Here is a 144,179-nt window from a genome sequence, read left to right as displayed (position 1 = left end):
AAATTATGGAAATACCTTTCCCTTAAATGTTTATTTGTTATTCCCAGAGACAACAAGACAACTCTACCCTTTAGTCGGTACCAGTCAGACCTGATATAATAATAAAGTATATTTCTCTCTCTCTACTCCGCTCTTGTTTTGTATTGAGATATACGTTAGACTTTAGCATTGCGGCCGGTGCACTGTCTACTGAAGCTCAGATAGAAGAGTAACAGACTAGAGGAATAGAACTTTAGTTAGTCAGGTAAGCCTTAAGATATACTATATTCTTGAGACTCCATAAGACAGAGTTAGAGTAACCTCCCTAGGTAACCCTACCTCAGCACACGTCTTAATAACAACGAAAGGCGCCTCCATGAAAACACATGCAAGATCCTCTGTTTCAAGAAAAAGTCACTGTTTACAATAAAAAATGAAACTGTCAACATCTCGTCTCATCAAAAAGATCTCGGAATACAAGTTTGTGATAACCTCACTTGGCATCAAAACGCAAGCACACGAGCCTCCAAAACTCTTAAAGCACTTTGGTACCTCAGAAGAAATCTTCACCACAGAACTCTCCCTCAAGTTAAATTAAACGCATACATGGGTTACATTGTACCAATTATATCCTGCGCCTGCCAAGTGTGGTATCCGTCTAAATGCGATCTAGTACTCATCGAAAGAATCCCAAAAAAGTGCGACGAAATGGATAATAGGTTCTTCTCTCACATATAAGGAGCGTTTAATCAAATTGAAAATTCTACCTATGTCTTTTTACTTCGAACTTCACAGCTTATTACTACTTTGTGATCTCATAAACAATAAATACAACATTGCCATAGAAAATTTTATACATTTCAACAACAATAATCGGACGAGACAAGGCGCGAAATGTGAAAACAAACTTACGAAAAATGATTATTCAAAAGCGACGAAAATTTCTGGTCGAGAACAGCCTATCTCTATAATATTGTCAACAAACAGACAGACCTTACAGACAACAAAAATATAAAATATCGGATCAGCGACATTTATTGGAAATTCTTTTTAAGAAGTTTCAACGAAATTGACCTGTGCACTTGGAGAATTTGCTGCCTGTGCAAAAACTGTAACCCCATTTCGAAAATATCTCATTTATAATGATCAACAAGGGTGCTTCAACCCGTGCATTGCAGAAGTCTGAACTACTACTACTACTACTACTACTACTACTACTACTACTACTACTACTACTACTAATACAACTACTACTACTACTACTACTACTATAAATCTGTGTAGAATGCTACAATTTCGGTGCTTGATTCGTTATCGAGTGCGTCGTGAATTGATTTCAAGAAGGATAGCATATTTGTATTAACTGAGCGTTTTTTAACAAATCCATGTCGGTGTTCTGTTAGGAATTTTTCAAAGTGAGCGTATAAAGCTGAACAAATGCATTTCTCAAAAAGTTTACTGTCAATGTCTAAAAGAGAGACTGGTCGGTAATTTTCTATTTTCAGTAATGTAGTTTCAGTAACGTAGTTCAGTAATCTATTCCACATCTAAATAGATTGTGTGGAGGTCAGCCCAGTGCCTGTCTAGACTTCTTTTGAAAAAGTTTCGACCGAGGTTGGACGTAACCTCTTTTAGCAGATTGTTCCAGTCTTTAGCCGCTCAGTGAAGCAGGTCCGTCTGCTTTCGATTGTTGCTTTTTCCGACATCACCTTCTGGTTTCATCTAGAGAGCGTGACATTAGGCTCAAACAATCTGTCATTTGAACTGCCATAGTAGCCGCCGGTGCGGAATACTCTATGTCTTTGGCTAATTGAGCGTGGGTCTTGCTTACGAAGCAAAGTTAGAAGTTAAACTATTAAGTAGATCAATGTGAAGAAAGGTTGGTTTAAATAAATTAAGATTTACTAGAATGGTTAGCTCTGATGGTAGGTTTGTTCAATGAATTTAATCCTCGCTTTGGTCGGTACACAATATCAGTTCTATCATTGTGCTAAACTAACCAAGTCAACAAAGGACAGAAAAAGCATTTGGATGTAGTCCTTACGAACACTGGCCCTATTTTGAATATGTGTGTAGACAACAAGATCAAACAGATGCTCAATTCGAATCACGACCCCTTCCAATTGAAGTTAAATGCTTCTGACTGGTTCAAAGTGGAGAAACCCGAACTAGAAAAAGGAAATTCCAGCATTTTCCCGTACAGCAAAGCGGATTGGAATCACATCGAAGCTCAGATTGAAGCCCACCCTTTCTTGCCAAATTGTTACAGTAATGTGGATGTGATGGTGAATCATTGGTATGAGTTGCTATTTAACATCTTTGAAGAGAATATTCCAAAGAAAAGCAGACATCGATTGAGCCTTCCTCCATGGGTGATCTAGGAAACATCCAATCTCATCAAAAGGAGAAATACACAAAAGAAAGTAGTCGAAAGAAAGCCCAGTGAATCCAATCAGACGAAACTAACTTTAATGCAAAATCTAGTAACTGCGCAGTTGAGTGATGATCAACGAGCACATGAGGAATGAGTCTTCAAAATCGGTAGATTCTGTGAAATACAGAAGTATTTTAAAAGCATCCAAAAATCTTCACAGCTTCCATCCGAAATGTTCCTGGAAGGCGAGAAAACCATTACAAACTTACAAAAAGAAGAGTTTTTTAAACAAAATCTTCCAGCCAGTTTTCACTCAAGATTTGACCCATATGCCGTGATGAAAATTGACAAACTGCATTTCTTACAAACTGAGGTCGGAACAGTTCTCAAAAACTTGCCCCTTGGGAAACCTAAAGGTCCAGATGGACTAGGGAACCTGCCTCTCAAGCGAACAGCTCGACCTCTATCTGTCTCTCTCAAGCTTGTTTTCAACACAATCACAAACAAGCACAGGTTTCCTGCCGAGTGGAAAACTAGCAACATCATTCCACTTTACAAGGTTGGAGACAAACAATGTGTCTCAAAATATCGCCTCAATTCGCTTTTAGCTTGTGTTTCTAAAGTTCTAGAGTCCCTGATTTTTGACAAACTATACAGCGCAGTTGGGAGTGTTATACGTCCTGCACAGCTCTGTTTCACGAAACAAAAGAGAACAGTCACTCAAATGGTTCTCTATCTAAGTTCACCCTTTGACAATCTGGACGCAGACACTCTTGCAACAATCTATTTGGATTTGAAAAAACCTTTGGTATACTTTACCACATGAAGTAAACTGAGAAGTTACACGACTATTGAAAGCTATCTGCGGGGACGGAAAAAAGAGTACGAAGGGGAAACGCAGTGTAATCTGAGCTCGATGTTCAAAGTGGAGTGCCACAAGGCTCAGTACTAGGGCCCCTTCTTTTCGTTCTGTTCATCAAAGATCGGCCTCATTGCGTAATTTCTGATTGCTATGGATATGTCGACGATTATAACACTGTTGGCACAAACAACATCACCATGCAAACCGATGCTGCCAAAGTCGCGAAATGGTGCACTGAAAAATTGATGAATTTTAACGTCAGCGAATGCCACAAAATCCTCTGTATAAAAGGAAAACGAAGGTTACAATAATTGGATGTGAGCCTGGAAAGTCAGAAAAAGAGAAGAACCTTGGACTCACGAACCACAATGATCTCACCTGGACAGCAAACGCCAACCGCCGCTGCGAAAAGGCGTTGAAAGCTCTCTTCACCATCAAAAGGAACGTTGCAAGAGGAACAACCTGGCAGGCCAAGAAAACTTTTATATAGGAGTAACATCGCACCAATCATATCATACGGGTCAGTTCTCTGGAAACCAAAAAAACAAGATCTGAAGAAATTTGAAGCTATCCAGATGAAAGCTGCGAAATGGAACTTATTCACCGGACAACTGACATACAACGACAGACTGCACAGGCTAGATATCCGTCCTCTATTGCTCTATCATAAGCTCCATATGCTATTGTTATTCCTGGACATTGTCAGCGGCAGATACAACATTGAATTGCAAAATTCCATACAGGTTGGCGAACAGCATGACCAGAACACAAGAACGGGAAATACAAGACGTTTCAAGATCAGGAATATCCCGAGACAAAAACAGCAGAGCACTTTCTGGACTAGAGGTGTCTACCTTGCGAACCTCTTTGGTCGAAAAGTAGATCAAAGTGTGGACTCCATACCAGCCGCAAGCAGAAAGAAGAAGTTAACAGAAGTGTACACAAGTATATTGAGCGAATTTTAACACCTTGAAAATGTGTGCAAATGGATGTTGTCTTGTCTATGTGCACCTTGCAGAAATTTTATTAAACTGAAATAAACTCTTTGACAAAACTGAAACTCCAGGAACATTTCTTCCCTTGTGTGCTGACTCTAATTTTTGTTATTATTATTATTATTATTATTATTATTATTATTATTATTATTATTATTATTATTATTATTATTATTATCATTAATATTATTATTATTATTATTATTATTATTATTATTATTATTATTATTATTATTATTATTATGATTATTATTATTATTATTATTATTATTATTATTATTATTATTATTATTATTATTATTATTAATATTATTATTATTATTATTATTATTACTATTATTATCATTATTATTATTATTATTATTATTATTATTATTATTATTATTATTATTATTATTATTACTTGTAAATCATTATTATTTTTATTATCATTATTACCTCTAAATTATTATTACAAGATGGGACTTGTAAATACTGCTGAAATTCTCTACTGTGATGCTGCAGACCCATTTTTTCCTTAGGGCAATGATTCCATCGGCTATTTTAGCCTTGCTGATGGTATTGTTGTTGTTGTTGTTGTTGTTGTTGTTGAAAAGTAGTTATAGCAAAGCTGAAGGGCATTTATCTTATGCATTATGTTAAGAAAATTGTTCCCTTGCAGTGTTGGCGGTCGCATGTGAGCTGCCAGGCCACCGTTGCAAAGTAAGCTGTCTCGTGCGGCGCGTTTGACAGTGTTTGAGAAATTGTTTAATTAAAGAATCATTGTTTGGTATTGGGTATTTGTTTTTATGAATCGAGTTGTTTGGGCTATTTTGATTGATTGATTTTTTTTAACTGTGATTACAATTTCTGAAATGAAGAATTGATCAGAGCATTTTGAAAACTTTTCAATATGTCCTTCATTTAATAATTTTTTGTGTTCGATTTTAACTTTCCGTTTTAAATGAATCTGTACCTTTCTCCTTTTTGATGAGTTACTTGATATTTTCGGTGAAATTTTGAATCTACCGCATAATGTTGTGATTTGCCAATCCGTGTTATTAATTCTGGGAATTTTTTTGCTTATGACGGTTTTATGGTACATAGGGGTTCGACAGTATTAATTTCGATTTTAAGGCAAGATTTTTGCGTTATCGATATTCCAAATTGATTGAACAAAACACGCCCTAAGATGGGTAGGAATCCGTCTACAAAAACAGTGATTTTTGATTTTGGAATCTGCCAGTCATTAAATTGCACGGGTGTTTTCAATGTTCCTAGGCACTCCTCAGTATCAATTGAGAAGGATTTAGGTTCAAGTGGTTTTTCCACTGACCATTTGACCTGCAAACAAATAAGCATTATACGCTAAGCAAGTGACAAGTTAATTATTGTACATCCACTGCCAGAGTCAAGTAGCGAATTACAGTCTGTGTTGCCAATTATTATATTCATGTTTGTGACGCGATTGTGGTAAAAGATATTTTGTTCTATCATTGCGACGTAAGTACTGTTCGAAGGTCAATTTCAGAATTGTTTTGAACGTTGCAGTTGATGAACTTTACGTTTTGATTATCCAACTTATCTGTGGTCTCGGTTTTTTTAACGTTATTTACGCGTTTACCTTGTGCTTGCGTTTACCTCACGCTGTGTATTCTTGTTGATGTGTTTATGTTTTGTTTTTTCCGACATACATTTGCGAAGTTATTTATAAGTTAGAGTTGTTTTATTTCTTACCCAAAGTGGGGCAAACCTGACGGTGTATGGAAAACCAGTTTTTTCCACAGTTCCGACAAAGGACAAATATGTTTCTGTCGCACTGTTGTACACTGATATTTGCTCCGCGAAATCGAGAGAACTGTTATATCTCCTTTACACCGTTGTTGTTGGATGATAAGCTCTGTTGATTCTTGTGGGCCATTTTCGTGTTGACAGAAATGCTGAGCGCTCACTAATGTTCAACTGTATCTCTCAAAAAATAGCGTTGTATGTGGTCGTCTAGCATGTTTGTGATGAAAATATCCCAAATTACGTTAGATTTCAATCTCTTGTCTAATGAGTCACATATTGCGACTCCTCTGATCAATTGAGGCAGCATATTTAGCTAGGTAGATGTACATTTTTTTCTAATATATATCCTGTCCCATAAAATTTAAACACGCGAACTTTTCAAAAACCGATTTCAAGGTCAAAGTTCAAATTGAAAACACGTAGAAAATAGATAAAATAAAGCTTGATGGAAAAGGCGTTGACATTCAAATGACCCTTTTGATGCTCAATTGCATATATTTGAGGTTATGGAACGTTCGAATGTTTCAACCTCATGGGACGACTATAACAAGATTTCAACGACACATTAAGCTTTGGTACATTGAAAAGAACATCTCTAAACGTTGGTCATGGCATTCAAAGGTTATGAAATTCTAGAGAAGGGAAAGTGGTCAGTACAAATTCAACCGGTCCATTTGACTAACCAAATAGAATATTTTAACAAACACTCATTCAAGATCAATTGCGATTGTTTTCATGTACTTAGTTCAATAGTTAGCAAAGCCTGAAAATGAACTGACAGTAGACATCATTTTCACTGGAGAAAAATCAAATCACAAATTGTTTTGTACGTTGTAGTTGATGAAATTCAAGTTTTGATTATCCGAATTATCTGTGGTCTCGGATTGTTTAACGTTATTTATGCGTTTACCTTGTGCTTGCGTTTACATCACGCTTTGTATTCTTGTTGATGTGTTTGTGTTTTGTTTTTTCCGACATACATTTGTGAAGTTATTTATAAGTTAGAATTGTTATATTTCGTACCCAAAGCGGGGCAAACCTCACGGTGTATGGAAAACCAGTTTTTTCCACAGTTGCGACAAAAGCCATTTGCTTCGTGATTAGATATGTTTCTGTCGCACTGTTGTGCACTAATATTTGCTCCTCGAAATCGAGAGAACTGTTATATTTCCTTTACACCGTTGTTGTTTGATGATAAGCTCTGTTGATTCTTTTGGGCCATTTCCGTGTTGACAGCAATGCTGAGCGCTCATTCACGTTCAACTGTATCTCTCAAAAATTAGCGTTGTATGTGGTCGTCTAGCATGTTTGTGATGAAAATATCCCAAATTATAGCCTCATCGCGGTTTTCGAAGTCGCAATTTTCTGCGAGTTCCTTGAGAGTACTGTAAAATTGCTCCACTGTCTCCCCTTTCTTCTGTTTTCCTGAGAAGAAAACGTAGCGATCGAATGTGATATTACGAGTACGAGTGAACGCGATTTCTATCATTTCCTACAATTTCAAGGTCGTGAGATTATATATGTGGTCATAAGGAAACTTTTGTGTCGGAAGACCTTGGCCCTTAGGGCCGATGCCGACATAAAGTAGGGCGATGCATCTCTGATCACTTAGAGTCCACGGTTGTTCGACACACAGTATCCCTGCCTCAGTTTTTTTCTGACACTTTCAATCCCATTGGAGTTTGAGTTGGCTATTTCGGATTTGTGATTCTCGTAATGACTGCTCTGTAGCATAGTCAGTTGTTGCTTCCTTCATGGGCTTGGGTGGTAGTTTAACTCGGGTTGGTTCCGGTTCCGTTAAGGTGTCCAGTGTTATGTTTTCTCGAGCCAAGATGACCAACTTGACCTGAATTCTCCATTTCTCCCATCTTATCGGGAGATCCATTTTCCCCTCTCCCAAAAGAGTTCGATAGACAAAGATGACTATTGAAGTTCGCAAACTGACTGCGCCATGTCATACAGAAATTATGTTCTTTAGCTTTTTGTTGAAGTGCTGGGCGAATCTCGAACTTTGGTTGTGCCAAAATAATGATGGTTTTCGCGGTTCGAAATCAGACTTAATTCTGGTTGACTGAATTGTTTTATATCGGAAGCAACTTTTGAGTTGTATTCACTCGGCAAATGCTAGTTTTAAATTTTGTGTAGTGATTTGCATAGCGAATGACTTTAATTTCAAATTTATGCGTCGGGGCATATTAGTTGAGCAGAATCTAGTCGAAAAAGATTTCAACTGAAAATTGAATTGATTTACGAAAGAATGAAATTGAAAGTACAACAGTAATTTGTTCAGCAATTTGATCATAATTTTTAAACACTTGAACAAAGCTAAATTAGGAATTTGTTGGTAGGCCAAAGGAAACAGAAAACGTGCCCAGACATATGATCACTGAATCATGTAAACAAACTTGATGAAATGCGATCAACTATAATAAGATTACAACAACAATCATCAATATATATATCACAACTGCAACTAATTTCATGAGCCACGTTAGATTTGATTCTCTTGTCTAATGAGTCACATATTGCGACTCCTCTGATCAATTGAGGCAGCATATTTAGCTAGGTAGATGTACACTTTTTTCTAATATATATCCTGTCCTATAAAATTGAAATAAGCAAACTTTTCAAAAACCGATTTCAAGGTCAAAGTTCAAATTGAAAACACGTAGAAAAGAGATAAAATGAAGCTTGATGGAAAAGGCGTTGACATTCAATTGACCCTTTTGATGCTCAATTGCATGTTTTTGAGGTTTTGGAACGTTTGAGTGTTTCAACTTTATGGGACGACTATAACAAGACTTCAACGACAAATTAAGCTTTCGTACATTGAAAAGAACGTCTCTAAACGTTGGTCACGGCATTCAAAGGTTATGAAATTCTAGAGAAAGGAAAGTGGTCAGTACAAATTCAACGGGTCCATTTGACTAACCAAATAGAATATTTTAACAAAAACTCATTCAAGATCAATTGCGAATGTTTTCATGTAATTAGTTCAATAGTTAGCAAAGCCTGAAAATGAACTGACAGTAGACATCATTGTCACTGGAGAAAAATCAAATCACAGCACTTGAAACAATTGCATTTTTGTGAAGCACACGCTTCTTTTTGAAAGCACACTTCCTTTTACTTTTTTATCACAATATTCATGCCTTTGACATATGATGGAATCGATGTAGAAATGACACATAATGTTACGTAAACGTGAAGAGAAAATTGGAATCTGAAAAAAAACCAAATATCCAAAAATCTATTTTGAGACAAGTGATTGCCGTTTCATTAAGATTTCCTTGGGCGCTCAAAATCTTTTGTTTTCTTAATTAAGTGCTCTGCATAATTTTCCTGTTCCAACGACACTTAGTGGGGGAGGAACTATATTTCTCAACTGGGTTCGTTGTTCAGTTAATTTTAACCAGTCGGTGTAATTATCATACTGAGTTGTGAGTGGTATCAAATAGAAAACCCGCACAACCTGGGGCATGTAATTAAAGAGCTTTCTTTTCAAAATTATCCTCTTGCGGTATGTTATTGGGTTTAAATGTTCAGTGAATATTTGATGATTTCAACTACTTCTGTGAAGTGCTAAGGCTTGTTGCTCCTCTGTTATCTACCGCAACTATTTGAAGCAGCACTTTGGACTGTTTTTTTGTTAATTTTATTCGATTTGAAACACTTTGGATCTTTTTCGACATCATTTTCGATTTATTGAAGATTTCATTTTCAATTACAGAACAATTTTGATTTATAATAGCTGTGAAGCACTGTGGATACAATACGAGCACGTCGTGTTTGTCTACAATCCAGATTGTTTTAATTATATAGGTTGATATGTGCTTTAAGATATTTTACATTTTTTCAAATTTTTATTTCAATCTGAGGTTTAGTACCTTACTAAATTACTCTGGAACAATACAAGGGGCTCTGGAATAGTTTTATTGAGAAGCCTTGAAACCATTTTTGCAGTGGAGCAGGATACCGTTGTTCTAAATAACTTTTGATTCTTAAGGAGAGTTTTCGTTACAGATCATAATTTACATTTTACGCTTACATTTTACATTTACACTTTACATTTTTGCAGTTTTTCCAGTTGAGCTACTCAAGAATGTATGAGGTAGATGTCATTTAGAGAATCAAGCAGTGCGCAGCTCTAGTTTTTGTGATTTTGACACTGCGTTTCCATGAAATCATTTCTGTATATTTAATTTTTGTCATCTTTCTGTGGTTTTTTTGTCGTTTCATCCAGCTTCAAAATGAAATACTGTTAAAATTTTTGTGTCTATCAAAACGTATTTATCGCTTTTAGATAAAGACCCTAGTCGGATAAAAAGTATCTTGCAACTTTTTCTTTCAAGAATCTTACAAGATACACTTTTTCGTTCAAGAATCTTACAAGATACACTTTTTCTTTCAAGAATCTTACAAGATAGCATTTTTTTAATTCAAAATTGGTTTTCCGCCTCCAGCACCTATTCTTATGACCTATACTTGCAAAAAAAATAAAGGGTTGCAAGACATGAATGTACACATATTTTGGCAAGAAGTAAAAACATCAGAAAAATATTAATCTAAGGCATCAGAAAATGGTCTTTCGATCTTCGTTTTTTAAAAACTTGTCCTGGTTTTTTCAATTCTGTTTTCTTGCTTTTCTGTTTTCTTGGCTTTCTGTTTTCTTGGCTTCCTTTTTTCTAGGATTTCAGTTTTCTTCATTGCTTCCTTGGCGAAGAAGTTGGTTGAAGATGGTTTCCGCCAAGATGATTTTTCTAAAACATATACAATATTTAAAAACAGGAACACAGAAAATGCAAAAAATGGGCACGATGTGCCCGAAACAGGAACACAGAAAAACGCAAAAAAACGAGCACGATGACCCCAAAACCAGAACAACAAAAAACACAAAAAACGGACATGATGTGCACAAAAAAACAATACAGAGAAGAACGCAAAAAACGGACATGATGGGCCCAAACAGGAAGACAGAAGAACGCAAAAAAAACGAGCACGATGTGCCCAAAACAAGAACACCAAAAAAACGCAGAAAAATGAGCAGGATGACCCCAAAACAAGAACACCAAAAAACACAAAAAACGGACATGATGTGCACAAAAAAATAATACAGAGAAGAACGCAAAAAACGGACATGATGGACCCAAAAAAACGATGCACAGAAAAATGCAAAAAACGGACATGATGTGCCCAAATCAAAAACACCAAAAAACGTAAAAAACGGAAACGATCTGCCCAAAAAACGATTCAGAGAAGAACGCAAAAAAACAGACATGATGCGCCCAAACAAGAACACAGAAAAACGCAAAAAGCGGGCACGATTTGACCAAAACAGGAACACAGAAAAACGCAAAAAAACGAGCACGATGACCCAAAAACAAGAACACCAAAGAACGCAAAAAACGGACACGATATGCCCAAAAAAACAATACAGAGAAAACGCAAAAAAACGGACATGATGGGCCCAAAAAAACGATGCACAGAAAAATGCGAAAAACGGACATGATGTGCACATGATGTGCCCAAAACAAAAACACCAAAAACGTAAAAAATGGACACGATGTGCCCAAAAAAACGATGCAGAGAAAAATGCCAAAAACGGACACTTTGTGCCCAAACAAAAACACCAAAAAACGCAAAAAACGGACACGATGTGCCCAAAACAAGAACACCAAAAAACGCAAAAAAAGGACACGATGTGCCCAAAAAACGATGCACAGAAGAACGAAAAAAACGGACATGATGGGCCCAAACAAGAACACAGAAAAACGCAAAAAAGGGCAAGATGTGCCCAAAACAGGAACACAGAAAAACGCAAAAAAACGAGCACGATGTGCCCAAAACAAAAACAACAAAAAACGGACAAAATGTGCCCAAAAACAACTATGCAGAGAAAAACGCAAGAACCCGCACAATGTGCCCAAAAAAACCGTGCACAGAAAAGCGCAAAAAACGGACATGGGCCCAAAACAAGAACACAAAAGAAAACGCAAAAAATGGACACGGTGTGCCCAAAAACGGATGCAGAGAAAAACGCAAAAAAACGGACATTATGTGCCCAAAACAAGAACACAGAAAAACGCAAAAAAACGAACATCATGTGCCCAAAAACAACACAAAAAACGAAGGAAACCACCTGCAGACAGACAAACACGTACACGCAAAAAAAAAACCAAACGACAAACAAAAATTTAGGAACGAAAAACCACGAACAAAAAAAACACGAAAAAACCAAGGAAAGAAAAATCAAACAAGAAAACAAAGAAAAAAGCAAAACCAAAAGAAAAACCGAAACAAACAACAAAAAAAATCACAAAAAAACAAAAGAAACAAAAAAATCAAAAACAACGGAAAAAACAAAAACCAGAAAAAATAAAAGGAATAAAGCACGCACGGAAAAGCCGTAAACAAGAGCCTGTGCCAAACAACTAGGGGGGAAGGAAAAAAGGGGCGCAAAAACGGCACAGGCTAAAAGAGCCCTCCCAACTTAAGCCTAAGCACACCAGGGCAAAGCAAAGCCCAGCAAGAAACACCTAAAGCCCGCGCCGAAACCTAAGTGGGGAGGGAAAAACGAAAGGGAAGCGCAAAAAACCTAGCTGCTAAAACGGCGCGGGCAAAGGAGGGACCACCCACCCTAACCTAAGCACACTCTGGGCAAAAGCAAAGCCCAGCAAAGCAACACCTAAGGCCTGCGCCAAAAAGCCTAGATGAGAGGGGGTACAAAGAGCAACGCAAAACCTTAATCTTAAGTGGCGCAGGCAAAAAGGGCAAAGCACGTGCCCAAAACAAAGCAAAGCCTAAGCAGCGCGCACAAAGCGGAGAGCACTAAAAGTGCCGAAAACAGTAAAGGGGGGACGACACAGCTTACCGACCAAACCAAAGACGCGAAGTTCATGCAGAGGGGGCAGCGACTCCAACCACCCACACCAAAGGTCGTCTCCACCACCCAGGGCTCCTCGGGTGTCGTCTTCTCGTCCTCGGGTGTCACCGAATCCTGCAGAAAAAGAGAAAACCCAACCACTGAAGACCCACACCCACCAAAAACCCATCGAACTAACACACAAAAACCACCCACCTAAAACCCAAAACCCACACCCAAAACCTACCCTCCTAGACCCCAAAACCCAGCCACCTAAAACCCACCAAAACCAAAACACACCCACCTAAAACCAGAACCCACCTACGAAAAAACAAAACCTGAAAACCAGCCAAACAAAAAACAAAAACAAACCACCAAAAAAACACCCACCTAAAGCCCAAAAGCCCCTCACCCGAAACCTACCCACCTAAAACCCAAAAACGAGCCACATAAAACCCACCCAAAAACCAAAAATCCACATAAAACCAGAACCCACCTACCAAAAACCAAAACCTACCCAACTAAAACCCATCCACCAAAGACCCACACCCACCAAAAACCCACCCACCTAATACTTAAAGCACCCACCTAAAAGCCAAAACCGACTGACCCAAAACCTATCCAGCTAAACCCAGCCACCTAAAACCCACCAAAACCAAAACACACTCACCTAAAACCCAGCCAACCAAAAGACAAAACCAAACCACCCAAAAAACACACCCACCATTCACCTAAATCCCAAAACCCCCTCATCCAAAACCTACACACCTCAAATACAAAGCCCAGCCACCTGAAACCCACCCAAAAACCAAAAATCCACACACCTACTAAAAATCAAAAACTACCCACCCAAAACCCAACCACCAAAAACCCACACCCACCAAAACCCCCCCACCTACAACACAAAAACCCAAACTTCAAAAACCAGCCACCTACAATCCACCCAAAAAACAAAATCTACCCACCTAAAACCAAAACCTACCCAGCCACCCAAAAGGAAAACCCAACCACCAAAAACCCACACCAACCTAAAACACAAAAACCAACCACCGAAAACCCACACCAACCCAAAAACGAAAAACCAGCCAAAGAACAAACCCACACACCAGAAAAAACAAAAAACAACCACCTAAAACCCACAACCCAGCCACTTAAAGCCCACCCAAAAACCACAACACACCCACCTAAAACCAGAACCCACCTACCAAAAACCAAAACCTACCCACCTAAAGCCCAGTTACCCAAAATACAAAACCCAACCACCAAAAACCCATACCCACCAAAAACCCACCCACCTAAAACGCAAAAACCACCCACCTAAAACCCAAAACCCACTCACCCAAAACCTACCCAGCTAAACCCAGCCACCTAAAACCCAACCAAACCAAAACACATTCACCCAAAAACCCAGCCAACCAAAAGACAAAACCAAACCACCCAAAAAACACACCCACCAAAAACCACCATTCACCTAAATCCTAAAACCCCCTCATCCAAAACCTACACACCTCAAATACAAAGCCCAGCCACATGAAACCCACCCAAAAACCAAAAATCCACACACCTAAAACCAGGACCCACCTACTAAAAACCAAAACCTACCCACCCAAAAACCATCCACCCAAAAGACAAAACCCAACAACCGAAGACCCACACCAACCAAAAACCCACCCACCAAAATACAAAAACCAACCACTTAAACCCAGCCACCTAAAACCCACACAAAAACCGAAACACACCAACCTTAAAACCGATCCCACCTACCAAAAACCAAAACCTACCCACCTAAAACCCAGCCGCCCAAAAAAAGACAAAAACCCAACCACCAAAAACCCACACCCACCAAAACCCACCCACCTACAACACAAAAACCCAGAACCACTCACCCAAAAACAACCCACCCATAATCCAAAGGCGAGCCACCTAAAACCCACCCAAAGCAAAAAATCCACACACCTAAAACCAGAACCCACCTACCAAAAACCAAAATCTACCCACCTAAAACCCAGCCAACCAAAAGGCAAAACCCAACCACCAAAAACCACACACACCGAAAACACGAAAACCACCCACCTAAAACCCAAAACCCACTCCCCAAACCCAGCCACCTAATGCTCATTCAAAAACCAAAAAACAACCACCTAAACTCCAAACCCCAGCCAACTAAAACCCACCAAAACCAAAACACACCCACCTAAAACCAGTACCAACATCCTAAAAAAACAAACCTAAAAGCCAGCCAATCAAAAAACAAACCACCAAAAAAACACCCACCTTAAACCCAAAACCTCCTCACCCAAAACCTACCCACATAAAACCCAAAAGCCAGCCACCTAAAACCCACCCAAAAACCAAAAATCCACTTGAAACCAGAACCCACCTACCTAAACAAAAACCTACCCAACTAAAACCCACCCACCAAAAACACGAAAAATAACCACCTAAAACCCAAACCCACTCACCCAAAACCTACCCACCTAAACCCAGCCACCTAAAACCCACCCAAAAACCTAAACACACCAACCTAAAATCCGATCCCACCAACCAAAAACCAAAACCTACCCACTTAAAACCCAGCCACCCAAAAGACAAAACCCAACCACCAAAAACCCACACCCACCAAAACCCAACCACCTAAAACACACAAACCCAATAACCCTTCACCCAAAACCTACCTCCAAAGTCCAGCCACCTAAAACCCAACCCAAAACCAAAAATCCACACACCTAAAACCAGAACCCACCTACCAAAAACCAAAACCTACCCACCTAAAACCCAGCCACCCAAAAACAAAACCCAACCACCAAAAACCCACACCCACCAAAACCCACCACCTACAATACAAAAACCCAAAAACCACTCACCCAAACCCTACCCATCTAAAATCCAAAGCCCAGCTACCTAAAACCCAGCCAAAAACAAAAAATCCAGCCACATAAAACCAGAACCCATCTACTAAAATCCAAAACCTACCAACCTGAAACCAAGCCACCCAAAAGACAAAACCCAACCACCAAAAACCCAAATCCACCAAAAGTCCACCCACCTAAAACACAAAAAACACCCACCTAAAACCCAAAACCCACCCACCTAAACCCCAAAACCCAGCCACCTAAAACCCACCAGAACCAAAACACACCCAACTAAAACCCATAACCCACTCACCAAAACCTACCCACCTAAACCCAGCCACATAAAACCCAACCAAAAACCAAAATCTGCCCACCTAAACCCCAAAACCTACCTACCTGAACCCCAAAACCCAGCCACCTAAAACCCACCCAAAAACCAAAAATCCACACACCTAAAACCAGAACCCACCCAGCAAAAACCAAAACCTGCCCACCTAAAACCCAGCCACACAAAAGACAAAACCCAACCACCAAAAACCCACACCCACCAAAACCCAACCACCTACAACACAAAAAACCAAAAACCACCCACCCAAAACCTACCCACCTAAAACCCAGAACCCACCTACCAGAAAAAAAACCTAAAATCCAGTCAATCAAAAAACAAAAACAAACCACCAAAAAACACCCACCTAAAACCCAAACCCCCTCACCCAAAACCTACCCACCTAAAACCCAGAAGCCAGCCACCTAAAACCAACCCAAAAACCAAAAATCCACACAACTAAAACCAGGACCCACCTACTAAAAACCAAAACCTACCCACATAAAAACCAACCACCCAAAAGACAAAACCCAACCACCAAAGACCCACACCCATCAAAAACCCTCCCACCAAAAATACAAAAACCAACCACTTAAACCAAGCCACCTAAAACCCACCCAAAAACGAAAACACACCAACCTAAAACCCGATCCAACCTAGCAAAAACCAAAACCTACCCACCTAAAACCCAGCCATCCAAAAGACAAAAGCCAACCACCAAAAACTTACACCCACCAAAACCTACCTACAACATAAAAACCCGAAAACCACTCACTCAAAACGTGCCCACCTAAAATCCAAAGCCCAGCCACATAAAACTTACCCAAAACCAAAAATCCACACACCTAAAACCAGAACCCACCAACCAAAAACCAAAATCTACCCACCTGAAACCCAAAACCTACCCACCTAAACCCCAAAACCCAGCCACCTAAAACCCATAAAAACCAAAACACACCCACCTAAAACCAGAACCCACCTACCAGAAAAAAAACCTAAAATCCAGTCAATCAAAAAACAAAAACAAACCACCAAAAAACACCCACCTAAAACCCAAACCCCCTCACCCAAAACCTACCCACCTAAAACCCAGAAGCCAGCCACCTAAAACCAACCCAAAAACCAAAAATCCACACAAAACTAGAGCCCACCTACCAAAAACCAATTACACCAACCTAAAACCCGAACCAACCTACCAAAAACCAAAACCTACCTACCTAAAACCCAGCCACCCAAAAGACAAAACCCAACCACCAAAAACCCACACCCATCCACCTACAACACAAAAACCCAAAAACCACTCACCCAAAACCTACCCACCTAAAATCCAAAGCCCGGCCACCTAAAACTCTCCCAAAAACCAAAAATCCTCACACCTAAAACCAGAACCCACCAACCAAAAACCAAAACCTACCCATCTAAAACCCAGCCACACAAAAGACAAAACCCAACCACCAAAAACCCACACCTACCAAAACCCACCAACCTACAACACGAAAAACCAAAAACCACTCGCCCAAAACCTACCCAACTAAACCCAGCCATCCAAAAGACGAAACCCAACCACCGAAAACCCACACCCATCAAAACCCACCTACAACACAAAAACACAAAAACCACTCACTCAAAACGTGCCAACCTAAAATCCAAAGCCCAGCCACTTAAAACTCACCCAAAAACCAAAAATCCACACACCTATAACCAGAACCCCCCAAACCAAAAACCAAAATCTACCCACCTAAAACCCAAAACCTACCCACCTAAACCCCAAAACCCAGCCAGCTAAAACCCACCAAAACCAAAACACACCCACCTAAAACCAGAACTCACCTACCAGAAAACAACACCTAAAATCCAGCCAATCAAAAAACAAAAACAAACCACCAAAAAACACCCACCTAAAACCCAAAACCCCCTCACCCAAACCCTACCCACCTCAAACACAAAGCCCAGCCACCTGAATCCCACCCAAAAACCAAAAATCCACTTGAAACCAGAACCCACCTACCAAAAACCAAAACCTAGCCAAATAAAACCCAACCACCAAAAACCCACACACACACACCAAAAACCCACCCACCAAAAACACGAAAAATAACCAACTAAAACCCAAACCCACTCACCCAAAACCTACCCACCTAAACCCAGCCATCCAAAAGACAAAACCCAACCACCGGAAACCCACACCCACCAAAACCCACCTACAAAACAAAAACACAAAAACCACTCACTCAAAACGTGCCCGCCTAAAATCCAAAGCCCAGCCACCTGAAAGTCACCCAAAAACCAAAAATCCACACACCTATAACCAGAACCCCCCAAACCAAAAACCAAAATCTACCCACCTAAAACCCAAAACCTACCCACCTAAACCCCAAAACCCAGCCACCTAAAACCCACCAAAACCAAAACACACCCACCTAAAACCAGAACCTACCACCAGAAAACAAAACCTAAAATCCAGCCAATCAAAAAACAAAAACAAACCACCAAAAAACACCCACCTAAAAACCAAAACCCCCTCACCCAAAACCTACCCAACTAAAACCCAAAGGCCAGCCACCCAAACCAACCCAAAAACCAAAAGTCCACACAAAACCAGAGCCCACCTACCAAAAACCAATTACACCAACCTAAAACCCGAACCAACCTACCGAAAACCAAAACCTACCTACCTAAAACCCAGCCACCCAAAAGATAAAACCCAACCACCAAAAACCCAAATCCACCAAAAGTCCACCCACCTAAAACACAAAAAACACCCACCTAAAACCCAAAACCCACCCACCTAAACCCCAAAACCCAGCCACCTAAAACCCACCAGAACCAAAACACACCCAACTAAAACCCAAAACCCACTCACCAAAACCTACCCACCTAAACCCAGCCACCTAAAACCCAACCAAAAACCAAAATCTACCCACCTAAAACCCAAAACCTACCTACCTAAAATCCAAAGCCCAGCCACCTAAAACTCACCCAAAAACCAAAAATCCACACACCTATAACCAGAACCCCCAAACCAAAAACCAAAATCTACCCACCTAAAACCCAAAACCTACCCAACTAAACCCCAAAACCCAGCCAGCTAAAACCCACCAAAACCAAAACACACCCACCTAAAACCAGAAATCACCTACCAAAAAACAAAACCTAAAATCCAGCCAATCAAAAAAACAAAAACAAACCACGAAAAAACACCCACCTAAAACCCAAAACCCCCTCACCCAAACCCTACCCACCTCAAATACAAAGCCCAGCCACCTGAATCCCACCCAAAAACCAAAAATCCACTTGAAACCAGAACCCACCTACCAAAAATCAAAACCTAGCCAACTAAAACCCAACCACCAAAAACCCACACACACACCAAAAACCCACCCACCAAAAACACGAAAAATAACCACCTAAAACCCAAACCCACTCACCCAAAACTTACCCACCTAAACCCAGCCATCCAAAAGACAAAACCCAACCACCGAAAACCCACACCCACCAAAACCCACCTACAACACAAAAACACAAAAACCACTCACTCAAAACGTGCCCGCCTAAAATCCAAAGCCCAGCCACCTAAAACTCACCCAAAAACCAAAAATCCACACACCTATAACCAGAACCCCCCAAACCAAAAACCAAAATCTACCCACCTAAAACCCAAAACCCACCCACCTAAACCCCAAAACCCAGCCACCTAAAACCCACCAAAACCAAAACACACCCACCTAAAACCAGAACCCATCCACCAGAAAACAAAACCTAAAATCCAGCCAATCAAAAAACAAAAACAAACCACCAAAAAACACCCACCTAAAAACCAAAACCCCCTCACCCAAAACCTACCCACCTAAAACCCAAAAGCCAGCCACCTAAACCAACCCAAAAACCAAAAGTCCACACAAAACCAGAGCCCACCTACCAAAAACCAATTACACCAACCTAAAACCCGAACCAACCTACCAAAAACCAAAACCTACCTACCTAAAACCCAGTCACCCAAAAGACAAAACCCAACCACCAAAAACCCAAATCCACCAAAAGTCCACCCACCTAAAACACAAAAAACACCCACCTAAAACCCAAAACCCACCCACCTAAACCCCAAAACCCAGCCAACTAAAACCCACCAGAACCAAAACACACCCAACTAAAACCCAAAACCCACTCACCAAAACCTACCCACCTAAACCCAGCCACCTAAAACCCAACCAAAAACCAAAATCTACCCACCTAAAACCCAAAACCTACCTACCTAAACCCAAAAACCCAGCCACCTAAAACCCACCCAAAAACCAAAAATCCACACACCTAAAACCAGAACCCACCTACCAAAAACCAAAACCTGCCCACCTAAAACCCAGCCACACAAAAGACAAAACCCAACCACCAAAAAACCCACACCCACCAAAACCCACCCACCTACAACACAAAAAACCAAAAACCACCCACCCAAAACCTACCCACCTAAAACCCAGAACCCAGCCACCTAAAACCCACCAAAACCAAAATACACCCCCCCCCCTAAAATCAGAACCAACCTCCTAAAAAAAACAAACCTAAAAGCCAGCCAATCAAAAAACAAAAACAAACCACCAAATAAACACCCACCTAAAACCCAAAACCCTCTCACCCAAATCCTACACACCACAAATACAAAGCCCAGACACCTGAAACCCACCCAAAAACCGAAAATCCACACAACTAAAACCAGGACCCACCTACTAAAAACCAAAACCTACCCACATAAAAACCAACCACCCAAAAGACAAATCCCAACCACCAAAGACCCACACCCATCAAAAACCCACCCACCAAAAATACAAAAACCAACCACTTAAACCCAGCCACCTAAAACCCACCCAAAAACGAAAACACACCAACCTAAAACCCGATCCAACCTACCAAAAACCAAAACCTACCCCCCTAAAACCCAGCCATCCAAAAGACAAAAGCCAACCACCAAAAACCCACACCCACCAAAAACCACCTACAACACAAAAACCCGAAAAGCACTCACTCAAAACGTGCCCACCTAAAACCAGAACCCACCAAACAAAAACCAAAATCTACCCACCTGAAACCCAAAACCTACCCACCTAAACCCCAAAACCCAGCCACCTAAAACCCATCAAAACCAAAACACACCCACCTAAAACCAGAACCCACCTACCAGAAAACAAAACCTAAAATCCAGCCAATCAAAAAACAAAAACAAACCACCAAAAAACACCCACCTAAAACCCAAAACCCTCTCACCCAAAACCTACCCCCCTAAAAGCCAAAAGCCAGCCACCTAAAACAAACCCAAAAACCAAAAATCCACACAAAATTAGAGCCCACCTACCAAAAACCAATTACACCAACCTAAAACCTGAACCAACTTACCAAAAACCAAAACCTACCTACCTAAAACCCAGCCACCCAAAAGACAAAACCCAACCACCAAAAACCCACACCCATCCACCTACAACACAAAAACCCAAAAACCACTCACCCAAAACCTACCCACCTATAATCCAAAGACCAGCCACCTAAAACTCTCCCAAAAACCAAAAATTCACACACCTAAAACCAGAACCCACCAACCAAAAACCAAAACCTACCCACCTAAAACCCAGCCACACAAAAGACAAAACCCAACCACCAAAAACCCACACCTACCAGAACCCACCCACCTACAACACAAAAACCAAAAACCACTCGCCCATAACCTACCCACCTAAAACCCAAAACCCAGCCAGCTAAAACCCACCAAAACCAAAACACACCCACCTAAAACCAGAACCAACCTCCTAAGAAAAAAAAACCTAAAAGCCAGCCAATCAAAAAACAAAAACAAACCACCAAATAAACACCCACCTAAAACCCAAAAACCCTCACCCAAACCCTACCCACCTCAAATACAAAGCCCAGCCACCTGAATCCCACCCAAAAACCAAAAATCCACTTGAAACCAGAACCCACTTACCAAAAACCAAAACCTACCCAACTAAACCCAACCACCAAAAACCCACACACACACCAAAAACCCACCCACCAAAATCACGAAAAATAACCACCTAAAACCCAAACCCACTCACCCAAAACCTACCCACCTAAACCCAGCCATCCAAAAGACAAAACCCAACCTCCGAAAACCCACACCCACCAAAACCCACCTACAACACAAAAACACAAAAACCACTCACTCAAAACGTGCCCACCTAAAATACAAAGCCCAGCCACCTAAAACTCACCCAAAAAACAAAAAATCCACACACCTATAACCAGAACCCCCCAAACCAAAAACCAATATCTACCCACCTAAAACGCAAAACCTACCCACCTAAACCCCAAAACCCAGCCACCTAAAACCCACCAAAACCAAAACACACCCACCTAAAACCAGAACCCACCTACCAGAAAACAAAACCTAAAATCCAGCCAATCAAAAAACAAAAACAAACCACCATGTCGTACGCGAGTGAAGTTGCTTACTTGATCTTGAGTCGCAAGTTGCGTTTATGTTCTATGTCCTACTTGCGCGGCGAGTGCGCTTTACACAATTTCCAAATGAATTCGCTTAGCGAATCGCGTAAGGACTAATGTTTACTTTACTCGAATTGTAAAGACAGTTAATGAAGAATAAATTAAATTGGGCAACTGTACGCGAGAAGCAAAACTAAGAGAATGAAGAATAACTCAACTGTTATTCCAGAAGTCAAATAAAATGTGAACAATATTTTCCCGTTGTGGGAAAATGGTAGCAACAGACAAGCATGTGAAGTAATAATGATTTATGCACATGCCCCTCAGGAATAGGTACACTGATTAAATTAAGTACATCGTATGATAAGTTTACTGCACTAAATTATGATGTACGACATTTCTCCCGCTTCAAAAAAAAATAAAATTGCATGAAATAAAATTTTAATAACAATATGAATAATAATAATAATACTTATTCACCGGCTAAATAGTATCAACAATATATTTACTGGTTATCATAGCTAGTCATAATTAATAATGTATCAGTTTTCACATGTCTTCTTCATCAATAATCAGTTCATTTGAAGTGCTATGATCGGCTGGCCGTATACGGGGGTCCGTCGGAGACACCTGTCCTATGATAGGCGAGGGTAAGTCGTTATGAATCGGTTCAACTCGAGTAGCTGTGTCCACAATTGTTTGTATCACTGAGGGTTGAATCGATTCTATGTCGCCCACTCGACGCTTCCTACGGGGTGGAGCAAAGTTCGGAGGACACGAATTAGTAGAATCACCTGATGAGTCGTCTTTGTCATATCCATAATATTTGGGACTTTTCCTAGTTCGTTTGGTTGATCGTGTCAGAGTATTGGGGAAAGATGTTGTTGGAGCTGAATGAGATGATTCAAGTGCTTCTTGCTGAATGTTTGTAGGCGGGGGTGCAATAAGCACTTCTTCCGTTATAATTGGCTGATCTGGAGCAGCCTCTGGAATTTCGGGTAGTACTTGCGGAGCGAAATTGTCCGGAACTTTTGGCATGCGTACTCGCATTGCGCGAGCAATGTTAGATTTATTCGAGGATACGCCACTACCAGTTTCTCGTTTTCGATGTTTCATTTTCCTGTCTCCTTTCTGGATGCGGGTACACTCTTTGATATGGCTAAGTATCTTAGCTTACGTTGTCTTTTCATGTGTGCGGGGTCCTCTGCGGTTGATGTAATCCGTCAATTTGGTTTTTCGTTCTTCACGAGTGCCAAATTTTGCAATATCGCTATTGCGTACAATCACTTCCACCTTACCCGGCTCGCGAATGACCGAAGTGTATTGGTCGGTCTTTTGGACGACCGATCCTGGGGCCAATACCTCATACAAGCCGTCCAGGTTCTTCTTTGATCTCTTATGAAGGTGCTTCTTTCGGGCAATGTTTAGTTGGACAGCGTGTTCTTTCAATGGGAGTGGACGGTGTGCATGCGTGGTACGAAGGAAGCGTAATTCAGTATCCGTTGCTTGCCGTTCGCGATTAGTAGCATCCTTTGTCGCCTTGCACATATTACGCTCAACTTCGTCATCACTCCGGATGTTTCCCCAATGTTCTTCCGGCAGCAATTCGTTGGGGGTTACAGTTTCTTCATCTAAATAATGATTCAAATTTTTTTCATAACTTAGGTCAGATGATTTGGGTTGAGTACTTATATTACTAAGTGGTGTATTGGCCGTACGCCCGAAGTGAGATTCGAATGGCGAAAGCTTAGTTGTTTTATGTTTGCATATGCGAAGCTGGTATATAATTGATTTTAATGCTGCTTTAATGGTGAACGTATTTCGTTCTTTGTGTGCGTCTTTAATACATGCCAAGCGTTGTTTAATTGTACCAATTAATCGTTCAACTAAACCTATTGCACGATGATCATTTGCCGGAGCTGGTATTAGTGTGATATTGTTTTTTGTACAAAAATTTTTTACTTGGTTACCTAAAAGACAACGGGCTTGATCTATTCTTAAGGAACGAGGAACTCCATGAATTTGTATATAATTGTCTAAAAATTTTATGACATTCGAGGCATTTGCATTATCAACTAATTCCGCAGAAGGATATTTTGAAAATCTATCAATGCATGTTAAAATGTATATTTCATGTTCTTTTTCGTTATTAATGGGCCCTGCAAAGTCTATTTGTATTTCTTGGTTTGGAACCATACATGGTGTATGTGCTTTAAATTGTTTTGCGGGAATAACAGATTTCAAATTTTTACCGATAGCAGTGCAATATTTGCACTCTATTGCTTTGACAAGCAAATCGCGGTTCATGTATGGCCACCAGCAGTGCTGAGCCATACATATCATCTCCCAGCTACCCGGGTGACTTGCATGGAGATCGTCAATGATGGCCTCTTTGAGTGCATTGGGAACTGGCACCTTCTCGTCCATGCAGACACACCCGCCTGTCACGTGAAGGTCCCGCCAATAACTGTGAAGGTATGGATTGAGGGCCTTCAGTCTTTCTTCATCCCCCCGAATTATGCAGTCTCGCACTTCTTTTAAGACTGCATCCTTACTTGTCAGTGACGCAATGAGGCCTTTGCTAAAAACTTTTCCCACCACTCGTTCGAACGACATTACTTGGGGGCTATCCGTTAGTGGGGTACTTAGGTTGGAGTGCGAGGAGGATCTGCGTGGCGTACTCGTTGTTGCATTGTCAGTGATTGACACGCGAGGCGAAGCTCTGGTAGATCGAGTGGAGAGAGTTTTTCCCTTGAGAGAAGATGCTTGTTGACTCATTGTTGATGAGATTTTTGTTTTTTCAATTAAATTGATTGACGAGAAGGAAGGCAACTGAAATTCAGGTTGAGTTTGGGCAAAAAGCACTTGATTTTTGTTTACTAATTGAGCACGTGAGTTATTTAAAGTATTTGAGTGTGGCTTACTAAAAAAGGTAGGAATTTGAGGCTGATTTTTGATTGACAAGTGAGAATGACTTAAAGAAGTAAATTTGGATGTATTTTGGTGAGCGAGTGACGCTTTTCTTGTATTTACTAGTCTTTGAGACTCAATTTGTAGGGGAGTAGTTGTAAATGGTAGACTATGTGACGCATATTTAGAATGATTTGGGTATTTAGTAACTTGCGTTGCAAAAGAGTCATCTAAGGAATGCATTTTAGTCTTTTGAGTAACTAGTAAAGGATTATGCCAGGCGGGTGTTAATTTGTTAAAGGACTTGCGTACTCGCGATGCGAGATTAGAGGTGGTATTAATTAAACTAGAAGTGTTAACTTTTGGAGGATAATATGTGTTAGCGAGTACGAAATCGTTTTGACTGGAATGTACTCGCTGATCATGTACACTAGTACAATTAATACCATTGGTGGAATGGATAAATATGTGTCGCATTTGATCCGCGAATGAATTATTTTTATGAGCTAAATGTACGTCTGGAGCGTGTGTGCTATACAGATGATTAAATTTGGAAGGGATAATATTAGAGTTGTATTTTCGCGACGCGAGATTCGAACTATTATTTGTTAAGCGAACATGCTGAGCGGGATTTATGTCTAAATTGGAAGTTTGTTTGGAAGAGAATTGTGGACTATTAATTCGCGGAGCGAAATTTGAATTAACGTTTGTTAAGCGTACCCGCTGAGCGGGTTTTATACCTGGAGTAGAAGATTGTTTTGAATAGTATTTTGAACTATTATTTCGCGAAGCGAGTAAATCAGAAATTTCAGTTTGAGGATTTTGAGCTTCATAATCTATGGTTAAAACTTGTGCTGTAATGGTGGTGGAATTTTTATGTTCTCCATCAATATCAATATATAATTTATGAAGTGAATTAGCTGTGAGATTGTGTTTTTGTTGAAGTAATTGAGCATCAGTATGTATGCTCGATAATGTTGCAACTAGAAATTCTTCGTCATATTTGGAAACACTTTTTGCTGGTTGATATGGGTTACGGGATATGTAATCAACTAGGCCCATTTTTGCGCCGGGTAAATGCTCTGTTGAGAATTGATAAGGCAAGAGACGGTCAACCCACCGTGCTAACCTACTATTGTAACTTTTATTTGATCGATGTTCTTTTAAAATGGAAAGTAATGCGCGGTGGTCAGTTATAACAGTGAATTCTTTGCCATACAAATAAATTTTAAAATATTCTATCGACCACACTACCCCAAGAAGTTCTAATTCGTTAATACTATAACGTTCTTCACTGCTGTTTAAAAATCGGGATGCAAAAGATATCGGTTTCCAACCATCAAATGTTAGTTGTTCTAGTGCTGCTCCCAAACCAGAACGTGAAGCATCACATTTGATTCGCGTTTTAAACTGGGGGTTATAATGCATGTTTTCGGTATGATTTGCTATGCGAGTTTTAATTGCATTAAAATGTAATGTGTGAGTGTCAGTCCAAATATATTTAGTGGATTTACGAAGTAGAGGTCTTAAAGGATGGCAGAGTTGAGCTAAATTGGGAATAAATTTGCTAATATAGTGGACTGAGCCGAGAAATGAGCGTAATTTTTTGAGTGTATCAGGAGGTTGTAATGACATAATAGATGATGTTTTGGATTCGAGTGGCGAGATTCCAGCTTGAGTTATATTATATCCTAACCATGAAATTTGTTGTTTTGCAAAGTGGCATTTCGGAAGGTTGATACGAAGGTTGTCTGCATCTAATTTTCTAAGACAATCCAGTACAAGTTGAAAGTGATCATATTCTGAACCTTTACTAACAATTAAAATGTCATCTAAGAAACAGAATGTTTTTTTAAGTCCAATCAGGGTGTAGTCCATTGCCTTCTGAAACTCGGAAGGCATGTCAGTAAGACCGTAGAACCCTGTTTTGAATCGGTATGTGCCTGTCATGTCACCACTGATAATATTAAAATTACAATGATTAGCAGTTTCAGGGTGTAAATTTAGTTGGCTGTAAGCATATTTAAGATCAATAGTAGAGAAATATATTTGCTCCGCGGGTTCTGTTTTGTAGTTTGTTATTATTTGTGATATCGAATCCATGAGTGTTTCAATATTTGGCATTTGATATTTGTTCTTATGTATTGCTTTGTTAAGAGTTTTAGAATCTAGTGCTAATTTTATGGTTTGATCTCGTTTGACTGTGATTACTATAGGTGAAATAAAATATTGGTCAGAACAGTTATTCAATTTTTCTATATGTCCCTCTGCAAGAAGTTTTTTAATTTCAGTATTTACTCGTTCTTGCAAATTGATGGGTACTCTTCTACCCTTTTTGATGTTTTGGCTGGAAATGACGATGAAATTTAGATTTGACAATGTGTATTTTTGAGCGACCAATACGTGTAATAAGTTGAGGGAATTGTTGTGCGATACGTGTTTTGAATGGACATTGAGATGTGATAGTGTTGACCATACTACCTTCCTGTTTTGGGGTTTGATTTACTGAAATTCCAAGAGCGTCAAATAGATCTCTTCCCACTAGTGGTTTTAGTCCATCACGAACTACTACAAATTCAGCTTCTTCAAGTCGCCATCCATTGCTCGCAATTGGTGCCTGTATCATACCTATCACGTTTATAGGTTCAATGGAAATTGTTTTGAGTTCCTGGGGAGGCGCTATCATCAACCATCGAGCAAGGGGAGAATTTTACACAATTTCCGAAGCAAGAGACTCGGGCAAAATACTGCACACACTGCCGGAGTCAATGAGAAGTCCAACATGGTTGTTACCAATTTGTAGGATAGTGTTCTTTGGTTCGATCTGAATTGCGGTACTTGCGATGCTGGCGACCATATTGTCATCTGAGCTGTCGTAATCCGATTCGCATTGCGGGTTATAGTTCATATTTTGTATGGCATTTACCGTTTGATCAATTGTAGTTTCTTGAACAGAGTTAACATTAGAGCGATTAGATTTGTTTGATGATGATTTTGGTTTTCTGCACACTCGCGAAAAATGGTTTTGAAGGCCTCAATTGTTGCAAGTCTTGCCTCTCGCAATGCATTTGACTCTATGATTAGCTGACCAAGTTAGGCCACAGTTCCTGCATAGTTGGTTTGGTGATCGAGGAAAGCTGGATGTAGTTGGTCTCTGATTCGGTGGTCGAAACAATCGTTGAGGAATTATTGCATTAACTTGCGGAGCAGATTGCGAGTTTGTAATTTGTAGTTGGTTTCTTTGGCCTAATTCCATATTTATGGCCGAACGTAATGCTTGGGCTGGTTCTAAGGTTTCTCGCAACAATTCCCGTTGAAATTCTGGATCTAACATATTTGCAATAAATAAGTCTCTAATGAGGGTCTCTTCCTGACTTCCGAGCTCACAATTTTCAGAAAGTTCTTTCAATTTTCCGAAAAAATGTTCGATAGACTCTCGTCTTGTCTGTTTCGTGGTGAGAAGGACATATCTGTCGAATGTAATGTTGCGCTGACGAATAAATGCTGTTTCCATGATTGTCCAAAGTTCTGCTGTTGAGAGACTGTCCATCTTCAGGTGTGGGTTTTGACTACGGACAATTTGACGTCCTTCAGTGCCCAAACTGAGAAATAGCATTGACACAGTCTTTCGATCGGCTTGTGCCCATGGCTTGTCTCCGCACATTATTCCTATCTCCAATTGTCTCTGGCACCGGTTTTCCCAATTCATTTTTGATTGAGCATTTCTCGCCAATCTTTCCCGCTCCGATTGTGCCGATGATCCCGTTATCGTAACCTCATAGATCGGTTCAAGTGGTAGTTGTACTGTTTCAGGTTTTGGTTCCAACAAAGTGTCTATTGTGATATTTTCCTTCGCAAGAAGCGCTAACTTGGCCTGCATCTGCCACTTTTCCCATTTCAGTGGCGGGTCTACACTAGGTTTATCCCAAAATGGCTCAATGCCAAGTGGAGTTCGTTTTTGGGCTGCTGACTGCGCCATGTCGTACGCGAGTGAAGTTGCGTACTTGATCTTGAGTCGCAAGTTGCGTTTATGTTCTATGTCCTACTTGCGCGGCGAGTGCGCTTTTCACAATTTCCAAATGAATTCGCTTAGCGAATCGCGTAAGGACTAATATTTACTTTACTCGAATTGTAAAGACAGTTAATGAAGAATAAGTTAAATTGGGCAACTGTACGCGAGAAGCAAAACTAAGAGAATGAAGAATAACTCAACTGTTATTCCAGAAGTCAAATTAAATGTGAACAATATTTTCCCGTTGTGGGAAAATGGTAGCAACAGACAAGCATGTGAAGTAATAATGATTTATGCACATGCCCCTCAGGAATAGGTACACTGATTAAATTAAGTACATCGTATGATAAGTTTACTGCACTAAATTATGATGTACGACACACCAAAAAACACCCACCTAAAACCCAAAACCCCCTCACCCAAAACCTACCCACCTAAAACCCAAAAGCCAGCCACCTAAACCAACCCAAAAACCAAAAGTCCACACAAAACCAGAGCCCACCTACCAAAAACCAATTACACCAACCTAAAACCCGAACCAACCTACCAAAAACCAAAACCTACCCACCTAAAACCCAGCCATCCAAAAGACAAAACCCAACCACCAAAAACCCACACCCACCAAAACCCACCTACAACACAAAAACCCAAAAACCACTCACTCAAAACGTGCCCGCCTAAAATCCAAAGTCCAACCACCTAAAACTTAGCCAAAAACAAAAATCCACACACCTAAAACCAGAACCCACCAACCAAAAACCAAAACCTACCCACCTAAAACCCAGCCACACAAAAGACAAAACCCAACCACCAAAATCCCACACCCACCTACAACACAAAAAACCAAAAACCACTCAACCAAAACCTACCCACCTAAAACCCAAAACCCAGCCATCTGAAACCCACCAAAACAAAAACACACCCACCTAAAACCAGAACCAACCTCCTAAAAAAACAAACCTGAAAGCCAGCCAATCAAAAAACAAAAACAAACCACCAAATAAACACCCATCTAAAACCCAAAACCCCCTCACCCAAACCCTACCAACCTCAAATACAAAGCCCAGCCACCTGAAACCCACCCAAAAACCAAAAATCTATTTGAAACCAGAACGCAACTACCAAAAACCAAAACCTAACCAACTAAAACCCAACCACCAAAAACCCACACACACACCAAAAACCCACCCACCAAAAACACGAAAAATAACCACCTAAAACCCAAACCCACTCACCCAAAACCTACCCACCTAAACCCAGCCATCCAAAAGACAAAACCCAACCACCGGAAACCCACACCCACCAAAACCCACCTACAACTCAAAAACACAAAAACCACTCACTCAAAACGTGCCCGCCTAAAATCCAAAGCCCGGCCACCTGAAACTCACCCAAAAACCAAAAATCCACACACCTATAACCAGAACCCCCCAAAACCAAAAACCAAAATCTACCCACCTAAAACCCAAAACCTACCCACCTAAACCCCAAAAACCAGCCACCTAAAACCCACCAAAACCAAAACACACCCACCTAAAACCAGAACCCACCTATCAGAAAACAAAACCTAAAATCCAGCCAATCAAAAAACAAAAATAAAACACCAAAAAACACCCACCTAAAACCCAAAAACCAGCCACCTAAAACCAACCCAAAAACCAAAAATCCACACAAAACCAGAGCCCACCTACCAAAAACCAATTATACCAACCTAAAACCCAATCCAACCTACCAAAAACCAAAACCTACCTACCTAAAACCCAGCAAACCAAAAGACACAACCCAACCACCGAAAACCCACACCCAGCAAAACCCACCTACAGCACAAAAACCCAAAAACCACTCACTCAAAACGTGTCCACCTAAAATCCAAAGCCCAGCCACCTAAAACTCACCAAAAACCAAAAATCCACACACCTATAACCAGAACCCACCAACCAAAAACCAAAATCTACCCACCTAAAACCCAAAACCTACCCACCTAAACCCCAAAACCCAGCCACCTAAAATCCACCAAAACCAAAACACGACCACCTAAAACCAGAACCCACCTACCAGAAAACAAATTCTAAAACCCAGCCAATCAAAGAACAAAAACAAACCACCAAAAAACACCCACCTAAAACCCAAAAGCCAGCCACCTAAAACCAACCCAAAAACCAAAAATCCACACGAAACCAGAGCCCACCTACCAAAAACCAATTACACCAACCTAAAACCCGAACCAACCTACCAAAAACCAAAACCTACCTACCTAAAACCCAGCAAACCAAAAGACAAAACCCAACCACCAAAAACCCACACCCATCCACCTACAACACAAAAACCCAAAAACCACTCACCCAAAACCTACCCACTTAAATCCAAAGCCCAGCCACCTAAAACTCTCCCAAAAACGAAATTCCACACACCTAAAACCAGAACTCACCAACCAAAAACCAAAACCTACCCACCTAAAACCCAGCCACACAAAAGACAAAACCCAACCACCAAAATCCCACACCCACCAAAACCCACCCACCTACAACACAAAAAACCAAAAACCACTCACCCAAAACCTACCCACCTAAAACCCAAAACCCAGCCACCTGAAACCCACCAAAACCAAAACACACCCACCTAACACCAGAACCAACCTCCTAAAAAAACAAACCTGAAAGCCAGCCAATCAAAAAACAAAAACAAACCACCAAATAAACACCCACCTAAAACCCAAAACCCCCTCACCCAAACCCTATCCATCTCAAATACAAAACCCAGCCACCTGAAACCCACCCAAAAACCAAAAATCCATTTGAAACCAGAACCCACCTACCAAAAACCAAAACCTACCCAACTAAAACCCAGCCACCAAAAACCCACACACACACCAAAAACCCACCCGCCAAAAACACGAAAAATAGCCACCTAAAACCCAAACCCACTCACCCAAAACCTACCCACCTAAACCCGGCCATCCAAAAGACAAAACCCAACCACCGAAAACCCACACCCAACAAAACCCACCTACAACACAAAAACCCAAAAACCACTCACTCAAAACGTGCCCACCTAAAATCCAAAGCCCAGCCACCTAAAACTCACCCAAAAACCAAAAATCCACACACCTATAACCAGAACCCACCAACCAAAAACCACAATCTACCCACCTAAAACCCAAAACCTACCCACCTAAACCCCAAAACCCAGCCACCTAAAATCCACCAAAACCAAAACACACCCACCTAAAACCAGAACCCACCTACCAGAAAACAAAACCTAAAATCCAGCCAATCAAAATACAAAAACAAACCACCAAAAAACACCCACCTAAAACCCAAAACCCCCTCACCCAAAACCTACCCACCTTAAACCCAAAAGCCAGCCACCTAAAACCAACCCAAAAACCAAAAGTCCACACAAAACCAGTGCCCACCTAACAAAAACCAATTATACCAACCTAAAACCCGATCCAACCTACCAAAAACCAAAACCTACCTACCTAAAACCCAGCCATCCAAAAGACAAAACCCAACCACCAAAAACCCACACCCATCCACCTACAACACAAAAACCCAAAAGCCACTCACCCAAAACCTACCCACCTAAAATCCAAAGCCCAGCCACCTAAAACTCTCCCAAAAACCAAAAATCCACACACCTAAAACCAGAACCCACCAACCAAAAACCAAAATCTACGCACCTAAAACCCAAAACTTACCCACCTAAACCCCAAAACAGGCACCTAAAACCCACCAAAACCAAAACACACCCACCTAAAACCAAAACCCACCTACCAAAAGACATAACCTAAAAGCCAGCCAATCAAAAAACAAAAACAAACCACCAAAAAAACACCCACCTAAAACCCAAAACCCCCTCACCCAAAACCTACCCACCTAAAACCCAAAAGCCAACCACCTAAAACCAACCCAAAAACCAAAAATGCGCACAAAACCAGAACCTTTCAAAAATTCTCAAGAAAGCAAAGTTAATTTTTTCAAGTTTTCTGCATTTCTTAACTGTATATTTTATCTTTTCAATCAAAGTGGATAATGATTTTTAAATTGAACAAATGACTATCGCAAAATTGATTGTTACAATGCATCATTATTTTCAAGTAAATTTTTTTCGAGAAAACTTGTTTTTTTTATTTTTACAGGAATTATAGGAAGCGAAATATTAGCAGTTCTTAGTGAATATTGTTTTTGCCGGTAAAAATTTAAAATGAAATCAACAATGAATTGAAACCTTTTCAATTAACAAACAAACAAAAAACAAGTTGTTCAAAGGATAGTTTTACAAGCGAAATGGAGTATCTGGAATCAATTCCATAAACAGGAACGCTTTCTGAAAATGCCAGGAAAGCAAAGTTAAGTTAGTTTTTTGGGATATCTTGATTAAATACAAAAAACAGGAACGCTTTCACAAAATGCCGAGTTTCTCTGCATTTGGAAACTCAGTTGAAGTTTTCTTAGTTTTTGATGGAATGCAATTTTCCTTTTTGAGATTTCTTTACACACGTCAACTCGCCGAACCCCGTATCGAGTATTCTCAAGAACAGCGCCAGTACAAGTTTTTTACCGAAAAAATTCAGATGGGCAATATCACGGGAGTGTTGTTTACGAAAATGTGAAGCATGAATTTTCCTCGGTCCAACATATAGATTTCCCATAAATTTTTGCATCAGACTGTTTGCCGTCTGTACGAGTTCGTATCTAACATCGGGACGGGCCATTAATCCAATAACTGTAGTCTCAACATTTTTGTCAAGCAAGACTCTAGCAAAGCCGCACATCCGTGCCGCTGTTTTTAGAGGCGATTCGGGAGTAATACAGCGCTTGCTGGGGTGTTGCGACAAATCGTTGTTGCCCAACATAACGATACACAAATCAAAATTGCTGCAGAATTCAACGTCCTCGCTGTTTAGGTGTTTCGCCCTGAAACCAAGCCTGCATCTTACGGTTACGTTGCGTTTGCTTAGAAGGTTGTCCTTGTCAACATCATTTGCCAGCCTCACTAAGTTGCTGTCACCGACAATTACCACCGAGGGACTAAAACAAAAAATAAAAAATTTTTTGAAACTTGAGGACAAGCTGACCCTTTCAGTGCAGCTTGAAGTGAATATTTTTTTGGTTATATTTACATATGCGAAAGAACAGTAGACCAAGAAAAGCGCAATATAGCTACATAGTCACCGCGAAAAACATAACTAGAAAAACTTTGGAAAAAAATTAAACAATGATAATTTATTGTGTTCAAAACCTTCATTCATTATGCTTACGATAAATTTGCTTCCTTGAATCAAGACAAAAGTTTTGAAATTTATTTGTTCAGTAGAAATCACTTCGAATGATTCATGAACAAAAAATTCAAAGAAAAACCCAAAACCTTGCGAGATTCCAGCTAAATTTGCTTCAACTACACTTTTTGCTGCTTTTCCTACGGCAAATGTACCGGTAGAATTCGAGAAATAGATTTCAACTCTAAACAATCGCAAATCACGGAGCTGAAACAAACGTTCGCCGAGACTTTTACCTATTCGCGAATAAGACACGGATGAAAATAAATTACCGAAAGAATTCACAAACCTAGCAAAAAACGGTCATTATTTTTATCAGAACAGAAGGCTTTTGCATCCTCGCCAACAATCGTTAATCCTCGCAAGCATTTGTCCGACGTAGTAGTTATCTTACCAAAAGAAGCCTGATGCTTGAGAAATTGTTCAACAAAAGCTTCGGGTCCTTTAACTGTTCCTTGCACCGCACTTAAGAGACAGTGATTGGCTGATTCAAAACATAAAGCAGAAAATGACCAGAGCGGGCCATTTCATTTAACTTGTTCACAGAGATGCCGCATAGTATGAAAGTTGAAAGTTTGGGAGTTTTCGCCGTAAACTTCAACAAATTTTTCAAAAAAATCATTAATTAAGACACTTGCCTCACTAATATCACGCTCATTTACTGATGTTCTGGATAGGAGTCTGATAGCTATGCACAATGTAATGAAACTTTTGAAATAGACTTCTCTGATCGGGAGATTACAAAAAACGAGAGGTCCTACATGAAAAAAGAACAATTTGAAATCAAATGTTTTCCAAAATTTGATGTCAGCCAGCAATTTAATTCGATGCTGAATGTCAAAAGGCACTTTAACAAAAGACATATAGGCCTCAGCTTTTTGTAGAATTTGACCTTTGGCTAACGAAGCTATTAGTTTTACCGGTTCCAAGAAAGACCTGGTGCATTGGATCTATTGGACAGTTCCAAGGTAATTCTATTACTTTACTTAGGGGGGTTAACGACTTTGTTCCGCGTGTTACTGAGTTATTTTGCTCGTCAATTATGCCACAAGCTTTAAAATCCTTAGTCTCGCGCAACCCAAAACATTTTTAACTGAGAAGAGCATTCGGTGATCTTGAGAAAATCCTTTGATATAGCAATGCGGGCACGATGAGTAGCCATTGAACTGGTTCATACATAGAACACAAGCAGTCGCCGGCATGTCTGCAACAATTGAACGCACAGAAAATTTCAATGATCCTAAGCCGTCAATATATAAACTTTTGTGAATTAACGATTGAATCTCAAAAAAGAAACGAGGCAACAGTTTTGCGAAATCGGGTTTGGATTTTCCATGCCACAGAGCCAGTCAACAAAGATTTCAAAAAATCTCCACGCAATTTCGGCGGGAGATTGAAAACTTGCACCCAAATCGGCCAAACAGAAATTTTCCAAGACTTAAATACCGGTGCACCATCGATGTTAAGAACGAGTTGAATTTCTGGTCGGCAAAAAACATCCCACGACGTTTTCCAAGAACAGTACTCAGACCTCGAGCTCAAAATATATTTTGCATTCTCGTCGAGAATTTTTTCAATATGACTCCTAATATCTACACAACAAAATCTGCCATTTTCGAACTCCGTCGTACATACAGTTGGTAGAAAGGGGAAGGAAAGTTGTTGGGGACTGGCAAATTGTTTGCAAAAAATTTTAATGAGTCCTGCCTGGCATTTTTGGGAAACTTATGTATATCAGACATGCTATTAAACTCAAGCATAAAGCTTTCTGTAGTAGAGGAAGCACCCTCAAATAGAGGAATTCTTTCTTGATCTTGAAAATAAGCATAGTCTACAACCGCTGAACAAAAGATATCATTAGTATCTGTCTCATCTTCAATTACATGTAATTCTATAATAGTCGAGTCATTTTTTTCCGAAGGATTTGTTGGCAAAGCAAAACTGTTTAAAGTCTAGCAATCTGAAGTTGTGGTTTGGGGAGTGTTCTTAATAGGACTTGGCAAATCAAGCGAACCGAAAGTTGAATCATATAACAGATATTTTTCATCGTTTTCATTTGTGGGTGTTTCGTACAGAACCCGCCTAGGAGGAAAGTTATCAACTATTATTCTCTTCACAGGGGTTTCGATGGATTTTTGATTAGATACCTCATTTAATGGTGTGGAAGCTAAATCCAACCTTGATCTATGTTTTTTCCTGGGCAGTTCTGGATCTTTTGGCCAGGGATCACCATGTTCACTTTTAAAAGGGCAAGAGCAATTTTCGTTAAAGCTTTCAAAGAAATATTTTGAATAAAACACGGTAAGTTCTTCTCCTACTACTATATCTCTTTTTGCCATGCAGCATATTAACTTCCTTATTCGTTTATACTCGACATTTGCTCTACATGCGGCGTTTACAAAAGAAATAGGTCCCAGCATCACCTACTGAACATTTCTTAGCTTACTATAAATAATTGGCATGTCATTGTACCCTTCAACAATCTCATCCTCGGTTAAATCAGCAAGCAAACCAATAACACCATTTACAACACTACTTTTAGGTATCTGGGCTTCGGCGAACAGTCCAAGTTGATGAAAGGAGTCACTAGTTAAATAACTCACCGGCTTGTACTCAACCAACATCATACTTTTACCATACTCGCCATCGAGAAACCCGTATAGATTATTCAGGCTTTCACTCTCAGCTACGTTGTCCTGAACGTACGTCTATTTTGTGCATGCAGAGATCATTCGTATCCAGCCAGAGTCCTGTTAACTGCGCATCAACTTTTGCTAGTTCTCTCCAGCTCACATCAATTTTTGCGAAGGTCTTCGAAGATGTTGTGTTAAAAGCTAGCGATATTGTTGACATTACTATCTTAAAAAAATGTTCATTAAGATGGTCAGAAAAATTGAAATAGCCCGCAGATTGCCCAAAAATAGCCGCGATAGTTCGGTAGTTTTGCAATTTCAAAAAATTTTAAAAGATCGCAAAAGACATTTACTTTTTGAACAAATTCCTGAGAAATAAGAAAAAACCAAGAGAAGGCCTAAAAGAGCCTGAGCTATTGCTTCGCGGCTATTGATATTCTCTTTCTGATCGCTAGAAGAGTCGTGTTTTGAATGATTTTAAGGATCACACAATGTACAATCAGTACAGAAATGAACAAAAAACAGCAAAGATATTTAGCTTTCCGAATGAAGGTTATTTAACCTCACGTAGCTCAAAGCGAAAGGCAATCTTCGACAAAAATGAGAAACCTTTTGACAGTAATAAATAAGTACACCAAACACAAACAAGAAAATCAACGAAGCAGATTAGGTCTTTGTTTATTTAAACATTATCAGTTTCACTTTATTCACAAATCAATCACGTCCCTTTCAGAGCGTGACTTAAACTGATTTATTTTTTCCGGGACATCAACTTTGCAACGCTTCCCTCAGATATACAACCAGAGATGATTAACTCGTTACGCTCTCTCCAACCCAGAGTATTTGCGGCGTCTTTCACGAGGCGCAGCGCATATAAATTGTCGCCACAGAACCTTTTAACTGCCTCTAAAACAGACATACAGATTTTCGATGGGTCAATCTTTCTAAAAACTCCAATCCATATTTAAGATTGCTAAAAATTAATACCTCTGAAATATTTCTCCTCCTCTTCGAAGGCTAGTTCTCTGCCTTCAACTGTACACCTTTGTGCAATACGTTCTTCTTTTGTGAGTATGCACCGACTAAGAAACCTGCCAAATCCGTTGTGATCATCTCTTCTGCCCTTGTAGGCCAAGAGATTTTTACCCTTGTAAATTAATGACTCTTTGGCTTCCTCCTGCCTTTTTCAATTTCTGAGCAATTCTCAAACGCAAGACACAATTTCAGAAAAAAATTACAGACCAACTCTCAAAAACTACAAAAAATAACAATTTCACGAAGTCGCCTCTAAGCTTTCAGCATTTGATCAGCGGCAGCAACCTCAAGCTTAATAGATCTCCTCAGCGCCTCCTCTACATTGTTTAAAGCTGCTACACAGGAAACGTGACTGCCGTTCCGCTCTTGCCGAAAAAATACGCACCTTGAACAAAGCCTTACAGATAAACGTAAAAAAATAACTTAGCGCAAAACATTTTAACCCTTTCAAAACAAAAGTTTACGGCACCGATTTTCAAAGCTTTGAAAGTTCTCGTAGCAAACATTCTGTGAGCATCCCATTAAATTCTTAATTGAAAATCTTTGGTTAACCTTTAGATTCTCTAGTGCATTTTGCCCCTGATTTGACAGTTCAATTGACTCACCATCGTCCATAATGTTTAGAAGTACAGCATTACAAGGAGAGCTACCAGTATCACTCATACTTCCACTTAATTACAAATAAACGACAGCAAACAAACTCTGAAAGCATTCAAAATTGTAAATAGGTGGGGCATTCACAACCAAAACACATTGTTGAAAGTATGGAAAAAAGTATGGTCAATTTTTATTGAAGACAGTAACAGCGTTATCATGAAAATAAAGTGGAAAGTAATCACTGGAAAAATTGACGGCATAGACCAAATTTAAATCAAGTTTTTTGTGAAAAAAAGAACCTAACAAATTTTCAAGGGGCTGCACAAAGGAACAATTCTGCTTTTATTCTCGAGTTTTCTGCTCTCAATCTCGAGTTCATTTCAATCACAAAAATTAAAGCGATAATTGCATGGAAATAGACTTTTTGTGCATTTCAGTGCAAAAAGTTTCAATGTTGCAGAGCTAAATAGACAAGTCATAGACTATATAGACATGAATTTAATCTTGGAGACAGTAAAAAACCATATTACCATAATCAGGCGCCAAACAAATTTAGACAAACAAGTTAGCAAAAGCAAAAACAACCGCAGAGAGTTAAGATAGGAATTTTGCATTAATGTTAATTTTGCATAGATAATAAGTTTGCAATTGAAGTCAAGTTTTTTCCAATCAAGGAAGTTTTGAAATTGGCAGCAAAGTATTTTTTTATCCCTTGCAGACTAAAAGTCGTGCTGAAGGTTCCTCTATCTATTGGATTGTTCTCTTCTTGCTCTGGCCGTCTCCTCTTTTTGCATAGATTGACTCCTTGCTGGTTTACATGTTTCAAAACAGCACGATAAGTGTCCTCGCAAAAATCACGCTTCATAATTTTTACCATCATTTCTCTTAGAACATTTGTTCTTGATCTCCTACGAGAGTTTTTTTCGGCTCGACGCAATACTTGATCATTTCGTCTTCTGACCACAGCCCATTGGCTAAGTTCATCGCTCTTTCGCGATAAGTTGAGCCACCAAGAGCAAACAAATTTTTGTCACTCCAGTCACGTTTTTCAACATTTGACTCTTCTTGCTCAGATTCCGAATCAGGACTTGAACCTTGATTTGGCAAGGAGTTTTGGTGCAGGCGAGTTATCTCGTCCAAGGCCTTCTTGAAAAAAATCATTTACTGGTTCAAGACATTGCTGCTTTCATCGAAACGCGTTTCAATTTTAATCAAAACGTGCCGCAACTCTCCGTTTGAAAATCCCATTGAAAAATCAAATGGTTAAGCAAATTGAATTTGCCTCAAATTACAAACAAAGGGCATTTTACTTTGGCGTATGTTTTGAAATGAAGAAAAAGTTATTGCCAGGCGTCCTTTCAGAGCCTGTGACATGACTATAAAAAACCTTGGATCAGTTAATTGAGGTTGAGACTTGATAAAACTCAAGAGAGCAAAAAAATACTTATGAGACTTACTAAAATTCAAGTTTTGATTTTTAGTAAAATTTAAAAGCAAAAAGCCATGCGTCCCTTCCAGAGCGCTGTGACATTTTTTATAGGCACAAGAAACATTTTACCTCATCTGTACGCTGCATGCACGTTTTATGTCGCTGAGTTCCGGACCCACATGGCGCAGGGACTTCGGCCGCATTATTCAGTAAATCATAAACCATTTGATCGTCAAGTTCCGGCAAGTCAGCGACCTTGTCATTTTGCGTACTTTGCACCGGAATTGCAACATCTTTGCAAACTTTGGGAAAATTTTCTCACGGCCACTCTCAACAACTACCTGCGATTGAACTGTCTTCTCATTGCTCACCAGTTGCTCCAACAATTCTTAGCAGTTAATTTTGCTAGCATCGTGGCCTCCTCTCCTCAACTTATATGCTTGCTTCAATATTTTTTCAAGATGTATTTCGTGCCCTTGTACCCTACAGCTTCCTGATTGCGGATCATCGTAATTGAACCCACATTTTATTGTAACTTCATCACCGACCGAGAGAGACAGTTTTTCAGAATTTTTGAAATTCGCTGGCCATGTTTTGCTTTCCACTTCAACAAGTGAAAACGTTCTATCAATTTCGAAGAAAAAATGAACCTCCAATCTTCTGGCAAAACTATATCATCTGCCGATACATTTGCACAGGCTTCCTTTTCTAACACACGAGCAGATCTTTTTATTCCAGTTTTTTGACTCATTTGAAATCATCAACCTCTAAAAGTACCAGCTTTTTCCATAGAATTGTAAAATCGCAAGTTTAATTTCAGCACTCATTCAACTTGACTGTTTGTTGGTGATAACACAGAAAAGAGGTTTTGTACTAACAAACAGGGCTCAAATCGAGTAAAACATATCACTATGAGTATTTTAGATGAAGTGAGATAATGACATCAATTTCGGTGCACTTGTCAATTCACCTTCAGTGTTAAATTGCCCAACAATTGAGTTCGATTGCTTGAAATTGTGAGTAAGAGAGAACTTTAGATCACGCAAAACGTAGAAACTCAAGGGCTTAAAAGGTAAAAGGTACTCAAAAAGAAAAAACGGTCAAAAACTTTGACACACGAACACACACACACAAACAGACACACCCCACACACAGAGAGACACAGAAACAGACACAGACAGACAGACACACACACAGACAGACAGACAGACAGACGCGCACGCACACACACCCCCACGCACACACACACACCCACACACACACACACACACACACACACAAACACACACATCCAGCCCCCCCCCCCCACACCCGACCCCCCCCCCCCAAACACACACACACGCACAAACACACACAAACACACACACACACACACCTACCCACCCACCAACACACACACGCACACACACAAATAGACACACACACACACAGACACACACATGCACACAGACATACACACACATACACACACACCCAACACACACAAACACCCACGCACCCACACGCACGCACACACAGACACACACACACTCACACTCACTCACACTCAATCACTCACTCACTAACTTGCATTGGGTACCATGTGCTCGATCCTAAATTTTTCGGCGAAATTTTAACGCAACTTGATCGGACCTATTTGGAAAGTTAACAGACATAATAAGATACATCATATCAAAATTTGGGCCAAATACAATTGCTATGTAAAAAGTTATTAACGATCGAGCACGTCATACCTCACTTTTTCGGGGTACACGACCTGAAATCTACCGAACTACTGTACCAATTGCAAAGGGATCTAACTTGTTAGAACCGTCATAAAACGAGCTATAAATCCAGATACATAACATCACTTTTGCTGTAGTAGGTCGTGAAATAAAGCCCGGTGAGCGGTAGGTATCTCGACCTAGGGCCCCACCGTATACCATGTCCTCAATGACAAATTTTTCGGCGAAATTAAATCGCAACGCAATGGGACCCATTGGGATAGTTAAGAGACATAATAAGACACATCATATCAAAAGTTGAGCCAAATAAAACTGCTATGTAAAAAGTTATTAACGATCGAGCACATGGCATACATCACTCTTTCGGGGAACACGACCTGAAATCTTCCATATCTACCAAACTACTGTGCCAATCGCAATGGGACCTTGTTTGTTAGAACCGTCATAAAGCGAGCTTTAAAACCATATATATAACATTACTTTTTCATCAGCTGATCGCGAAATAAAGCTCAGTGAGGAGTGCGTACATCGACCTGTGGCCAAACCGTATACCATGTCCTCAAAGATGAATTTTTCAGCGACATTAAAACGCAACGTGATTGGACCTATTGGTATAGTTAATAGACACAATGAGACACATCATATCAAAATTTGAGCCAATTACAACTGCTCTGTAAAAAATTATTAACGATCGAGCACATGGCATACCTCACTTTTTCGGGGTACACGACCTGAAATCTTTAATATTTACCAAACTACCGTATCAATTGCGACAGGACTAAGCTTTTTGGGCCCGCCATGAAACAAGCTTTTAAACCATATTTATAACATCACTTTTCCATTAGCTGATTGCGAAAAAAAGCTCAGTGACGAGTGGGGACATCGACAGAGATTAAGACCCGGAACCATGTGCTCGATGTGAATTTAATAATAATAATACCTAACAATACTCACTGTGAAGCCATTAGATACAGTCAGCAAAATAAACAACCCTTTGTGTTTTTCTACGGTGCCACTTCGTTTATAACTCTTCATATAACACTTCGTTTATAACCAACTAATCTGAAACAATGAACAGTACAATGATTATAATCACTTTAATAAAAAAGTGTAAGAGGGACCCTGACCACATTCTACGGCCTATGCCCAGAGTGGCCTATGCCATCCACAAGAAACAAGCATACATCCCGACAGCATTATTTGCCAACAAATACCTGCTGACGGTTAGCGTGTATTGACACGTGACCATAACTAAAATTGATCGGAATTCGAATTTTTCGAGGTATAGGTCAAAAAAACACTAATATCTCCTGAACGAGATCTTTGTTTGAAAAATTAAAAACGGTTCTGAACTGAGGAGATAATAGGCTTTACAACTATATAACATTTGTCCGGTGAATCTAAAATTTTAATTCGACGATTTTGAGCATTGACAGGTCGAATTCCTCGAATATTGGTATCCTCAAAAAAATGCTAAAATTAGCCAATTTGATGCTTTTTTTCGAAGTAAATTTGCAATATTCTTAACGAACGTAAAATAAGCTTTAAAATGAGCTATGGTAACCCGGGTAACAAAAGCTAGATAAAAGTTATTCAACTGCTAAACTTAAAAAAAAACGTTTTATTACCACATATTGGGCAAAAGTACCGCCCAATCAAAGCAAAATTTTGTTGATAAAATGTAGGAAGAGCATAATAGTAAATTATATTTTCAAAATGCGCATGAAATGAGCTGAATAATTTGCTGTAGAATTATGCTGTATTCGCTGTCTGTAAGAAATTATTAAGCAATGATTCGCAAATTGAGGTCAATTTTAAGATATTTTAGGAAAAAAGTGGCAAAAGAAGAGCTTTTATCTCCCTCTAAACTACCCTCTCTTAATAATGTTTGCAAGCTCATATTTTGAGCGTTATTTTGCGCTATTGAAAATAAGTTTTGACTCATTAAATAAAAAGTTATAAGTTAAGGAGTTTCTCTGCATGTATAATTTTTTGCTCACAATTTTTAAGTTTCGAACGATTTTCTTTCTTTTTATAACGATTTCCATAAAAATTGATCACAGCAGTAGATTTTTGTGCTAAATTAAAGCTGAAGCAATATATCTTTAAAACATCAAATGAGCAATAATGCAGAACTAGATAAAAGAACAAAACAAATGTAGGATAAAATTTTGTAAAGAGTTCCAAGATTTCTTACAATATGATAATTATTAAGCCCTTACATTGATAATATTGAAACCAAACTGCACTACCAGTAAAAAATTCAAAGGTTGGAAATTATTTTGGTGCCTAATATTAATTCTATATCCTCAAAAACAGACAGTCTTTAAAGATTTTCAGTGTTTCTATAAAACACTTTAACAATTTCCTGAAAAATCACAGGTTCAACTGAGCGAACACAACAGTAAATTATCTTCATGTGACAAAGTAAGCAGTTTTAGGTACACTTTGATTGAAAAAAACGAATAAACATGGATCCTTAGAGCAAGTGCACGTCGAAGTTTAATAGAATTTAAGAAAACTATTTTTTATCAAAATTGACAAAATTAATGATTGACAGCAAAAAACAAAATTCAATTCCTTTTGTACTAAAATGTAATACTTATTTGTAACTCTCGTATTTATGAGAAGAATTGATTGAAGTAACAACGCTGAAATATTTGTTATCTTAAACAAACTAACACAAAAAAAACAACTTCTACGCCTCTACGCCCATCGGTCCAATAAGTGTTTTTTCTGATAATCTGCCTTGATTGTTGTTTCGAACAGTTTTTTTCAAGCAAAGCCTTCTTTCGGCTACTTTTTGGCCTCTTTTGCATGTTCTGTTTGACTGCAACAACTGTGAAAAGAAGCTGAGAAAAGTCAAGGTTCATTGTCATTTAAAAAAAACAAAAAATTTCAATCAAACTTTTCAAAAACAAATTTTTTTCTGACAAGTTGCAATTTATCTCGCAAAGTTATCCTCACTGACTTATAAAAACTACCATTGCCAGATTTTTTGAAGCATAGTAGGATGATACTTCTTATCTTGAACAAACTAACACAAATAAAATAACAACTTCTACGCTTCTACGCCCATCGGGCCCGTAAGTGTTTTTTCTGATAATCTGCCTTCTTTTTTGTTTCCAACAGTTTTTTTTAAGCAAAGCCTTCTTTTGTCTGTAGAGATATGGGGTATTTGCTGTCTGTAAAAAAAAAATAAGCAATGATTCGCAAATTGAGGTCAATTTGAAGATATTTTAGGAAAAAATTGGCAAAAGAAGAGCTTTTATCTCCCTCTAAACTACCTTCTCTTGATAATGTTTGCCAGCTCATATTTTGAGCGTTATATTGCGCTATTGAAAAAAAAGTTTTGATTCCTTAAATAAAAAGTTATAAGGTAAGGAGTTTCTCTTCATGTCTAATTTTGTGCTCTCAAAGTTCCGAACGATTTTCTTTCCTTTTATAATGGTTTCCATAAAAATTGATCACAGCAACAGATTTTCGAGCTAAGTTAGTGCTGAAACAGAATAACTTTAAAACATCAAATGACCAATAATGCAGAACTAGATAAAAGAACAAAAAAATGTAGGATAAAATGTTGTAAAAAGTTTCCAGATTTCTTACAATATGATAATTATTAAGCCTTTATATTGATAATATTGATACAAAACTGCACTGCCAGTAAAATATTCAAACATTGGAAATTAATTTGGTGCCTAATATTACTTTTATATCCTCAAAAACAGACAGTTTCGAAAGTTTTTCAGTGTTTCTATAAAACACTTTAAAATTAACTGAAAAACCACAGGTTCAACTGAACGAACACAACAGTAAATTATCTTCTTGTGACACAGTAAGCAGTTTTAGGTACACTTTGATTGAAAAAAAGGAATAAACACGGATCATTAGAGCAAGTACACGTCGAAGTTTAGTAGAATTTTAGAAAACTATTTTTTATCAAAATGGACAAAATTAAAGACTGACAGCAAAAAACGAAATTCATTTCCTCTTGTACAAAAAAGTAATACAAATCTGTAACTCTCGTAATTATGAAATGAGTTGATTGAAGTAACTATGCTGAAATATATGTTATCTTAAACAAACTAACACAAAAAAAAACAACTTATACGCTTCTACGCCCATCGGTCCAATAAATGTTTTTCCTGATAATCTGCCTTGATTGTTCTTTCGAACAGTTTTATTTTCAAGCAAAGCCTTCCTTTGGCTACATCTTGACCTCTATTGCATGTTTTGTTTGACTGCAACAACTGTGAAAAGAAAGCTGAGAAATGAGAAGGTTCGTTTTCATTTAAAAAAAAACAAAAAATTTCAATCAAACTTTTCAAAAACAAATTTTTTTCTGACAATTTGCAAGTTATCTCGCAAAGTTATCCTCACTGACTTATAAAAACTACCATTGCCAGATTTTTTGAAGCATAGTAGGATGATACTTCTTATCTTGAAGAAACTAACACAAATAAAATAACAACTTCTACGCTTCTACGCCCATCGGGCCAATAAGAGTTTTTTCTGATAATCTGCCTTCTTTTTTGTTTCAAACAGTTTTTTTAAGCAAAGCCTTTTTTTGTCTGTAGAGATATGGGGTATTTGCTGTCTGTAAAAAAAAATAAGCAATGATTCGCAAAGTGAGGTCAATTTTAAGATATTTTAGGAAAAAATTGGCAAAAGAAGAGCTTTTATCTCCCTCTAAACTACCTTCTCTTGATAATGTTTGCAAGCTCATATTTTGAGCGTTATATTGCGCTATTGAAAATAAGTTTTGATTCCTTCAATAAAAAGTTATAAGGTAAGGAGTTTCTCTTCAAGTCTAAATTTTTGCTCCCAAAGTTCCGAACGATTTTCTTTCCTTTTATAATGGTTTCCATAAAAATTGATCACAGCAGCAGATTTTCGAGCTAAGTTAGTGCTGAAACAAAATAACTTTAGAACATCAAATGACCAATAATGCAGAACTAGATAAAAGAACAAAAAAATGTAGGATAAATTGTTGTAAAAAGTTTCCAGATTTCTTACAATATAATAATTATTAAGCCTTTATATTGATAATATTGATACAAAACTGCACTGCCAGTAAAATATTCAAAAATTGGAAATTAATTTGGTGCCTAATATTACTTTTATATCCTCAAAAACAGACAGTTTCTAAAGTTTTCCAGTGTTTCTATAAAACACTTTAAAAATTAACTGAAAAACCACAGGTTCAACTGAACGAACACAACAGTAAATTACCTTCTTGTGACACAGTAAGCAGTTTTAGGTACACTTTGATTGAAAAAAAGGAATAAACAGGGATCATTAGAGCAAGTACACGTCGAAGTTTAATAGAATTTTAGAAAACTATTTTTTATCAAAATGGACAAAATTAAAGATTGACAGCAAAAAACGAAATTCATTTCCTCTTGTACAAAAAAGTAATACAAATTTGTAACTCTCGTAATTATGAAATGAGTTGATTGAAGTAACTATGCTGAAATATATGTTATCTTAAACAAACTAACACAAAAAAAAACAACTTCTACGCTTCTACGCCCATCGGTCCAATAAGTGTTTTTTCTGATAATCTGCCGTGATTGTTGTTTCGAACAGTTTTATTTTCAAGCAAAGCCTTCCTTTGGCTACATCTTGACCTCTATTGCATGTTTTGTTTGACTGCAACAACTGTGAAAAGAAAGCTGAGAAATGAGAAGGTTCGTTTTCATTTAAAAAAAACAAAAAATTTCAATCAAACTTTTCAAAAACAAATTTTTTTCTGACAATTTGCAAGTTATCTCGCAAAGTTATCCTCACTGACTTATAAAAACTACCATTGCCAGATTTTTTGAAGCATAGTAGGATGATACTTCTTATCTTGAAGAAACTAACACAAATAAAATAACAACTTCTACGCTTCTACGCCCATCGGGCCAATAAGAGTTTTTTCTGATAATCTGCCTTCTTTTTTGTTTCAAACAGTTTTTTTAAGCAAAGCCTTCTTTTGTCTGTAGAGATATGGGGTATTTGCTGTCTGTAAAAAAAATAAGCAATGATTCGCAAATTGAGGTCAATTTTAAGATATTTTAGGAAAAAATTGGCAAAAGAAGAGCTTTTATCTCCCTCTAAACTACCTTCTCTTGATAATGTTTTCAAGCTCATATTTTGAGCGTTATATTGCGCTATTGAAAATAAGTTTTGATTCCTTCAATAAAAAGTTATAAGGTAAGGAGTTTCTCTTCATGTCTAAATTTTTGCTCCCAAAGTTCCGAACGATTTTCTTTCCTTTTATAATGGTTTCCATAAAAATTGATCACAGCAGCAGATTTTCGAGCTAAGTTAGTGCTGAAACAAAATAACTTTAGAACATCAAATGACCAATAATGCAGAACTAGATAAAAGAACAAAAAAATGTAGGATAAATTGTTGTAAAAAGTTTCCAGATTTCTTACAATATAATAATTATTAAGCCTTTATATTGATAATATTGATACAAAACTGCACTGCCAGTAAAATATTCAAAAATTGGAAATTAATTTGGTGCCTAATATTACTTTTATATCCTCAAAAACAGACAGTTTCTAAAGTTTTCCAGTGTTTCTATAAAACACTTTAAAAATTAACTGAAAAACCACAGGTTCAACTGAACGAACACAACAGTAAATTATCTTCTTGTGACACAGTAAGCAGTTTTAGGTACACTTTGATTGAAAAAAAGGAATAAACAGGGATCATTAGAGCAAGTACACGTCGAAGTTTAATAGAATTTTAGAAAACTATTTTTTATCAAAATGGACAAAATTAAAGATTGACAGCAAAAAACGAAATTCATTTCCTCTTGTACAAAAAAGTAATACAAATTTGTAACTCTCGTAATTATGAAATGAGTTGATTGAAGTAACTATGCTGAAATATATGTTATCTTAAACAAACTAACACAAAAAAAAAACAACTTCTACGCTTCTACGCCCATCGGTCCAATAAGTGTTTTTTCTGATAATCTGCCGTGATTGTTGTTTCGAACAGTTTTATTTTCAAGCGAGGCCTTCCTTTGGCTACATCTTGACCTCTATTGCATGTTCTGTTTGACTGCAACAACTGTGAAAAGAAATCTGAGAAAAGACAAGGTTCGTTGTCATTTAAAAAAAAAACAAAAAATTTCAATCAATCTTTTCAAAAACAAATTTTTTTCTGACAATTTGCAAGTTATCTAGCAAAATTATCCTCACTGATTTATAAAAACTACCATTGTCAGATTTTTTGAAGCATAGTGGGATGATATTTCTTATCTTGAACAAACTAACACAAAAAACTAACAACTTCTACGCTTCTACGCCCATCGGGCCAATAAGTTTTTTTTCCGATAATGTGCCTTCTTTTTTGTTTCAAACATTTTTTTTCAAGCAAAGCCTTCCTTTGGCTGTAGAAATATAGGGTATTTGTTGTCTGTGAAAAATATTAAGCAATGATTCGCAAATTGGGGTCAATTTAATGATATTTTAGGAAAAAATTGGCAAAAAAGAGCTTTTATCTCCCTCTAAACTACTTTTTCTTGATAATGTTTCCAAGGTCATAATTTGAGCGTTATATTGCGCTATTGAAAGTAAGTTTTGATTCCTTAAATAAAAAGTTATAAGGTAAGGAGTTTCTCTTCATGTCTAATTTTCTGCTCCCAAAGTTCCGAACGATTTTCTTTCCTTTTATAACGGTTTCCATAAAAATTGATCACAGCAATAGTGCTGAAACTAAATTCGTGCTGAAACAAAATAACTTTAAAACATCAAATGACCAATAATGCAGAACTAGATAAAAGAACAAAAAAAATGTAGGATAAAATTTTGTAAAAATTTCCAGATTTCTTACAATATGATAATTATTAAGCCCTTACATTGATAATATTGAAACCAACTTGCACTACCAGTAAAAAATTCAAAGGTTGAAAATTATTTTGGTGCCTAATATTACTTCTATATCCTCAAAAACAGACAGTCTTTAAAGATATTCAGTGTTTCTATAAAACACTTTAAAAATTTCCTGAAAAACCACAGGTTCAACTGAACGAACACAACAGTAAATTATCTTCTTGTGACACAGTAAGCAGTTTTGGGTACACTTTGATTGAAAAAAAGGAATAAACACGGATCATTAGAGCAAGTACACGTCGAAGTTTAATGGAATTTAATAAAACTATTTTTTATCAAAATGGACAAAATTAAAGATTGACAGCAAAAAACGAAATTCTTTTCCTCTTGTACTAAAATGTAATACATATTTGTAACTCTCGTAATTATGAAATGAGTTGATTGAAGTAACTATGCTGAAATATTTGTTATCTTATACAAACTAACACAAAAAAAACAACTTCTACGCTTCTACGCCCATCGGTCCAATAAGTGTTTTTTCTGATAATCTGCCTTGATTGTTGTTTCGAACAGTTTTTTTTCTAGCAAAGCCTTCTTTCGTCTACATCTTGCCCTCTATTGCATGTGCTGTTTGACTGCAACAACTGTGAAAAAAAGCTGAGAAAAATCAAGGTTCGTTGTCATTTAAAAAAAACAAAAAATTTCAATCAATCTTTTCAAAAACAAATTTTTTTCTGACAATTTGCAAGTTATCTCGCAAAATTATCCTCACTGATTTATAAAAACTACCATTGCCAAATTTTTTGAAGCATTGTGGGATGATATTTCTTATCTTGAACAAACTAACACAAAAAACTAACAACTTCTACGCTTCTACGCCCATCGGGCCAATAAGTTTTTTTTCTGATAATCTGCCCTCTTTTTTGTTTCAAACAGTTTTTTTCAAGCAAAGCCTTCCTTTGGCTGTAGAAATATAGGGTATTTGCTGTCTGTAAAACATATTCAGCAATGATTTGCAAATTGAGGTCAATTTAATGATATTTTAGGAAAAAATTGGCAAAAAAGAGCTTTTATCTCCCTCTAAACTACCTTTTCTTGATAATGTTTCCAAGGTCATATTTTGAGCGTTATATTGCGCTATTGAAAGTAAGTTTTGATTCCTTAAATAAAAAGTTATAAGGTAAGGAGTTTCTCTTCATGTCTAATTTTTTGCTCCCAAAGTTCCGAACGATTTTCTTTCCTTTTATAACGGTTTCCATAAAAATTGATCACAGCAGTAGTGCTGAAACCAATTTCGTGCTGAAACAAAATAACTTTAAAACATCAAATGACCAATAATGCAGAACTAGATAAAAGAACAAAAAAAATGTAGGATAAAATTTTGTAAAAAGTTTCCAGATTTCTTACAATATGATAATTATTAAGCCCTTACATTGATAATATTGAAATCAAACTGCACTACCAGTAATAAATTCAAGGTTGGAAATTATTTTGGTGCCTATTATTACTTCTATATCCTCAAAAACAGACAGTCTTTAAAGATATTCAGTGTTTCTATAAAACACTTTAAAAATTTCCTGAAAAACCACAGGTTCAACTGAACGAACACAACAGTAAATTATCTTCTTGTGACACAGTAAGCAGTTTTGGGTACACTTTGATTGAAAAAAAGGAATAAACACGGATCATTAGAGCAAGTACACGTCGAAGTTTAATGGAATTTAAGAAAACTATTTTTTATCAAAATGGACAAAATTAAAGATTGACAGCAAAAAACGAAATTCTTTTCCTCTTGTACTAAAATGTAATACATATTTGTAACTCTCGTAATTATGAAATGAGTTGATTGAAGTAACTATGCTGAAATATTTGTTATCTCATACAAACTAACACAAAAAAAACAACTTCTGCGCTTCTACGCCCATCGGTCCAATAAGTGTTTTTCCTGATAATCTGCCTTGATTGTTCTTTCGAACAGTTTTATTTTCAAGCAAAGCCTTCCTTTGGCTACATCTTGACCTCTATTGCATGTTTTGTTTGACTGCAACAATTGTGAAAAGAAAACTGTGAAAAGACAAGGTTCGTTGTCATTTAAAAAAACAAAAAATTTCACTCAAACTTTTCAAAAATTAATTTTTTTCTGACAAATTGCGAGTTATCTCTTAAAATTATACTCACTGACTTATAAAAACTATCAACGCCAAATTTTTTGAAGCATGGCCGGATGATATTTGTTATCTTAAACAAACTAACCCAAAAAAATAACAACTTTTACGCTTCTACGCCCATCGGGTCAATAAGTGTTTTTTCTGATAATCTGTCTTCATTGTTGTTTCGAACAGTTTCATTTTCAAGCAAAGCTTTCCTTTGGCTTCATCTGGCCCTCTATTGCATGTTCTGTTTGACTGCAACAACTGTGAAAAAAAAAGCTGAGAAAAGAGAAGGTTCGTTTTCATTTAAAGAAAATAAAAAGTTTCACTAAAACTTTTCAAAAACTAATTTTTTCTGACAAATTGCGAGTTATCTCGCAAAATTGTACACACTGACTTATAAAAAAACTATCGACGCCAGATTTTTTGAAGCATGGTCAGATGATATTTGTTATCTTAAACAAAGTATAACAAAAAATAACAACTTCTACGCTTATACGCCCATCGGGCCAATAAGTGTTTTTTTTTCAGATAATCTGCCTTCTTTGTTGTTTCGAACAGTATTGTTTTCAAGCAAAACGTTCTTTTAGCTACATCTTGACCTCTATTGCATGTTCTGTTTGACTGCAACAACTGTGAAAAGAAAGCTGAGAAAAGAGAAGGTTCGTTTTCATTTAAAGAAAATAAAAAGTTTCACTCAAACTTTTCAAAAACTAATTTTTTCTGACAAATTGCGAGTCATCTCGCAAAAATGTACACACTGACTTATAAAAAAAACTATCGACGCCAGATTTTTCGAAGCATGGTCAGATGATATTTGTTATCTTAAACAAACTATAACAAAAAATAACAACTTCTACGCTTATACGCCCATCGGGCCAATAAGTGTTTTTTTTCAGATAATCTGCCTTCTTTGTTGTTTCGAACAGTATTGTTTTCAAGGAAAACGTTCTTTTAGCTACATCTTGCCCTCCATTGCATGTTCTGTTTGAATGCAACAACCGTGAAAAGAAAGCTGAGGAAAGACAGGATTCCTTGTCATTTAAAGAAAAGACTGAAACTTTTAATGAAATTTTTCAAAAACCATTTTTTTCTGACAAATCTCAAGTTATCACGCTTAATTATACACAATAAATACAAAAATCACCGCCGGATTTTTTTGAAGCCTGGTTGGATGATATTTGCTATCAAAAAAATCTAACAGAAAAAAAACGAAATTTTAACTTCTACGATGATAGTGCCCTCTAAGTATTTTTTTGATAACCTACCTTCTTTGTTGTTTCGGACAATTTTGCTTCAAGCAAAAAATTCCTTCAGTTATATCTAGCCCTCCATTGTATCGCAAAAACGTTAAAAAAACTAAAGAAAGCCATGATTTCCCGCAAAAAAGTCATAAGAAAGCCATCGTGTTATACCTGTAAAAAAGTCATACGTTGCACTTGCTTTGCAAGTCTTTTCACTCAGTTTATAGCAATTGTGCTCTTAGTTGGTTAGTTGTTTCATATTCCAGGTTTTTTATGGTGGTTTATGTATTTGCAAGAATCTTACAAGATAAACTTTTTCTTGCAAGAATCTTACAAGATAAACTTTTTCTTTCAAGATCTTGTAAGATAAACTTTTTTTGCAAGAATCTTGCAAGATCTTACAAGATAAACTTTTTGCCTTGACTAGGGGAAGTACGTTTTTTTGCTTGGACATTATGTGTGTGTCTACAAAAATTCTTATTTTTGGTTTTACCTGATTTGTTTCTGAAGGAAAAAGTTTTAGTGTCACTGAACTTCGACAGAAGACAGAAACAAGCGTTAAGATATACATGTTTTTCAGTTAAAAGGTAAGTTTATTTTACTTTAATTTTATTTGTTTTTGAAATTTTTCCTTTTTACCCTTATTAAAAATTAAGCAACAACTAGCAGTAGTTACCGATATAATGTGCAAAAATAACAGATCTCATCTGCTCTATAATGTTGCATTTTGTAACAACCGATTACTTTTTCATTTTTTGTTGTGAACTAAGAGGTCTTTTGTTTTTCAACATTTTCATGTCGTTCGTTCTTATTTGTATGGCGTGGTGTGTTCGTTTTCAGTTTTTGTGTCTGTGTATTTAGAAAACAGTGTTGGGAGTTCTTTCACAATTAATTTTAAACTCATTTTATATATGGTTACGTGTTCTGTTTAATTTAACGCCAAACAGTTGGAAAACAATTTTGTGTTTTGACTCTGATCATTTTTTCGCCTCGTTTTTTAAAGTTTAATTAGCAAATGATGCTTCTGATTACGGCCTCAATTCGTATTTTAAATTCTTTTAACATAATGTTATTGGGTTTGATAGTTTTAACAAAAACAGTTTTTGGAAAAAAAGATATTTCCATTTTCAATCTCCTTTTGCTTGTTCGCATATGCAGCAAGTAAAATTCGACAAGCAAAAATTGTTGTTGTCCTAAAAATGTTAATATTCATGTCGTTAGTTTCCACAGTCTTTAGGTTGGAAATTGAGGGCCTATCAAACAATTTTAATTTTTTCCGAATGTATGGTTTTCATCGATGTATGATGCAATCATCGGACCACTTGGCAAACAAAAATCAAAGAGTCTATTTTTTTCAGTTCTATATGACAATTTTTTGTACACTATGCGAACAGTTTTTATGAGCATGCATTAAGTACATCAAACAGTAAAAAAAAAACTTGGTACATTGTTTGCTATTTTCTTTGTTTATTTTTGCATGTATAGGGTCAATTGCTTTGTTGACAACCGAAAACTGCTCTTATTGAAAAATATTCTATTATTCAAGCCATTAGACAGCTCTTTTTGGCTTAAATTTAATGAAGTTGGAAGACAGAATCTCATTAGTCAACACTGGGCAGATCTTTTTAAAATCGACTTTTTCTTGTCGAGATACTGTATTAGCCTATTAATTGCTGTTAACAAAATGTTTCGGCAGCTCAACTGTCCATGTTAGTGAAATAAGAAAAAATATCCTCACTGGTATGCTTTTGTCCATATTTAGTGTTTTTCTGTCCATATTTGAGAATCCCTCATATATACTTGAGAACCTTTCACTCCGGTTTCTATAAAAAATTTTTAAATCTCTGCTTCATTTGCCGACAATTTAGCCACGAAGGGGGATGACGGTTGTCGAAATTATGTGCAAACGCGCATTAACGCCATTACCAGTGCAAAAGCATAAAAGTAAAAGAGTTATTATGTTAGATAGAGGAAAGGGATTAGGAATAAGAATTTAAGATAATTTTTCCATTTTAACATTAATTTCTTATAGTCTGCCGTTGCTAATAGCAGTGCAAGGTGACAAACTGGTAGAAGCATCGAGTTTTGAGAACTATATGCTCCCAGCTGTTGTAGGGAATATACACATGGCATTTATTAATTAATGCTTCCTCCAACAGTAAGAAATCTGGTTTGTTAAAATTAAAATCGAGGCATCACTCCTTTCCCCTTCCAGGCCCACTTCAGCAAGAGAACCAAATACGCAAGGCTATTGTAGTACCCGTATAAATTTTAATCTCATGAAGCACAGTTGGCAATTTTTCATACATATATTGCTTGATTTAGAAGAAGTCTCGAAATGCACCCCGTTCTCGTCAACGTTCTAAAAACCGATAGAATTGATGCGAAAATGAAGACCAAATCAGAAGATTATCATACAGTCAATCTATAGTAAGTCCCATAAAGTTGCAACGCAAGCGAACGTTCGAAAAACTCGGGGCATGCAAATGGGCAATGTTTTGCTAGATATCTGCGTGTTTTAAATTTGAACTTTGACCTTTGAAACGTTCGATAGCGTTGCAACTTTATGGGACTGACTATATCTAGTACGGATTTAGAAGCACCCGAGCACCAACAAGCAGTTGAGACATCCAAAGCAGGCCATTCCGTATCAACCGGATCATTCCATTCAGAGTCAGAACCCCTCACAAACTAAACATACCAGGGCTCAAAGTCCAGAAAACCAAATGCTGTCTTCCCAGAGTTATCAAAAATCTACATCATTTCCAGAACCTCCTCTTGTTGCCAAAATGTAGCAGTAAAACTAAATTTTATTTATAACTTTTTAAAAATTTTTGGATCTTTTCCGTTTGTGCCCCCCCCCCCCCCCCAGTACGTTATGCTCCCCCCAGTTACAGAGCACGTGCCATTACTTAGTAAATCATTATGTAAAATTTTGGCACGTGCGTCTGGGGGGTGCAAATAATATGCGCCCACTAAGCTGGGGGTGGGCGGCACAAACGGAAAAGATCCAAATTTTTTTTAATAGAAATCAATATTAGAATTATTTGATAAACAAAAGATTGAATCTGCATATTCTACTTCTAGCTAGTATTACTATCACTTCGTATTAAATTTTCAAAGAATACGGTAACTCAAGTCTTTCTTAAAAAATAACATGGAAATATTCAACTTTTTCGTTATAATAAGTTTACAACTGCGACAGCAAAAAACTTGCCCAGTCAAGGAGAACTTTTTCAATGTCTGACCACCGTAATTATGATCAGGGTTTTGTCTGACGATGGCACATTATTGACTAGTCATGCATGTGAGCGGTAATGTATGTCAACTCATACGAAATGTTAGAGGTAAAGAATATAATGAAAAATGGGAATCTGTTTAGCCCCTTCCCACCCCCCCCCCCCCCCGCTTAGTGGGCATATAACTTATACTTTTACGCCCCCACGCCCATTCGCATGTGCTATTTTGTAGTCCGCCCAACCCCTAAAGAGTTGAATACATATCAGTTATCAAACGGACACAAAAATAACATCATTTCATTTACAAAAGCTCTACTAAACGTTTTGAATACTATTTCATTCAATCTTTGCTATAATGTTTTTTAAATCTCCTCCGGCCTTCGTTGGAAAAATCCATCCAGTCAAAAGTGATTTTTTTGAGAATTTTGAATCAAATTCATAATTGAGCGTGTTCATCTCTATATATACTATGCCGCGATACGATTTAACAAGCACGTGCTTCAAATCTCAAACCATACGCTACACAGTGCACCAATATTTTGATAGTATATCGTTTATTGTACAATGAAAAACGCACAAACATTTAACACGCCGCGAACTTCGTGAAGTTTCAGCTAATTTCTTGATACAATGCTTTAGATTACATTTGTTTTTTATTGTGACGACTAAAAACAAGACCACTGATGTATTTTAGTTGAAAGCATCAAACAAAATATAGTCAACTGATAACAAATTTAAATTTCAAAAACATTCCAAGTCAACTTTGATAGCATCTATATTCTTCCGACTTAACCAAAAATTAATCTTCTGTTTACCATTTTGTTTACTCTTTTAGTTATAACTGAAGATTGGGTCTGAGGTACGATGGATCCGTTGAAATCCACCACAACTGACTCCGAAGCCAAGAGCTATTTGGCGGAGAAAGAAATTCCCCAGCTATTTGAGGTAAGCACTTCTTGATAGGTCCTCTAGCTGAAGAGATTTCGTGATTGTTTTTCAGCAACTCATGCTGATGCCAACTATTTTGAAGCCAGCAACTTCTGGGGTTTTAAAATACTTCACAAAAGAGATACGCGAGTATTTTTTAATAGGTATTATGTTTTATAAATCGTGAAACCAGAAAATCTGGTTTAAAAAATCATGCATAAGAAGCTCATGATAAATGTTATACCGACCTCAATAGTCCAGACCTACCTGCCTGAAAAACCTCATAGCGGCAAGTGGAAAATGCAATTAGAGCGACCCAATATTTTTTGCATTATTGACGTCACTAAATCGGGCAAGAGTTCAAGTGTGGGTTAATAATGTATTTGGATTTCTGTACCGTATCCTAGGATGAAGTACTCGACCCAAGACAGGTATGGACCAGCCGGACCTGGTTCGCGGACAAGGGGTCCTGTGCGACCCAGTTCATATTCTGGACAAATGCTCGGTTGCGCTGCTACGTCTGGCTCATACATGATATGAATCTGTTCTGTCTGGCCCATACCTGAGTTGGGTCTGTTGCCTCCGTTTGGTGTGACCCAGTGTCGGCATTGGGTCTGTTCGGCCTGGTCCAGGTTGACCAAAGTCTGATGGGTCTGGACCCTACCTGAATTTAGGTCGGTTCGGGCTGAACCACCCGGTCCGCGACCTAAGTGCGTCTGGCCCATATCTGTTTTGTGTCGAGGACCTCATCTTGAGATTCTGGGATTCTCGTCTTGGGATGCTATGAAATTTTTCATATTGATAAAACTGGTTTTTGCATTGTTTCACTGAGCCAGCATTAGGCCGAGTGAATTTGAACGCTCTCTTTGTTTGTATCGTTATCTAATTCTCAGACTACATTTTTGAGGAGCAGAGTTCTTTCGTTTTCTGATTAACAAACTTTTTTGGATTGTATAAGATGCAATCTCGGTTCCAGGTGTCAGGGCCATTTCAGCTCATTCATTCGTAAGAAATGCCCTGAAAGCGCCTAAATGGCCTGAATAACCAGAAATTGTCAGACATATTTCAACTCAAAATTTTTACACAACAGTACGACAGTTAAACAGATGCAGCACATTCACAAATTTATAGCATACTTCTTACATAATTTTAACTTATTTCCTTGCTTTGGAAAGCATTTCTTACGAGACGGTTCATTAGTATAAAATTGAAGTACACTATAAGAGTTGCCGGTATTAATAGCGCAGAGAAGGACACCAGAGAGCCAGGTGTAAAGACTGAGGCAACATGAGAAGAGTATAGAAGATATGAGCTGAATCCTCTGAAGTCGAAGCTAAGTTTCTGTCCTGCCATCAGTCAGTGCCAAAAAACAAAATAGAATATTCAAACCTTATACCAAAACATCTTATAAGTTCTATTAAGTTTTCATACGGATTGAATATTTTTTAGATCACGCAAATGTGAGTTGTTCATCGCAGCAGACAAAGAAGTGTAACTTTCAATTTTCGTTGCAGCCCGCGAAACTAAAACTGAGTCAAAGCTATTTCCAAAGCGTATAATAATTTTTAAGACATAGTTGTGCAATTAGTCCTTTTTTGTTAGATTCAGGCAATGACTCATGTGAAATATCGATACCAAAAAAAGCCAATTATTTTTTACCCTACTTGATTATTTTAGTCCACTCTGAATTGTGAACTGTTTTTGAAATGAATTCTTAATATTTATGCATTATTAGTCCAGTGCATTATAAAAAAATCAGTTCGCACACAAACAGTAACAAAAAATCTACAAAAAATGTCATATAAATGTTATAGACATCAGCTTGTGGTTTTTGTTCTGCTATTTGTCAGAGAGAAACTCATCACTCATCGTAAAAAATGTAAAATTCTTGAAAAATTACACCACTTTACAGAATTTTTCAAGATTTTGCTTGACTGATGTTAAAATTTAAGTAGGAGGCCGAGCATTATAAATTTCCTCAAACATTTATTTGATTAAAGCAACAAATTTAGCTCCCGGATTACGCTTCATCTTAACATAGTTTAGTGATTAGAATAGAAACCTTATATTTTGGATTGATTGAATAGAAACCTAATATTTTGGAGGATAACAAAAGAGACAAAAATTTTACTAAAACAATTACGGTTTTATGATTAGAAGAATCAAAATTGAGTAGGATCTTTCTTCCTGTGCTGTTTCGTTAGCATATTGTGTTGTGTAACGTTTCAAATTGTTTTTAGTGCCAATTCATTTCTTTTGAATATCTGTACTGTGCTCTGTTGAATATGTTCTTGGCAGATTCCAATTCAATACATTTTGTAAATTTCACACATTTTACAAATTTTTCTTATTTGGCGCGATGGAACCCCTTAAAACAAAAAGGTCATCAGAAAATCACGTTGGAATTTTTGAGAAGTGCAATTGATCAAGACAGACTTTGCTGAGAGGTTGCTCCAAATCTATCAAAAAGAAAGTAGGAAAATTTTCAAGATTTTGCATCATTGATGTAATAAGTTGAGTAGAATGCAATTAAGTAGGTACTTTGTCGATTTTGTTTTGCAAATTTAATACTGGACAAAAACGCAGGAAACACAAAAACGAAGACCGATTGAGCTAGACTGATGAGTTGATGAGAGAAAGTTTATTATTCAATCAAATTTTTATAACAACAGTTCTGCACACTACGTTAAAACCTATGTTTCAGTAAAACCGACTATGTTTTTACTCGTGAAATGGACTGTAAAGGTCAAGTTGAGAAAGATAATCAAAATAGTTCTCACGCACTTGCTTTTACAAGAAAGTCATTTACATGGAGTTTCAGAAGACTTGCTCGGAAAAACAATTTCGAAAGTTTTTGTCACGATTTAATTCAAAATACAATTTCAGACATAAAACTGTCAAATGATGCGAGTTGAGATTAAAACCTAACTTTTTGGAGGATAACAAAAGAGACAAAAAATTTTACTAAAATAACTACGGTTTAACTTTTAGAAGAATCAAAATTGATTAGGATCTTTTTTTCCTGTGCTGTTTCATGAACATATTGTGTTGTGTATTGTTTCAAATTGTTTTCAGTGTCAAATAATTTCCTTTGAATATTTGTACGGTTCTCTGTAGGAAGTGTTCGTGGCAGATTCCAAATCATTGCATTTTTTAAAATTCAGACTTTTCACAAAACTTTTTTTATTTGGCACAATGGAACCTCTTAAAACAAAATAGCCATCAGAAATTCACGATGAAATTCTTGAAAAGTTCAATTGATCAAAACAGATTTTTTGCTGAGAAGTTAGTCCAAATCTATCAAAAAACAAAGTATCTCCCTTTTTTTGAGATAGTTGCAGAATTGAATTATAATGCTTATATCAATTAAACAATGAATGATATTCAACAATTGCTTGTTTGGGAAGTGGTGCTTATATCCACAAATATTGAACAAGATCTTTGTTTTATTTTGAGGAGTTTACCCGTGAGAAAATAGGTTTCCAAAATCAACACAAAAAACAGGGTACTGTTTTCGTTTTACTGAAAATAATATTCGAGAAACAAAAAAGCAAACAGAACAAAGAATAAAAAAATGCAGGTAGATTGTTTTTTTTTCACATGGTTTTCTTCATTCATGTTAAAAATCGATAAATCCCGATTTTCAATTTTTTAGGAGCTTCAGAGGAGAAGTGGATTAGTAACAAATAATGTTATAAGAGAATGAAACCCCAGCTCGGTAAAAAAAAACAGTTTAACAGTAGAAGAAAAATCATGTTTTTTAATGTTTCAAAATTTTTCCCTTTTTTTGTTTAGGTGATTGACAAAGAACTGATAATTTTCTGCGGAAAGTTTTTACTGTGGAAAACAAATTTAACTGTTGTTGATAAAAACTCAATTTGAATGCGTTTTGATTTCGTTGGAAAGGTTGTTGCGCTAAAAGTTGTTTCCTGGTCTCATAATTTGACTTCAGTTCAACCCAATTTTGTGCATCTGAGAATATGCAAGAGATCATAAGGGTTGAGAAAAAGGTATTCGGCAATTTCGGTCGAGCATGTTTTTTTACACCACTTTGCGGTCGAGTGTGGTTGTGCCTATCTATAGCTGAGTAAATACCTAATTGTTAGGATTATGGTTACATTTTAGTGTCTTGTAGCGACAATTTTTTCTGATGTATTTGTACATTGTAATTTTCGAAATGGTACCGTTTCTCGAGTCTAGGGACCATTTATTTACCAACAATTTGTCATTATTAGTATTGTTACTTTATCTGTTTAAAATTTTTTTCATTCTAATTTGAATGAAGAGATTCTGTGTATTGATTTGTTCACATTCCAGAGCATGCTGACTGGTCTGATGTACTCTCGGCCAGAAGACCCCCTGGGCTACCTGGAAGAGTGCATCAACAAATCAAAGGAAGCTGGTGTTGAAAACATTATGTGGGACACATTTGCACTCAAAAGGGACCCCCTGCCCCCAATTACACCCACCCCCAGAGAGAAGAGTTTCATCACACAGCACAGTCCCACCCAAGAGGCAGATGAGAGCAGACACCCCCACACAGACCACAGTGCCCCGTCCAATAATCCAGGTGAGCTTTTTTTAAACAAAAAATGACGGATCCGATCTCATAATAAAAAAACGGTATCTATAATAATTGTAGTAATTTAAACTGCATGATAGTCAAGTTATCAAGTTCACTTTTTGCTAATTGTTTTTAAAGTCTGAACAGTTTGTTCGAAAAACGACAAGAAAAAATCTTAAAGTTTTGCTTTCGGAATGAAAAGATACTTATGGGAAAAATAGAGTTATTGAACTGCACAATTGATCTTTAATTGAAAACTGTGACTGCACAAAATTGGTTTGATCTGACAATACCTGGGACTGCAGTTGACTGAAATACTGGACATCAAAAGCATACAGATGTCCATGGCAAAGTTTTAATAATATAGATTCATAAAACCAAAGTCGCCAAAAACGTTGTTGATGTGAATGAGATTAAAAAAACTGATTAATTTCTACTTCAAAGTTCAAATAAGTTGAAAATCAAGAGAGAAGGTTATTAGGATTTTTCTGAAAATATCATTTAATTTTATTAAAAATTCACGCTCCTATTATTATTTTTAAAGACAAACCCCACCCTCCGAATATTAGTACTTTTTATTGAACAGAATCAACATTCTTACGGCCAATCGGATTCTTGTCTGAGGGATTCCTTCTTATACTATAAACAACAACAATGTACTGTAAAAGGTGTCTAATTTTCCACAGGTGTTGTTTCTTTTCATAAAATTTTACTTGAAAACAAACAAAGCTGTCAGAGTGATGTTGTTTACGAGACTTTGGATAATAAAATTAAAATTTGTTTACTTGTGATGCATTGTTTTCGCGGTTAAACTAATAAATTGTTAGGATTATTCAAATAGTTCATCAAGTGGAGAACAGTTTACAATTCTTCAGCCTTACTTTTCAGAAGATACCAATACGAATTCACTATAAGCACAAATTGAGAACTACTGCTTTAAGTTGACTTCTGAATTACATTGAAGTAGTATGCTCTTAACTTCTCGCGAGAAGCGTATCGACAATGTACTGAAGATCACTGAAAGGTTATACACCTTTTTGTCATGACTTTTTCAAGTTTCTTAGGCTGGGAAAAAAGCTGTTCTTTGAAATAAACAAACCTTTTTGGAGACCCCAACTACACTTAGCCTCTCTAAACACAAATAGTGTGTTGTATAAATGTCGTGTCTTTTTTCTTTTTTGACCATTATGAACGTCGACGCAGTTTTTTGTTCTCAAAGCTGTTTTTTTGCCAGTGGAATTCGGAAATCAAAACTCTGAAACCGCGAAAAAAATTATGAAATTGAAAAAAATTCTTCTGCACCAAATCGGAGAGATCATTTTCGATATAGCTACTATAACTTAAAAGCTGTTAGAGATACCATGATATTTTGGGAGCTGTTGGAAGGTATTCTCAATTGGCCGATCAAAGACAGCAATATGCAAGGCTAATATAAATTGAATCGAGTTACGGTGACCATCGAAAGGTCTGATGGTTTCAGTCCATCAGAGAAAAATTGAATAAATGACGGTGTTTTAAAACACCAATAGTGAACCTCACTCCTGAACTACCAAACAGCAATGATGTTTAAATGATGTAAAACAAGCTCGTTATGTTGAAGTCAAATTTAACGCAGTCGAGAGCAAATTAAACATTAGAGGTAGAAAAGCATATGACAAACAAAAATTATTACTAATTTTCATCAGAGCTCTATCAATTAGTTAACGTTTGTCAGCTATTTTATTAATTTTATTAACTAATTTTGGTGCGTGAATATCATTCATCTAGTGAAGCTCAAAATCGAAGTGTTTCGCTATCAGCAAATCCGTATTCCAACCTTTGTGCAATTTATAATATCTACTATCACTTTGCGTCAGTTATGATACTATTGGCTCGCGGCCATTTCGTTTGCTAGCACTGAATGATCGCTATTGTTTTAGACAGTTACAGGAGTTCTGTTGACAACAAATTTAAACTGAAAAGTAGAAAATTATTCAATTTCTGACGACGCCTTTAATCAAAAGGGAATCAACGATGCAATTTTGACATGTAAAACGAAGTGACTAGCCGTAAAAAATGAGCTTGATAATATACCAAAACAAATTGAAATTCGTTGTTTTTGTCTTTTAAAAAATATACATCACGTTTTGAAACAAAATTCTCGAGCGTTAACTGTTTTTTTGTTCTTGTACTTCATCTAAGTGATTGTACAGCTTAACTTACTTTGACTTAATGAAAAAACTGAACTTTGATATTCGCAATCTCTTTGTCTGTTGAGGAATAAAATTCCTAATTGATAGTAATTTTTAAAAAACAAGGGCAGTTTATTGTGCTGGCTTCAACTTCAACAAAGTAGAGCCAAGTTTCCTTTTTGATGTTATTTAAACCAACTGTGAACTGGATTTGAATAAAAAAATCACAAAGAAGCGCCATAATTTCCTTAGTAAATTCTGAGAATATCAATTTGTTGCTTTAATTAAATTACAGTCCTGAAACTTTGCACAACAATGGACCAAAGCTTTTTGATTCGGGATTTCCCTGAATTGTTTTACTGTCAGAATTATTGACAAAAATTTGTTTAATTGTTTGGAGATATTCGATAATTCAAGCAAAAAGAATTGCTATTCAGCAAAGCTAGACGATTAATCTTCGAAGCCTATTGAGTACCAAACAATGAACCAGTAATCTACACTACAGCGGATCAAATAATTAACAAAATTAACTGCAGAAACCTAATATTCGGACAGAGTTATAACAGTTGAAAGCTCGTTGTAAGCTTTTCCTGAGTGAGAATTCGTATATCTTTACCATAGAGTTTTCTGAATAGCCATTACATAATTTTCACAAAAATTCTATATTTTGACGACCGTTTATTTTTTTCAAAATTAATCAAGTAACTTGTTTTTACTTCAGAAGTTAAAAAATTTAAACACTGATTGTTAATTTTTGTATAAAATTTGATGTCCGATGGTCAGCAAAAAAACATTAGATTTCCAATAGAATTAAGTTTTTTGCAACAACTATAGGCATAAAAAATTAGTTAAGACCCATATTAAAAGTCAATTCAAGCAATGTGTTTAGTATGCGTCCGTTCCTAATTGAGGTGAACAAAAATTAGCTATGCACTTATTTATGTATAATTTTTGTCTCCTGGCCACGGTTTATGTTTTGGGAAGCACAATATTTTTAGGAACATGAATTATCTGAACTACATTTTAGTCTGTTTGATCGGGTTTCATTTATGCTGTTGATAGCTTCTATTCCAAAATTATTTATTTTAAGAAAACTTTAAGGTTTTCCTTCAATTAAAGAATTCGTATTTCCTATTTGTTCCAGCTTTTCATGGAAACACAAATTCTCATATTTAATTTCAAAAGCTATTTTATATAAAAGCATTTTCTCTTCGTTTTCAGCATTTTAAAGTTTTGAGTCTTACCATCAGATGAGGTTTTCTCAATGTCTTCTGAGAAAAACAGGATTCAATATAAACCTTTTTCTGCTTCATTGCCCTGTAAGTGGTTTGTTGTTTTGTTGTACACTTACTGGCGACGTTAAAAAGGAGTACTTCGGTTTATGACAACTGGTAGTGGTCACCAAGCTATTATAGATAATTTTGGCTAAAACCAAATTAAAATTTTGCTCATGATTGATGTTTTGCCTGATGATCAGGAGAGAACTTAAGTTGATGTATCAAATTAGGCTGGGCTGCTACAGATCACACGATAAGGGATCTTTTTATGTATGTCAGTCTTACTTGACACAAAAGATATAACAAATCGAAGGCAAAGATATATGCCCAAGACCAGTCTGTGCTATAAGTCTCAATTTAAAATTGTTGGGGGGGGGGGGGCAGAAAGTGTTTAATTTATAAAAAATAAATATAAAGTTACAGCTTACTAATTACCAGTTGCATTGTTGTGATATCGAGATGAGCTGAGTAGCGATCGTTCAGTTCTTCTTGTTAGTCGGTTAGATTTTCAGTTTAGACGGGAAAAAAACTTATAAGATTTAATGAAGAAATTGTAAGTTAAGTTGTTTAAACTGTGTATTTTGAGTATTTTCTGTTTGAAAGTTATAAGCAATCTCTGTTCTGAATTTAGAGCTATTTATCAAAAAATAGGAAAGCAGTTGTCTGCAGCTGATTTCTGGTTCTTGTTTCTGTCTCTCTACCTTTATTCCGTCCCACTTCGCTGAGAGAATTTACAAATTCATCTCAGCTCAATTTGGGCCAATGGGGAGCAAATCACAAACTCACATTCATAGTGAGGTGCTTCTTCATTTTCCTATGGGCCGAGAAGGCAAGAGAATTAACTCTTTTTTATCTCAAGGAAAAATGATTGAAAATCCAAAAATTAATAAAAATCTAAAAAGCTGAGAGCATCAATTATTGATCACGTAGGCGCCTGTTTTCTGCTTTTCCCCTCTTCTAAAACCGCAACAATTATGGTTTTCCTGGGGGCTTTTTATGAGACTCTATTGTCTTTTCCCCTGAAGTAATCTGCTTCATCTTATTGAACTTGGGGGAAGAGATCTGCAATGCAACTGTCAAAAGCTGAAGTGATATAAATCAAAAGAAAGTGTGGTTATACAGACCGCCTACGCTCAACAACGTACATTTTCTATCCTGGATATAAGCGAGGAGATCCAGGCCTAAAGTTGTGTTAATTTAAATAAGTCGATCTAAGTAGTTTAAATACTTGTGTACTGGTAGTCTTAACAAGCGTTAATTTGTTCAGCGCGCAGCGATATAATGGTTAATTAACGCCTAAAAGCGTTCGTTGTAATGCAAAATTATTTATTCTTTCATTTGTATTGGCTCTCGTAATACTACAGCTCACCCCAATTTTCAGTGAGAAACAGATTTAATAAATTATTCTACATCATATAAAACTTTTAAATGAAGGTCAGGTAAGTTCTGAGTTTTGTTCAAGCTTCCATTGATTGGGGTTGTAATCAATTGAGTTGGAGGTTGCCAATGTAGGTTGGTTGCGAAGTTTGCAGGAGTTGGTTAAATACGAGGCTTGATGGCGTCGTAATACAAAATCAATCGCAAAGGGCGATAATGTTGTGCTATAAAAACGATCGCAAATGGCGATAAAGTTGTGCTATAAAAAAGACCGCAAAAGGCGATACATTTGTGCTATAAAAAGATCGCAAAAAGCTGTAAAAGAACTGGAGTGGTGAGATGCAAAATAAACCGCAAAGGGTGGTGACCATGTTAGTTAAAGAATTCTGGTGGTAAGATGACCGGGCTTGTTACTGGACTGTCATCGTCTTCGATTAAAAGAACTTTCTGTATATCGTCTTCAATAGGTTCGTTTTTATCCATCGACTGTCGTTTTTTGTAATTTTTACCTTTCTTTTGAGTTCGGAAATTTTGGCTTTTTGTTCTACGTTTTCCTTCATTAATTGAGTTATTTTCTTTCCTAGCTCCAGATTCTTTTCTCCGGTTTTTGTTGGCATTTGTTATTTCTAAATGTTTCAAAGAAAACGTTTTTAACATTGTTTTTGCGTTCGATTCGCTGGTTTTTTGAAGTTGATGGGCAACGACACATTGGCGCTGCCAATAGTCGTTAGGTTGTTGTTTCTCCTCTGGTAGTTTCTGCGACTCCATTTTTAGTTGTTCGAATTTCAGTTGCAGTTCTTGCAACTCTGTTTCCTTTTGAAATAGTTCCTGACTAAATTTGGTGTTTTCTTCTATTAGCTTACTGGTATTGATATTCGTCAGTTCTGGCATCTCGACAGGAAAAGCAGAAATTGCATCATAGGGGATTTCAATGTATACGTCGACCAAGTTATTTCTAAGGATATAGGTGCCCTTCTTAGGGTCAAGATTTTTAATTCTCTATTTGCTGTTATCTGTGGGAAGCGAGAAAGTTTTTAGAACTGGAAGTTTTTCGCTGTTGGCTAATAGTTATTGATGTCCATTTAACTGGATGATGTTTATTTTATCAGCAACCTCGAATTTGTTTCACTTTGGTTTGAAGAAATAGAGAAGGGTGTTAACGTACCTCGGGTTCTCTTTGCCCATGTTCTCCTCTCGTGGTTTCTGCAATTCCAAGCCTTCTGAAGGTATTTTTCTGATAGCGTCGGGAACGAGATCTTCAATGTTGATAAGCTTAATAATTTTGTTTTTGTGACTACTAATTTGTTGGGTTGTGATTGGTCCCTTTCTGCTAACTTGTCAGTTGTATTGTGGGTAAAATTCTGAGCTGTTTTTGGCCGTTTGGGTTACTGTGATTCGAGGTTTGAATGGTGGGCTTGAGAAAGCGGGAATTGGTGTTTGATGGATCTGTGCTTGTTGTTGATTGTTAGATGGTGCGGCGTTTGACTTTGAACGGGAATAATGAAGCTTGGGATCTTCTTGGCTGCCATTTCTAGTTCTTTCCGCTTCTTGTTGATAATGTAAAATTTTTTCTTTTGGTTAGCCTGTGTCCTCAATTATCACACATTATGGCTTCTATTTCATGTTTGCAAATGTATTGCTAATATAAAAAAGAATTCAATTCTAAAAATGTTCTTGTAAGGTTTTATTGCTAACTGCTTTCTTTACAAATTATAATGCTAAATGCATTTTTTATCAAAGTTTGGTAGAAAAGTTTTTTTGCTACCTGCAAAGTTTATTTAATGAAAGAGGGTGGAATAATAAAAAATTTTATACTTATGCCAGGCGGGCAGCCCTGGCACAAGTACGTTTTTCTCCGCTGCCCGGAGGTGTGAGTCTTGGGGCGTGTGTCACACTAACACGGTTGGAACGACCCGTGCAGCTGGGGAGACAAACTTGCTGAGCTGAAAGAAAGAGATTATTTTTATCATTTTTCAATTATCCTGCTAGTGTTCCACCGTAGATTTAAGCCCATAAGATAAACTTTATTCCCTCTTCAAGGAAGGAAAGAAGAATTTGAAATATGTTGCATAAGATTAAGATTGTTATGTAAATGGCCATGAAGGAGATTATTAAATGGATGAAATTTTGGCTAGATATTCCAACTTATGTAGGTTCTAAAGCCCGGGAGGGCAAGCTGGAGAAAGCTGAGGTGACCCCTTCCCGAGGAAAAGGTGAAAAATGTGAAAAAAGGTCGTTTTGACTCGAGTTGTTTTTGGTTTATTAAACAACGTCGACTAAAAAATTTTTTCAAATGGGACATTTTGTCTGCTTTTTTATCCATACTGGACAGAATCGACGATCCTCATGTTGGGAAAAATGTGGGTGTTTTGTTACTCTTAATTCTGTTTTCTTTTTTTTGCATAAATTGCATCGGAAGTAGAATCGGGACGGGAAGACAGGGTCGAAGACAGATGGGATATTTAGGGTTTGAGTATCTTTTAAAAAGGGCCTTTCTGCAAGGAATACATACATAGTGTGGATTTTCTTTGGGGAATCATTTGTTTAGTTTTTCTACAATAACGGTTTTGAGCGAACATATTGTGCAAATAATGTCCTTATTGGGATAGAGCCAACGAAAACTGTCAAGTAGGGATTGTGAGAGACCCATTGAGTGACTGTTTTTTATTTTTCTTAGACAAAAACAGGAAAACCTTCGAGAAATTGAAGTAGGATGAGATTAATGAGGAACGATATGGCAAGTAAGGTAATTAAGATTAGGATAAATATTTTTGTTGTGAGATCTAGATCGGTCATCTTCCGTATCTGGAAAAAATTTGGCCGATTGCATAAAGGAGATAATAGTTGATAAAAATGATATTGCCAATACGCTCAGCAGAGCAAATAAAAGAATAAACAATATTATGGGGTGCATTTTGTCATATCACTGAGTAGTGAAGAAATAGGGTGAAAAAGGTGACTTGTTCCTGGTAAAAACTGAATTGGATTAGGGATATCAAGTGGACTAAAAGTAAAACCAGGAAAGGAATTAAAATTTTGGAAGTTTTTGGACGCATTTTAGATTAGGTGATTGTTTTTTTGCAAAGAGGGCATAAGTTGTAACCTTTTACGCAAAATTTACAAAAGTTGATGGGCTTATGATCACTGTGATGAAATGTTTTTGCAACAGAGTATTGAAATCTTGTTTGTCTGCAAATATCACATTGAAACCAGTTAAGGATTGAAAAGATAACATTAAATTTAGAGCATTTGGTACAAAAATCATAACCCATATCTTTTATAACATATTGATAACAAAGCAGACACATCACGTGGTGTAATTCGTTTGGGAAGTTTTCATATTATTTTGTTGAAAACTATCGTTTCGCGCGTTTGCAGCACAGGCAAATGAATGTGACCGGTTTGGATTCTTCAGTATTGGTTTCTTTGTCAATAGTATTCATTTTTGAAAGAATGTCATTGGAGGCGATTGTGTTTAAGCTGATACGGTTGGAGGATTTGGTTGTTGATTACCTTGGGATTTTATTGTTCGGTTTTTTACTAATATAACTATTAACATCAAAAAATTGAAAGGAATACTTACAGCTACAAGGAAAATGGTTAAAACGAAAGAAAAGGCTGCTGCATGATCATGAGGGCCATTAATAAAAAATCAAGTAATGTAGGTGTAAACATTTTGAATAGTTTGCAAACAAAATTTTGAATCGAAGATTTTACCACGGATTGTTTGGGTCAATTGTTTGTTTACATAAAGGGCATTTTGTAGTTGTGAAGGTCATACACTGCAAACAAAAGGTTTTTTTTGGGTGTAAGTCTTTGAAATGACTGTGGCAAGTGGACAACTTTTTGATTTCTTGACAAGTATTACACTGGAAATAATGGCAATTAGTGACTGTATAAATGGGAGGTACGCAAATGGGGCAATTATCTTGATTCCAATATTTAAATAACTCATTTCTACAGGGGATGCAAGCAAAATGGGGAGGTTGACCATTTGGGTTTTTGTGCAATTTTTTGAATTGACGGCAAGGCAGGTAAAAAATAGGGCATTCCATTATTGGGGTTTTATCAGTTTGTAGTTGCTGAGAGTATATTTTCAAAATGTTTCCCATTATATGGACAAATCAGAGATATTTGGGCATGAGACTTCTGATCCATGGTATTTGAGTTCATTGGGGATAGTTACATTTAAATCTGCAATAGCAAAAAAGCGATTCCAGTGTTTCTCGTCTGGATAAATGCAATAATGGTTAAGGGTACCTGTGCTTAGGAACATATAAGTTATTTTGTTGCTGGATTCATACTGTAAGTAACAAAAAGTTAACCATCTTTCTACTTTAACAATTTTAACTTTTTCCTTACCAACGAATAAAATCATTGTTTTTAACAACACAAAAAAAAACGACGAGGAAGTAACTAACTTATTTGAATAGAGATGAATTAACAGAAAGAGAGATGGAAAGGGAAAAAAATGAGCTGGCGAAAAAAATGTTTAAAGGGAAAAAAGTTTTTTCTGTAAACTGAATTATTTTACTCAAGAGCGCCCAAGTTGACTGGGAAGTGTTCTTTGATATCAATGAGTGCTAGAAAAATTTACCAGTGCATCATTCACATGGTGAGTCGATTAGAACCCTCGCATCCATGTTCGTAGTCTGTATAATTGATTATTATACAGGGTTTAATCTCTGCGGTGGAAATTTCAGTGAACGATCTCTCGAGGGACTCTACTTTGACTAGGCGCTCACCAAAATGGAACAGCATTACAGAAGATCTAAATTAAAAGGGATTTTTGAGCCGCTTAAAGCCTGGGATATATTTATAAGAAATGTCCAATAGGGGGAAGATGGCGTTAAGGTAATATTGCCATTAGTCCAAGTGTTTAAATATTCAAAATGGAGTATTAGTTGTGGGATTACTCTGTGGCATTTTGTCGTGACAAATGATTTTTCAAAAAATTGAATTTGTACTAGGCAATTTTGGTATGATAATATTATTATTGTTTTTGTTTCCAACTCATTAGTGATTGAATCGTTTTGGAAGAATCAGTTTTTGGCAGATCAAAATAAATATTGTGAGGTACACAGTTTGGATTTTCTAGAATAAAGAGGAAGAATTTCCAATGGACTGAGAGAGGGTTAATACTTAAAAAACCAAATTTTTCATTTTGGATCTTTTTTGAGTGTTATTTGTATGGTAGGTACGGGAATTGGGTATGCATCGAAAGATCGTTGATTTTGGTGCAACCCTACAATTTTATTGTTAACAGCAAATATCATAGTTTGGAATTGTACATAAGCAATGTAGATTGGATGTTGAACTTTAAAATATCGGGTCTGTTTGTAAGCTAGAAAAATGATGAATTCGGCGAATTGAGTATGGGTAATGAATATTGTTAAAAATCTGTAAATATCTGCCATAGGCTTTTTCACGAAAGTCATTATACTTATAGCAGAAACATTGCATAAGGCTAAAAGCTCAAAAATTTGATTTCCGATTCTGAATTGTAGTTTTCTATTAGTGAGATGAGTCATGTTTGCTGGTCTAGTTCACTACGCAAACTATTAGGATCAAACTGTGCTAAATACACGAAATAGTTCTAATACAACGAATGAGGGGTTAAAATGACACTGTCGTTACCCAAGTGTCCCAAAACTCAAATTTTATAATAATTTGAGCGAAAATGGCTCCGTGATTTTCTTCAAATGTTTTCTTTATTTGATAGATTGTAACAAGTCGATCTTGAAATAAAAAGTACGTTAATGGAGGCGTTTTAGTTAATATTTTGTTTGTTTTTCATTTCATAGCTGTGTATGGACGTATGCTTATTTGTAAAGATAGATGATATAAAGGTGCCAGTTACTTCTGAAAGTAGGATTATTGACAACGATTACTATTTATAGATCATCTTTCAATAGGATTCCCTGTAGCACAATCGGAGTAGGGGAAGAGTTCAGGCAATAGCCAGATAGACATAATTGCGATTAAACAGTCATAATTGGATTATAAGAAATAAAAAGAAAGAAAGGAATCTGCACATTTCTCTCAATGTTGAACTAACAAGGGAATTCAAAATCTAGCAAGGTTTTACTTGAGGCGCTTTGAAACAATTTTGTATTCGATTCCAATGTTTACAAATGTAGTTGTGTTATCAACCAGGGCTCTTAACAACAAGAAATATTGAAAATTTGAGTGCGGTACGTCCAGATCAATAAGGTCACTGAAATAGAAAGATGAAACTCTAATAGTTACAGTAGTTCCTAAAGTAGAAGTACTTGTTGATAAGATTTGTCCAATGTATTGTCCAAATCGAATGAATAAGGTGTTAGTCTGTTTAATGAATTTGGGCTGCATAACATAGCATCCTTGAGGTGTATCTAAACAAGATAATAACTAATTGGTAGGGTCTAATACAAATAATTTTTATGTTGTTTTGAGACAAAGTAATTTTTTTATATAAAAAGGATGATTTTTCCTTCTTGGTTACAGCCCCAAGACGGTGCCATCTCACTTCAAATGGTAGCATCATTTTGTGGTTGTGGTTGATATGGCTCAAAACTTGGGTATGTTGGTTTGTTATTTTCAGTATGATAATGCTCATCAATTTTAGTTTCCCTTGGTTGATCCTCAACGCATTTGTAATTTTTTCTATTGTGATGTAAGGTTGATAACTACTAAGCGGTAAAAAATGATTGGTGTTTTCTGGATCCGATGGTGTGGTTTTGTTAGAAAATACCGGTGTAAAGAACGATAAAATACAAATATAATAAATTGCTCCTAATTCAGTTTTCCAAAAACCCATTTTTTTGGATATTTTGTGGATTTCGAAAGCTCTAATGATAGTTACAATTACATCAGTAAGGAATTTTATGCACAAGAAACAAGCAAAATAAACTCCAATTTTTTACAGATAGAAAGTGATAATTCCAAAAGTGCCTTTGAACTGCTCCGTAAAAAATGTAGTTGAGAGTAGAGAGTCTAGATAAATTTGTCTATTTATGCCCATCGCGGACGCATAGATGCCTTTTTGTGAGTAGTCTATACTTCTTCTTTCTAGAACTTCTCTCGAATTTTTTGTCAAAACTGATTTTGATGCTTCCGAATGCAAGATATGGTCACAAAACGATTTTAATTGATTTGGTGTGTAAATTCCGGCACGTTGTTATTCGTAACCGGTAAATTTTGGAACAGAACTAACAACTCTTGAAGAGAATAATTTTGGCGGTTGTAAAGGAACAAGTGCTGGTATCAAATGGTACCATGAATTATCATTATCAATACCTAATTGGTAGGCGTTTTGTAGCCTCCAATACAATTAACTTCGTTAGCAAATGGATATGTTTGTCGAGTAATTGGGTCGACGAACATTGTCTCATCATCATAGTGAATAGGAATCCTATCAGAACACTGATCATGAACCTTAATTGGTGAGTTTCGTTTTGGACAGTGGTACAGCCAACCTATGCTACCATCTGTGTCTAAGAAGATCGAGCAGTTGCCAGTTAATATGTATCCAGCTAAACGATTATTTTGGACAGTCTGCATTTGTTATCATTTGTTTTCTTTTATCTTTGTCTATCATTTGTTTTTGAGTTCGATCAAGTTTGCATTCCTCTATGACCGAACCATGCTTGTTTCATTTGCATGTAATTATGACATATGACAAATTGCATTTTTACCGCAAGGTTAAGATCATAGTCTAACTTGTCTTTGTCTAAGTGTTCCCATGCAACAAAACCATTTTCGAATGTTCGAATCTGTTCATCTGAAGGCTTCCTATTAAACCCATTTACACTTCGGCTGTTGTCAGGATCAATACGAAGTTTATGAAAAAAATTGTTGAGTTTTTGACTTATAAGGTTTGCCAGACTTCATATTAAATCCGCCTGTACATATATAGAATCTAAATTTGTTCTGTAAATAAACTCAGGTTTTCCACACACAATTTCTTTTTCATAGACTACTCTAACTTTTATATCCATTTCAGCAGGAGAAAACGTTCCTGGTCCTTCATAGGGCGTCTCCGGTTTTTCATCACTCACTATGAAATACTGTACGTTACCAAGTTCGTATTCATGTTTATGCTTTTTAGCTTTTTGTGAAAAACTTTTAGTAACTATACAATTTTCCGGTGCCTCCCAATTGTAAGGAAAGTAGTCGAGTGATGTCGAATGACAACCTCCTTCTGAGAGGGCACAAGGAAATTTTAGTCCTTGACTGTTATAGACAGTTCTGTCATTAAGATCAATATAGAGTACGGTTTCTTGCAACAAGGTTCCAAAAGAAAAATGTTTAATTTGACCACAATTTATCACAAGATGTTGATGATTCACCTTCAAGATCAAATCCCTGGTTTTTATAAGAGACAGTTCTTATTCCATGTTTTATGTCAATTTCCATGTCATCATCATCAATTTCTGTAACAATAATTTTTTCAGTTTTTTTAGCATTTAAACGTTGTTCAGGCGAAGCTGTAATTTTGTATGTTATTATTGGAGCGTTGTGTAGAATTGATGAATAGGAAAACATTCCGCAATTATAACGAATGAGCATCGCAGTGACCTTGCACATAAGAGCTTTGACAAAAGTCCGATAAGACCGCTGACAAAGTGTTACATGTGTATCAACCATCTGAATGTTTTCGGGTGTGATTTTGCAAGGAGAAACTTGTGTTAGAGCATACATTTTGTTTTCTTTCATTTTAGAACAGTCATAACGAATGACCCTAAGTTTGCTAGATACATCATTTATATCGTCAAGGATAGGTTCAGTAGAGTTAATAACTATAAAAGGAGTACAAAAGTAGGAAAGACTTATAACTAAATAAGAAAAATAGAGTTTTTCAAAACAAGGATATCTTTTCATTCTGTTCTTTTTTTTAGCGTTTCAAGCGAGGGGTTAAGGCTACGAATTGTAGTAATAGGCACGTCCAGTAAATGTTGACTGGGTTTCTAGTATCTCAAATCAAAATTAAGTAAATCCGGCTTGATAACCTGATGGCGGCTTAGTCAAGTGACTAGAAGTTCGCCTATTATTATTATTTTCTAAAGTTTGAAAATTAGAAGGTCCTTGTTCCGATCTAATAGGGCGGAAAGGACTTAAATTTGGGTCTATAAGTATTCTAGAATTTTTCAGCTTGCAAGGAGTTGAGCTCCTTGTTCGACTGTCACTGGGCAGATTTATTGGAACTAGAGGGTAGTTGTCACGGCTACCTGAACTTTCTTTTTTAAATCCAGAGTCAAAAATGGTGGGAGTTCGATCAAGGTCTAGGCTCTGCACAGGTGGATCTCCTCTTGTGAAAATCTCCACGGGGAAAAATTCGGTGTTAGTTGGGCTTTGGAGCGAAAATTTAGTCAAAGGACTGTTGAGTTTATTCATTTGACTTGTTATCAAGTTATTATAAAATGTGTAACAATTATTTTTATCTCTACCATATTCTAGGGTTAACTCTGGTATAGTTTCAGTAGCTGGGTAGTACTCGACTACGTGATTTACATGAGCAACTTTTCTGGTAACCGGGTTGTTATCTAAATTTATTTCGTAGTTCACATTGGTTATTTTTTATCTACCGTATAAGGGTCTGATCTTAGCTCATGTAGTTTTTTTGACGTTCCCAATTCAATTTGATGATTTTCAATTAAAACTTTTTGTCCAATATCCAGTGGCTTACCTAACTTGTGTTTATTTCTGTTTTTATGTGCGCGGTTATTGTTTTCTAAGCTATTTTTATAGGTGTTATTGTATATTTGTTTAAATTGGTTTTCACGCATGACCTTTGAATTGTTTATGGTAGGTTTTAGGAGCTTGTCAATTTTTGTGTTTTTCGAAGTTTGCAAAGTTTGCCTGTGAAGGGGCAGGTCTTTACAAAACTCGGAGGAGCATGTGAGTTCTGAATTTCGTAGGAGCCATAACTTAAGTGACAGAGGTATCTGTGGTTTTTGTCCGAACACAATTTCATAAGGTGAGATTCCAGCACTACCGTTTGGAACCGTGTTATGAGAAAAAGCAAATTTTGGTGCCAAATAATTCCATTGACCTCGAGCTTGTTCTAGAAAAATTGGGAAATGTGCTCCTAGATGTTTGTTTTGGATCTCGACTTTACCATTAGTCCAAGGTGAATAAGCTGTCCAAGGTGCAGGTGTTATGCCTAATTCATGAATATAACTCGTAAAATCTTGGTTCATGAACGCGGAACCCTTATCTTAAACAAGTTTTTGTGGTATTCCAAAAGACTTAATAAATGTTTCTAAAGCTTTTATGGTATCTACAGCAACTGTGGATCGTACAGTGTATACCTGAATGAAACGTGAAAATGAGTCGACAAAAACTAGGCAATCATGTTTACCGTTCGATGGAGGATTTAAAGGTCGCTTGTGATTAATGTAGACTGTATTAAAAGGGAATGGGACTGTATCAGTCCATTTTTCAAGAGGTGCTTTGTGGATGTCTCTCCGTTTTTGGATTGAAGTTTTCAATCCATTTATACATTCCGGGCCAATAAATTTTTTTTTTACTATAGCAAGTGTTTTATCTAATCCACCATGACCTGACAGTTCACAATGAGCTAAGTGAAACTTTAAAGAACAATGACAGTGGTACACAAATTTTCAAATATTTAACATCTGGATTGTCGGAATTCAATTTTCTCCTCATCTTTGTTATTGTTCGTCCTGAATTGGCAAATTTGTCGTATCACAGGGTCTTTTAATTGTTCCTGACAAATACTGAAGTATTTAGATCAATTTCCTTTGAGAAGGTTGTAAGTTTATCGATGAGTTCTCTTGCATCTTTAACTTTGGGTTTTCGGGAAATTTTTTAGCTAATTCGGTTTTATCTATACATGTACTATTTTTCACGAGAAAAACTTTATCGTGTTCGAATGGCAACCTATACCTCGAGTCAGTTGTATTATTTTGATCAATGTAGAGTTCATCAAAATTTAATTTCGGCGGCTGGTTCTCATTGAACAGCTCAAACTCCGAAATTGGATCAAAATATCGTTTGGATGTCTCCTCTTCCTGGTAGGAAGGGATTTCTGTATAGTGGTCAGACATTTCGTCCTCCTCCTGTTCTGATACAGGGGATACTTCATGTTCGCGGTGACGTCTGTAATGGTTAATTGATGAACCATGCGAGAAATCTTCGGAAATATTATTTATGGTGGTTTTGAAGGTTGTCGTACTTTTGCTTCACCATTTTGTCGTTTTTGAAAATAAATTTGTCGATTCTTGTTAAGCTTTGTTTTAAGATTGGAAAAAAATCATCTGCTGGTCCCTTTTCATAATAACGCAAAATGAAATATTTTTCCTTGTTACCATGCTCGTCGTAAAAACTAATGTCTTTTGGTATCTTTTTGTGTTTAAGTTGATACTTGTCAAGGTCTTTAATTTTTACATTACGAAATAGAATGCCGAGAAAAGCTAAATTTTTTCCTTCGGTCCAGATAATTTTCAAGTTCTGAAATTGAGAAATTACTAACTGGTATCTGAAAAACCTGTGAGAGAATTTTCCTCGTCTACCCCATAGGTACCTTAAAGGCTTATCGTCTATGTACACGTATACGGGATGAGGAGAACCAATTAAGTAAGGCTCATACGTTTGTAATGCAGATATTACACCGCAAAGTTCGCGTGCTGTGTGCTCATTTTTTGTTCCTCTTTAGTGTAAATTCTAGAGTTAAAAGACACTATTCGTTTCCCTTCTGGAAATTTCTGGACGAGAAATGAGCCTACTCCTTTAGAAGGAGCGTCTACATGCACGTAGAAAGGGTGTTTAGTATCAGGTATTGCTAAGATATTATCTTCGCTAATCCTGTCTTGAATGTCATTAAACAGTTTTTCGTGTTCCGTTGTCCAGACAAACCTAGTTTAGTTTCTGTGCGGGTTAGTTCAAAAAATGGTTGGCAGTCAACGATCAAATTGTTGATGTACATGCTGTAGAATCCTAAGTAACCTATAACTCTCATGACATCACGTTTGTTTTCAAGCGACTTGAGTGCTTTTAAATCTGCTACTCGCCTCTTGACTGGCTGCATTCCATCTTTACCTTCTACGTGTCCTAAGAACTGTACTTTCCTAAGGAAAAATTTAGTCTTTTCAGATTGAGCTTTTAACCTTGATTTCCTTAAGAGTTCATGGTACTTGTCAATTATTTCAAACAGTTGGGTTTCATATTGCTCTTGCTTGATGGTGTCATCAATGTATGTCATAGCTTTTTTTTGGTTAATAGTGCAAAATGAATAGTCATTATACGGCTGAAGAAATTAGGTAGACCGCATAGTCCATTAAATCCGCGTTCAAATGTGTATTGCTTTGGACCAATTACAAAACTTACGAGCTGTTTGGTTTCCTCATTTATAGGCACTTGGATATAAGCTGAACAAAGATCACTGGTTGTGAAGAAATTACCTTTAAGTCTAGTTAATAGGCTTCCGATTGGTTCGAGCGGCCATGAAAATCGGCTAAGATCTGTTATTGAATTCAAATATCGGGCGTCTACGATCAGTTTTATTGTGTTCCCCTTAAGTAGGATTCTGATTGGATTAATAAATTCTGAACCCATTTCTTTATCATTACCCATTTCCCGGATTATACCTGTTTTACACAGTTGTTCCAAAAAGTTTTCTTGTTTTTCCTGATAATGTAACGGTACTTTGGACGGTCTCTGTTTTGTTAAAGTTGTATTTGGTAAAAGTTTGACATGAAATTTTTGCTTTATCATGCTAACCTCGTATTTGTGTTTAGAATAAACGTCCTTATTTTTAATTACAGTTCTCAGTAATTTGTCTAAGTTTTCGTCACTGATGTCAGCTTGACTGAAATCAAATTCTTCGAGGAACGCTTGATCGGTTTTGTCAAATCTGTTAAGTTTTTCTTTGGGAAGCTCAACGGGTCTGATGTTCTCATCAGTTGTTTCTAATTGTGGCTTAAGATCCTTAAGGTCGTCGCTAAAGTCTGTTTATAATTCGTAGTTCTTGGTAAAATCTTGCTGTCTTTTGCGCTTTTCTGTTTTCTTTTGTTTTTCAGGGGTTTTGTTGGTTTGAAAGCAATTTTTGAATTTTCGAAATTTTTGGACCTTACTTTTCGTTAACATGGAATATTTGATCCCAATTAGTGTCAGTGTTCATTAGGTGGTTTATGAATGCAACGTTGTCAACTACAGAATATTCTATGTCTTGTTTAACTTCAATGTCTTCCAAAGTGTGCCCCATAGGACCCTTATGAATGACAAACTTGTTGTTTTGAGCATTGTTTGGCATTATTGGTAGATCTTCTTCTTTTCTAAAACACTGAACGTTGTGAGTATAAATACCTTGAGCTTGCAGTCCACTTCCGATTATAAAAGAGGTTCAATTTCTGAAAAATTCGTTTGGGTTGTCTAATTGATATTACGCGAGTTGATTTTGGTGCTAAGGGTAGCTGCTGATCAAGAGTTGCAATTTTGAAGGAACTAACAAACGAATAGCTTTTGGTTTGGTACCTAGATAGTTCGACGGTTACTTCAGGGTAAGTTTTCAAGTCAATTTTTGGAGTGCTTATGTCAATGGTTTTTACAGTGGAAATCCATTCTCAACAAGTTTGGCTTGCAATCATCTTTGGCTGAAACCCATGCGGTAACTTCCACTTGGTAACTTTCCTTCAATGTCGAAAGAAGTTATAAAAGTTATTCGACCTAACAGTTTTAGTTTCTCATCATTAACCATTAAAGTATGATTTTTTGAAGCTTTCAACTCAAAGTATTGTGTTTTCAACAATTCAATGTAACTGTGGTAATTAATTATAGAGCTTGATGCTCCTGTGTCTAATAAAAACTGTGTTTCTAAGCCGTTATTTTTATTTTTGTCTCCGATGGTTTGATATAAATTAAAATAAATATGTGAATAACTTGCTTTGCTATTAGTAGTGTTTATGAACGGAGACCGATCTAGTTTAAATACTCTTTGTTGTAGTTGTCCTCGTTGTAATAGCCTCCGGGAATTTCGCTGGTAAAGTGGAATCGAAGGCTTTGCCCATCACTGCTATCTCCTGAATGATTAGCATTGCTTTGTCTAGTAGGTGTCCTATCACGATCCTGGTCTCTACTCCTATCACGATACCGATTATCTGATCTTGGTGGAGCGTTGCTCTGTCTATCCCTACTATTTTGCCTATTGCTATCTCTATTAAAGTTGTTACATAGTTACTTTGTCGTTCCTGTGACCGGCCATCGTTGGATGATGATCGCTAATTGTTTGAAGAGTCTGATGGGTATGGTGATTGGTGTCGGTATTCTGACCTAGAGTTCTTTTGATAATTTGATTGATTTTGGTTATAATTATTTCTGTGTTGGTCACTACAGTTTTGATTGTCATAATTGTTTGGTGTGTCATGGTTTTTACAGTGGAAATCCATTCTCAACAAGTTTGGCTTGCAATCATCTTTGGCTGAAAGCCATGCGGTAACTTCCACTTGGTAACTTTCCTTCAATGTCGAAAGAAGTTATAAAAGTTATTCGACCTAGCAGTTTTAGTTTCTCATCATTAACCATTAAAGTATGATTTTTTGAAGCTTTCAACTCAAAGTATTGTGTTTTCAACAATTCAATGTAACTGTAGTAATTAATTATAGAGCTTGATGCTCCTGTGTCTAATAAAAACTGTGTTTCTAAGCCGTTATTTTTATTTTTGTCTGGGATGGTTTGATATAAATTAAAATAAATATGTGAATAACTTGCTTTGCTATTAGTAGTGTTTATGAACGGAGACCGATCTAGTTTAAATACTCTTTGTTGTAGTTGTCCTCGTTGTAATAGCCTCCGGGAGTTTCGCTGGTAAAGTGGAATCGAAGGCTTTGCCCATCACTGCTATCTCTTGAATGATTAGCATTGCTTTGTCTAGTAGGTGTCCTATCACGATCCTGGTCCCTACTCCTATCACGATACCAATTATCTGATCTTGGGGGAGCGTTGCTCTGTCTATCCCTACTATTTTGCCTATTGCTATCACTATAAAAGTTGTTACATAGTTACTTTGTCGTTCCTGTGACCGGCCATCGTTGGATGATGATCGCTAATTGTTTGAAGAGTCTGATGGGTATGGTGATTGGTGTCGGTATTCTGACCTAGAGTTCTTTCGATAATTTGATTGATTTTGGTTATAATTATTTTTGTGTTGGTCACTACAGTTTTGATTGTCATAATTGTTTGATCTGTAATTTTGTTGACTCGGTGAATGGCTCCGACTACGTTTATAAATATCTGTGAACTTTTCTCGATTTTGAGGCGGGTTTTTGTTTATAAAGTCTTTGTATTTAAAGCAATATGAAATTGTGTGACCTGAACGTTTGCAATACTTGTAAAACCTAGTCTGGTTTTGTTTAAATCTGGGATTGTTATTGTTGTAGGTAGCGTTTTGTTATTTGATCTTTCATGAGATTTGCAATTTCTGTGAGTTGATTCTTTAACCCTTCTATTTCTTTTTTATTGTCAATACTACCCGAGGCGGTACCCGTGAGTTCGCTGCTAACAGAAAAACTTAGGCCCTTAGTTGCAACATGGTCCTGTTATTGTTGCCATGTTGTAGCTGGATTTTCTACCAAAAACTGCTGTGCCTTTTGATTAAGTGCAGGAGATGTTAGTACTCTTACAAAGTATTCCATACAGTAATGAACTGATTTTTAACTTCGTTCCCTGCTAATGCTGGTGCTGAGGTTTCAAACCATTGGGCTGCTGGGCCACGTAAAACCGAACCGAATAACGGTTTTGTCTAGCGTCGTATGCTGCTTGCAAGTCAGCATCCGCAGGATCTCTTGTTCCTAGCGAGAATTGGATTTTTCTTTGTATTAAGCTGAAGACTTCGGCATCTTCAGATGGATCTAGACTGGTAATTTTTTCTAACGCTATGTCAGGGTACGCAACAACGTTTGCTGCCATATTGTGTTTTAGTATATGAAAAGAATATTTTTATGAAAGTACTTTTAGTTTGGTTAATTAGTGTAGAAAATATTTTTGCTCTAACAATTGAGTAATAAAACACTAATACTAAAGTAGAAAATTGAACTGTTTGTTTTGCGTTATGAATTTTATTTGTTTAGGAACGTTTAATGATTGTATTTTGAATTCAAAGTTTTCGCCGTTATCAGTGCTAAAAATTTCAACCCAATAGGAAATATCATTTCGCTCTACGGTAAAATTTAATAACCAAGGATGAGTATTTTCAGAGTGTTTAAATTCAACAGAGTATTGGTGAAATCTGTTAAATTTTGAAAATCTAAATTGTGTGACTAATTCTGTTTTTATAAGTAGTTTAACTCTATTTGGTAAACTCGAATCGTCAGGAGAAACGTTGATGTATTTTGGTTTAATGGTTTTTAAAATTCGTAAACCAAACGGGGAAATTTTGTTTTGGTGGCTCATTCACACACAAGATGATAACGTTTATGCAAATTCTATTACATTGTTATGATTTCTTAGAGCAACTAAAAGTCCATTAAAGTTTGGGTTAGTCCACTTATAAGTTATATAGATTTCGGTCTGTGTTTCGTTAGGAAAATGATGATATATGCATAAAAATTTCCTGTTCTGATCAGTTAAAGAGTATGAAACTTTGCCTATTTTGTTATGTTCTTAAATACTTGTATTTGAATTCTGAACGTTTACTTTAATATATGACATATAAATAACACAGAACAATTGTTTTTGTTGTTTTATTAATTTGTTTTTGTATGAAATTGCACAGAGAACATTATAAAAGCGTTTATTACGGGATGTTTAGTACATCAGTAGTAGTATTTCAGTAGTTATTATTGTGTAAAATTATGTATATATATTGTTCCTAAAGTGCTTGAGTCTGTTAATGACTGTATTTTAGCATGAAACAACACCTTTTTATTTGATAAATTTGTGTAAAAACTGGGTTAAAAAACTAATTATTGGCTAAATTTTCCCTGGGAATTTCGATCATACTGTTTTCAGTTTTCAATAAATTTAGTAAATTCTGAAAACTAGGGTTCTCAGTTGCATAAGTTATATAGAAATTAGCTTGTGTTCAAACACGTAGAAAATAGCTAAGAAGGTAATTCCGTCAGTGCTGAATCTTGTTATTTTACGCCTTTTAGATTTTTCGATAGCTGTTAGGTTAAGATGTTCCACAATAACTATTCCAGTTTGGTCCAGGCACTGTTTAAAAACTTTATTGGTTAAAATGTACTTGTGAACTCGGCTAAACTCGGGAAATTCTCATAAATTTATGCTATTTTCAGGCTAAAAATCAATGTGTGGGGGACAAAATTTAGTTTAAAATCGGTTATTCTCTGTTAAATTAGGGCAAAATTGAGTATTATTTGGTCAAAATTTCGTTAGTATTTAATAATATAATGTAAAAATGACGCTAATATGACTAAATTTTGAGTAATAATGAATAAAATTGGATAAAAATGTCGTTTTTACGGCTTAAATCTGATTAGTTCCCCTTAAATTATGATAAAAGTGACGTTAATTTTGTTTAAATCTGGTTAATATTTGGGGATTTAGGTCAAATTGATGTTTATTTGGTAAAAATTGGATTAATTTTACCCCACTCGGGTCAAGAAATGGATAGAACAGAGTGAATAGTCAACTGAGGAAGGCTTATGTTTAACCAAAATTGGGTTAGTTAATGTGAAAATGCAACAATGTGTGCCTAAATGTGTAAAAAATTAGGTGTAAGTTACACTAAACACGTATTGGGTGGATGAATTCTGGTTAAATTTACATTAAATTGTTTGAAAATGCTATATTTTGGGCAAAAATTCAGTGAAAACTAGACACATGTTACTCTAAAAATGATTTGGGGGGAAGAATTTTGGTTAAAATTCGGATATTTAGTGTGAAAGTAGTAAAAGTAAGCTGTGAATTTGTTGGAAATCGGCTTAAGTTCAGGCTAATTAGGTGTTCTGTCGGCAAAATTTGGATAATTTTTGGTTATTTGGAATGTAGATACTAAAATTTAACCATAAATTTGGTCAAAATTGGGTCAGAAATAGACTAAACAGGTTTTGGGGGGATGAGTTCTGTATCAATTTTTGATTATTTAGGGTGAAATTATTAAAATTCAACCATAAATTTGGTCAAAACTGGGTAAAAATTAAATTGAACGGGTTTTGGGGGGATGAAATCTGGTTGAATTTAGGCTATTTAAAGTGTAAATACTAAAATTTAACCGTAAATTCGATGAAAATTGGATGAAATTTAGGCTAAGTAGGTTTTGGGGGGGGGTGATTTTTGGTTAAAATTTGACTATAAAGTGTGAAAGAACTTCAATTGTTATACAAATAAACTAAAAATCGGACATAGATTACCCCCACCAGGGTCAGAACAATTTTGCAAGAGCAAAGAATCAGTTACCTGTTACTATTTTAGTGTAAATTTACTGTATTTTGGCTGTATATTTGATATAAATTACACTATTTGTTTGTCTATTAGTGTGCTTTCACTTCTGTGATAGTGATTTTTTTTACTATTTTAATCCGATCGGATAGAAAAACAAAAATTTAGGCGTGATTCTTTCCTCTGGGCGCACCAGTTATCAAATTAGGCTGGGCTGCAACAGATCACACGATAGGAGATCTCTCTGTGTATGTCAGTCTTACTCAACAAAAGATATAACAATTCGAAGGCAAAGATATATGCCTAAGTCCAGTCTGTGCTTTAAGTCTCAATTTAAAATTGTTGGGGGGCTGAAAGTGTTTAATTTATAAAAAAATAATTATAAAATTACAGCTGACTAATTACCAGTTGCGTTGTTGTGATATCGAGATGAGCTGAGTAGCGATCGTTCAGTTCCTCTTGTTAGTCGGATAGTTGTTCAGTTTAGACGGATTTAATGAAAAAATTGTTAATTAAGTTGTTTAAACCGTGTATTTTGAGTTTTTTCTGGTTGAAAGTCATAAGCAATCTCTGTTTTGAATTTAGAGCTATTTATCAAAAAAAGGAAAGCAGTTGTCTGCAGCTGACTTCTGGTTCTTGTTTCTGTCTCTCTAACTTTATTCCGTCCCACTTCCCTGAGAGAATTTACAAACTCATCTCAGCTCAGTTTGGGCCAATGGGGAGCGAATCACAAACTCACATTCATAGTGAGATGCTTCTTAACTTAATTTTCCTATTGGCCGAGAAGGCAAGAGAACTAACTCTTTTTTATCTCAAGGAAAAATGATTGAAACTCCAAAAAAAATAAAATCTAAAAAGCTGAGAGCATCAATTATTGATCACGTAGGCGCCTGTTTTCTGCTTTTCCCCTCTTCTAAAACCGCAACAATTATGGTTTTCCTGGGGGCTTTTTATGAGACTCTATTGTCTTTTCCCCTGAAGTAATCTGCTTCATCTTATTGAACTTGGGGGAAGAGATCTGCAATGCAACTGTCAAAAGCTGAAGTGATATAAATCAAAAGAAAGTGTGGTTATACAGGCCGCCTACGCTCAACAACGTACATTTTCTATCCTGGATATAAGCGAGGAGATCCAGGCCTAAAGTTGAGTTTATTTAAATAAGTCGAACTAAGTAGTTTAAATACTTGTGTACTGGTAGTCTTAACAAGCGTGAATTTGTTTAGCGCGCAGCGATAGAATTGTTCATTTGTAACGGCTCTCGTAATACTACAGATGGGTCAATCCAGAATAACCTAATCATGGTGTCCCCCTTTTTCACCCCTATTCATTTAACCCCATATCATTTAACCCCAACATGCCTTGAAAAATGAGTAGGAATGCTGATTGCAATTTCAATAAGCTGTTGATCTGTTTATGACCATAGTTATGATATTTTAACCAAGTTAATGTTTACAGATGTCGTATTTCTTACTAATTATTCATAGGTAAATTGTACAAAATATTGTCGTTTCAGCTCTCAACCCATATCAGGCTCTGCCTCCCATTGGTGGAAACCAAGCAGCCAATGGGAGCTCAGAACAGCAGGAGGAGGTGGAGGAGTCGACAATTGTAGCCACTTCAAGCAACCTTCTCGGCATTCTATCTGGCACTGTGCCCACACAACTGAAACGAGCTTATGATCCAAAATTCTGCATTTTCATTGGTAACTTTTCTATTATTTCATATAACATACGAAGCATATGCGAAGCTACTGCATTCTGACAATTTCTTGAAAGCTACGCTTTGCTCCAATAAAATGAAGATCTCCTCACTTTATTTGGTGAAATTACTTTCAAACAAGTGTTGTCTTCAAACATGAAATTTGTGTTTCTTTAAAAAGAAAAAGGGAGCTTCTTTTCTCGATTTAACTAGATGAATCTACAATTGTCTAAGTGTGCACTAAAAATTAATAGATGATCTCATTTTACTTTCAAACCGTTATTTCCAACCATTAGATTCATTACGATATGTAGAATTGATTATCTACAATACAATACAATATATTTTTTGACATAGAGGCTAAGGTATCAGAACAATTCTTTCGTAACTCATTAAATGTGAAATAAAGTTTGCAACTTTTTAGGATTCCGTCTCTGCGATCTTATAAACTTCAAATGTTGCGTTATTTAGAGATTTCTTGTGTCATAATCAATTTAGTACCATTCAATTACGAAAATCGGGTTATAATATTAATTACGAAGCAAAAGCGCGCAGTTGCTAATTTTGGTCATTTATGGTCTTTCATAGACAACAGGGACTTAACTTTGTCACAAATTCTCATACAACGATATTGTTATTCACTTCCAAAAAGCTATACGTTAACCGTTGACAAATATGACGGAAAAACATGGGTTTCGTCCATTATATTGGTGGATAAGTTAACCATTGTCCACAATGGTGATTTTGCAGGTATATAGTCTAAAACCTCACTAAAAACCTTACTCTGTCTAGTTTAACTTGTAACCACTTAAGATCGATTCAGAGATTTAATTGATGTTGTAAGCTGTGATATGAGGTAATTGACTGTTTTCATAATTTTTGTGTCCCAGTGAACTAAAACTTGATAGCCTTGATAAGAAACAAACTCATTCATGGAAAATCTTGCCAAGATGTTTCCTTGTTAAATGGCAAGATGATATTAAGAAATGCACTGGAGTCAATGTTGACTTCCAACAAAAGACTTGAAGACTTTATTTGTTTAAATAAATAAAGACTGAAATACTCAACCCTGATTGGTTGAAAAAGTGAAAATACCTTTCCTTAAATGTTTATCTGTTTTCCCTTTATCCCTTTTCACTTTACCCGTTAGTCGGTAGAAATCACAGACCTGATTTAATAATAAAGTATATTTCTCTCTCTCTCTACTCCGCTCTTGATTAATATTGAGATATACGTTAGACTTTAGCATTGGGGCCCGTGCACTGTCTACTGAAGCTCAGATAGAAGAGTAACAGACTAGAGATCTAGAACTTTAGTTAGTCAGGTAAGCCTTAAGAGTATACCATATTCTTCAGACGACCATAAGACAGTTCCAGAAGTATCTTATAAAAAGGTAAGCTCAGAACACGTATTATCTGGTGCGACCAGTGCCGAACTAAACCAAACAAAATAACAAATTTGAAATCTACCTAACGGAATATTAATAACCTATTTGTTGGATTATAACAATAATAAAAATGGCTACCAACCATCAACAACAATTATCTATTAATATTTTCTTAACGCCAGTTACAATTGCTAGCGATTGCCCGCAAGAGAACCGCGAAACTATTCATAGAATAATAATAAATTTGAAGAATAACATCTTCAAAGAAACAAAACAAATACAACAAATTAACTTTCATAGAAATCACTTAGCACATTATCTACCAGTAAAACTACTGGATAGAGACCAACTTAATAAACATTATACATTCACCTTAATGGATGAAAAAGAAAATAAAAAAAAAACATTCTTTAATTTCGAAAATGAAACAACCCTATCTAATATGTTCAAAACATTCTTGAAACGAAACGAAGATTCTCAAGATAGAAAGAAAATAACAGCAATACCATCCACAACATATGAAATACTAAGAAACACAATTGGATACCTAAATGAACAACAGAAACCAATACAATCAGTAAACGACAAACTAAGAAATGACATAATAAATTACAATAATTGGTTTAAAAAAATCTTTGAACTAAAACCAGCATTAAAAACAGCAACATTAAACGTAATGAAAATTGTGTCAAAATTCACATTTCTATTCTGGTTAGATAATTTCAAACACATTAATGACAAAAGGCTAGAGTTTGGAGAAACATTTCACGAAGAAACCGAAAACTTATGTAACGACCTCAAAAACATCTGGGACAGTGAGTACTATCCACAACACTTTGAGAGCACACTAAAAGTATGTTCAGATAGCATAAATTACATAGAAGGATAAGAAAATTATGTAAAAATTGAGGATCAAGGTCAAGCAGGTACTTCATCATTTCACTTGTCAAGAAGCCTAACATCGAACAACAGAAATAAACCCCGACATAACTTTAATATTCATTTTTAAGTAACACAAGGTAATCATAATATACTTGGAACTCCATTCTTCAAAGAATACATAGAAACTATAAATGTAAACACGAACAAGCTAACAATAAACACTAACACAGTTATGGATAACGATATTACTTTCTTCATGAATAGTACAAAAGGATATTCTTACTACTCCCGATTATACCCAATTTTTAACAAAGAACCAATATATTTTGAACGAGACCAACATAAATGCATAGTTTTCCAATACCAATATTCAAACAGATGGAAAAATCAAGTGGAAAAACAAATTTACAAATCAATTTAATATTTTGAACCGATAAACAACTATCAAAACTTATCATTCACAGACATAAAAAGATCTGTCAACAGAAAAATAGCACTTTATAGACGTATTCTTAATAAATAAAAACCAACATAAAATAACAATCAATAAAGGTCTAATTGGTTTTATGTATCAAAGCAATACATTCAAACAACAGAATGAAGAAATGTATCAAACAATTTTGATAGATTTATTTGCAGCATAAATTACATAGAAGGATAAGAAAATTATGTAAAAATTGAGGATCAAGGACAAGCAGGTACTTCATCATTTCACTTGTCAAGAAGCCTGACATCAACATCAACACCAAAAGACGTTCAAACGAATACAAATTTACAATTAAAACCAAAATCAACAATAAAACCAGATAAACAGTTAATATCAAATTTATTTGGAAATCAACAGAATATAGCAGACGAAATAGAGATATCCGATTCAGAGGACAGAAAACTAAAATTCGGAAACTTACTACCACCATCAGTAAATCAAAAAGTTAGACGAACATATCAGAATCCAACACAATATAATTATAATAGAATTAACACATATATTAGTTCATTGAATGATAATCGTGAACAACAAGAACTGTATTGGGAACAACAAATGTCCAGTTATCAAGATCTCAAAGCCGAAATAACAGAAAAAGTAACAAATCATACGAACAAACTTATAGATAATATAGAAAACAAATTAAAACAAATCAACGAGAACATCGAAAGAAGACAAGAAGAAGCACTCGAAATGGTATTCGAGAAACTGGAAAGAACATTGGATAACAATAATAGACAAAACAATCTAAGATCGGAAAATGGAAACTCAAACAATAACAGAAACTCAGACAATAATAGTATACAAACCAAAAATATTCAAAACAATAGACAACAAGAAAATTGTACACGAAGATCAAATTCAATTGCAACAGAAGAAAGAGAAACAACAATAGCAGAACGCCCTTTACCATTTTATAGACAATTAACATCAATGAGTATACACGAAGAGCCACAAATAGAACAAAACATAAGTATTTGTTCAGTAACAACAACAACACGACCATTTGACGGTACAGACCCGGCATATACTGTTGAAGAATATCAAAACAGTATAGTTGCAGCAATGATATTTAGTAGCGGCATAGAACCAGCAAACAACCCAGGACATCACCAATGTAAAGTGAAAAAAGCAGCTTTAAAATTACACACACTACAAGGACCAGCTCAAAAGTGGTATTCGACTCTTCCAAGTGAAACCAAATTGGATTGGGAAACATTCTGTAAAGAATTCTCAGACATGTTCGATTCAGAGAAATCAAAACAACAAGCAAAAATAGTGTTACAACAATTACAAAAACATACAAATGAATCATTACGATCACTCGCACTGAGAATAGAAACACTTATATTAACAGCATATTCACTATATACAGAAGATTATAGAAATAGCGTAATGAATGAAACATTCATTAGATGTTTGGATTACGAATTAAAAACAGCGGCCTTGAAAAGACATGCAAATCATAAACAAACGCCAAGAGAACCAGAAATGCCATTCAAAGCACTAGTTGATAAAACAGATCAAATGGATCTAACAAGGACAATAACAAACAATCACAAAAGACTCTATAAAGCTAACCAAACCACAACTAACATTAATGAAGATCTAAAACAAATGAACATAGCTTGTAACAACTTAAATGATCTTAACCAAAATAATTTAGAACAATTTGAAGGAACAATCTGTAACGTCCTAAACGGAATTAAAAATACATACGAAAGAAAAAATTTTAAAGGAAGACCAAAGTTTGCACTATTTTGCGGTTATTGCAGTTCAAAAGGTCACACAAAAGGCAGATGCTTTAAAAGACCACAAAGAGAAAGCATAGCAAGACCAAAAGAAAAATCATTCTATTGCCACATGAGAAATAATCAAAATTTACCAAACAGAAGAATTGATTCGAATAACGTCAATGGACGACAATTACCACCAACATCACCAGTATACAACAATTCTCGAAGCAGAACACCATACAGATCACAATCAAGGAACAATTACAACAATATCTCAAATAACAGAGACAATAGAAATTATCAAGGACATCGAAACTCGAATAACAATTATAACAATAGAAGCAGAAGTTATAATAGAAAAAATTATAATAGAAGTAGAACTAACAGCTACAACAGAAACAATAATTATAGTAGATACAACAATAGTAGATCAAGCTCAAGGTACACAAACCGCAGTCACTCAAGACAGCATTCACCGTACAACAGAAATAATAATAATTATAGTAACGATAATTATGATAGACAAAGACATTATAGTAAAGACTCAAACAAAAGTGACAGATACAGACAACAATCAAATAGTAATAATAGACATTATTCAAACAATAATAATAGAGATGACAGAAGAAATTCAACACAAAGAGAACTAAATGATAGATATCATTCAAAAGATCGAAGAACGGATGTAAATAACAATAACAATAAAATTATGATAAATAACATAGAAACAGAAAGACAAAACGATTACCCGCCTGGAATTGACGATTACGAATACACATTTGAATCATCAAATGAAGACCAAGAAATATTAGATAAATTCTATAATGCAAACGAAGATACATGCATTACAGTAATAAATACACTAGAAAGTAAACCAACCTGGATACCACCAATGTACCAGTGTAACAAAATCAAACAAGAATTTACAAAGCAAAAACCAATACTAGAAATTGATTTTCCCTTAGACTCTGGAGCAACACTAAATCTCTTGAACGAAGATACTTGGAACGAAATAAAATATAACAACCCAGATATACGTCTAGAACAAGCTAACAAAACGCTAACAGCAGCAAATAATACAACCTAAATCTAACACCCGACAGGACATCGAACAGCAGAAATAAACGCCGACATAACTTTAATATTCATTTTTAAGTAACACAAGGTAATCATAATATACTTGGAACTCCATTCTTCAAAGAATACATAGAAACTATAAATGTAAACACGAACAAGCTAACAATAAACACTAACACAGTTATGGATAACGATATTACTTTCTTCATGAATAGTACAAAAGGATATTCTTACTACTCCCGATTATACCCAATTTTTAACAAAGAACCAATATATTTTGAACGAGACCAACATAAATGCATAGTTTTCCAATACCAATATTCAAACAGATGGAAAAATCAAGTGGAAAAACAAATTTACAAATCAATTTAATATTTTGAACCGATAAACAACTATCAAAACTTATCATTCACAGACATAAAAAGATCTGTCAACAGAAAAATAGCACTTTATAGACGTATTCTTAATAAATAAAAACCAACATAAAATAACAATCAATAAAGGTCTAATTGGTTTTATGTATCAAAGCAATACATTCAAACAACAGAATGAAGAAATGTATCAAACAATTTTGATAGATTTATTTGCAGCATAAATTACATAGAAGGATAAGAAAATTATGTAAAAATTGAGGATCAAGGACAAGCAGGTACTTCATCATTTCACTTGTCAAGAAGCCTGACATCAACATCAACACCAAAAGACGTTCAAACGAATACAAATTTACAATTAAAACCAAAATCAACAATAAAACCAGATAAACAGTTAATATCAAATTTATTTGGAAATCAACAGAATATAGCAGACGAAATAGAGATATCCGATTCAGAGGACAGAAAACTAAAATTCGGAAACTTACTACCACCATCAGTAAATCAAAAAGTTAGACGAACATATCAGAATCCAACACAATATAATTATAATAGAATTAACACATATATTAGTTCATTGAATGATAATCGTGAACAACAAGAACTGTATTGGGAACAACAAATGTCCAATTATCAAGATCTCAAAGCCGAAATAACAGAAAAAGTAACAAATCATACGAACAAACTTATAGATAATATAGAAAACAAATTAAAACAAATCAACGAGAACATCGAAAGAAGACAAGAAGAAGCACTCGAAATGGTATTCGAGAAACTGGAAAGAACATTGGATAACAATAATAGACAAAACAATCTAAGATCGGAAAATGGAAACTCAAACAATAACAGAAACTCAGATAATAATAGTATACAAACCAAAAATATTCAAAACAATAGACAACAAGAAAATCGTACACGAAGATCAAATTCAATTGCAACAGAAGAAAGAGAAACAACAATAGCAGAACGCCCTTTACCATTTTATAGACAATTAACATCAATGAGTATACACGAAGAGCCACAAATAGAACAAAACATAAGTATTTGTTCAGTAACAACAACAACACGACCATTTGACGGTACAGACCCGGCATATACTGTTGAAGAATATCAAAACAGTATAGTTGCAGCAATGATATTTAGTAGCGGCATAGAACCAGCAAACCACCCAGGACATCACCAATGTAAAGTAAAAAAAGCAGCTTTAAAATTACACACACTACAAGGACCAGCTCAAAAGTGGTATTCGACTCTTCCAAGTGAAACCAAATTGGATTGGGAAACATTCTGTAAAGAATTCTCAGACATGTTCGATTCAGAGAAATCAAAACAACAAGCAAAAATAGTGTTACAACAATTACAAAAACATACAAATGAATCATTACGATCACTCGCACTGAGAATAGAAACACTTATATTAACAGCATATTCACTATATACAGAAGATTATAGAAATAGCGTAATGAATGAAACTTTCATTAGATGTTTGGATTACGAATTAAAAACAGCGGCCTTGAAAAGACATGCAAATCATAAACAAACGCCAAGAGAACCAGAAATGCCATTCAAAGCACTAGTTGATAAAATAGATCAAATGGATCTAACAAGGACAATAACAAACAATCACAAAAGACTCTATAAAGCTAACCAAACCACAGCTAACATTAATGAAGATCGAAAACAAATGAACATAGCTTGTAACAACTTAAATGATCTTAACCAAAATAATTTAGAACAATTTGAAGGAACAATCTGTAACGTCCTAAACGGAATTAAAAATACATACGAAAGAAAAAATTTTAAAGGAAGACCAAAGTTTGCACTATTTTGCGGTCATTGCAGTTCAAAAGGTCACACAAAAGGCAGATGCTTTAAAAGACCACAAAGAGAAAGCATAGCAAGACCAAAAGAAAAATCATTCTATTGCCACATGAGAAATAATCAAAATTTACCAAACAGAAGAATTGATTCGAATAACGTCAATGGACGACAATTACCCCCAACATCACCAGTATACAACAATTCTCGAAGCAGAACACCATACAGATCACAATCAAGGAACAATCACAACAATACCTCAAATAACAGAGACAATAGAAATTATCAAGGACATCGAAACTCGAATAACAATTATAACAATAGAAGCAGAAGTTATAATAGAAAAAATTATAATAGAAGTAGAACTAACAGCTACAACAGAAACAATAATTATAGTAGATACAACAATAGTAGATCAAGCTCAAGGTACACAAACCGCAGTCACTCAAGACAGCATTCACCGTACAACAGAAATAATAATAATTATAGTAACGATAATTATGATAGACAAAGACATTATAGTAAAGACTCAAACAAAAGTGACAGATACAGACAACAATCAAATAGTAATAATAGACATTATTCAAACAATAATAATAGAGATGACAGAAGAAATTCAACACAAAGAGAACTAAATGATAGATATCATTCAAAAGATCGAAGAACGGATGTAAATAACAATAACAATAAAAATATGATAAATAACATAGAAACAGAAAGACAAAACGATTACCCGCCTGGAATTGACGATTACGAATACACATTTGAATCATCAAATGAAGACCAAGAAATATTAGATAAATTCTATAATGCAAACGAAGATACATGCATTACAGTAATAAATACACTAGAAAGTAAACCAACCTGGATACCACCAATGTACCAGTGTAACAAAATCAAACAAGAATTTACAAAGCAAAAACAAATACTAGAAATTGATTTTCTCTTAGACTCTGGAGCAACACTAAATCTCTTGAACGAACATACTTGGAACGAAATAAAATATAACAACCCAGATATACGTCTAGAACAAGCTAACAAAACGCTAACAGCAGCAAATAATACAACCTAAATCTAACACCCGACAGGACATCGAACAACAGAAATAAACCCCGACATAACTTTAATATTCATTTTTAAGTAACACAAGGTAATCCTAATATACTTGGAACTCCATTCTTCAAAGAATACATAGAAACTATAAATGTAAACACGAACAAGCTAACAATAAACACTAACACAGTTATGGATATCGATATTACTTTCTTCATGAATAGTACAAAAGGATATTCTTACTACTCCCGATTATACCCAATTTTTAACAAAGAACCAATATATTTTGAACGAGACCAACATAAATGCATAGTTTTCCAATACCAATATTCAAACAGATGGAAAAATCAAGTGGAAAAACAAATTTACAAATCAATTTAATATTTTGAACCGATAAACAACTATCAAAACTTATCATTCACAGACATAAAAAGATCTGTCAACAGAAAAATAGCACTTTATAGACGTATTCTTAATAAATAAAAACCAACATAAAATAACAATCAAGAAAGGTCTAATTGGTTTTATGTATCAAAGCAATACATTCAAACAACTGAATGAAGAAATGTATCAAACAATTTTGATAGATTTATTTGCAGCATTATATCATCTAACACAAGAAAATGAAAACGATATCAACGAAATACTAAACATACAAGAAAACGAAACAATTGAACAAGTAGCGACATTTGAAAGAAAACCTAATTTCAAATGCAAATTTAATATTAACAAATACACAGAATCAGAAAAAGAATTCATTCAAATGTTCAATTTCCAGCATTCATATTTAACACAAGAAGAATTCGCAAAAATAGTAACAGTCATACTAGAATACAAACAAGTCTACGCAACAACAAAATTCGACGCCGGAAAAACAAAAGTAAAATTGAATCTACCTATGAAAAAAATGCAATTTTCAAAAGCGAAGAAAATGGAAAGTACCGATACACTTCAGAGAACGAATTCAAAAACTACTAGATGTGTTGAAGAAATATGACATAATTGCACCTGTTAATAAAGAACAACTATCTACAGGAAACACATTCACAAACCCAGTAATTATACTACGAAAAGGAGAATCATTAAAAATAGTATTAGACGATACTTGAATAGCATGATAGATGAATCTAAGTGCAACTGGCCCATTGAACCAGTTGATGTAGCTTTAACACGGATAAACGGAACAATATTTACAAAAGCTGACCTTAACAGTGCATATAACCAAATACCTCTAGACGAACAATCAATGAGATACACTCATTTCACGATTGGAAACGAACAATCTTGTTTCAAACGACTCTTTTACGGAATATCCATTAGACCCTTAGCTTTTGCATCCATATTAACACACTTCCTCTATCCCTTAATCAGGAAAGGAACGGTAATTACATATGTCGACGACATCTTCATTCAAACAAATTCATACCAACAAATGTATGAAACATTAATAGAAAATCATAAAATACTATTGAAAGAAAATTTCAAAGCAGCACCTGATAAAACATACTTCATGTTGAAAAAAGTCAAGTTTCTAGGAAATATAACTGAAGACAAAAAAGTGAAAACACAGACTTTACAAATTGATGGTTTCCGAAAACTGGAACCACCAACAAGCATGAAAGCATTACAAAGATACCTTGCAACAATAAATTTCCTTGCGAAATACGTCTATGGCTTGCAACCAAAACTACAACCATTATATAACCTCTTACACAAAGAAAATGTTTTCAAATGGACGAAAGAACATCAAGAAATTTGTAAACAAATGAAAAGAACAATAACACATAAATTAGAACTAACAATGCCAGATACTACAAAACCATTCTACATTATCACAGATGCATCAAACACAGGCATCGGAGCAGCATTATTACAACAACATCCAACTGAAAGAAAAATGAAATTAGTATCAGCAAATTCGAGACCATTCACACCCATAGAAATGCGATTATCTACATTAATCAGAGAACGCTCAGCAATGATTTTCGCTCTAACGGAGTACGAATTTTTATTAACAGGCTCAAACCACCAAATCGTATTATTCACATATCATAAACCAATCATTTATCTCTTCACTCAAAAGAACAAACCAAATCACAGAGTTTATAGATTCCAATTAATACTGATGAAATTTCCTAATTTACACATAATTTGGACAGAGGGAAAAAATCCAGCCCTCCCTGATCTTCTATGTAGAACAATAGATGAAGAACATTTTACAAAAACACGCGATACAACAGTAGAAATATCAGAAAACATAAAATTCTTTTTTGCAAAGACACCATTTACAAACAACCTAGAATGCAAATACAGCATATACAACAACACCAATGACAAAAATACAGAAAAAACACATTACACAAAATTGGCTATCATACACAACAACTACTTCGAAATAAATATCGATAAAAATGAATATCACCCAATCTCATATGAGAAGTATAACACAGAAACAAAAACCAATTTGATCCCAAAGTATAAACCCAAAATAAAAAATTGGCAATCACCGATTGTAGAAAAGATGATCTCATTATTGGGAAAAACGAAATAGACCATACACAACACATCATGATGATGACTACCTCAGATTAATGAATAACATAAAAACACAACAAAAAACGTATTATGACAATGCAAAAATGTCAGACATTTTCTATGACGAAAAAACAAAAATAACAGAAAACCTAATCAAAGAAACCCAAAAATTAGATTCTGTACTTCACAAAGTGAAGATGTGGAAAAAACATAACAATAAACCACACTCAGTAACAATGGAGATACGTGGGAACAAAAGATTATTTGCATACTTTCGAAAGTTCAAATCCCTTATAATTGATGAAAATTCTGGAATCATCAAAATTGTGATCAATATTCACAAAAAATCAATACAACGAATTTGTTTACCACTAACACTATTACTATGCAACTTTTACGACAATCGTTGCATCGACTTAGTAGGTCACACATGCCTCGAAATAACAAAACGAAATATAATGGACAAGTACTATTTTCCAAATATTACAACTTGGATAAAAAATATTGATCGCCGATTGCATACAATGCCAAACAAACAAAGTGTTTGCGAATACGAAAACAAAAAGTAAACAAGAACAACTTGCACCAACAAAAACATATTTCAACGAAATGATAATGATTGACACAAAAGGACCTATCCATCCAACATCTGAGGGAAATAACTACATCTTTGTCATAGTTGACGCATTCTCACATTACGTCACAATAATGTTTGCACCAAAAAACAATGCACATTACGCATTTAGAGCACTATTTGAACATTGGTTCATGAAATTCGGGCTACCCGAAGAAATTAGATCAGATAACGGATCTGAGTACATTCACACAGAGCTAACACATTTATGTAACTATTTTGAAATCAAATTTAAACCAAGCACAACATATGCACACTGGACGAACGGTCTAGTAGAAGAAACAAACAGAATAATTGGACAATTCATTAGAACACTACTAGACGAGAAGTATCATAATTGGTCACGAAAAGCAAAATTCTTTCCATATGCATACAATACACAGTACCAAACACGCCTAGGCATGTCACCATATGAAGTCGTTTTCAATCAAAAACCGAGAAAACCAACGAAGATAAAACTTGGAACAACTACAGACAAAATGGGAAATTGTAATCCAACGGAGAAAAGTGCATCTAACACACAACCGGCACACACTCATCTGGAAAAGCAATTTAGTCACCCAAAGATCGCAAAATTACAAAGAGAAACATTTGCCAAATGGTTCCTTGATAAAGAAAAACATTACAACGACACATATCAAACAATAATTAAAATTCTACAGAATAGAAATAAACTAACAGATGAGATGAATCTTAGATTCAGGACGGCAAAACCACGTGAGAAGAATACCTTTGTACTAGTAACAAATCAACAACAAATTGATGGAGTATGCAAAAAACTGTTACCACTGAAAACAGGACCATGTCTAATCATAGAAAAACCTACGGAAACAACATACATATTAAAGGATAACACTAAAGAACAAATAACAATACACAGAAATCACATTGTACCATATTATCCAAAAGAAAAACATATCAAATTACAAAATTACCTACTTACAAATGAAATTCCATCATTAAAACAACCAAATGTAGCAACTAAAACTAAATCAAATATAAAACAACCAGATGAAGAACATACACATCAATATAATCTTCGCAAGAAGAAAAAAACCATTTTTGAAATAATAATTATAATAACAATAATAATATTAAAAATAATAATAATAATAATAATAATAATAATAATAGTAATAATAATAATAATAATAATAATAATAATAATAATAATAATCATCATAATAGTAAAATAATAAAAACCCTAAAAACATAACAAAATTCAATTAAATTATCTTATGGATAAATGTAATCTATTTTATACTATGGATACATGCAATCTATTCTATACTATACATATCACATACAGTTTTTCACCGTAATAATAATGTTCCTTAAGTACTATGCTACTTTCAGTACTTTGATATGATATCCTCCTAGGTTCTATTTTGCTATTGCACCTCCCCCAATCCGTATTATTCAGTATAATATTATATTCAGTATTCAGTATTCTATTACTTTGAAAACGTTAAGTATTTCTACTACAAAAAAAGAGCACACCATCCTAACCCCAAGCTTGTGTTCATACCACCAGAACAGTAAAAACACAGAATGAAAAGATATATATATATATATATATATATATATATTAACAAATGAAAACATCAGTATTAGAATATAAATGAATATAAAAAAGCACACCAAAACTAAAAAGTGTTAATAACAACCACCTAACCTCTAACCTTTATAACCCACATTCAAATTATAAACTAATCCCATAATAGATGCTATTTTAATAAAAACAAATTCAAAATGATCACAATTTACCTTACCTAGATATTAACAACTTCTAGTGAAACAAGATATAAAAACGTTATTCATATAAACGATCAAACGACAAACTGAACTAACACCATCTTCATCATCATCATGTTCCTATTCCACCATCTCTTCCTCCTGCTTCAACATTTTCACCATCAACTGACTCTTCCGCAACCTCTTCTTCTTCCTTTTTCTTCTTTCATCACCTTCACAATCATCTCTAACCAACAAATTCAAATAACAAACCGAATATCCAAACAGGATATACTAATATTTATAGGTTTTGATAGTACCCCTTGGAACCACCACTAATGAATGGAAAAAGGGTCTCATGTAAACAATAAAAGCAAAACACAAAATATTCAAAAAACAAATGGTATTTTGTTGTTCCTAAGCTTGGAACTGGAATAGACGCTTAGAGCTTGTTGATATTAAACAAAAAACAAATAAATCAAATAACAAGATCAAGTAATAACAAAACCAAATAACTAACAGAATCAAAAAACAATATTCTCTATAACATTATCGCGGACTCGCGGAATGTAAATGTTAAAATTGGGGAATATTGATAATAACCTTAAGGAACATTAATAATAATAATAATATAAAAGGAACTTTCATAATATTATAAGACAACAAATAACAAATACATAACAAACGATAAAAGGTAAAAACAACAAATACAACAAAGAAAACACAAACGGTTACGAATACAATAACTTCCTCTTTTGAACAGGAATAACTTCCTCTTTCAAATAACTTCCTCTTTAAAAACAAGTAACTTATAGTCATGAACAAGTATAATAATGCAAATACTATAAAAACTAAAAGTTAGAACAGATAATCACTAAAACCGCTCAACATTAATGTTTTAACCGATAAACGATATGTTATATGTATAACACATAAGTAATAAATTCAAGTAACAATCCAGTAAGAACCCATGTAACAATCAAGTAATAGTCCATGTAACAATCCAGTAACAATCCAGGGTACTCATAACCAGCGTATTTCCGATAGCAAGCCTATCTAAAACACACAAAATTCAGTTCACATTGATATTATAAGATATTTAGATCGATTCATCATCAGGTCAAACGACCCTTGGCCCACAAATCGGTCAAACGACCTTCTACTAAATAGACCTTAAACAGTGACATTTACCTGAATAATAATACGTCATAACCCATCTACGTCATACAAACAAAGCGGACGTTAACAAAACGGACGTCATTAGAAAAACGGAGGTCATGGAATTCGTTATCACTCAAGAAACCTCATTAGTACCTCATTAATATCATTCATACCTTCATTTAAAAAAGGAAAAACAATTACCAAAGGAAACAAGGACCTCGAAAAAAAGGAAGAAAGGAACAAATTGATACCTTCATTAGCAAATGAAGAGAGCTTAAAACAAATTACAGGGACTTACTGTTCCCTTACTGAACAAATTACAGAGACTTACTGTTCCCTTGCAGACGCAATTAGTAACAAATGGAAATGTCAAACCAATTAACATATTCAATGCCACGAACGAAATGGTGACTACCATGACAGATCCAACAAAGATCATTTCGCAGTTGAAGTAACCACTTCAATTGCACATCACTTCAATTGCATACAGCGCATTCAACATGACGTTAATACCAAACAACCATTTAACATTTGCAGTTTGCAAACAATTATCCATTTAACATTTGCACCATTTGCACCAAATAAATTGGTAACTCATTAACGACAACACCAAAGGATTTGGTACAGACAAAAGATGGCGCCACCTTCCACATCAACCACACCATTGACTAAAAACCTACCTGCTTCAAAATAAATGTTAACAAATAACACAGGAACCAACATGTGACTAATTTAAATGACAAAAATACGTCATACTACCATCAAACGTACCAATTACATACCAACATACCAATACAGGAGAAAAACAATCACAACAACAAAGTTGAAGAAACTTCAGAGGGAACCTTATAATTCGAAAACTAAGAATCCAAATGTCTAATTGGACCCAGAAAATTAGTAAAATTGGCAACTTCAAAAAACAAGAAAGAAAAACGGAAGATATGTAAAAGCCAGGAATATTATAGAGAAAACAAGAATTTAAGTAAAAAATCAGAACTCTGATTTTTTCTCGTACGAATCACAACCCCAGCAAAACTTGAATAATTTGAAAATTTCAGCCAAGCTAATAAACAAAACACAACAATTGAAACATTCAGTCACAAAAGTTTCAAAACTCTAAAACATTCTTTCTAATTCTGAACTTCTCTCCTAACCTCACATTCATCGTAATTCTCATTTCCTTTTAAAATTCAAAGCCCAGACCAATCTTCAACCCAATCTGCATCCCAATTCTCAACTTGAATCCCAGTTTTCAACCCAATCGGAACCCCAAATATCATTCTCAACCAAATCCTTTCAACTTGGGAAATTTTCAAACAACCATTTGAGATCAACTCAACTGCTAAAATTGACAAATTTGATAACACATTTCTCTTTCTATAATCTGTTTTATCAACACTAGTTCTTCACAAAACGATTCAGCAATACCAGGTAACCAAACTTATTTTAATTTCATTTCTGAAAGACTACTTCATCTTTATAGTAACCATTGTGATGAAAAACCACCTATGTTGTCAGTCTCAGAGTTTATGCAATCATTAAATAAAACTTTTCATAAAGATAGTAGTTCAAATAGACGATTACATTGAACTTGAATATCCTTCTGGCTGTCACATACATTTCGATAACGACAGCGTTAGACTAACAAACTGTAAGATATCACCTAAAAATTATCTCATTAGAATAGAAGGAGAAACAGAAACTGGACAAGAAGTAAAACTTTTCTGGGGAGAAAAACATTTTGAATTGCTAAAGGACACGGCACCGTGTATTGAAACAATCACAGATTTTGAAACACTGAAACAACAAATCAACACAGATAAGTGTGTTAATAAAAACAAATTACACACAATTTTTCTAATAGTTTGCAAAAAAAAGCTATAAAGATGTCAGACGACAAATTGAAAGACTAAGTACTGTAATGATACCTATCATCGTTATAGTTGTGTATCGATAAACTAAAACACCGACAAAATTGATATTGCGGCACCGTTAAGTGTCAGTTACACTAGTAAATAACTGTCACCTTTCAGTGGAGCATTGTATCCAATTTACACCTGAATCAAATACCCACCGTAATAACTATTACATTCTCATCCTCAACAATCATGTACAAACATACACTGCTAAAATAAATAAACAAGTAGACCAGAAAACACCATAAAGATAGTTTAAACAATTGATTTCCCAGACGCATTAATAGCAGCGTATTCAATATTATCTAAAATAATATTCTTAACTATCTTTCTCGTACCGTGCATTGTAGTTATTTCTACGTATCTAGCTATAGTAACAATAAACGAAGTTATCAGAAACCGTAGAGTTATCTACGCTAGTCCACCAGTACAATAAGAAAATCAATGAACGAAGTACATTCAGATATATTTCAAATATGCAAATCTAATATAGATATTATAGAACTTGAATATTTTAAATTTTTTAAAATTGCACTCATAATTTTTTTCTTACGCATGTGTTTAATGTTGATAGAATACTTTATAAACCCATAAAAAATGATCCTATCCCAGATATAGAAGAGTCAATATATTACACACTACATTCCCAAAAATTCTATCTACAAATAGGATTTCCTGAAAATTCTCCATTATACGGTTACGTCATAATTTACTAATTAAACCTCAGACTTGAAAATAACCAAAATTTTATATCAAATCTAGGAGCACAAAAACAACCACCAGAACGAGAACTAATACCTCTCATAATCCTCGCACCACCATTCATCCAACTTCCACCACACGGACCTGGCTCAGGAGCTTAATATATAGCCTGCAAAAATTGCAAACAATAATCAAAGTAACAATATTAATCAAGAAAGACCACATCATAACGAAGTTACAGACTTAACAAATATACCAACTTCACCAGAAACTGATGATAATTTAAACACCGGAAATGAAAACCCATATACAGTACAGCGAGACCGCCCGGAAAGAAGAGAATTCTTAAGAGCACGACGTAGATCTTCACTATCATTCCCAACACAAGAATCAACATTAGTTTCATATGGTTCAACAGATATGGAATCTAACATAATCAGACCTATAGAAGTAGGAAACTCAGAACCACCAAGTAGAACAGGTACACCAACATTACATAATTTTGATATAAGCTCACCAAGTGACCACTCAAGTAACAGTACAATTCAAACACCAACTCCATCTGAGTTGAATACGCGTAAAATGGTGTTCACAACACACTGATTATATCCGATCTAACAAACCTAGTTACTACGTCTCAGATGCACAAAAAGCAAAAATATTAGATGCAGATGGAGTTCGTAACAAGCTCGATAGAATTAACCTGCTCAAAAACACAAGATACAAACCAACAAGATATAATATCTCATTCAATTTTATAGCTAACCCGCCACTTCGGAAAAAGATCGAAGACATGCAAGGCAGGATACAATTCGACCTTGATACTCCTATGGTACAACCATACGGAAGAATAGTTTATGATTATACAAACCCTATGTGGATACCAAATGCAATTAAAAATGCTCAATCAAACTGTATGAAAGGACCAAGAAAACAAAACAGAATAGACATACTAGACTGGACATTAGAAATACGAGAAGTATCCTTAATACTAAACTTAGACACTGAAGAAATATCATATATGGGAACAAAATTACCATGCGACCTCCGGAAAGCAGATTGTCTACCGACACCGTTCACAAAAGCAACAATAGTTTGGGAACCACAAACACATTGTCAATTATTTGAATTAATTAGATTTGATGCATTTATGGTAAAGTACCAAGATAGATACTGGATAGAAACAAACGGGGAATGGACAACTGTCCAACAACCTGACAGCACACAAAAAGCAAAATTAAACAAAATAGACACTATATCTACAAGATTCGAAGTATACCCACTCGTAGAACGTAAATGCGGATCAATACAACCAATACACAAAACAGAGTACAACGATATTTACATAATTTACGAATACGGATTCGATATGCACACAGGACAAAAAGTAACAAGAAAGAAAGATAAATTTGACGATGAAAAATATATGAAAATCAAACCCAAACAAAAAATATCAGAACAAAAATGGTATGAAGGTGAGGACAACAAACAATACTACTATGGTTGCGTAAACGAGAACACACACCTAAACATGAAAATGGACCTCTACATGAGTAAAATATACTCAAGAATAAGTCTACAAGCAATAGAATTTTACTCACAATCTGTGAACAAACTAGAAACATTCGACAATTAACATTGACACAAGTACAAAAGATCACACCACTCTTAGGATACATCCTCACTGGCGATAGATCATATTTCGTCCAACAAGAAGGAGTAAATGTAATGAAAATGTACAAATGCGCGAAAAATCGTCACCCCTATATGTACCACAAACTCGCAAATGCTACGATAAAATACCAACCCTGTACAAAGTACCATGCTCTCACAGCAACTTCAACCAATTAATCTCTATAGACACTGAAGGAACTGCTAGATATAGTAACACCATACCCGGTAAAAGTAGAAACAAAATAGAACACAATATCACCTGAAGAGATCGTACTTGATAACATGTTTAGTGAAGCAAGTTTAATTGAAAGTGGCATATACAGTAAAGAACAACTAATTCAAGAACGAAAACGAGATTTGTTACACGAATACATGCGAGATCGCGAAAAACCATTACAAGAAGCAACATCAGCAAATGCACAAAAATTATTAGAACTAGAACAATAAGTACAATTACAAACTTACAAAAACTACGAACAATCACTCAAATGGCAAAGAGACCTCAACATCAATGGATATAACTTCCAAATAGACCAACCCAGTGTTAACTGGATGGAATTAATTGATAGAGCATGGCTCAAAGAACAAATATTAACAATCTTTGGTTGGCCATGGTACTTCTTAGAAAAAATGGCAGTAATCTACGCCATGATAAGCATGATACTAATTATAACATACCTAATCATTAAATTTTACAACGCTTTTGCGATAGATAAAGAAATTGGCAAACAAGCCAGTATAACAAAAATACTCCTTACAGGAATATTTGGAATCTTTTCTCAAACATTAACACAACTTGTAGCTCAAATACAAGAAGAAGAAGATATTCACGACAGCGATGAGAACTATACACACTACGGAAATCACAAGCCCAAAAAAAAGCACAGGTTTTGCCCACATTCCACGGACATAACACATAGAACAGATTATAATGATAATAATAAACCTACAGAATTGATGTAGATACAAATTATAAACATTATAACACAACAATTCGCTGTACGGAGAAAGGATTACAGTTAAGAACAACAGATTCAACTCCAAGAAACAAAAACCACCCTTACCAGAAAGAAAACATAAACAAGAACCATTGGAAACGATATCGGAAAACAAACTACAAACATTACCACCACAACTTATTACTCCACCTCCTGCATATCAGTGTTTAGGAAACAACGTATCATTCCCTAATACAACCCTAACTCATAACGCACCCCTCCCTATTGCGCCTAACATACAACAACAATCTACATCATTTCATGAACACTAGGACGAAACACCACTAACTGTGAACCAACCAACGCCTTATGAAATACCACAACCTTCCAATACATCTACAAGTAAACAACATCTAATACCAACAGTAAAAATAATGGATATACAGAATCCACAACCAATTGATTTTGATCAAATAAAAATAACGGCTAACAAAATGCATAACCGCAGCCATAGTTTAGACATATTGAAAAACGACGATCAACCACATACGAATGAAGTAACAAATTTTAAAAATCATTCGGCAGATACATATGAGGTTTAACAACAGTCTCGTAGTAAAAGAACAACTAACATCACATAATTATTAATGTCTATAATAACCTTCTTTACTCTAAATACACTCGCTTTCTATTTCTTAATCAGTATTTCCTATTCACCCTTTCATAATCCTTCATCTCTCGTTCCTTATAATTTCTGTTTCACGAGCATCAATCTATTTCATCACTCTCTTTCGGCTTTTTCATCACTCTCTTTCATCTCTTTCATCACATCCATTCACGTATCCGTTCACGTATCCATTCTTCATACATCCTTTTATTTTATTATCCCTCATTTCTACACTTCACCAATACATGTAGATTTCACATATTTATGACTTAGCACTAAAAAAAATATGCATGTATGTATAATAACAATCTGTAATATGTGTCAACATTCTCGATTCATTAAAAACGCACTAACCGTCGAACGACGTTGTGGTAACAATCATTCACAGCAATACAACAATACTTTCTTGGTAGTAACTGGATATAATGGTAATTATAAGTCATAACGACATCAAATATCAACAAATTGCTAATAACAAGTGTGTTCATAACAATCAAAATGAACAACGTTTCGTGTGTAACATATAACAAAATTGAAAACCTATAACAACAGAAAACATCGATATATACCCCATTCAAAAATTTCAAAATAATAATATAGTTGTTAATTTATAGTAATGACCAATACAGTACATGTACAGTTGCTACACAAGTAAATACCAAATAACAATAACAACAACATGAAACTGTAAAATGTAAATAGTCACATGTACAATTTTACAGTAACAACTAACAACAATATATCAGTTGGTAACAACTAACCAGTTACCTTTCCTAATCAGTCATTTTTCCCGAGGGAATTATTTTGGATGTTAAACAAAAATATGTCGTTTTCAAACGAACATTTAGACAATCAGCGCGAGGACAGATACCTTTACTAAATTTAAGAAAGTATTAAATAATAGTTTTTGGGAAAAAGACAAACGGACATTTTTGCACATACCCATTAGAAAGATTATAAGCAAGATCTGTAACCTTTACCAAATTTACAGATACGAAAAATTAGAGTAAACAATAACCGTAACAATTAACAAATTCCAAACCTGTAGAAGTATGGCAAACCAATTCGTAAGAATAAATCCATCAGAATCACTCATGTATCCTGGAAACATTGAAAAAAGTAATACATGTTCATCTTCAATAACAAAATATAACATGGCAAAAAAAACCGCATGTCACTAACATTTCTCGTTGTTGTCAACAAGCCTTTAGTTGACAAATCACCTCACTACCCTCGATTTCTTCGTCGAATTGCATAAGAACAATTTGAACAAACTCTTCCAACCGGAAAGGATACTACGTAATAACAGAACACTTATAATACCTAACATGACAGGCTAATATAGAGAAAAATGTTGAACATTTAACAGCTAACATAAGCAAATCAAAACAATTCAGGTAAGTCAGGTAAGTCGCCGGACATCAGGAGCGCCTCCAACATCAGCACCGGGCCTACCCGAAAGGATCTTCATCAACTGGACGTGGTACTGGAATAGATACTTTTGTGGTTGTTGATGTTCACTCCTTGCACTGTGGGCAACCTGTGTCTGGGAATCGACCTACTGACGAACAGTTACAAAGCAACACATTCAAAAAAGAAAAGAAAACGCTTCAGAGAGACTTATGAAAAATAAACTTATCATAGTATTCAGAAGACTTTCAAGAAAACTCAAAACCCCGGGAAGATGGAGTCAATGTTGACTTCCAACAAAAGACTTGAAGACTTTATTTAATTAAATAAATAAAGATTGAAATACTCAACCCTGATTGGTTGAAAAAGGGAAAATACCTTTCCTTAAATGTTTATCTGTTTTCCCTTTATCCCTTTTCACTTTACCCGTTAGTCGGTACTAGTCACAGACCTGATATAATAATAAAGTATATTTCTCTCTCTACTCTGCTCTTGAATAATATTGAGATATACGTTAGATTTTAGCGTTGGGGCCGTGCACTGTCTACTGAAGCTCAAATAGAAGAGTAACAGACTAGAGATCTAGAATTTTATTTAGTCAGGTAAGCCTTAAGAGTATTCCATATTCTTGAGACGACCATAAAACAGTTCCAGAAGTATTCTATAAAAAGGTAAGCTCAGAACACATCTTAGCACAAACTTGCAAGATCTTTCCCGGGTGTCATGAAACAAGATCTTGTAAAAGTTTCCATGAAAGATTAACCCTAACATGGCAAGACGTTCCAAGGATTAAAAATTGAATGGCACCCAAAAGCAAGAAATAGCAAGCAATAGTGAGATTTATCAAGAATTAGCGAGAATTATCAAGTATGTCGTAAAATGTAGCCCCCGTTAGTTTACTAACCAACAAATGAGCCGCTGTTTCCAGTATATCGAAAATTTTGAGTGGATGCTAGTTTGGTATGTACATAGTGCACACTTTATTAATGACCACCAATCAGAGGGCCCCACTAAGATCTAATGTAAAAACCTAAATACAAACAATTTAACCTGACACAGGGCAATATCAAAAAAATGAAATAAGACTCAGTAAACTCAGTATAAATACTAAATATACGATATATATATACTAATTTACTAATACGGCAGTATATACTAAATATAATAAAATTAAAAATTCAAATTAGTTTTTTTTGGATAATAAATGTAATCGATTGATTTGAAACTAACAATTTTGCAGGTCTACTGAAGGAATTAAATTCGAGTTTTGTCATGAGAATGGATAGGCTTTGGGACCTCTCTTTGTTTTTTTATTTCTCAGAAAACATTTATGAACTCATTTTATATCGAAAAGCGTCTTTGATACACATTACCCTCACTTGTTTATAGACTGTTACATATCACAATTTCTTAAATATTTGTGCACAAATCAATACTAAAAATGAGTTAAAATAAAACGAAAACCGTTGTTTGTGGGTTTGAAAGGTATTTCTGTTAATGTACGGCCATCAGAAACGAGAAAGAACCATATGACAAAAACGTTTTTTTAAATGCAAAAATCCTAGAAGAGAGCAAATTGAAAATATAATATTGAGAAAAGAGCAATCAATAAATTTTAAATTCTGATTACTTAATGCTCCTCTCAGTCATTTTTTTATTGTTATGTTTCACCATGGTCTTGGCAAGTTTAATCAAAAAATTTTCCTGATACACCTTGATAAGCTCTTGGCAAGATCTTATCAAGATGTACCAAGAATCTTTGGCCTATCAAGATCTTGATAGGATAATCCATGTTTTGTCAAGACTATCGAGATCTTGCATGATTGGGAAGGGGTATCAAATATCTTTTCACTGGGGAGTAATTTTTCGCGGTTAAACTGCCTGAGTATAGCATGTTTTTTTTCTGATCAGAGCCTGAGTACAGCAAAAATACAATAATAATTCTATGATTCAGTTCTGATTTGTCATGATAAGGAGGAATGATCTTTTCATAGGAACAGTGGGATCGGGGAAGGAATCGCACTTCAGTGAGTTAGAATATGACATGGGAATGGTTACTGTCAGACTGGGAGATCTAATTGAGAAGGAGGCTGCCAAAGAGGACAGTGAACTGGGAGACAAAATCAAGGATCTCGTCAATTTAGGGGAGGAGATTCCCGATGTAAGTAAAAACAGAAAATGTATGTGTTATTTGAAAAATTAAACATATAATGAATTAATTATACCCTTGACATGATCGAACTCAAGTTTTCACTGTTCTCTCACAGATATCTCTTTACAGATTAATTTTACACGCTTTTAAATTTCCATTTGATGATGCTGTGAATAATTAATAGAGCACAAATATATATAAAAAAATTTTCATTAATTGAAAGTACTCTGTTTGCTAAAAGAATATTCTCTGTTCGATATGTATCAGCTGGAAGAACAATTGTAGCTCAAAAATTTACAGATAGTACTTAGAAAAAAGTTTTCCTTCATTTTTTATTTCAAATTGCTTTGATCAACCGACAGTAAAAAGTTACCATGATACTTATGATTAAGTCCTAAAGCTCCTATAAAATGTCAACCAATACTGGGGAAACGAGCCTAAGGAAGCAAATGAAGCTTTTATTGATCAAAGGATGTAGTTTTGTACATTAAAACACGCTACTTTAGTGGCTAAACAAAACAACGTAGGATTAAAAGGTCCATTGCGAAAAAGTTTTCAAATCAAATCTAACTGATAGACAGCGACCCTAGAAGTCAGAATTTTGTGATCAACTTGAAAAATTGATAACTTTAGTGGAGAACTTAAACAACGTATAAACCAGAAAAAAGTATGAAATCATATCTAGATGACAGAAACCGAAATTTCGCAGACAGAATCCGAAATTTTATGCTAATGGCCCGAAAACAAAACGAACATCCAAGATTTTAATAACTAAAGAGAATTGGTTGAAGATCAGTTTTTTGAAAACAAGGAGAGTTGGAAATGTGGGTTTGCACATAATGTTCCGACCCCGCTCAACCACTTTTTTTTACTTAATTGTTCAACAAATGAGGAAGAAATGGAAAACATTCAAAAAACCACATATTGTTCGAAAATAATTGGAGAACCCATTTAAACAACCGTTTTAAGCTCAAACCAATATGCAAATTAAACAAAAACACATTATAGGGCTGATGATACCTGCCATAAGAGAGAATAAAAGACCAGACAAGAAACAAAATAAAATAAGAACAACAAACCGTACTTATGAAAAAAACTCTTTGTACATCTTTTTAAAATAAGATCAATGAAAAAGTCAAAATAGCATCAGCTAAAAACTAAATTAAATCGATTGACTTGCACTTCACCAGAAAAGGAATAGGATCTGTCCTTATTGAGAATTATTAAAGAGCAGACATAAAACAAAAAAGGGGACAAGCTTAGAAAATACCTTTACACATCTCAAAAAACAATTCAATTCAAAATCATGAATGCCATCCGCTGTCTACTCAAATACTTCAATACATTCATTTATACCTTCATGAAAAACAAATCAGTTAATCAAAAAATTAATTCAATTGTGCGAGGAAAAGATGTCGAAGCCTACAAAATCAAAATCTGTTCACTAAAACTATTTAAAATAATCGATTTTGCCTTCTTTCAACGCCATTAATGTTTTTTTGACATCTCATTAATGAGTCATTAGTATGGTGATCGGACAAGACAGCAAAAGAGAACCTCAAAAATTCGAGATTTTTATATCAACAACACAAAAATCACTGCCTAACACAAAGAAAGCAATAAAGCTTTCATTGTGATTCGCTTAAGAGTTTTCTAGTTGCTGAGAATACATAAAAAGTGACAGAAATAAAATTGCAGTGGAAACCTCTAGAAAAATCCATTATTAATTAGATTTGTTTCATATATAAACCGTGAAAATTCACCTAAAAAACGCCATAAGTTTCTCAAAAAACATATACATTACCCATTACATTCCGAAATATTTTTGAAATAAAATATTCCTTAGCCATGTCAAAACTGATCTTGCTCTTGCTACTTCTCCATTAAAACACAGAAATCTGCCAATGGTTATCGAAATAATCAATTTGACCAACATTTTAAAGTATCATAAATAAGAGAGGAGCGTTGGAGACTTATCGCGTTATATTACCAAAAAACCATTAGGCTTTTACTGAAAGCATTAGATAGTTTAAACTTGAAACTCGAGACTACATTTAACAATTTGTTCTTCTTTTTTCAAAAATTGATCTAAAATTTAGCAAAAATTTCGAAAAACGTGAACAAAACAACGGAAACTAAGCTAATTTTCACAAAACTTTAAATTTCCGTAAGTCCTCGGAAATAGTTAACTTCTAAAAAACTTGTCAAATTGAATTTCTACACATCACAAACTTTCTAATGATACTACTGACAACCTTGTACGATGAAAATATTAACCTGCGAAAGATGACTGAACGAAAAAAACCAGTTGCGCATGTACCCCCCCCCCCCCCGTAATATGAATAATCGTAATGTCATCAACAGAAAACACGGCCTAGCACTAGGAAAGCAACAAAATTTTTATTGTGATACACTTGAGAGTTTTCTAATTGCTGAGAATACATAAATAGTGACAGAATTAAAATTGCTGTGACAAACCACTAAAATCCATTATTTTATTGATTTGTTACTCATATAAACCGCGAAAGTTCACCTAAAAACTATAAATAGATTAATTTTTTACTATCAAAAAACAAGAATTAACATAAAGGCGTCAAAAACGGCAAAAGTATTTCAAAAAATATATACAGCGCCCATTACAATCCGAAAATTTTTTGAAATATATTTTTCCTCAACCAGGTAAAAACTGATCTTGATCTTGCTACATCTCAATTGAAACACAGAAATGTTCCAATGATTATCGAAATATTCAATTTGATCAAACAGTTTAATGTATCTTAAAAAGAGAAGAGTGATGGAAACCTATCGAATTATATTGACAAAAAACCATTATGCATTTACTGAAAGCATTAGATAGTTTGTTTAATAGCTCATTCAAAACCGAAGTAAAGATTGAGTAATTGTTTCAGTCATAAGATTACAAAAAACATCAAATGCTGACAAAACTCAAGATTTCATTAAAAATTAACGAAAAAAATTTGTTGCAGCCATAAATACCATGAGCTCTATTCAAAAAACACAAAATTTTTTGGTTGGAGCTCACATGAACATGGCACCTTTTACTAAATGAAATTTTGAATGAGAGCAGATTTGTTTGTAACTGAGATCAAATAATGCAAAATGTACTTTGAAAAAACAGACAGTAAATAAAATCCTAACTTTTTTCATTGCAAAAATCAACAAGGAGACAAAAACTGACGGTGTTATAGCTATCCGTCTGACAAAACAGTTGATTCAAACAGTGCGCAAGTCCTTTTTTTATAATTAAACTTGAAACCAACGAGACTACCGTTAACAATTTTTTCCTCTTTTTGTTATAGTTATATAAAACGTCTGTTATAAAACGCAATTGTCATAAAACATTGTGTAATAGTTTTTGGCAAAAGAAAATCACAATATATCACAAAAAAGTTCTCTTTTTTTTCTTTATATCAGTTAAAAGTATCGAAAGACCGTAAAAATATTATTTTCAGGAATTTTTCGGAGGGAACGGCAGGTGTAAAAAGACAGTCCATATCTGAGAAAACTAAAACTGCAGCTTCTACGTATGCACAATTGGTCAGGTCAAACCAAAGTTCGCCAAATAAGCATATTTAGATGCCATTTTTTATGAAAAAAAAACTGAGTTTTCAAAAATTTTGCGGGAATTGTAGCAAAAACAGTCGATTCAAACAGTTCACCAGTTCCTTTTTATAATTAAACTTGAAACCAACGAGACTACATTTAACAATTTATTCTTCTTTTTTCAAAAATTGATCAAAAAATTCAGCAAAAATTTCGAAAAACGTGAACAAAACAACGGAAACTAGGCTAATTTTCACAAAACTTTAATTTTCCGTGACTCCTCCGAAATAGCGAACTTCAAAAAATCTTGTTAACTTGCTAATTTCTACACTTCACAAACTTTCTAATGATACTACTGACAACCCTGTACGATGAATATATTAACCTGCGAAAGATGACTGAACGAAAAAAACCAGTTGCGGATGTACCCCCCCCCCCGAAATGTGAATAATCGTAATGTCATCAACAGAAACCACGGCCTAGCACTAGGAAAGCAAAAAAAATTTAATTATAATTCTAATTCAATTATAATTATTTGGAAAAAAATTGCAACTTAAATGTCAAATGACCAAATTGAAAAAGTTTGGTGAGTTAGCTTTATACTAAATATTTTTTCTACGAAACAGAATTGTACTCAATCTATTTTTTTGCTAATAAATTTGTGTTTTATCAAAGGTTTTCTACGAAAACTTTTCATGATTTGCTTTTCTTAAAAAAGGATAACTTGAAAAATAAAATCTTAGGTCGTCGAATGTTTTATATTATAGCTTTTGGTTGAAATTAATGATAGTTTAACCAAAGTTTCAGATGTTACAATTGATGTTCTAAATTCAGTCTGTAATTCATGAGAGATATTGTTTGCAGAGTATTTCGCTGCAATTGATCAAGACGGAGGTGTCGAGTGTGGATGCAGGAAGTGGTTACGTCATTGATGGATTCCCTCGCAGTGTGGAAGCATTGGCCGAGTTTGAGTCACAGGTACAACTGGTTGCCAATTATTTTTATTCTATCCATTAAGAAATTGGATCCATTTTGGTTTTTATGCCCCTTATTTACAATTTATGCATTGTTATAGAGCACATTATCATGTAAAAATATATAATGTGCCTGGGGGCGTAAAAATTATATGCCCACTAAGCGTCGGGGGGGGGGGGGGGGGTACAAATATCATGCACCCACTAAGTTGGAGCACAGAGGTTTGAGAGGCACAAACGGAAAAGATCCACAATAGATGATGCCATATGCGATGCCTTTACATTGTTTTCCTGTTATTATAAAAAGACTTTAAAAGTTTCAGGGCTCGATATATATATCGTGTAGTTATAGTATATATAGTAGTTATAATATATACTATAACTACACGGTCTAGCATTTTTCAAACATAAAATTGAAAATTACTTGGGAAAACAGCATGATGGTTATAATCCTACCCTAGTCCAGAACTTGTCGTTTTGAAACCCAAGAAAACGCAATTAATCGTCGGTATGTTCGGTTTTAATTGTAACGTTTTATACTTCTACTCCTGCTTGAAGGAGCAAGGGTCTTTTGTTAAGTGGAGGAGGCTTACACCTGAGTACTATATGTACAATGTAAAGAGCTTTGCAACTCTCTGTTTCAGATTGGAGAAATATCGAAGGCGTTCTTCTTCGAACAAAGTGAAGATGAACTGCACAGCAGCATAGAACAGACCACTCATGACGCACAAGACGCTAACAACTTCCTCGAGATCTCGGGTCCCATCGTTGCCCACTTTGAACAACTCGGAAAAGTAGTGAAGGCAAGATCTTGATTTTTTGTGTTTTTAATACCAGACTTTGTGACAAACCAAGTCAATTTGGAAGCATTTCATTCTCTTGCAAGATCTTTTTGAAAATATGCAAATAATCGAAACAAGCTCAAGGGAGTTCAGTGAAAGATAACAGCATTGTTTTTCACCACTTTTTTCTTGATCGCAAAACTTTACTACCAAGATAGCTGCTAATTTGTAAAGAAACCAGTTATTCCCCAGTGAACCAAAACTTGAAATGTCTGGTTTAGTTCTCTCTGGTACCTTATATTAGCCATCAGATTCTTCGTTGTTCCAGGGAAATTGAAGAGCAATTGAGCAGGTCAAAATATTTGCATTTTTGTAATGAAAACGGTAGGAAAAAAAGTTAGCTAAATTTACCTTAAACAGTTTAGTTTTTTTTATTTTAGCTCAATTTCAGGTAATGATCAATTTATCTCGTTAATGATCAGACTTAGGGCACAGACTTTGACTAGAAAGCTTGTTCATGTAATCCAAAACACTTTGTGTGGTCTGTATCCCGATTCCGTTTCCTTTAAAAGGATTCTTCCATAGGAAGACCCGGGCCGAGGAATGAGCGGGAAAAAATGCAAGAAATGAGCGGAATTTGAGCGGACAGTTTAGCAAGATCCGCTCAAAGCCCTTACATTTTTTTGACCCGAATGAGCAGAATTTGAGCGGAAAAAATGCAAGAAATGAGCGGAATTTGAGCGGAATAAAAAACGCAAGATATGAGCGGAATTTGAGCGGAATAAAAAAATGCAAGAAATGAGCGGAATTTGAGCGGAAAAAAAATGCAAGAAATGAGAGGAATGGTCGGAATGAGCGGATTTTTTAGTCTGATCAGAGGACGTTTCGAACGCACTTTAGTCTGAGCAGGGACGTTTTGAACGCACTTTTGTCTGATCAGAGGACGTTTCGAGAGCTGAAATAGGTTAAATACGCCTCTTGAGAGCTGAAATAGATTGTTCCGACTCCTCTTGAGGGGAGCGGAATTACATTCTCAAATGGGTTCCTTTTGTTCAGTCAATTTTGACCGATGGATATATCGTAGAGAGTTGTGACTGGTATCATTAAAAAGCCCGTCAAGCGTAGAATATGGAATTAAAAATATTTTTTTTTTTGAATTTCATAGAGAATTTCATTTTCCAGAGCGAGTTATCGCGCTTTAAATTTTTGTGAATATTAGACCGATTTGCGTTATTTTTATTCACATTTTCCGAAATTTTTGCCTAAAATTTCCTCAATTGGGTTGAAATATGTAAAAATAGTACTGTTGATTTTATTTTTAAAGACAAAAAATATTGTTGATTATTTTGAATTAATTTTTTGGCTAAAAGTTTGGCTGAATATTTCAAAATTCAGCCCTTTTCATTTTGATCAAATTTGCCGCAAGTACACACCCAAAACAACTAATACAATCCGGGTCAACTACAGAGGGGGCTAGTCCCACTTCTACTGCCATTGAGAGTAGTCTGGAATTTTTTCTGTTTTTGTTAACTTTATGATTATCTAAAATGCAGCATTTATTTTTGATCTTTTAACTAACAAATTATCTAGATCTATGCCATTTTAGACAATAGAGTGTTCCTAATGGACAAACAGCAATAGCAGGGCTGGTTTTGGTCCGAGCCTGGACTGTTACAATCCCAAAATTGTTCGGATTGTAAGCAGTTGTTCTTTTTTTAAGAAAAAATCGATCTTTTTTATACTAACTAAAGAACAGAACAATTCAAATCAAATATGTTGATAGGTCCAATTGGCTTCATAAGCAGTTCCATGTTAATGTATTTAATTTCTTTACTCGAAAGATTATGGTCGTTTTGACTTTTAAAAATGCTTGTTTTTCAAATAAACAATGGCTATCGAGCTGGCCACTATTTTTCTTTTAATTTGGTCAACTTTTAGCTTAGTGCCAGCTAATAAAAATGCTTTTTCTTACTTTCTGTCTACTGCATGAAAATTCAATCTGTTTTGCGGCTTTAAGCGTTAATTTATGTTTCTCTGGATTTGATACTACTAGATTTCACAATCTTTTTTTGTTTTTAGGCATTGGCCCATTTTTCACGTTTTCTTCTCGCTTTGTCACATTATCAACTTATTAGCAATTCACATACTACATTATTGGGGTTCAAAATAATGAACAGTTGTACACATAAAAGTTTTTAAATGCACAGATTATGGTTTTAACAGCTTCGACACCCTTTTCTCGAAGAATTTAATTGATTTTTTACATTTGTGTTTAACTGTCAATTTTACTTTATCTTTTTTAATCATATGAAAGATCCTGTATAACGACAAGTTCATTAAAATTTTATGGAGGAAAAAATAAGCCTATATTCTAATTTGAGTAGATAGCGGAAGGCTTTCATGACTTTGAAATCAATTGCTTCCGAAAACAAAAACAAAACAATTGTTTAATTTCGCATTTTTGTTTTTTTGTCTACTTGTTACAAATTTTTTAAATTACAGGTCATTATTGGAAACTATTGTTGTCATTGGAAAATGCAATTATTCAAAATCTAATGTTTTTAAAGAATCGTTATGAAGTTACTGGTTTCGACACGGGTCTTTCACAAAAAAAAGTAACCAACTTTTTGATTTATTATCTATATTTGACGATCTTTTTGTAGACGTCAAGCCTATTCTGAACAATTACAGGTTCCAAGAGCTTTCTTTAGACGAATAAACGAACCTTGTCAATTATTTTCGTAGCTAATGACTTCCATGACTTTGAAAGTAGTCGTTTTCGAAAAATACAAAAAAATTTTATTTAATTTTGCCCTTTTTCCTTTTTTGTCTATCTGTTATCTATTCTCATTAATAAGTGATCGCATATCAGATCATTGGCGTTTGAGGAAGGCTCAATATGACATATTTTGAGGGGCAAAATATGGCGTTGCAGCTTAGACAGAAATTTAATTGAATTTTTGTTTGTTGTCTCTATTTGTTGTTCTCTATAACGGCATGAAAAATTGGAAAATGATAGGTCTTAATGCGCTTCTATAGAGGCGTATGTGATCATAAACATGTTGGATGTTTTCAGTTGCTGTCTAATGGTTTTTATTACGTTGAAATTAATTGTTTTTAAAAATTTAAGCCAATTTTTTTTAACTTCGCTGGTTTTTGTTCTTTTTTGTTTAATTGTTTCGGCGCCTTATTATGGAGTGGTCCCATATCTTTACTGGTGAAGTTCAAGTTGTTTTTGATAAGTTTTTTTAAAAAATGGACATAAAGTTTTGGATGTAATTAATGTTTGTTGTTATTGGTGTTTGATTTTTTTGTTTGTCTTGACTTGCTTTCCTAATAATGGCTGATCTCGTCAATCTAATGAAGCATTTTTTTACTCCACCGAAGTATTTGCGTTGGAGGCAATATTTTTGTTCATGCACCCATTTTTTGAAAAGTACTTGAATTTTTGGGGGGTTTCTACCTGTTCCTCATTTGGTAGACAGTTATGCCAAAAATGTGGATGAGCGGGGTCGGAACGTTATGTGCGATCGCACACTACCGAGCCTCCTTGTTGACATTTCAGATCTCCTCGGTGAGTAGTGGAACAGAACAGATGGACTTGATCAAATCAGCTCTGGCTGAAGTTGGAGTGAGGTCAGCTGGTGCAGGTGGGGGTGACTCACAGGAAGTGGAGGAAGATGAAGTTATACCTGAACATGACATAGGATTCATACCAGCGTCTGATGACTCCATTCCCCAATCGGCACTTGTCGGCACTTCATTCGTTTCCCTTCTCGGTAAAAGCAATTCATTAGAATTTCGATTCAAGTGGTCTTATACGGTATTATAAAATAAACATTTATAACCAGCTGGTTAAAGTCATAAATAATATCTTACATTCTAATACTACTAATATTTTATACTAAGAATAGAGGCTCCGTTTCCTGCTAAACATAAAGTAAGTTCTTAAGTTGCTGATGTTTCTGTCGAATAGTACACGTTTAAATTGCTGAAGCAGATGCTGTCATAATTTTCACTTAAATTTTCTTTCACCTAATTTTAGAGGGAATTTAGTCCAATTAAGATCAATCAATGGAACAAATGAATATAAGCATTACTATCTTGGACATCATACGAGTCCAAAGACTTATGAAAGAGTTTCAAATAAATTTATTGTAAAATTGAAGATGTTTTATTTAGGGTCTACCATTAAAGACACAGGTTGCAAAATATCAGAGGTAACAGTCTTATGTGGTCCCCTTTTCATTGTTTATCACAACAATTTCAATATAACACAAACTATCCAAAAAAATTGTTGTTCTAGCCCTCAACTTTATTTGCAGTTACGAACTTCAGGTTGCCTTGAAGTTCTAATGTGACCACCAGGTCACCTTTGAAAATGTTGAAATTCTGAATGATTTAGGCATCAGATCTTTTTGTACTTTTTTAGTTAAGTGCGTTTGGATATTATAATAGATCTGAAGAAAATCAATAAAAAACTGAAAAAAGAAATTTTTATAACCTTTTGTTCCCTGGTTTTGAAATTAAATTAAAACTTTATTAATGCATGGAAAACTTTAACAATAGTTTGCAGACATTACAAATCACAGGTTTTAGCTCTCAGCCTAAAACAAAAAAGACATTTAAAAAAAATTATTGCTTATGTTAATAACAAGAGATAATTTTGCAACGTGGTCTCAGGTTGATCCTAATCCATTCAAAAAGAGTTGGAAGCTGCAGCCACAAAGTGGTGCAAATTATTGAGAAAAAAATACGAAATATAACTTCTTTGCACTATTCTAAATTCGTTCAAACTTCAATTTGAACTTTGAAAGAACATCTGGTGCTTTTTGATAAATATCAACTGAATAAATCATTAATTTGGCTGAAAACAGATTACATTCATGGCAGTGTCTAAGCAGTTTCCCGTGTCTTCCCTTTTTGGCAGTGTCTCAACTGTACAATTTTACAATTCTGGTTGTTAAATAGAATACAAATAATGTCGCAATGTTTTTAGTAGTGGATAAAACAAGGCTTTCTAGCCACCAGCAAAAATTTGACCCTTTCTCCAAGCGCTAATCACGCATGTCGAATCTGGCCAAATTTTACTGATTTCTGGAAGCCTTGTTTTATCCACTACTATATATTAGCTCTAAATTTGATAAAAATTAAGATTAAAATCAAAAATAAAACAAAAAATCAAAAAATCAAAGCAAAACTTATATTTCACTCTTTAAGAGTGATTCACTCTTATTCGGAGTGATCCCCAGTAGAAAAGATCGCTCTTTTTTGCTCTTAAAGAGTGAATCCCTCTTTTTTGATATTTTTTTTATTTTTTATACTTTTTATTTAAAATTATCTATACTTTTCAATAAAATTATATTTTCTTTTATTTTTTCTATATTTATTCCATTATTAATAAGAAATGATACAAAATTATAGTATTTACATGAACAACTTTCTTCTGTTTGGTTAATAACTAAAGGACTTACAGCTCTAGGACTTTGCCAACTAGGATTAAATGTTTTATCCGCGAAGCGGTTACACCGATCAGTTATATCAGGGAACCTGCTTTGCAGATTTCTACTAAATCCTCTGGTCAATTCTATATCTGGATGTTGTTTCTTTACATGAGCCCGTATCCCATCATATCTCACAGCAGAAGTACAATATGGACAATTAACTTTAGCTGAAGTACAACTTCTACATGTATACTTACCCTCATCAAAATTATTTAGTGGTTTTATATAATTACACTTATTACAACATCTAGTTAATACTTCTGAGCTGGGGTTAAGGTTAGGATTAGGGATAAGGTTAGGGTTGGGGTTGGGGATAAGGTTAGGGTTAGGGTTGGGGTTAGGATCTGAGTTAGAGTTATAGTCATAGATAGAACCAGAACCAGAACTAGAGATAGAACTGGGGTTAGAACCAAAACCAGAACTAGAACTAGAGCTAGAACTAGGGTTAGATCTAGAGCTAGAATTAGGGTTAGAACTAGATCTAGGGTTAGAACTAGAATTAGAATTAGAATTAGAACTAGGGTTAGAACAAGAATTGGAGCTAGAACTAGAACTAGATTCATTTTTTAAAGAACAACCCCACGGAGAAAAATTATTAGCACAAATACCACTTAACCTTATTTTACCACACATACATTTATCAGTTTTATCTTTATGAAATGATTCATAATGATATTTTAAAACAGCAAGGTTTCCACATTTATAGTTACACTCTAAACATTGTAAAAAGCAAAAAGCATTTATAATAGGGTAAACTATCAGTGAAACTGCTTCGCAGATAATATTTACCTAATCCTTCACAGGGTAATATTTAGCCATGATTTCAATTAAATCTTTAGTATTATCTTTAGATGTGACACACTCTGCTAAATATTTATTTCCTAAAGTATTGAGTGTATTAGTTTTACATCTCTTATCTAAAATCAAATCAAGGTATAATTCTTTTTTATCTTTAACAAAATTTATAATCTTTTCTCTAAATTCTTCATTATTTATATATAGTTTGTTTAAAAACCTTCCTCCCTTTCTATTCAAAATTCCCATCTCTTCATTGACGAAGTCATAGTTACACTAATCAGTATACGAACAAAGTTCGTGGTTTACCAAACTGCTTCCCTGATCAGTATAACTGCTTCGTGTTTCACCTTCCAACTCTTCTCCATATCCAACATTAACTAATGTATTTACTCTACTCAACATTGTACTTGCTCCCATTGCTACAGTTCCAGCATTTCTTGATATTGAATTAGGATAAAAACAATTAAATATAAATAAACCTGCGCCTATAATTCCACCAATATTTGATAAAATTTTCATACCCTTTCCCATAATCATTTCTTTAATTAGAACATCATTCTGAATTTTAATATTATTTAAAGTAAGAAGTTTATTAAAATAAAACTGATAATTATCATGATTAATAACATTTCTATCTGTTGCATTAATCATTAGTGGTTTCATATATGCTATAAGTTTATTTATATCTTCTCTCTCTAAATCTTCTTTTAAACTAAGAGCTTTTAAATCAAGGAAACCAACTCTTGAATCATATATCATTGTTCTATTACTACTAATAATAATAAAAGTATTTTCCTTTTTATTATATTTAATTATACCATAACGAAGTTCATCTGACATTCCGTCTGTATAATTATAATAGTTACTATTTAATTCACTAATAATTTTATTGAAGTCATGTTCACAATTATATATCTCATTAAAGTTTTTAAATAGGTCAGGTCCATTATAAATTGTTAAATAAATAGTATCACAACTCATTCTTGCTGTATTAATTATTTGAGCTGGTTTATGACACATTACAATCAGTTGAATAATATAATGTCTACCTTCAGTAAAATAATAACCTATATCCTTATTTAACGTATCACCCATACCATCAAGTACTATTACACATTTTTGAAATTTATGCATATTATTTTTTGTGATCATATTTATATCACATTTATTAAACCCAGTATAAAACTTAATAGACTCAGGATCTATCCAGTCTCTGTCATCTTTACACACTATAACTATAATTTTAGCTTGATCTTGAACTTGATCTTGATTTTGATCTAGATCTTGATCTTGATTTTGGACTGAGTATAATTTTAAATATTGTCTAATAAAATATGTTTTGCCTGTACCAGTTCCACCATAAACAATAGTATGTAATGGTGACTTTTCATATTCAAATCTAACTAGACTCCTATTCATAAATCCACCAAAGCTTTCTTTTAGTTTTGTTTATTTACTTGGTCTTGAATCATATATTATAAAACAAATTCCAATTATAATAATAAAAATAAAAACTGCACTACCTGTTTCCATTTTTATATAATAAATATAGATTCGATTTAGATTTAGACTTAGACTTATAATTAGACTTAGATTTAATGAATTTATTATATAAAAATGCTCGTCCTAACTTTTGAGGAATTAAATAATAAATTTAATATTGATAATAATGCTATGAGTGATATCAGAATAAAAGATATAGGTAAAGATATAAGTCTACACCAATTGAGATTGTAATGAGAGATGATAAACCAGAAATGGTAAGTGAACCTAACTCTAACATTATTGTAAATCTACATCCAACTGAAGGTACACATTGGGTTTTAGTTATAAGAAGAGAAGATGGTCCTATGTATTACATTGATAGTTTTGGTGTAGAAACTCCACCTTTATTTTTAGAAGAATATGTTGATCTAGGCTCTAATGAGAGAATACAACAACATGATGAATCTTATTGTGGGGCTTATTGTTTATATATGATCTATCTTATTGATAGAGGATTTAGAATTAAAAGTGCTTTGAATATTCTAGTTAATCAATGTAAATATCCAGGAATATATAATGACTGTTTTTCTTTTGGTTGTAGTTAAGATAATGATGAGGTTAATGTTAATGATAAAGATAATGTTAATGTTAATGATAAAGATAATGTTAATGATAAAGATAATGTTAATGTTAATGATAATGTTAATTTTAATGATAAAGATGATGTTAATGTTAATGATAATGATAATGTCATTGATAATGATAATGAGAATGATAATGCTAATGATAGTGGTAATGACAATGATAATGCTAATGATAATGATAATGATAATGATAATGATAATGATAATGAAAATGATAATGATAACGATAATTTTTTATATATATATTGGACGAAAAACATGGTGAAACATGGGTGAAGCCTCATCAAAAGTTTAAACCTAATAACAATAGTCCTACTAACAGTATCTCTATAAACATAAATAATGATCTATATTCAAGGTTAAATGATGATGATGATATAATTACTGAAGCCGCATTCCCAGATAACTTTAGATGTATAATATCTGGTCCTAGTGAATGTGGTAGGACATTCTTATTAAAAAAACTAATTCTAGCTAGTATATGTTTTGATAAGCTATACATCATTGGACCTACTGGTGATCAGTACAATGGTATAGAAAGAATAAACCCAAAAGCAGATGTTGATTTTATTAAAGATATAAAAGATTTACCATCTCCCGATAAACTACCCAAACACTTAAAGAAACTAATGATATTCGATGATGTTAGAGCCAAAGAACCAGTTATTAATGAATACTTTCGTAGAGGTAGACATTATAATTGCAATATGATATATCTTAATCAAAACCTGTTCTCTCTGGATAGGCAGAGTGTTAGAGAGAACTGTAATCTATTTATTTTATTTGAACAGAGAGGTAAAGTCCTCATATCTATATATCAAGATTTCTTTATTAATATTGAACCTAGTTATAATGATTTTGCTAATATATGTAATAAGGTATGGAAAGAGCCTTAGAATTATATTGTCATTGATATAACTGAAAACAAAAATATTAATGGTAAACTAAGAATTAATTGGGATAGGAAAATTTTGTAGTTTAGTTTAAGTTAAGTCAAAGATTAAGATTAAGATAAAGATAAAGATAAAGACTAAACTAGATGTAAAGTAAAACTTAATACATCACCATTAAAGTCTATAGGTCTTCCATGCTCATCTTTAATATGAAATTCTATAAATTCTATTCTATCTTTAGTTACATTTTGATACAAGATATTAGTTGGTATAATATTTATCAAGTAACCTGGTGGTTCAGTTAGATTAAAAGTATATAGTATGTCTGTATCTTTACCATATCTTTAGCTCCAGATATCACATTACAATGAATGGTAATAGTACTAAAACCCATAATATCAATAATTTTCTGAGATTTATATCTACCTTTTTTCTAAATTATTTTTCTAAATCCTAGTAATGAGGCTAGTGAGTTTTCTATATCAAAGCTGAGTGCTCCTTGTTTTATTTCCATTAAACATTTCATCGTATTCTTATCAAGTTCTATTAAAACATTACCATCAGTTTCTTCTTTTATTAATTCTGCTATATCGGTTAACTCATATGCTCCCGGTGTAATAATTGAATATAGCAACGGGATTCCTTTATAATTATAATTAAGTATAGATGTAATGTTTGGGCTTGACGTAGAGATAGGGTTAAGGTTAGGGTCAGAGCTAAGAGCCTGGTGTAAAGCTTCATCATCTTCTATAACAGTACTAGCATGTAAGAATTGATTATTTCTCCTATTCACATTAAACACCGAACTATAAACAGATAATCTAATTTAACCTAATTTTGTTGTATTAAGTATAGGTTCACTAAAGTTAAACTTTTCTGTTGGTTTTACCATTCTAAAGTTAAGTGTATACTCTTCTTTAGTTTTAGTTAAAGCTTCGTGTATATTTTGTAGTTCATATAGAATCAAGTTGTCTGTCATTTTTTATCTATTAGAAATGGATTTTAATTTGGGTGCAACTTATGGTTACAAAAATGATATCCATAAAAGTAAGATTATAAAATATAAACCAAATAACCTGGCAACAATGAATACGGTTAATACTAACATTAATATCATACTCAATAGAGAAGAGAATCACTTAAATTTGCGTGATTCATATCTAGAGATAGAGTTTGTTGTATCAGATGATGCTGGTGGTGTATTTGCTAATGATGCTAATATTAGATTAGTTAATTATGGTATGATGGCATTGTTTATTTCAATTAAGCTTGAAACTAGTGGTGGTAGGACTATTGAATATATAGATCATTGTCATCCTAATCTATTGATGTATAAGTTATTAACTAGTACTGGTGATGAATATGAGAGTGGTTTTGTTAGAAATCAGGGCAATAGAGATAGTCAACTTAAAGGTGACCATATTGCTGCACAACGAGGACATATGTATATGATGATTAAGATGAGTGATCTATTTGGTTTCGTAAATGATTTAGAAAAGATTATATATGGTTTAGGATTTAAAATAATATTAAAAAGAAATAATAATGATAGAGCTCTATATAGAGTTAAGGCTAATCCTGGTGAAGTTGCCAATGATGATAATATAGAAATTAGATATCATGGTGTGTACCTAGTATTGATCCTAGTAATGATAATAGAATTATTGTGCAGAAAGGATTAAATAAAAAGAATAATGTAGACTTTAGTTATTATGAAAGAAAGACATTTTAAAAGAATGTACCCAATGCTACTAACTTCTTGTTTGATCTAGGTATGGAAAGTGGTATGGAAAGACCGCAATATATAATAGTTGGTTTTGAAAATAATAATGTTAATGAACAAACTCATGATGCAAGTACATTTGATGTAATGAATGTTACTGAATGTTATTGTAAGATTGGTAGTGAGTTTTATCCTGAGGATAGAATAAATATTAATTATGAAACCAATAATTATAATGAGGCTTTTAAAGAGATGTTTTCATAGAACATTCAAAAGTAATTATAGAATATATGTATTCGATACTAGATATCAAAGGGATCATATAGGTCTACAACCAAAACAACTTAATTTTAAATTTAGTACTGCAGTTGCAGATGTTATATGTTATGCATTAGTATTAACTAGAAAGGTTATTAGTATGAATAGTGATGGTAATAAGATGGTTGATATTATATCATAGTTATAATTTAAGTCAAAGATATAACTCTAGCGATAATTATAATTTTAGATATAACTCTAGCGGTAATTTATAATTATAGTATAATATAGTTATTGTTATAATTTTATACTTTTACTTATACATAACCATACACTTATACTTATACTTATAGCTAGTCAGCTCTAATTGTTACTCTCGTTAATACCCAACTATTTCTTATTAGTATTAACAAAACCTTTAGCATAAATATTATCTTATTTCTTTTTATTCTCTAGAGCTAAGTCTCCAGCTTCAAGTTTAATCTTAGGCTTAGGTCTAACCTTGGGCTTAGGTTTGGGCTTAGGCTTAATAAAAACAAAGGGATTATACTTTTTAACATCCATTATTTTTTATATATAGAAATGAGTCTTTTAAATAAGTTCAAAACTAATTCATATTGTGTTGGAGGTAGACATTATAGTGGTACTGTTAATATAAGAGGAGTTATCACTTCAAAAAGTACTAAAATGTTAAAAGGTAATTGTGTTTTATGTAAAAGGAATAAATCAATGACAGTATCAGATGCAACAATAGAAGCAGAAGGACTTAAAGATTTCTTTAAAAGTGTTGGTAAAGGTACGGTTAATTTTGGAAAGAAAGTTGCTAAAAATCCAGTAAGAGCATTAGAAATAGCAAGTAAAATAAGAAGTACAGCTGCATCTAGAAACCCTAAAGCAGCTCTAGCGGCTACACCTGATTTAATTAAATTTGCAACTACTGGTGAAGGTATAAAGGTAGTACAAAAAGGTAGAGGGTTATACTTAGGTACAAAGAAAAGATAATTATTTGATTATGATTATGATTATGATTATGATTATGATTATATCCATGATTATATCCATGATTATATTACGTTTATGATTATGATTATAGCTATGATTATGATTATATATTTATCGATCGGTGTAACCGCTTCGCGGATAAATATTAATACTAATATTATTATTACTAAAAACATTGTTATTACTAAGCACTAATATCTTTAATCTAAAAAAATACTCAGCTTGTTTTTCTTGTTCTTCTTATAATCCTCATATAACTTAACAAACTCATTATACTCATCATTATCTTTTTTATTATCATTCATTGATTTAGTATATAATTTGTTAAACTTATCACTAATCTGTTTACTTAAAATATACATTTGTGAATACTTTATAATTTTTTTTCTAATTTTAGTATTAATTGTTTTTGATAATGAACCACAAACAGTTGCTGTAGCAAAAGCTATTGGTATAGAATAAGCTAATCCTATACCTGTTAATGAAACTGATGTTGTTGTTGCAGTTGTTGCTATTGATGATAATAGTATTTCTGTTACCTCAGCTACGTTAATATAATTTTTATATCTACTTAATTTCTTATTTTAGTTATTAGTTTGAGTTTCATAATAATTTCTAATATCTTTTATAATGTTAATATTGTTGTTAAATTTATTATTAGCTTGAAACTTTTCGTTTATGTATTGTTCATTAACGGTTGACAAGTTGGGATATAGTAATCTTTCACTCGGCGGTGTTGGATTGGTCATTGTTTTGCTTATTTTCATTAGTAAAAATTCTTTCTATTTCTTTCATTATATCTTCTTGATTAAAACTAAAATGCATCTCAAGTCTGTCTTTCTCTTTATTATCAAGTAACTCACTTTGTAAAAGTATAGCAATTATATATATTGTACTATAACACCTCTAAGAGATTTATTGTATTCTTTCATTTCTCTCAGACCGTTAGTAAACATTTCATCTAAGTGTATGTTAGTTATATTCTCATTAAACTTATTATTATCAAATTCTTGGTTTAATTGATTATATTTAGAGATAGTATCTGCAGCAACTTTATTACAAAACTTAACAGTTTTTCTGACTTCATTTGTTGATTCAATAAACTCATTAGTTAGCTCTTCATTAACTTGTGTTTCATTTAGTTGTAATGTTTTAGTTGTAACTTTATCAAAGTCACCTTTTCTTAGTTCAGTTATGTTTTTACTTAAAATGTCTATTTTATTAGAAGAGGATAATAAGTTATTGTCACAATACTCTTTATTAACAACATCTTTTTCATCTGTGGGAGAATGAACATTTGTAATTTTATAGGTATCCTTCATGTTATTATCATCGTTATCTTCTATGAACAACCCTCGGGCCTTACTTAGTGTTAAGTTGTTTGTTGATGTTGATGTTGATTTATGTTTAGCTTGATTGAATCCATTTCTTGTCATTATTTATTTTAAGAAGTATATATAATGATTCTAAAATTTTATTATTAGATTCAAAATCAAACTCAGATTTTAATAGTTCCTGTTCATAGTATTTACCTTCTATTATCTCACCATTAATATCTTCTATTTTATATGTTAGTGGTTGTGTTTTTAGAACTTCATTAACTTTAAACAATTCCCTATTCCAATTAGAAGTGTATCCCTTAGAGAAGATATTACGTTTATCTACATTTCTAACATAATCACCAACGTTAAGTTTAGGTTTAATATTCCTAAAACTAAAAATGTATTTAACTTTATCAGGATTATTAGAAGCATCAACTAGTGTCATATTAATTGTCGAGTGAATGTTATTGTTATATGTTACAACAGCATCATTTAATATATTTACCCAATTACCATCGCCATTGATGAACATTGGTTTATTCATTATGTGTAATAATGTTCTATTGAATCTCTCTATAAACACAGTCTTTAAATCACTATAAGTAGAATATAGCTCTATCCCTGAAGCGGCTTTGCCGGTTCCATATTCCTTAAGTAAAGATTTAAATGTTTTATTGTAAAACTCACTACCTCTATCTACCCATAGCTTTTCTGGTTTTCTAGGTTCAGAGCCACCTTGTGTATGTTCACTTAATACTATTTTAAAACCATTAGTTTTAGATAAACCAGATTTATTCTTTAATAGAATAGCCCATGCATATTTTCTGAATATATCTATAACTGTTAATATAAACTTATAATTATTATTGTATTTACATAGAGATGACTTATCAATTAAATTAGCTGACTATGTTTCATCTTTATATAGTGGTATTATTCTTTGTCTTTTAAACTTTGTTATTTGAGGACTGAATACTTCTTTAGCTAATAAAATTTGTTGTTGTTTTTCCATCATTATTCATTTACCATAGTTAAAAACAAAATTATCTAATTGTTCTTGATTAATAATACTCATAGTTATTAGTTGCTTAGATATATCTAACATTTCATCTTAAAATTCATCATGACCAGCTTTTGTTTCTAGTATTAATAATTCTAGTCTTTCTACTAAATTATTTGGGTTGCCATTTAATCCCCTGCCAAGTATATCATCTCTTACCTCCATTATACGTTTTATTGTTCTATATCTAGCGCTTTTCTTATCCCCTTTTCCTAAATCATATCTAATATCCTTTAAAAACCTTTTAATTTTGTTTTCATCTTCTTCAACCTTATCATCATATGTTACATTTGATTTAGTAAGAAAATCAGTAAATCCTTCTGAAAACTCATATACATTATCCTTAACTAAAAATGCACCCTGCTCTAGAGTTATATCAACACCATTCATTTTATATCTCCTACTAGGTAAATCTACGAGTTCTAATTTTAATTGAGGATTAGTTTGAGCCCCCATGTCATGAAGAAGTTTGGCTGTTTTTGTATCAACATAAACTGGTGCTATATTTTGAGTTTGCTTTATTGTCCGCTTTAACGTTTCACCAATCTGTGAAGCGGTTTCACCCATCTTGGAAGCAGTTTCATTAAACTGGGAACCAGCTTGCTTGATCTGCGAAGCAGTTTCACCAATCATATTAGTTTGTCTATCTAACTCTTGATTTTGCCAATCTATTGCTCTTAATGTTTGTTCACCTAATGCGAGATTCCGTTCAGTGTTTTCATTTATCTGCGAAGCAGTTTCACTGATAGTTTTAGTTAAGGGATCGAATAACTCTTCTATTTCACCATAATATTTTTGTGGTTTTAATTTATCTTCTAATCTATTTCTTCTGTTTTGTTTTTCTAGATTGTTTAATTCTATAAGTTTATGTAGTTTAGTCATTTTATATGTATTGAAAAATTATAATAAGAGTAAAAAGTGGATAATATGAACAAATATATGGCTCAGATAATGATTTATTATATACTAACTACCAACCATATGGATGTAATGAATGAATTAGGTCTATAATTATTTGTTATAAAAATTAGCAGAGCTTGTTATATAATATAATAGCAACTTCAATTAACTTTCTATCATCATTAATGGTTAGTTCTAGAATAATGTTAACCAGTAGGTCTTTGTCTCCATCTAATGATCTGCGAAGCAGTTTGGTAAACCGCGAGGTTTGCTCGTTCACTGATGCTTGTCGGATCATTTATATTAAATCTCTTTTGAAAAGATATAGATTCTCATCATGAGGATAGCTTTTAAAATTATTTACATAAAACTTTTTATCATCAAATATATTTAAACTAATCTTATTTGTCTTTGTTGTTGTCATGTTATCACCAACTTTTTGTATTCTACATTCATCTACTGTTCTCTGTGTATTATTCATTAATGCATCATAATAATCTATGTGCCTAGCATTAATATGCTTCTTTATTCCTTTTTCTTTAGTGTTTTTAGGATAATTTTTGAAGCTATATGTTTTGGGGGACAATGCTATAATTTCCCCAATAATCCTACTCCCCAGCTCGTGCTTAAACTTGCCGGGGACTTTATTATTAGTTTTTATAGGTATGTCTAAATTACTTAAGTCCATATGCTCATCACTAACTTTACCTTCACTATAACTTAATACGAAACTGTCTGTATCCATATAACGGAGTTGTAGATCTTTGAGAGATGGTTGTAGAATATTATAGAATACATCATACATGTGTAATTTACTTAATTCTAAGATAGTAACACCTACATATACTGGAGAATCATATTCTATTTTTTTCTTTATATATTCTATTTGGCTATAATCTCTATATCTAATTATATTCTTAAATGTTGGTTTACTTACACTTTTCGTTATCTTTTCTTCATCATGCAAGAACTTGCTTTGAAAGAAGTGTAGAGGATTCATGCACATTCTTCCATATAATGAGTTAATCACTAATTTCCTTACATCCTTTTCTGCTTCAGTTTTAGCTGTTGCTCTTTTATTTGTATTGTTTTGTATATAATCGCTACATATATAATCTTGTTTAAATTTAATTACTCTATGTATTTTTGTTACTTTTACTTCCATCTTAACATAGAACTTTAACATCCTATAATGAACCATATATTCTGTTTTGTTGTTTTGGTCTACGATTAATTTTTCGGATCTTGCTTTACTTTTCTCTCTTTGTTGGTATCCCAATTCATTATCATTTATCTTTCTCTTATTAGGCATTAGTGCTAACTGTTCTGTTCTCTTTACATTCATTAGTATAATCAATATCACAAACTATATAGTAACCATGATCACTATCATCTGGAGTATTCAATATTACATCTAGAGTAGTAGTAGTAATAAACTCAAAATCCTTATAAGGTAACTTTTGCATCATTGCATAACCATATAGGTTGTTTGCGTCTATGTACCAGATATTTCTGTTAATAACTTTATCATTAGTATCTGCGAAGCAGGTTCCCTGAATAGTATTAGTATTAGTACTAGTATTAAAATTAGTATTAGTATTATAATTAGTATTATCATTAATATTAGCATTAGTATTAGTATTACTAATATTTATATATCTATCACCCATTATTCCGCATTTACCACCTCGCTTTGCTCCAACAAAATCATCTAGCATTTGTTTATCTTGTAATGCATCTAATGTTAAACGGCTTGACATTAACCAACAATCAAAACTATAACCCGGGAGACTAACGTAATGTAGTGGATTGAGCTTGAATTCTTTCATACTTAGTTTAACATATTCATTCATGCAATAGTCTAAAATTTCCACATCATTTTGTAATTACTCTATAGTTAGATCTTTATCAGTTTTATTACAGTTTTCATTATTAAAGTTATCTACTTCTTCTTGTGTTGGTAATTTATTATGTAGTGAGGATTTGAAGTCTTCTATTTTTAGATTACCTATAAGATTATTATAGGTAGCTTTGCTACTATACGACTTGGTCGTGGTTCCCAATGACTCTAAACCAAAGTATTCATATGGATATAATGTTTTAGTTTTACATCCGTATATCTTTGCCATTTGATCTAGGGGCATAGCTAAGAAGTTATATCTATCTAAGAATTTAAGACAACCAATGCTAAACATCTTAGACTTACCAGCAGCTAGTGGTATGTTATCTACTTTTCTTTTATCATTATTTTGTTTAAAGAGTTCACTGTATAGTAGGTTGAAGTCATAGCCAGAGCCATTATGGAATATTACTGGAATGAAGTTTTGTTGTTTGCATCTTAGATTACATATTTTACATGATGGTCCTCTATATTTACCAGTTTCATGACAATGATCTCTTACTTTATTAATACATGTTTTACTGCAGATATTACAAGTGTTATTAGTTTCATGATATAATTTATCTTCTTCTGTGAATATCATCTTTTCATTATGTTTGAAATTATTCTCAGTTTCTATTTCTAACAGATCTCTAGCAAATCTTTTGATGCAGCCAAGACCGAAGTAGTGTTTGAAGTTACCTTGCCAGGTGTAACCCACAGCTATTGGAATATGTTCAGCTATTACATATTTACAATCATTAGTTGAGACATCGGTGAAACCGCTTCGTGGATCAACAATGCAACATTCTATATCGACAGTTATTTTTTTTTATATTCTGACGTTTGTGTTCATTTACAAAAGTAATATGTTTTTTCTTAGGACAAACAATCTGTGGTTTGATTGAGGTGCTGCATTTGTGTTTATCATATTTATTTTGTGAGTTAAACCAATTGGTACACCTATCACAATAATAATATTTAATGTTGTTTTTATTTGGTCGTTCTAACAAGGTTTCAATGTTTTTAATTAGAGCGCAGTGTTCTATTTGACCATTACTCCAAACTAGTATTCTTATATCTTTTCTATCTTTGTTAAAATCATCCACTTGTTTAAACAATTCTATTTTACCATTACCACAAAATGTGTATACCCAAATATTAATACTATACAATTTCTGTATTCTTATTATATAAGCAAAATCATCTTCATGTTGTTGTCTTGGTTCAATTAGTTTATCTACATATTTACTTTCTCGAGTTGCATGGTGTGGGGCGGGATGTAGCCAAGCAGTTATAGTTAATTGTAAGCAATTGTATTTATAACTACGTATATTTAATATCGATTTAGAGTTTTAGAGATCTGGAGGTAAATCTATATAACTACCAATAGATGCTTTAGTTGGTTCAATGTTTAACTGAATACTTCTTATTCCTAGAAACTCAAAATCATAACCATAACCTTCATATAATTCCTTTTTGAAATCTGGCCACCGATTGAAGTCACCATATTCATATATTGCATTATTATTAATATAATCAGTATTGAAAAATATTTTAGTAGTTTTAACTTCTTCTTTGGTTCTCTTCTTATAATCACATTCAGCCGTGATCTTATATTTAAAACTCTTAACTTTACGAAACTGGTAACAGTTTTTAATTTCTTCTAAAGAGTAATTAGTTGCTTCATCTATATCTTCAATGTAATTCCCACCTTTATCAGTAATACAAAAATTCTTTCATGTTCTGACTTGAGTTTATATCGAAGTCTTCTGTGTTTTCTAGATACATGCGATTGTGACTATATGAATGAGTAGTTAGAGCTACTTTACTTCTAAATTCTTCATGACATTCATGACATTCTTCATGACATTCTTTACATTCATATCCGTGAAACGGCTTCGCCGATTTAATTCTGGTGTAGATATCCTCTTCAGTTTTAGTTTTAGGTTTGGTGGCTGGTTTAGTTTTAATAATATAATCATCTTCATCCAAATTATACACCCTCTCCGAGAGTTCCTCTTCTTCAGACTCAAACATTTTCTCCAAAAGTTCCTTATGTTTGAGATCGTATGATTGATGCCTGTATAAAGCCTTCTTTGATTCAAAGGATAGATTACAGACATCGTAGAAGTTCATGACACTAGTATTAGTTGATTGAGACATGATGTATTTATCTTTTGGGGAAATAATCAAAAAATAATTTTTCGAAAAATGAAAATGAAATGCGATAAGTGTATAAATAAACCTTGGAAAGAAGGTTGTAATAACTGTAAAGAATTAGCATATTCTTGTTATGTATGTAAAAATATGGCTAAGGTTAAAGATTATATAGAACATTTGGGATATCATTATTCTGATCCTGATCAATATCTAACGTGTAGTATGTGTAATTTTTACAAACATATATCATTATATAGATTTAGAAATAGGAAATGTAGACTATGTATTTATCTTCATAGATATAGATATGGTCATACTAGAAATCATTTCAGAGAGCATGTTTATAAGTATAATATTCAAGAAGACATAGAAAAACACTAATCACTGTGTTTTCACCGATCTCAGTGTTTTTGACTGTATACCCATCACAGTGTGTCCCATATACAGTCTCACAGCAGGGATTATCCTTTTTAAGAACTGTGAATTTGTTTTTTTATCTCGTTTAGTTTCATAGTAAATCATTAGAGTCGGGGGACGTTCACTGGAGTCAGTGAGGAAGGAACCCCAAACCTTCCGTTTGCTAAAGCAACTTAACTAGACTCAATGATTTAACCACTACGCTAAGTGAGACAGAAAGTTTTAGTTTTAAATTGATTAAATAATGATTAGGGGATATATGAAAATTTTTTTATTTTAATATTTCTTCCAATATTTGTTCAAGTTTTCTTTTTTGTTCAAGTTTTTTCGCAAGTTTGTTTACGTGCTTGTTACACGATCTCATCTGCGAAGCAGTTTCTCTGATTAGTTTTATACTAGTATCTGGGGACGTCCACTGGAGTCAGTGGGGATAGAACCCAAACTATCGGTGAAACCGCTTCACGGATCCGTCTGATAACAGTTAATTACCAGCTTAACTCTGTACTAGTGGTTTGCACTAAGTGAGACAAGAAATGATAGATTTAAAATATAAAAGAAGTGAATATAGAGCTAATATATAGTAGTGGATAAAACAATGCTTCCAGAAATCAGTAAAATTTGTCCAGATTCGACATGCGTGATTAGCGCTTGGAGAAAGGGTCAAATTTTTGCTGGTAGCTTGAAGCATTGTTTTATCCACTACTGTTTTTCAATCTTTTTATTTTATGTGGTCGTCAAACGCGCCACTTCCTTGTCAATATTGATTGCCCTAGGCAGCACAAAAAAAGCTCGAAAAAACTTGTTTAAAAACTCGGAATATCTTACAAAAATTGATTACGCTGAATTGTTTTTTCAATAAAAATCTGACATGTTTTTCAGTTGAAGCTTTAATATATCGATTTATTTGTTTTGAGTTCGACGAAAACAGAAATTACGGTAATATGAACTGTTTCGTCTTTTCAATATGATTTATTCAATATTCAATATTCTTCAAAACAAACTATTGCAATGACGATTTTTTTGGTTGATGTTCTCTTTAACAAAAGATCTTTTTTGTAATGAGTTGTTTTCTTTAAGTGCCCTTTTTTTGCGCAAAACTGCTTGATGTTTTTTTTTAAAAAAGGTGAAAAAATTGGCTAAGTACATATATCTCCAATGGTTTATGTTCATTGTTTTTCAATCACAGCTTTTGCGTTTTATTATTAAATATAATATAACAAGGGTTGGAACTTTGTTGACGCACATTACCGTTTCTCTTTGTCCTGTTTCTCCCTTTTTTTGCTTGACCAGAAACGCAATGACGCATTTTCAACAAGCAGCACCGTCTAGTTATGCAAATGTTTGCTCTTTTTCAGAAAATTCTGCATCGGGGAGATAGCTATGGTTCTAGTATTTGTTGAACTCTGCTAGATAAGTTTTATCTCAGACTCTATTTCGAACTGTTTTCACCGGACTGAAAATTAAAGAATAACAAATTTTTCATAACGAAACTTAGAAAGCAGTTTTCGAGCTTCACTCTTAACACACGGCTGTTGCTATTCTACAGTGAGGGATGGGATATTAGGCAAAAAAATCGACGAGGCGAACACATTTTTTTAGTGATTAGCCGAAAACTTAAACTGAAATTTTGTGGAAATTCGGCGACTAACCATTAAAACACTCAAAAGCGGTACTTCAAAATCCATTTGACGCTATACAGAACTCAAGTGTCCATAACAAATGACTAGATGATAATACCTCACAAAAAGGTCAATTGTTTCATATTGAGAATTTGTAGCACTTCGTTTGATCTCCGTCCAACATTAAGGGAACCATTTTTTTGAATTTTTAAACTAAACGCTAAACAACTATTTACATAAAAATGAATTTTTTATCACGTTCTTCTCTCTTTCTTCCGTCTCTTGCTAAATACTTTAGCCAGAAGGTTACCGAAGGGCTAAAATAATTCCAAAAAAATGATAGAATTTAAATGTGCTTAATATACTGGTTTTCAAGTAAAGACATTTGTTTGGGACACTTGAGTACTCTAGAGCGTCAAGTGGATTTTGAAGCAGCGCTTATAAATGCGTTTTAACTGCTATTCTCCTAAGCTCCACGAAACTTCAGTTCAAAATTTTTGCCTAACCGCTACAAAAAATGTTTTCGCCTAATTGAGTTTTCGCCTGATATTCTACGCCCCCTCTACAGCATCTCTGGGTTACTCTGTTCACTCAATAAATTCAATTACACTTTTTATGTGTGTGTGATCAATTGCAATTAATAAATGTTTTCTCTCTCTAACTTTTTTTGCGAGTGATTTGTTCACGAGCAGAGTTTCTGCCTTTAACTACGAACAATCTGAAATAAAAAAAACAACGCCAGCTAACAACTGATAAAAATTCTAACGGATCTCGTATGATCAACTTGATGTGAAAAGCATGATATAATAATAGGTAGTAAAAACACCCACGTGAAGTTTTAAAATACGAAACTCAGCAGAAGTTTATATATATATATATATATATATATATATATATATATATATATATATATAGGGATGTATTTACCTTTATAATTACCTTTGGGAGGTCATTAATCAGTCATGGTTTGCTATGAGACAAAGGTTTTTTAAGATTTATTTTGTTGAGCAATCAATTAGATTTATGAAATTCTCCAAACAATTTTTTAGAAAACGTCGACCATTTTTTTTCTTTTTTGCACAATTTTCTTACGACATCTGGGTCATTTTTTCCGCAGTTCCAAATGTTCCCAAAGAACGGTCTATTTTTATAATGGTTGCTTCGAAATCTTCGGTTAATTTTATATTGGATTGATATCGGGACCATTTTCTGACCATTCCGCTACCTCCCAATCTTTTTTGTTGAAAAAATTGCTGACAATTTTTGTTTTCTTTTTTCACAGGAGCATCATCTTCCTAAAAACTTATGTCTTGAAAAAACTACTTTTCAAATTTTTTAGATGAACTCAAAACTTTAGCTCCTTTAAACATCTCACAAACAGTTTTCAGTCCCTCTGTTTGCATTTTACCCCAAAACATAAATGACCGCTTGTCCGAACTCAAATTGGTTGCAAAATTTGTCTTTATCGTCAAAAAATTTTGTTAAATTACTTCCACGATCCCGAACAATTCCTTCGCTGGAGAGACGCCTTGAGCTTGTTATTTTTGTATCGTTCGTATACAAACTGTCTCCTAGATCTTGATCTGAAGCTCACTTGCTTTTGTTTTCTGTTCATGAAAATCAGAAATTTCAAATTGCAGCAGCGTGGCAAATTACAAACCAACAAAACAAATTAAATATCTTTTCTGTGTAAGCGCAGAGAATGAAAAAAAACTAGTTTGAAACTTCAAGTTGTCACAAACGTTCTACGCCTTAGCACAAATCAAACGTTTTGAGCAAAAGTAACGCTTAGAGACCACAATTTGTGCTGTAAGTGGCTTTTGGTACCATAGTGTATATGAGCATCAATTGAGATCATGTAATCTAAATGTTATAGATTATAGTTTTGTCTAAGAATTCTGAATTCCTCCTATTAAAGGAAGAAACCAGCCTGAAGTCTGTAGTCTTGAGCACCAAAAATGTTTACGAAGAGTTATGCTATGAAACGAGAAAAATGAAATGCTTTTTTATCTGCTAAGCAAACTGACGAACACGAAACCTCAAGACCTTGCTCTAGTTCAAAACTTTTTCCTCGAAAAAATTGATTTATGGTTTTAATTGCCCGATCACCATTTTAAACTCGCAGATTATTGTTTATCAAGACAGGAATCTGTAAACAGTAAGTCTCGTAAATTCAGCTCGTTAGAAACAAAACTTGACTCCAAAAAATGGTTATATATACACGCACATGCGTGTATATGTCGCTTGACAGCAACGGAAACGCAAAAAAGACCATAATCGACAATTCTCACCTAAATTGCCGACGATACCTACAAAAATGACGATAATCGACAGTTCTTACATTTTAAAAATCAATAAAATCTACAAAAAACCGACATAAAACGACTCTTCTTGGGTTGGTTTCGTCGCTATACCTCAGCATAGTTTCCAGTTGTGCCTTCAGTTTATTGGGTTTGTACCACATGCGTGTACCAATTTTTTAGATAACGATTTACTATACTGTGACACCTCTGTAACGGGGGGTGCTTAACGTACGGAGCTAAAACGGAGCAGATCCGAGCATTGAAATGAAACCAGCAGAACCGAACCGAACACGGGATTAATTTATCCGCCTAATTACCAGAAAACACACCTGTAATATGCAAACCGCATATTTATGAGTCAGAATTGTCTACTTTTATAATGCGTTAAGATATTGAAGTAGAAACCACAGCAATGAATCTTTCATTGCAAACCGTTTTACCCTGACTGAAATAATTTTTTTTGTCGCGAACTCTGCTTACGTTTTCTCGCTTATATGTTATCATGTGTCTCACTGATGGTAAGCGTTGTTCACATGTGTTAATTAAGATTACATAAGATAGGTTGTGAGGTTCACTAAGAATGAATGCAAATCTGCATAATAAATTTAATATGACAAAAAATATTATATGGTTCTGCACAGGGTTACTCAATGTCATGCAAACGTTTTTATTTTAAGAAAATAAGTATGCGCACTTTGAATAAAAGGCTTTTATTTCAACCGATTTTGGCCATGAAGCAAAGCACATTTAGAATTGACATCAGGCAGAAATTGAAACAATAATAATAATAAATTGTTCTCGAGTAGGATGTACACTTGTTTGCAACACATATGGTATAAATTATGTGCCAAAATAACAAATCTACTCGACAGGTCATCAATGAGTCCAAAAGGTCCTAGTTTAGCGATGACCAGTACCATTACTATGATCAAGGTGTGTGTGCGTGGCGTATAATGGTAAGAGAAAATAGGGGGAAACCTCAAAACTTTATCCTGAATTTTCTTATGAACTGCCTTCGAATTTGGCGTCTGTAAAAAAAAAATTGGCACCCCAATTTTTTTCACAGACTTTTACCGATAGTTTTTTCTTCGGTTTTAAACTGAGCCTATCCTAGTTGTGTAATTCTTCAAGCAAACCTTTTTAAGTATATGAGACAGAAAACACACATTGGATTTGCTTTTGATCCAATCAGGTTCTGCGACTGCTGATTCTTCACAACTGGTGTCCTACTTGCAAGAGTCTCACGGGTTCTCTCTTCTGAGAGTGAGCGACATTCTCTCTCAAGAAGCCCTCTCTCAGACTACTCTCGGACAGGCTCTCAAAACCACTATGTTACAAGGACAAGACATTCCACATGTAAGTGTTATTTGCTATACCACATTCCTGGGAAAAGTAGATAAAACAAGATCTGTTCTGTCCCCCCCCCCGCTGTTTTTTATGCACCCAATTGCAATTCATGTTTTGTTATATAGCACTTTACAATGTAAAAATTGCACGTGCACCTAGGCGCGAAAAGTTATGCCCATTATTCTGGGGGGGGGGGGGAGACAAAATCAATCCGAAAACAAAAATGAAAATTACTTGATCTTGAACTTGCCTCATAATAAAACTCCCCCCTCTACACCAGAAACTCTCGACTTTAAACGTGAAAATTACGGTAATTTTGGTTTTAGCTAGACAGAAACAACGACTGGCTTTACGTTTTTCCTTCAATATCGTCGGTTTGTTTGGTTTTCAAACAGCAAATCATCATCGGTGGGTCTCTTTTTGAGCAATTTTGCTGGATTTGTTCAACAGAGTCTATTTCAGATACTAAAAACATGTGTTCTTATTTATCCTGCGAATTTTGCTTATTTTAAACTAAATTATTGGATTGGCAGAGATTAATGTCAGTTGAGTTTCCAAATGCGAGATTTGGGATTCAATTACGAAATTTTCCAAGTAAAAATTACACGTGAAACCAATTCCAGTCGACAAATGCGAAATTTTGATGATCTTTTATCGACAATCTCAGAAAGAAAATTCAGTAAACTTTTTCTGCATCTAATGAAGCATTTTCTTCGAAGATCTACAATCAAAGTAGCGGACATTAACTTCTATCTTCTTTTGTGACTACATTATAAACAAACAGTTTCAACTGTGAATAAGAAAAACGAAAATTTTTACGTCTGAATCCAAACATGCCGACGTTTTCTTAAAGTTTTCAAATCGAACATAGGGTGTCTTTCTTAAATTCTAAAACTGAACATGCCAAACCTTCATTGCAAATGAAGAAATTGATACAGACAAAATTGTAGAAACAGATGAATCCGATACAGACAACACATTCTGAAGCTTTCTTACTTTCGAAACCCAGCACACCAAATAATTTTTTGCGGTTCTTGTTCACACTTTGGGACTAGTTCAGGATTAGGTATGCTTATCAAGGTCTTCATCATTTCAGTTTCCATTGTCACCCAAGAAATTCAACAAGAATGCGTCAGAGTTTTTACGAAAATGCGTAGGGTCTCCATTAAAATCTAAATTCTGCTTATAATACTTTGAGTACATTGAAATTATCTTGAAAAACCACGGTTAAGGAGCTGAAGCAATCTTTCTCCAAAATTCTTGCTTGGTTGCTTGTATACTTATAAAAGAGATGTAAATACATCCAAAGCAAAGAAACAACCCGCCAATGAATTTGTCAGACCAAATAAATTTACGTCTTTATTTTGATTGAAGAACAGAGCGTGTTTAAGGACTTGGCATTGGCTGCCATTTTGGGAGCAGTGATTAAAAATGCCTCATCAGAGAAGATCATTCTAGAAGGATTCCCGAGGTCAGAGGAACAACTGGACAAATTCGAGAAAACAGTGAGTTCATTTGAATCTATAATATATGTCTCAATTTTATGTTAATCAATTTCATGGCTACTCTATGTTACAGTTTTCTCACTATGATTAGAGCATCGAATATGATTCCCAAAATTAAAACTCATGGAACAAAAAATTGCTCATTGAAGACAAATTTTGAAAGGGTTTGAAATGAAGAGAAAAAAGAGGCTCTTTTGATATTTTTTGAAGGAAACAAGAAAACCAAAAGGCATAGCTGTAAAGATTAAAACCAAAATGCTCACAAATATCAAATGGCTAACTTTATCACATCCATCAAAATATTTAATTAAAACTTATTCTTACTTATTGATGTAATTTCTGATTACTTCAATTAAGGCATACATCTTTGATTACATACGATTTGGTTATAAAAAACAAATGTAGTGTGCTTTCATATATAAACACATACACACACACAAGCACACACACACTCACGCACACACACACACACACACACACACACACATATATATATATATATATATATATATATATATATATATATATATATATCTTCTAAGTTGCACGAGTTTTCTACCCGGGCCGATGTGTCCACGCAAAAAAACGCAACATTGTGTAAGGTAAGCTTTGAATGCGTCAAAAATTATGTAAGATCAACGCTTGAGCGAAGATTCTAAATTATTTCAACGCATTCAACGCCAATCTTACATATTCTGGGTTGAATTTAGCGTACATCTTACATTTTTTGCGTTGATTTTAGCGTAGATCTTAAATATTTTGCGTTGAACTAAG

At 34.6% G+C, this 144,179-nt stretch overlaps 1 protein-coding gene across 2 annotated transcripts; it reads left to right on the top strand.

The window, feature by feature from the left end:
* The first annotated feature begins 57,053 nt into the window (after nucleotides 1-57,053).
* On the top strand, nucleotides 57,054-143,462 carry LOC142356601 (adenylate kinase isoenzyme 5-like). Of its 2 annotated transcripts, XM_075408474.1 has the most exons (9): nucleotides 57,054-57,521; nucleotides 61,821-62,073; nucleotides 86,745-86,933; nucleotides 111,106-111,272; nucleotides 115,692-115,805; nucleotides 116,446-116,604; nucleotides 120,149-120,362; nucleotides 141,746-141,909; nucleotides 143,292-143,462. In XM_075408474.1, the coding sequence occupies exons 1-9, from the start codon at nucleotides 57,441-57,443 to the stop codon at nucleotides 143,448-143,450; spliced, it is 1,500 nt and encodes a 499-aa protein (XP_075264589.1). In that variant the 5' UTR covers nucleotides 57,054-57,440; the 3' UTR covers nucleotides 143,451-143,462. The 2 variants fall into 2 exon arrangements, with proteins under 2 accessions (XP_075264589.1, XP_075264590.1); XM_075408475.1 differs by lacking the exons at nucleotides 141,746-141,909; nucleotides 143,292-143,462 and adding an exon at nucleotides 137,987-138,200.
* The last annotated feature ends 717 nt before the right edge of the window (nucleotides 143,463-144,179 follow it).

This window comes from Convolutriloba macropyga, unplaced genomic scaffold (assembly GCF_964194025.1).
Source record: "Convolutriloba macropyga unplaced genomic scaffold, txConMacr16.3 SCAFFOLD_297, whole genome shotgun sequence".
Classification (NCBI taxonomy): Eukaryota; Metazoa; Xenacoelomorpha; order Acoela; family Convolutidae; genus Convolutriloba; species Convolutriloba macropyga.
This window is presented reverse-complemented; position numbering and strand designations above follow the sequence as displayed.

What these genes read in the sequence shown, in the direction of transcription:
- LOC142356601 (XM_075408474.1), top strand. Translation starts at nt 57,441, where the DNA reads ATGGATCCGTTGAAATCCACCACAACTGACTCCGAAGCCAAGAGCTAT. An exon ending in AAATTCCCCAGCTATTTGAG is followed by an intron (nt 57,522 to 61,820) that starts GTAAGCACTTCT and finishes TTCACATTCCAG; the next exon opens with AGCATGCTGACTGGTCTGAT. An exon ending in TGGCCGAGTTTGAGTCACAG is followed by an intron (nt 115,806 to 116,445) that starts GTACAACTGGTT and finishes TCTCTGTTTCAG; the next exon opens with ATTGGAGAAATATCGAAGGC.